This window comes from Mytilus edulis, chromosome 11 (genome assembly GCF_963676685.1).
Source record: "Mytilus edulis chromosome 11, xbMytEdul2.2, whole genome shotgun sequence".
Taxonomy (NCBI): domain Eukaryota; kingdom Metazoa; phylum Mollusca; class Bivalvia; order Mytilida; family Mytilidae; genus Mytilus; species Mytilus edulis.
Window position 1 is genome coordinate 36953925 of NC_092354.1, and position 144179 is coordinate 37098103.

General features: G+C 31.1%; 2 protein-coding genes and 1 long non-coding RNA gene across 3 annotated transcripts; 1 reads left to right on the forward strand and 2 right to left on the reverse strand.

Moving 5' to 3' along the window:
* Positions 1–51536: 51536 nt before the first annotated feature.
* On the reverse strand, positions 51537–54476 carry LOC139494823 (uncharacterized). Its single transcript, XR_011657172.1, has 4 exons — positions 54342–54476; positions 53607–53666; positions 52503–52571; positions 51537–51605 (listed from the first exon to the last, which is right to left on the reverse strand). It is a non-coding gene; the product is annotated as an uncharacterized lncRNA (long non-coding RNA).
* Positions 54477–55830: 1354 nt separating this feature from the next.
* On the reverse strand, positions 55831–62451 carry LOC139494824 (uncharacterized). Its single transcript, XM_071282993.1, has 6 exons — positions 62342–62451; positions 61180–61200; positions 60113–60205; positions 58845–58943; positions 57452–57550; positions 55831–56017 (listed from the first exon to the last, which is right to left on the reverse strand). The coding sequence occupies exons 2-6, from the start codon at positions 61192–61194 to the stop codon at positions 55895–55897; spliced, it is 429 nt and encodes a 142-aa protein (XP_071139094.1). The 5' UTR covers positions 61195–61200; positions 62342–62451; the 3' UTR covers positions 55831–55894.
* A 14684-nt stretch (positions 62452–77135) lies between these two features.
* LOC139494225 (ficolin-1-like) lies at positions 77136–102940 on the forward strand. The gene is made up of 5 exons (XM_071282395.1): positions 77136–77250; positions 88055–88176; positions 89551–89647; positions 101753–101917; positions 102687–102940. Exons 1-5 carry the CDS (start codon positions 77136–77138, stop codon positions 102938–102940), a joined length of 753 nt encoding a protein of 250 aa, XP_071138496.1.
* Positions 102941–144179: the final 41239 nt, after the last annotated feature.

The window sequence follows — 144179 nt, forward strand, 5'->3', positions numbered from 1 at the left end:
GAGTTGGACACTTGGTAATATGCAGGCACCAGCAGCAACTTTTGTAGTGGTAGGAATGAAGCTGTTCGAGGATCAGCATCTAACAGCTATAAAAGGGGCATCAGTTTTGTTGCTGACTGGTAATGACCAGAAGAAGGTCAAATTGTTTAGACCCGAAATTAAGAAGTTATTTGAGTCAAGAGGATTAGACTCTAAAATTGAATGGGACAAAACCAAAATGCTTACTTAATTCATGGATGTTATTCCGATTGAGGTAAACTACAGTTTAAGGAACAACACAGTTTCCAAACTTGTGTGTAAGCGCACATGTCAGTAACTTTCATATTGTATTTTGTTACTTGAAGGGACACATCATTATAATGAATATTATTTCCTGGTTGTATTTTATCAATTAATTAATTAATATTTTGTTTAAAAGGTACAACAGTTAATTTTCCAATGCAATTTTAGAATAATCCTAACTGTTTATTGATTATAAGAGAATTATTGCATCCATACAAAGTTGATTTATATTAACTTAAATTAAAATTATTTTAGTAAGTTTGGATGCAAAACTGAGAAATTATCATAGATGTTTTATAGTTGTGAATCAAGTTTTAATTATGAACCTAGAACTAAAATCCTAACATAAAAATGTATTCCAAATTATAAATATTTCTTTTCTTAAAATTGAATCTTAAAGATAAGTGATGCAATAAATTCCATTTTTCACTTAACAATTGATTTCTATGAAACATCAAAGATTCTTTCTATGCTAGTGTTATATATCTGTGTTTCAAAAGTAAGCAGCTCATGTTTATCGCATACGAGGTGCACAAAACTATCATCTCCATACCTTAAATGTGACTTTCCAGGGATGTGGGTGCGGAAACCCGCATTCATACAAAAAGTGATATGTGTTTCTGGAACAATTGTGGACGCACGAAACCACGGACTTCAGCTCCACGGTTGTAAGGGTAAGTTGTGAATGTGAGAGAGGGTGCGTTTCTGAGTGCTCCTGATAAAAAGATTATCTGTTATTGCCATTTCTTTACTCTACAGGTTTACTGCTGTGAAATCAGTGTTTTGTTCTTTTGTTAGGTCTATACTATTAAATGGCAATACATAATAAAGTGAAAATAATTCAGAAAATGAAAAGTTTTTAATTGGATTTATCGGATGAAGTGTGCCAGACTTTTTTTTAAATATCACCACAGGAGAACAGTGTAACAATTTATGTACAAAGAATATTGATTAGAGATCTTAACTCTATAAAAGTCTTTTTCAGTTTGGAAATATATACATATATAGGAGAGTAAATTTACTTGATAAATTTAATAGTATCATTTTATATAGCTTTCAGTACTTTAATTTTTTTATGTTCAAGATATAAGATTTTGCATGTGTAGATTTTAGTATCAGTAGTTCTAGAGAGTAATTTATTGTTTATTGACCACTGCTAAAAGACATTAAGAATTCTAATATAAATACATTCTGTCTAATTTAGAATTTTTATTTGGTAATTAAACGATCAGAGGTTTGATGCATAAGTAAAATTTAGAATATTGAATAATAAGCTGAAAATTCAGTTAATTTGATTAAAGAGTTTAGTTTGATAATTTGGGATCACTAGAGAATAGCATTTGTCATATAAACATCTATTGCTGGAATTTGATATTATTGTGAATCTGTCTTATATGAAATAAGTCGTATGCTTAATAAACGGTTATAATTAAATAATGGATTACCTTGATAAATATGAGAGTTAGCTATAGTGAACCAAGGCAGTACCCCCGTCTCATAGCTTCTTAGTAATGGTAGAAAAAACGTTGCTATACATAACTGTCAATAACTTAGTAACGTTGACATTATATGTAAGTACTGGTACAATTAATGTTCAAGGTCGCAACATTTATACTTGGATTGACACTTTTGTTGAAACATATGAATCCCTTGAAAAATAAATCATTTCATCCCAACCAAGATCATGCACACCAGTTGAATTTTAAATAAGAAATGTTCAACAGTGCCCTTGAATTTTAACACCCCTTCAGTCATGGTCTATTGACTTTGAACTTTTTTCATAGCTTACATGTTAAAGTTTCTGATCAGTCAGTTTAAGGGGAACCATTAATAGTTGGCCAATGATATTTTTGTGCAGTTGTATAAGCAATGGCACATCTTATTTCCATAGAGATAATTTGGTCCTGCCCCTTCAGTTATGGTCTATTGACTTTTAATTCTTTCCATAGCTTAAATGTTAAATTTCTGATAAGGTCAGTGTTTTGGGAGCCACCTATGGTAAGTCAATGGTATTTGGCATGTTATTATTTTTTACCTAAACTAACCCCTCAGTCATGGTTTAATAACTTTGGAATTTTTTCATAGGATACTTATTGTTTATTGTTAGGTTATTGTAAGTGGAAACCAATACTGTTAAGTCAATGATATTTGGTATGTAGTTGTCTTAGCATTGGAATATATAACGTTTCCACAAAGAATAGTGCATAAATATTTTTTGCAAAACCACGAATCAAGTATCCATGAAAACACAATTTTTCTTCAAACCTTCTGAAGCTATGCAGGAAGGAATTAAAAACATTTGTCAGGACCACAACAGTTCAATAGACAATTGTCCTGCCAAATTTCGATGTTATGGCACAAGAAATTGTGTCATATATTTCATTTTAATAAAACTCCGCGAGACCTGCATAACAGATACAAAATCATTTTAACTTGAGCAAGTCAACAGAGGATGTGTTGATACAGCTAAGAACATTGTGTCAACTCTTTAATACAAGCGAGTTGAAATACCAGCCGAGTGGTATACTCAAATGCTCTTTGAAGCAACTGGGCTCTTACACTGAAGAGGAAAGATTCAACACTTTAAAGACGGTAGTTGAGAAAAAGACTTGAGATTAATGAAAGGGGGAAACAAGTAAGCATCTTATACATTAGGCGTTGAGCAGGAAATGTAGATTGATTGATTGATTGTTAGTTGCTTAACGTCAAGTGTCAAACATTTCATGCTGCCTCAGGTCAAGAGGCCTTATGTCTAGTAATTATAGAGGCCTTCGGGGATGATTGTCGGGAAAACTTTTACTGCCACCGAAAAACGAGGGTAACATGGACTCCTAAAAGAGTTGTTGGGGTGGTTCTTAAAGTGCGGACAGCGTGGAAAACTCTTATCACGAGACATCGGATTTAATGCACCATTCGGACCGGACATGGTTCAAACTTGATACATCCCGCGTATCAAAACGACGCCCCATTTTAACAAGCGTTTTATTGCTGATAGGAAGAAGACCAAATATCATAAATGAAATATAAGTAACAATGCAATTTATTTTATACTTCTATTCTTAAATTACAAAAGTGGATTGCATGGTCATGAGTGTCAAGCACAGCTGTATAAGTTTTATATTATCCACTGATTTGACTGAACAGTGTTAAATTGATGCTATTTTTTGGAAAATTGAACATGTTGAAGATATTTAATGAACAGGTAAAACACATCAAAAAGGCTAGTTATTTCAAAAATGAGAAAAATCTTAACATGATGCTGATGTAATAACATTTCAGATGTGAAATCGGAAAAATAAACACTACAGAATATAATGGTTTTTTTTCTTTCTTACTCATACAAAATTGAAGATAGCAATGACGAAGATGAGTCTGGGCCTAGGCTTATGTGTCACTTGATTGTTAAAAGGTCAGCTGAAGGACGCACCGAGTACGGTTACGGGACTTTCTGCATTGAAGACCTATTGGTGACCTTCTGCTATTGTCTGTTCTATGGTCGGTTGTTGTCTCTTCGACACATCCCTGTTTCCATTCTCAATTTTATTAATTGAGGTAAGTAGGAAAACAATTAAGACTTTATAAAACTCTTCCCATATTCAGTTGACAAAGGGAAAACAAAAAATATCGAGGGTCGCATATGTTATACATAATAAATTCTGAAACTATTCATAGAGTAGCCATTGGTTCCACTGCAGCTTTTAACATTGAGAAAACGTCATACCAAAAAGAAATATTATTTAAACGAACTTTGAACACATGAAACCAATGAAAACCAGAACGACAAATAACATCGGACTTGATAAAAAAGAAATTTTTCAGAGAGCATTTACTTAAATGTCACAATTAATGGTTGACTGGTGTCATGATTGTGATGAATTAATTTTCATTTTTGCAGTGAGGCATCCATTTTAATTAAGGAACTAAGGTTTGGTCTAGATATTGAGTAGGTAAGATTCTTAACAAAGTAACTGCATATAACGATATGTGTATTTTAAATCAGTTAACCAGCCGAAGACAAACATTCAAATGAATATAAAATTGAATACAACATATACACAGTGATTCATGGAAAATTATATAGAAACTCCATACGGACTAGAAATCAAATATTCTATAGGCAATTATTTTAGTAGGTTTTTCAAATATTGGTTCATGAACATGATTATTTATCAGGAATTAATACAGAAAATTAAATAAAACATTCTTTTCCTGTGGCATACATGCCTTAAGTAATTTTGAAGACTTTTTTCATCCTCGTGAAATATGATTTTCTTGGGGTGCACAATCTTCGTATCTTCCTCAGGCATAAGATAAGGGAAATAAATTTATATCGTAACATAAACAAATGACTTACCATTTTTTAAAGGAAGAGAAAAAGGAAATGGGGGAAAAGCTAAAGTTAAAAATCTAAATACATGGCATATTGAAGAACCCAATATATTCAATTTTTGTTGAAATCAAACAGTTTAATTAAGGACCCGATTTGGACCAACTTGGACCCACAATAAAAAAAACCTAAGTACATGTTTGGATTCAGCATATCAAAGAACTGAACTGAACGAAACGCGCGTCTGGCGTACTAAATTATAATCCTGGTTTTTTTGGGAAAAAAAAGTTTGCTTCAAGTTTTTTTGAGAAAAAAATAATTTGTATTTGATTCTGAGAAAAAAAAAATTGTTTGTTTCACCCTCAGCTGCCACTATATGTAATGCTAAAATTGAAAGAAAAAAATTGTTTTCGACTTGTCGCAAAAAAAAAGATTTGTCCAGAAAAAAAACCATAGCCCCCCCCCCCCCCCCCCCCCTGAAAATCAAATGGTTGCTGCCTTAGTACTACATTGTATACAAATGGAACTACACTTGCACGGTATGGAGGGACACATATTTCTCTAAAATGAAGGACTAAGAAAATGAGGTAGGCAATACTGTATGTATTAATGATGCCCAAACACAACTTCCGGAAAATGATTCGATGATTGATAGTCAAACAGTTCAAAAAGAATCAAGACTATCCAGTGAGCTCAATCTTGCAAATCAAACAATAAAAGGTCTACACGATGAGATTGAAATTTTGTCTACAAAATCTACCAGTGGCATCGCCCATGAAAAATCCATTCTAAGAGTGCAAACTCAAAAGCAAAAAGTAAAATATACAAACCGCACAAGCTTTAACCGTGGAGTTTTGTCGTCATCGACTTTTAATTGAGCAAACGTCCATCACAGTTGATCATGTTGATAAAGAGCATATAAGCTAATTCAAGACATCACTTAGACAAAAACTAAAGCTCCAATTACGCAGCAATCAAACAAGCATATCATTAGATAACGTTCTTAGTTTGGGAAGTTCTTAACTAAAGCCATTAAAAAACACATTTGAAAGAAAATGTATCACACAAATCGGGGTGCTACCGTTTCTGATTTAGAGAAAAAGATTGCAGAGATCGCTTTTTAACAATAAAATCAACTATGAAATCAGCAAAATGACCAGCATAAAAATGTTTATCAAAGACAAATGCCATGCAAATAGTGAACACTGTTTTACGTGACAATAGCAGTTTTGCGAAAGAATTAGTGGCAACCTATCATACGCTGTTACACACAGACATCAGTAGTGGGCTACATTTACTATATTTTTAAGACATTAAATACCTAATTGGCATAATATTAATTGCCATAAAAGAGTATAGAAGGTATGGAGACCAGGAGGATAACACTATTTATTCAATGGTGACAGATATCATCAACAAGAGACAATAAAATTATCCGATGATGAAAGTGTAGGCACAAAAAGATTGGATAAATATGTTGGTGTCAGTAGGTGTTTGGATTTATACATTAATTGAGATTATAAAAAAACTATATTTTCAATAATCTGGTTTAATCCAACAATCAAATACTAGTGTGGTGTCGTGGGTGCTGCAGCCTGTAGCTCAATGCCATATAATTTGGTTTCGTTGTTGGCGACTTGTTAATCGGAATCAAAATTAAACCATTTTTTAGGGCAACTCAAATCAAGAGATCATAAGATCAAACCAGATGCTCCGCAGGGCGTAGCTTTATACGACCGCAGAGGTTGAACCCTGAACGGTTGGGGCAAGTATGGACACAACATTCAAGCTGGATTCAGCTCTAAATTTGGATTGTGATTAAATAGTTGACACAGCATAGGTTTCTGACACAGAATGAATGTGTTCTAATGAACTTAAAATTTTTGTTTTGCTGTTGAATATTAATCCTCTCAAAAAAATGTTTGAAGAAATTTTCTTTTTATTTATGAAATTTCAAATGAGAAAAATTGAACCCAATTTTTTAATCACATCCCCCTTTCCCTTCTTCCAAAACTAATCTCAATTAAAATATTCTAATGGAGTTTGCAACAATAACTACTCATTTAAATACATCATAAAATATTAAGATGTAAAAAAAAACTGCTTGTTATCACTGAATGGTAAAGATTATTTAAATTTATCAGTTGGTAGTAAAAAGTGAATATACATTGTATATTGTATATAACAAAGATTTAAGGTGATTCTGGACAAAGAAAGATAACTCCAATTAAAAAAATCTTGCAATTAGATATTTTTTGCTTACTATTCTGGACAAAGAAAGATAACTCTAATTTAAAAAAAAATTGCTATTTCACAATATTGTGAAATTAGATATTTCTTGCCATTGCACAATACTGTGCAATTGAAAAGACTTGCTATTGCACAATACTTAATATAATAATTTTAGATCCTGATTTGGACCAACTTGAAAACTGGGCCCATAATCAAAAATCTAAGTACATGTTTAGATTCAGCATATCAAAGAGGCCCAAGAATTTAATTTTTGTTAAAATCATACTTAGTTTAATTATGGACCCTTTGGACCTTAATGTAGGCCAATTTGAAAACGGGACCAAAATGAAGAATCTACATATACAGTTAGATTTGGCATATCAACGAACCCCATTTATTCAATTTTTGATGAAATCAAATAAAGTTTAATTTTGGACCCAGATTTGGACCAACTTGAAAACTGGGCCAATAATCAAGAATCTAAGTACATTTTTAGATTCAACATATCAAAGAACCCAACCGATTCATTTTTGGTCAAAATCAAACTAATCTTTCAGTCAGTTTAATTGAAGTCTGGAGCTGGCATGTCAGTTAACTGCTAGTAGTCTGTTGTTATTTATGTATTATTGTCATTTTGTTTATTTTCTTTGGTTACATCTTCTGACATCAGACTCGGACTTCTCTTGAACTGAATTTTAATGTGCGTATTGTTATGCGTTTTTTCTACATTGGTTAGAGGTATAGGGGGAGGGTTGAGATCTCACAAACATGTTTAACCCCGCCGCATTTTTGCGCCTGTCCCAAGTCAGGAGCCTCTGGCCTTTGTTAGTCTTGTATTATTTTTATATTAGTTTCTTGTGTACAATTTGGAAATTAGTATGGCGTTCATTATCACTGAACTAGTATATATTTGTTTAGGGGCCAGCTGAAGGACGCCTCCATGTGCGGGAATTTCTCGCTACATTGAAGACCTGTTGGTGACCTTCTGCTGTTGTTTTTTATTTGGTCGGGTTGTTGTCTCTTTGACACATTCCCCATTTCCATTCTCAATTTTAAGTTTAATTTAGGACCCTTTGGACCGTAATGTAGAACAATTTGAAAACATGACCAAAAGTTAAGAATCTACATACACAGTAAGATTCGGCATATCAAAGAACCCCAATTATTCAATTTTGATGAAATCAAACAAAGTTTAATTTTGGACCCTTTGGGCCCCTTTTTCCTAAACTGTTGGGACCAAAACTCCCAAAATCAATACCAACCTTCCTTTTATGGTCATAAACCTTGTGTTTAAATTTCATAGATTTCTATTTACTTATACTAACGTTATGGTGCGAAAACCAAGAAAAATGCTTATTTGGGTCCCTTTTTGGCCCCTAATTCCTAAACTGTTGGGACCTAAACTCCCAAAATCAATACCAATCTTCCTTTTGTGGTCATAAACATTGTGTTTAAATTTCATTGATTTCTATTTACTTAAACTAAAGTTATTGTGCGAAAACCAAGAATAATGCTTATTTGGGCCCTTTTTTTGCCCCTTATTTCTAAACTGTTAAAACCAAAACTCCCAAAATCAATCCCAACCTTTCTTTTGTGGTCATAAACCTTGTGTCAAAATTTCATAGATTTCTATTAACTTAAACTAAAGTTATAGTGCGAAAACCAAGAAAATGCTTATTTGGGCCTTTTTTGGCCCCTAATTCCTAAAATGTTGGGACCAAAACTCCCAAAATCAATACCAACCTTCCTTTTATGGTCATATACCTTGTGTTAAAATTTCATAGATTTCTATTCACTTTTACTAAAGTTAGAGTGCGAAAACTAAAAGTATTCGGACGCCGCCGACGACGACGCCAACGTGATAGCAATATACGACGAATTTTTTTTCAAAATTTGCGGTCGTATAAAAAATTCAGAAGCTTTCGGTAAGACAAAGTAAAAGACCGAACAAACCTAATTGATCTGAAGTGCTGCAACAGATTTATAACAATTCTACAGTTTCATGGTCTTGAATCTAGTGGTACATATCTCAGAATAAATTCATTCAGGATGACATTTATGAGGTTATTCACTCCACAAACTTTATATAGGATGATCATAAGTCAAAAAGTAGATGTTTCATACGTGCTGCTTAGATGTATATAAATAGCATAGTTAATTGATATAGAATTCAAGAATTAATTTCAGCAATTAACGAAACAAGAACACTCGTACTTTGTCCAGATGTCATATTATTTATTGTTAATGTGTCTAATTAGTACATTCTAAATTATTTTGATCAAAAAGAAAAGAAAAGAAGATTCAATTAAAAACATCATTTTCCTACCAGTAAAACCGAGTTCTCGTTGTTTATTCTTTTACAAAGGGTCGTTAGGCAGATCCCAACCTAGCACTACCGAGCTTTTCTCCAGAACATCAAAAAGGTATGCTGCAGCATTAGTGGTATTTAGGTTTCGTCACAACATAGTTAAGAGAAATATTTTCCCTGCTGGTGTTACAAACAAAATTTTACTATATCTATCATCAAAAAATAAAGTAGATTGTTTTGGTTGTGACGTAATTTCTTTACCAAGGAACATAGATTTGTAAGTTAGTATCTGCATAAAACGCAATAAAACTTTTGGCAATAGGTTCTGATCCATCATTGGAACCGGACAAACTTGTGGAAGATCGACTTACTTTTTCTGTGAACAAAAACATCAAATTAAAATCTGTCAAACTGTATGACAGTCCGAGTGAATCGTTTATCTATTCACTGTCTCTCTACGAACAGAACTGAGATCTAATACAGAACTGTTTCCCAATTGTATTGCCAAGGAAAATATATTTAAGACCAGAAATAATGTACACTAAGTTGCAATAAAAACAGGACCAGCAAGTTACAGTATAAAGTTTGAGAATTTTCAAAAGATGTGGAATGATGTCATTTATACCTAGCTTAGGAAAGAAAAGAACTCCAAACATTCCAGGTTCAAGATAAAAAAAAATACCATGCTTTAAACACAGTTTGAAAGGTATTAAAACAAGAATTTGGATGAGAAAAAGTAGACAGAACCCTGAGAAAAAAGGCTCTGACTAAACTGAGGAATACAGTCAAAAAGGGAAAGAGAATAGGAAAAGGCAGGGATCAAAAGTCTAAGCAAAATTACCTGTACAAAGGTCTGATTAGATTTACCTTTATAACTTCTTCCGTTGTATGTCATTTGATTTTCTTTGTTATATATTCATCAATGACTTTCATGTTAACGTTGATTCTGACATATTCTTATTTTAATGTTAACAATTGACCGTAGCCATTAGTTTTATCCAATGATTTACTCATCATTTCTGAAAAATTCTCTATCAAGACGAAGTATTCAATGAATCTCGATTAATAGGATAGCGGTGATAAGCCAAAGACAACAGTGGTGAAAATGATTTGTATGTAGAATGCATGCATATTATAGGCAAGAAGCATAACGATTATTTTATTGTCCTTGCAAAATGTGTTTGTCAAAGTTAATGATGGTCAACACCGATTCCAACACCTCTATGAGGACAGACATCACCTCTTCATTTCAAATTGTTAATAGATGAACCTAACAAAATCGATCTGTGTACAAAGACACCCAACTTATACATTGGATCTCTCTGAGAAAACCAATGCTCAGGAAAAGCCAACTGGAATTCCAAAAATTGTAAGCCAATTTGTTCATAAAATAACTTTTGATGAGAAATGAAAAGCTTTCAAGAGACAAGTTATTCGTTTCGTATTGAAGACGAATAAGTGTCGACTACAGGTACATCTTTAAAATAAAATCTGCCAAAAGATGTGTTTATGTATGATATATATCAAATTGAACGTAACGAATTTAAACAGTTTTAACCTTCAATTCCTCCAATACTGAAGTCAGACGTTGAAGAATCAATATCAAAGATACATTAAAATCATTTCAACGGAGAATGTAATCTTACTAGAACAGAAATACAATCGTATCGGGCTATGGATTTTTTTGGAAAAAAGTTTGTTTCCAGTTTTTAGTGAAAAAAATAGTTTGTTTTTGATTCTGCTTGTTTCAACATCATCTGTCACTATATGTAATGCTACAATTGCAAGAAAAAAAAATGTTTTAAATTTGTTGCGAAAAAATAGTGGGTTTTTTTTTTGCCGCAGGCGAAAAAAGAAATTTATCCACAAAAATCCATAGACCCCCCCTCTCAATTCAATCCGCAAACAAATAACTTTTTATCAAAAAATATTTTTGATGTGATCTGTATAGAAGCAATTCAGTCACTATGATATATTTTTGTTATTTTATGTATATCACATACATTTCTCGCAGGGAACTTCTATGTAAATTCTGATTCCTTTGCTGAAATAATATCTATGCATAACTATGCTTAGAAAGGACAATATATGTTATGAGTTTCCGTTATGAGAAATTGAAGAAAAGCATTAGCGTTATGAATTCGTATACACTGTACATCCTCAACTGCTCCATATTATCAGGAAATCAGTGTTTGTTATATTCGGAAATTTATCTTAAAAATAAGTGTTCTGCTTGAAGAAAATGCTAACAGAAAATAACTTTGATGTTCATCTGCATTTCATCAATCGTACTTGCGAAAACATTACGAGATGTTGTAACACTGGTGATTAAATTAAATTCACTTCAAATGTAAACAGAATACTACGTTCAGAAAAGTCGAGCAAGATCAAACAAAGAAATACAACAACTATCAAAGCGAATGTCCATATAAGGAGATTCGGTGACGAACATAACTATTTATTTGATTGCTTTCATTTAAAAATCGTTTCCGACTAATTCTACTTTTTTGCATTATAATAATTGGCTTTTGTCTGCAGTTGAATTTGATCGTGAACATCTTGAATCCCATGCTTCATACATTTGTACTCTCATTTCAACCCGCAAACAAAGAACTTTTTATCATAAAATATTTTTGATGTGATCTGTATAGTAGCAATTAAGACACTATGTCATATATTATTTAATGTATATCACATACATTTCTCGCAGGAACTACCATTTAACTTCTGATCCCTTTAATTAAATACAATAATCTGGTGAAACATATGACGACAAAATCACGATTTCAATTTCCTATACCATATTTATCAATTCTTGATATTTTCAACTCAATAGCATATACTTACAACTCAGAGGTATCAAAACAGGTTTTCTGCTTTTTGAAGCTGGCTCATCATGCTCATTACATTAATCGTATGTACATTGTTAATTATCAATTCAAACCATGCAACAGCATTTGCATAGATGTTAATGTAAAGCATTCATTTCATGTAACATTGAAATGGTAAATGTTTAAAAGAAAAATCATACTTTGTTGGCTTTTTGTTGTTTTGCACATTGTAGAAGTACCTCTTTCGTACATTACCGGTTCCCATTCTTATTCTATTTATATTGATCACCTAAAATGTGGATAATTACTATTTACACATGTACATCTGGTGTAAAATTTATCTGCATTTGCTCAAGCATTTCCTTTTGCTCTCTTGCCAAATTTCTGTCGCTGTCGATCCCAGAGTTGAAAGTATCCTTCTCCGGTATCAGCAGAATGACTTCCTGATCTGGTGTAACCTCAGACATTGAAGGCAGCTTCCTGCTATATTGATTGATTGTTGGATGCTTTACGCCGCATTAGCACAAAAAGGCTTTATCGCGGCGAGAGCTAATTCGAATATTTTTACAATTTAAAGCATATTTTTAAAATAAGACAAAAAGTCCTTCAATACACTAAAATTCTTGACTAAAGCAAATTGATTATATACAAATAAAAATCAACAGTAAAATAACGTGATAAAAATTAAAATCGATTTAAATATAATAACATTTTTATATTTTATAATAAATTCCAATTTCTTTTAAAAAAGCAACAATATTTGTAAATGGAACATTATTAAATAAATCATACATATTATTGACATTGAAATGCTTCTTACGAATATCAGCAAAGTCAATACAATTAATTAAAACATGTTTAATAGTATTACACAGCAGCCACAAATCATATCACGTGTTTGTTTTTGTTCTCTTCTCATTGTTAAATGTGTTGATCTATGCAGTGTAGATACTATTCTGTACGCTATCCGGAAGTCGCGATTTTCGAAGTGAGGATTTCAAACTGCCTAACAGAACGGTTTTGTTTTGGTGCTTTTTCTCATCATTTGTTAACTCCTATATCTATAAAGTGCTTTGCACATCTTAAATGTATATATAGCATCATAGATATGAGTAACTGTAACAAAAACATGCAGCAGAATATAAAATATACGTGTGCATCACATCAACTTCATAGCAAAAAGTGAAATCGATTGACAATGTTGCTCTCGTAGTACAAAGCAAATAATCTTTTATTGTAAATATTTGCATCAGTTTACAGTTAAATTTATACTGTTTCAATATTCATACCGTATTTAAGTAAAATGTTCGTATTTCTAATAAAAAATATGCTTTCCTTGAGGATCCCAAAATAAATTACTGTACGATCAGTCCAAAACTGACTGTATTCTAGAAGCGATTTCCGATTTTTTGTCTGTATGACCAGTCGTGATTTTGAAGAAAAAAAACAACAACAAATGGAAGTTTTTAACGACCTTGACTGAAAAACAACGGCAATTTGATGGTATATACGTGTCTATGTGATATTATGATTGTGTCCATGGAACTATAACGTGTAATTTCTTTCATCGGACAATATAAATATATTTCTGATGATTTTTGTAGACAGCAAAATAATTATATTTTTGTTCCGTCATTGTTACTTAGAATCAAATGCCTAAAAGGCAATACATGATTCGCTTGTGGACTTAGTATTAGTGTGTCGTTGCATTTATCTGTTTAACTATTACATTTTTAAAGACTATTTACACCGTCTGCCGTTGACAAATTGGTGATAACATACATCAAGCCTGTCTCTTTTAAAATGACAAAAAAATAGATAGAGAAAGCTTTGTTTAAAAACTTTAGGTATTGAGGAAAGAATTAACGAAATTATACCCCGCCACTTCTATAGTCTATGTTTTGGAAAAAAAATAAACCACCAGAAAACTAAATTATAGGTGCACAGATCCATCATTTAATAACGAATATGAGGTGTTTTATTAATATATGGTAAGTTTTGGAAAGTTGCGTATAGTAAACGGGTACCACTCAATATTGAAGGTAGTGAAAAAGTCCTTATCATGGGAAAAGAAAACCGATGAATTTTCGAAAATTCAAAATAAGAGGTGCCTAGTTGAATTAAATGATAAGGAATCTGAAAAAAGATTCATTAAGTTATGACAAGTGTCTGAAGGAAGTTGTGGATATAAAATAGGTATGCCCAATATCAGGTTATGTCAAAGTCCGTATTTGAAATATAGAAACATCAAAAATATTTTTACCAAAAATACTAAAAAGAAGGTCCATAATACATTAATTGATAAAAAATGGAGCAGTTTTAGAAAAGTGTCACGGTTGGAAATACCTGATGGGTGCCCCCATATAATGCAATGTTCAAGTCCGTATCTTATATAAAGAAACCCCATAAAAGATTTTTTAATAAAATTCGAAATACATTCCATTTTTAGTATATAAATAAGGCCGTTAATTTTCTCGTTTAAATTGTTTTACATTGTCATTTCGGGGCCTTTTATAGCTGACTTTGTGGTATTGGCTTTGCTCATTGTTGAAGGCCATACGGTGATCTATATTTGTGAATGTTTGTGTCATTTTGATCTCTTGTAGACGGTTGTCTCATTGGCAATCTAATACCGAATCTTCTTTTTTTATATTATCATTTATGATACGGAATCCGAGAAAAAATAATTAATAGTTATACCAGTGACGGATTCAAGAAAAATGGGATCCGGCTGTTTGAAACTCTTTTTTTTAATTTTCAATGCATTTGTATGGGGACATATATTTGGAATCCTCTTTTCTCCTGTATTGGACCCCCTCTCCATTTAAAAATGTCTGGAAACCCCAATGTATATTAAGTTGTTTATGAGGAGATGACCTTACAGAACCGGCGAAACATGTTGTACCGGTCCAACAGACGAACTGAAAGACGGACTTCATTATCACTATAAACCACCGCTTTATCAAGTGGTGTACAATTGAGTGTGAAAGAGACAGATCTACATCCAAAACAAAAGTGAAGGAACTGTGATCAATTATAGGCTACAGTACGGCCTCGAATGTTTGTAAATACATGCATTTTTATAAAACAATTACATCTGTGTGTTTGTACAATTTTAGGTATAACGGAGGACATTTCTGAAACTTAAATAAACAAACAAACCTTCCTCTTATTTCAGCAACATTCAAACACCCTTATACCTAATGTAGTAAGTCGAGTACACCCTATCAAGCTAAAACATGTTTGATAAGTTTTCAGGATGTGAATTTATTAAAATATATCTGTGTTATTAAGAAAAATGCAATCTTCTAATGTATCGTAAATAACTTTGAAATCACTACTAGAATACAGTGAAATAAAGACTGATCATACAGTTTCAAAATATACAAGCGAGTCTGATCGTACAGTGAGAAATTCAAACAAGTGTAATTTTCTTATTTCTGGCTTCAAAGATCTGGCTGAAACTTTTACCACCACTTAAAATATACTTTATTTTGTAAATTAAGTCTGGTTTTCACGTTAATTTGTACAGTAAGGGTGTAAAAAGATTGTTTTTAGGTTCACCGACTGATTTTCCTTAGTGATGCACTTGAAAATCTCTTGATTAAGGCAAAGATACGAATAATGAATGTGCTAAATTTAATTATAAACCATTTGTGAATATCGATGTCAGCTGAATTAATCATTAAGCAATGTACAGATGAACATCTTACCGTTTAATATAGTATATCCAACAAATTTAAAACGTGATTCAAAAAGTTCTCGCTTCGATAATCGCGACTTCCGGATAGCGTACAGAATAGTATCTACACTGTGCTATGACCTATCACGGAGTTAGTGATTAATTTAATTTGCAAAATATTACAAATGCATTTTTGTTCATTTTAGTAAGTTCAGTAATCGTTTTATTTACTTTGATTAAGAGTTTTCATTGTTCACCTTTGTTACACGCAGACAAATTCACATCGTGTTATCTTAACTAACGAACTACACACGCATTATCGTTATTTTAATGACTTTTCAATATTTTACGAATGTCAAGAAGGTGTTATTATTTTTGTATATGTATTAAAACTTTGTTTATTTTGGTATAAATACACGAGATAACCTTGATAGCATGTTGATACGTCATACTTTATTTAAAGACAAAATGTATTATGGAACACAATAAGTTCCACTTTTAGGCGTACAATTATGTCTTTCTAATTAATAAGTTTATTTTTTTAAAGCCCAATTTACATTGGAAATTGTAACTATTATACTTTTTATTTTATTTATTTAATCAGTTAAATTAATAATTTCACTTAGATCATGTTTTTATGATTCTTTATTTGTATTTCAGTTTTTACCACACACACATGTATGTAGCCACATCATCATAGATCAACTGATCTAAAATCACATGTAGTTACTATATCACGGGTAAACTAACTGTAAGGCGGCATTGCCAATGCAGAATAGTAAAAAAAATCCAGGTTAAAAGGCAATCAATTCAACATGTCCGAATCAGACGATTCGTCAGAATCACGTCGAAGAACGTTCACCGAGAAAGAACAACAACAGTTTGAGGATGAATATTCCAAAAGAAACAAACACATATGCAAGGCATATGATCAACTAGCATTCGAAGAAAGGTCAACAGTTTCATCAAGCAGTTTGAAATCATCATTAAGATCATGTACAAGCTCTCGCTAAAGTCAAATGAGCTCAGTCATATTACGAACAAGAGCAAAAGCAAAAGTTGCAACAACAAGAGTAGTGTAGTATCACTGAACACCCGAAGCCCCTTGAGTGTGGGTGCATAATTATAACCCCTCCTTCAAATGGGGCCATAAAAATGAGGGGGTTATACAATATTGGGGTCAAAGTTTTTTTTCTTTTTAAATAAGGGGGTAAACATTTTGCGGTGTAAGTGTAAGCACTTTATAAATGTATACTTTTAAACACTCTAATAATACACTGATGCAATGCGAACCTCCTCACCCTATTTTGAATAACTGTCACTCCTTATAGATTTTACACTAAAAGCATTAGCTACATAAATAGATGCTCCAACACCTGTGTGAACCCCCTCCTATATACTCTTTATCAAAAACAGGTGCCTAAGCATATGACAAACCCAATCCTTTACCGGAACGCATTGTATTTTTTTTTCAAGAAGCACAAGTTAAAACAGATGTCATAAAACCTTAGCTCACCACTCCTAAATGCACTGTCATTAACCAGTGAAAAAGCACACGTTAAAATCATATAAACAGGTGTCTTTTAACACTTATACAACCACTCCTTAAATATACTATAGGTGTTTAAACATCTGTGTAACCCACTCCTTTTAAATGATTCAACACCCGAAGTTGGCCCATCCTTATATACCAAGAAGTATAAATAGTTGTGGGTTCTATTTAAGAAACAAATAAAATCTTGTAGCTACTAAACTATGATGCAAGTATGATTTTTTAATGTGTCTAGTTGTTGTTTACGTTCGATATTTTCCAGTATGAGCAAATGACTTATTGAAATTAACGTAATGTATTCTTTGAGCAATTCATTTCTAGTATTGAATGTGTTATTAAAAAAAACAATACAAATACAAGTACAGATACTTTATTTTCATAATGTTATAATGTTCTGCCTTCTTGGCTTTTCTTTCTCCAACTGGATTATCATACCCTGCAAGATGTGAACAATGTTAGTATGGTTTTCCTCCATTTTCCTTATTACTTGTTGTAACTGTTTTATCTGGGAGGATTTTTCCCCCAACACATCGGTTTAATCATGTTTGTATGTCTATCCAGTTGTTCTCTTAAAAACAAATATTATATAATTAAAAAGAACAAAGCAGACATATATAAAACAAACACTGATCCAACAAAACAGTTATATCATTGTCTATTAATTTAAGACAGAAAACGCATATTGAAAAAATAACACCTCTATCCAAAAATTATTTTTACCGTAAAGTGTTATATATAATTGAAACCATGTATAAAATGATAAAGAGAGATAACTCGATATTTTTTTACTATAAACAATGTAGTTGTGTGTATCTGTATCGTTGATGGTTACAATATCTTTTCCTTTTAAAGCTTTTTTCTCTATTTTTCTCACTGTAACACTCTTACAACGTTCAAAAATAATCATTGATTATCAGCCAGAGAGATTTTTTTGTGTTCAGCGCTTAATCTTAAAGTATCCTACCCCCTTTTTTACTTGTAATAATGATTAAGGTCATATCTCGTGTTAGTTTCATATGTTTAATAAATATACTACGTAATGACATTAAATCTTGATTTTGGTTTTTTAAAAAATGAAAAAAAAACAATCAAAAGCAACTTACCTTTTCATCTTTTTGTCATCATCTTTATCCTCTGTTAACTGTCTTTTTACCCTTTTTGCTGAATAAAAAAAAATCATATACAATATATACAAAATATACAAAATTGATATATGATTGGTTGTTGGCAAATATTTCATGTATATTAGGTCAAAAATAAATTAATAATAAACACAATAGATAGGTTTTGTAATCAGGAGGTCCGCGGGAGATCAAGATCTGAGAAATTTAGACTACCACGGGAAATGAGGGTATATTGCATAGGGACAGACATTTAGCCTTGCAACAGGTCACCTATACGGTTTCTTAACGTGCCACAAGCGTGACACTTTCTTTACACGTGAGATCATATTTATCGGCCCTATCCTGACTGGACGTAACTGCAAATTTGTACATCATATACCAACAATTCACATAACTAAAACTTACCAAGTTGTAATTTTTTTTTCAGGTGATAAAAGTAAACTCTCTCTTGAAGAGTCCACCTCGTAGAATCTCTTTACACCACTGCAACATTAACGTCAAGTTCTGACTATCAACGAATGGTTAATTTTTATGTTTGTTCTTGGAATGAAAATGAACTAAAAAAATAGGTTTTTACATAAATGTTAACACATTCCCAGTTTTGTGAAAGGGAAACTTCTCTTTCCTTTTTTTAACTGTATTCCTCAGTTTAGGCGGAGCCTTTTTCTCAGGGTTCTGTTTATTTTTTCTTATTCAAATTCTTGTTTTAATACCGTTCAAACTCTGTGTTAAAAGCTGTTTTTTTTTCATCTTGAACCTGGAATGTTTGTAGTTCTTTTTTTTCCTAAGCTAGGTATAAATGACATCGTACTTAGTACCACATCTTATGAAAATTCGCAAACTTTATACTGCAACTTGCTGGTCCTGTTTTTATTGCAACCTAAGTGTACTTTGTTTCTGGTCTTAACAATTTTTCCTTGGCAATACAATTGGGAATCATTTGTTTGGAACAAAACCCTTGTTTTGCAATTCTGTATTAGATCTCCGTTCTGTTCGTAGAGAGACAGTGAATAAATAAACGATTCACTCGGACTGCGATACAGTTTGACAGATTTTAATTTAATGTTTCTGCTCACAGAAAAGGTAAGTCGATCATCCAAAAGTTTGTCCGGTTCCCATGATGGATCAGAACCTTTTGCCAAAAAAATACCGTTTTATGCACATATCGCCTTCCGGATCTATGTTCCTTGATAAAGAAATAACGTCACAACCAGAAAAATCTACTTTATTATTTGATGATAAATATAGTAAGATTTTGTTTGTAACACCAGCAGGTAAAATATTTCTCTGAACTACTGTTGTGAAGAAACTTAGTGTCCCTCGTCCAAACAACTCTCCAACATATTCATTTGACCAATACAAACAGACGATGGAACTTAGTGCCCTTCGTCCGAACAACCCTTCAGACTGTCATTGACAAATACCACTTATGCTGCAGCATACATTTTTGATGTTCTGGAGAAAAGCTCGGTAGTGCTAGGTTGGGATCTGCCTAATGACCCTTTGTAAAAGAATAAACAACGAGAACTCAGTTTTGCTGGTAGGAAAATGATTTTTTTAATTAAACTTTCTTTTCTTTTTGATCAAAATACTAATTAGACACATTTACTATAAATAATATATAATATGATGTCCTTGTTTAGTAAATTGCTGAAATGAATTCTTGAATTCTATGTCAACTTACTGTGCTATTTATACGGATCTATGCAGTACGTACAAAACGATATACATAAAATAACAAAAATATTAATTAATGGTGGGATTGCTCCTTTACATATCACATAAAAATTATTGTATGATAATGAGCTTTTTGTTGGCGGGCTGTGATGAAAACAACAGAAATTAATACATAAATCTTTTGATTCACGAAAAAAACACCAATATTATCTTAATAAAATAAACACCAATGGATGCAATCACAGAGGCTTGTCTGAAAATCGATCAGACGAACTGGGTTTCGAAGTTGGCCACTTTGTCGCATTTACAATTGCCCCTTCCGAATGGTTTACAACCTCCGATTGTTGATAACGCCTGTTTATATACTTTGGATGTTACTAGAATATTTTTGCGGTTTTGGGTCTGCGGATAGCCATAACGGGAGGTGATGGGAAAATCTCTTTTAAGGAAGGATAATGTTCAAGAAGACACCAGTTATGTTATATTATACGCAGGTGAATGAAAATAATTTCGTTGTTAAGTATACTTCTTCTTCTGTCTGTATAATCTTCCGTTTAGGAAAAGCAAGAAAATTCTTGCATGTAAATAAAACTAATCACATTGTCTGTATTTATGTATTATTCATTATTTTATTACACAGTATTTATAACAGTGCATTTTATAATACAAAAATTACCCTAAGCGTTTTACAACATATACATCCACATATATTAGTATTAACAATAAAATATAAAAGCCTATGTTAAGAAATCTTAAAATACAAACAAATAAATCTTGCACAGTTATTATTTTGATTTATTTCATATCCAGAAATCAACGCCACTTTGCTTATTTGAATATTATACTAAAGAAATCGGATACGGGTCACGGAAATTACATTAAAATGATAGGGAATTTTGAAAAAATGTCTGTTTTTATTTTAATTTAAGTGATAGACAGGTTGCCGGGGCAGAAAATGAATATACACAACAATATACACCATTTAAACGAAACATAATGACTGTTGTTGCAAAAATACAGGTTCCTGAGCTATTTTAAAAATCGAAGAGAGAGGCCTATAATATTGCAGTGTAAAATACAGGCTAAAATGGCGGAAACGTCAAATTTGCAAACTTCGTGTTGAAAATTGGCCTACAAGGTCTTTACAAAAACAGGTTGCCGGGGTGAAATTTGAAACTTGAATTTCCAAAGAATAAGCAAGTCCAAACCTTGTATGTGTAGTCGTTGAACTTTAGGTTCCCACGTAAAATTAAAATGTCACTATTTCAAGAACAAACTCACGAAAGCACGGAAAATTCACTGAATCTATGCAGTACGTACAAAACGATATACATAAAATAACAAAAATATTAATTAATGGTGGGATTGCTCCTTTACATATCACATAAAAATTATTGTATGATAATGAGCTTTTTGTTGGCGGGCTGTGATGAAAACAACAAAAATTAATACATAAATCTTTTGATTCACGAAAAAACACCAATATTATCTTAATAAACACCAATGGATGCAATCACAGAGACTTGTCTGAAAATCGATCAGACGAACTGGGTTTCGAAGTTGGCCACTTTGTCGCATTTACAATTGCCCCTTCCGTATGGTTTACAACCTCCGATTGTTGATAACGCCTGTTTATATACTTTGGATGTTACTAGAATATCTTTGAGGTTTTGGGTCTGCGGATAGCCATAACGGGAGGTGATGGGAAAATCTCTTTTAAGGAATGATAATGTTCAATAAGACACCAGTTATGTTATATTATACGCAGGTGAATGAAAATAATTTCGTTGTTAAGTATACTTCTTCTTCTGTCTGTATAATCTTCCGTTAAGGAAAAGCAAGAAAATTCTTGCATGTAAATAAAACTAATCATATTGTCTGTATTTATGTATTATTCATTATTTTATTACACAGTATTTATAACAGTGCATTTTATAATACAAAAATTTCCCTAAGCGCTTTACAACATATACATAGAGATAAAATAACGTTCCTAGCATGTAAAAGTGTGGACTCCCAGTTGGGTTCCAGGAACGTTGTGAAAAATGTTTCTGGAACGTTAAAATAATGTTCTAGGATGGTTATTATAATGTTTCTACTTGGATGTTGTGAGAGCATTCTGTAGTAATGTTTCTGAAACGTAAAAATAATGTTCTAGGATGGTTATTATAATGTTTCTACTGGGATGTAGTGTGAACATTCTGCAGTAGCATACTTAATATGTAATATGGATGTTGTTAAAACATAACCGGCTCAGATCTTTCATTCATTCTGTAAAATACATTGAATATTATTATACATTCTGATACCTCTCAATTTTACCTTCATAAAAATCCTGCAACATGTATATAGAATAAAGAATGGAAACATGGAATGTGTCAAACTCCAAGAGACAACAACCCAAGCTAAATGTACAAAACAACTCCACCAACGGGTAGTATTTCAAGCACCTCAATTACAAAAATGTAAGAAAAGCAAATTATTGCAGATTATACGACTATTATCATGGACCCAATGTTTAAATTCGATAAATACTGCTTTAAATACCAAATTTCAACTATATATAGATACGGTCATTTTTCCTCCTTAACCTCATTTTTTTTGTTTTTTAAACAAGAACTGTTATATGCATCATTGGCAACTACACTACACCCCTTTTCTTTCATTGACTTCAGGAGTAAAAATACTGTTTAATATAAAAATTATTTTGAAAAACTCTTTTCAACAGAAATACTCATCAACTGATTCTTGGATTTATGTATGGCATTTAATGAAAATATAGTAATAGAATATTAAGTTTTATTCCCATTCAAATATAAAACTTGATATTACATAACAAAATTGTCTCCTCCTATAAGGGCTATTGGTGTGTACTCCCTTGAGCTGGTGGTATGTTAGCTGAAGCAGGTTCCTTATGAAAAATAATAATTGCAAGTTTTAGAAAGCAGAAGTCTATTTGGTCAAGGCTTGTTAAAATGCTTAGACCAAAACTGCAGGTACATTTTATTTTGAATTGTCTGTCTAGCCATGTTGATTGAAAAATAATTTACATTAAAAAAATGAGCAGTTGATACTGCTATATATAAGACTGGTTTACTATTGATCGATCTGTATAAATGATTTATTCAAAACTTTCAAAAATACCATTTCATTCCTTATATAAATGATTAGATGGTCGGGTTGATGTCTCTTTGACACATTCCCCATTTCCATTCTCAATTTTACATGTATATGGAAAGTGTTGTGTTTTATAAAAATATACCTCATTTATGATTGATCAATATCTAACTCTATCTGTTGTCTTGAATAGGCATATGTACTTGGTGATGGCACTGGTGAATCACGTGGTACATGCGGTTGACCTCCTCTATCAACCAATACAGCCTGTGCCATTACTAAGGTTTTGTTTACCTTCTCTATGTAATTTTATATAAACAATAAATCTCTTTTAATTACCTTGTATATTTCAGTAGGGATAGATACAAATGTATCTTCCATATTTTAAAATTAAAATTAATTTACATACAACTCCATCAATACTCAGTACGATTAGATCAGAAGAGTCAAATGAACAGTACCACGATTACACCTGGATGTATTCAGCAGTGAGTCTTATCATAGGTGAATATATATGCATACAAAATGTATATCTTGTTAATTCAAGGAAAAAAAACTGGTGTGTGTAAAAATTGATTAAATAATGGTTTAACAAAATCAGCTTAATGTGACACCCAGCTTTAATGGTATACTAAGTACATTTACATAAACATGTATTCTGAAAATAACCAGTGGTCTCGAACAGGTAACAGACTAGTTATTTAATGTAGTATGAAAGTGAGCATGGCAAGTTCACAATATTAGTGATAAGGTTAATGCATTTAAATATAAGCTTACCATATAATTGAACTTTTTATTGGAATGACATTGTTCTATATAAATAAATATGTTATATACTAGTGTTCTTGGAGTTAATAATTGTTGTTATCTTTTTTAAGACTGATTAATTAATAAATGGCACATAAACAAACATTTGTCACATTAATGATAATTTTCCTATATTAACAGTTGTTGTCATTGTCTTACTAGTTTGTTGTGGGAGATACGTGTCAAAGAAAAGGCACAGATCTAGAAACAAAAAAAGATATGATATTGAGATGTCCTCTGACATAATGTCTGAAGTTCCAAGAAATCCACCGCAAATTTTAAAATCGGATTACATTAGCTATTTTAATAATATAAATGTAATATGTGTGAGTGTAAAAGCAGAAGTATATTATGGATTACTAAAGTAAAAAAATCATTGCTAAATTCTTACTATTTTTAGAAAAACTTTAACGTTTTTCGTGCGTGGTTTAAAAGTCTGTTCTGGTTTGATCCTCCGGGTTGTAAAATAAATGTGTATTGGTAACTAATTGTATCTGTTTCCGTTACAATTAGACGAATCGTCATAGTTCGTTTTGAGATTCGGGCTCACTGAATTGAGGTTCTGTAGTAGCTATCTTTCAAGTGGCGATTGACCGGTATGGTATTGTTCCTAACATCACATAGGTAGTTTCTTATGAATTTGTGTACTTTTGTCTCCTCGTGGTTGATAAATTTCTGTCTCTAACTGTGGAGGTCGTTTGAATCGTCTCTTCCTTTGTTGTTATAAAAAAGGTTTAGGTCTTGCGAATAATTCTGAAAATTAATAATTTGTTCTGGCAAGAAATGATCTGTATCACTTATTTTATATTGATGCGATTGTATTGGTTGTTTAAATTCTGGTTCAATTACATTCTCCGTAGAAATATGTAGTCTTTAGTGTGCATCTTGCTATTCATTGTAAAATAACTTTACAATCTGGTTTATAACTAAAAAAATTATGAAAACGACAAGAAACTAAATTATTGACTAGAAGATAAACTACTCGAAACAAATAAAATTGTCATATCTTTAACGCACATAGTCTTTCAAATAGGCTGGTTCTCTGGTAGCACGTGTTGGTCTAGTTATCGGTTCGACGCGCTTTGTCTGAAAGTAGTGTTATATGCGTTGTATATTTGGGCTTTAAACTTGAACCAGGCTACCCCAATGATGTTTTCGGATAAATCTCTCTCACACTTTTAAATGCAAGATCTGGTTCATGTAGGTGGTTTTATATTTTTTTTTAAAAATATGCTTTTTGAATTTTAAAAATATTCGAATTAGCTCTCGCCGCGATATAGCCTTTTTGTGATAATGCGGCGTAAAGCAACCAACAACCAATCAATCTTTTTTGTGTACTGTCAGCTATTTCATTTAGGGTCATTGCCCATTTAATCCGTGATTAATTTCATTCACGGTTTTTGATCATTATACACATGTACAACAAGGGTCTGTGCGGCCTGTGCATATTCGACTTGTTAATCAGAAGTCAGAATCCCTATAGCTTGCAACCGTTAGAAATTATACTATGAGTGAGAAAAACTTGTCTCAGATATGTGCATTTAATGCATCGACAAATTAGTTTTCTAGTTATGTGATTAAATTTATACGTGTTTAAAGTATGCAACTTCCTTCTCATTGTAAACATAATTTTCAAATCGTAGAGCAAACATTTAACAATTATTCTTTCATTTTTGATATCAAATAAAATGTAATTACTTATGTTTTACAAGCAAATTGTTAAGAGATATTTAGTGTACCATTAAAATAAACAATATCACTGCCTTTAATTCATGCATGTATCTTACCATAAAATACCCTCAATTTGGACTTGTCTTCAAGAGGTTGTCGAGCACTGTTCGTTTTCTTTTTTGAACCATGATCCTCAGTGATAGAGTTTCCCCTTAGTTACTCCGTTGTGATCATACGCATAAAACCTTTCGTACTGAGTTTCCGTAAACTTGACACGAAGAGAAATAAAAATGATTTTAAATATTTACATTGTATGTTGTACACATAAAGACAAACTGGGCGACATGCATATTATTTATTAGTATCAGAGCACATTTACATTCTGTCGCATATCGTCGTCGTCGTCGTCCGAATACTTTTAGTTTTCGCACTCTAACTTTAGTAAAAGTGAATAGAAATCTATGAAATTTTAACACAAGGTTTATGACCACAAAAGGAAGGTTGGGATTGATTTTGGGAGTTTTGATCCAAACATTTTAGGAATTAAAAGGCCAAAAAGGGCCCAAATAAGCATTTTCTTGTTTTTCGCACAGTAACTTTAGTTTAAGTGAATAGAAATCTATGAAATTTACACACAATGTTTATGACCACAAATGGAAGGTTGGTATTGATTTTGGGAGTTTTGGTTCTAACAGTTTAGGAATTAGGGGCCAAAAGGGGTCCAAATAAGCATTTTTCTTGGTTTTTGCACCATGACTTTAGTATAAGTAAATAGACATCTATGAAATTTAAACACAAGGTTTATGACCATACAAGGAAGGTTGGTATTGATTTTGGGAGTTTTGGTCCTAACAGTTTAGGGATAAGGGGCCCAAAATTAAACTTTGTTTGATTTCATCAAACATTGAGTAGTTGGGGTTCTTTGATATGCACAATATTGTGCAATAGCAAAAATTTCAATTGGAGTTATCTTTCTTTGTCCAGAATAGGTAGTTGAATCAACTTAAATCATTGTTTTATACAATATACAATGTTTATTCACTTTTACTACCAAATGATACATTAAAACAATCTTTACCATTCAGTGATAACAAGAACTTTTTTTACATTTTAATATTTTATGATGTATTTAAATTAGTAATTATTGTTGCAAACTCCATTAGAAATTTGAATTGAGATTAGTTTTGGAATAAAGGATAGGGGGATGTGAAAAATGGGGGGGGGTCAATTTTTCTCATTTAAAATTTTATAAATAAAAATAAAATTTCTTCAAACATTTTCTTCAGAGGATTAATATTCAACAGCATAGTGAATTGCTCAAAGGCAAAACAAAAATTTTAAGTTCATACGACCACATTCATTCTGTGTCAGAAACCTATGCTGTGTCAACTATTTAATCACAATCCAAATTTAGAGCTGAATTCAGCTTGAACGTTGTGTCCATACTTGTGTGAAGGTGGGTTTTATCATGGCAGTTATACAACTCCGTTTATGTTGACATCATTTATTCGAGTCGTAAATAAGAAAAGTCCTACAAAGGCACAATAGCAATAATATAAAATAGAATTACATGAAATGAAAGTATCAAAATTACATGTAGCAAATAATATAAACATTACATATGCGTCAATAAACAACTATCAATTAGCGTGAAATAATCATCGATATAATTAACGGTTTATCTGTTCCTTGAGTCAACATAAAATATTTTGTTTCTAACTAAAATTAAACTAAACTAACTATAAACTTAAGAAATCATTGTGAATATCAAGTACATAATACCATCCATTTCTTCACTCACAAAATACGAAAAATATAAACAAACACACATTATTTGTTTAATTTGAATAAAAGTAATTATTCCTATTTCAATTACTCAACTTCATACAGTTATCATAAAATCATGAAATAAAACTACAACATAAGTGATATAACCAATATGTTAAACACAAAACATACCCTCAGCGTATGGTACAATTGTTGTTTCAACTGATTCCTGGTCTCCTTACATAACTCAAAAAATCTTTCCTGTGTAAATAATTAAAACAAATCTTAATAAACTAAACATAATTTATTCCAACTAAATTACATAGCTGATAAAATAATACAATAGAAATCTTTAAACTTTCATAAAAATTCCTAACAACAAACGCACGTGCGTTTATTTACAAGTTACCGGATGTTTACAACAATCAGCTGATGAACGTCACAGCCATCGTGACGTATCACATTCCAAACATACCAGAGTTCAGAGAAGGTTTCAGTGTTATCACATGCTGTGCGCATGAAATCGGATTACATTAATCATTACAAACACGCGGTCGTGAGAAACAATAAAGATGCAGAATAATTATTGAACATCGGGAGATAATACCTATCATTGTAACATTAAGATGTGAAAATAATCGATTCCGCTTAATTGGCAATATACTTAATTAAAAGTAATTAAAATTGATTAATTACTATAAAAATCTCATTGATCTATATAAATGAAATTTCCAATTTTACTGTTAACTATTTGAGCAAAGTAAAGTACAATATAATTCACTAGTTTTTAGAAACATATTCTAAAAATGAAATTTACATAACAATTAATTATAAAAAGACTTCAAAAACATTGTTTCTATAAATTTAACAAATAACATACAATTTCTAAAACATAATTTAAGAAATCATAAAACACTATGTAAACTCTTAAAATACTAAAATGACAAAGTAAAATACAAAAATACTCAAACTGACCTTTTTATATGAATTTATCCTGCTGACAATTATATGTCTGTATAATACAGTGGTCAGCGTGCGTGTGCCGCAAAGGTCCAAATGCAAGAAAAATCATACTTTAACCACGTGATGTTTTCCCGGGAAAATTATTTAATGAAACAATTAAAATAAAAATGAATTTGAATTTCATAATTAATAATCTCTTTTTATCAAAAGGTTACTTTAAGTGTACAAACAAAAATAATAATTTTATAAATATTTAATTTACTATAATGCATCCGTTCTAATTCTGGAAAATCGTCTGCAAGTCTCATATTCCCTAATCTACACATGCTAAAGCAATTAAAACTTGCATACACCATAAAATTTGTTTGTTTACAGTGGAGCTAATCCCGTGAAGCTAATACATGATATCTTCCACAAAAATCTTATCATATATGATTGTACACTTTAACCTACTACACATATAATTGAAACAATTTATTTATATTTATATATAAATAAAACTATAACCTTAAAACATTATTACAAAACAAAATAGTTTACCATTTCACTCAACAATATTGACGTGCAAATTACTATTTTACACTTGCCCCAACTGTTCAGGGTTTAACCTCAGCGGTCGTAAAAAGCTGCGCCCTGCGGAGCATCTGGTCAATGATATAATTTAAGTTGACATGTCTTCTAAAAAGGGCTTGTCAACAACATAATAGCACATGCAATGACTCCTAGAACGAGAATGTCAATAGTGTAATCTCATTTGACATGTTTCCAAGAAAGGGCTCGTCAATAATATAATCTCAGTTGACATGTCTCATATATCATCACCTATTTTCTCTTGATTTGTATTACCTTCATTTCTGCAATAATCATGTCAGCATTAATATTTCACCCTATATTGCCCACAAAAACATGTGTAGTTAATATCCTATGCATCATAATCAATAAGTCAAAGTATAGAATGATTATAAGTTCATCCTACATTGGCATTTTATGGCCAGCCAACCATGACCTTAATCGTTTAACGGCTATATATATTTCCATAATACAGAGTAAAAATGATCAGTTTTGGTAGATGTGGTTATATAATTTTGCTTACGAGTCACCCTGAGTTAATGGTTAAACTAGAATGACACGAAAATCTCTTGAAAAATAAAAATGAACCACAATGTATACCTCGCAACTGCAAGTATACTATTAGACATGGTTTAAATACTTTTAATTTCATTGTTGATATTCGTAGGAAGCATTTCAATGTCAATAATATGTATTATTTATTCAATAATGTTCCAATTACACATTTGCTTACTTTTTTAAGAAGTTGGAATGTATTTTAAAATATAAAAATGTTGTTTCAATAGATATTTTTTTAGTATTTTCTTTTTGAAATAATTGAGGGAAGTTTTACAGGGGAATCTTTTGTTAATTAGGAACAATGCTGTTTCTATGACACATTCACTATTTTCTTTCTCAATTTAGATTATTATACTTGGTTATTTTGATAGTGATACGCATGGTGGTCATTTTACCATTTTACCTCTCTAGTTTGCTATATAAGATTTGTGCCTTTAAGTCCTGTGACTTGCTGTCCGTTTACCGCAATAAAAACAAGAGGCTCTAAAGATCCTGTGTCGCTCACCTTGGTCTATGTGAATATTAAACAAAGGACGCAGATTGATTCATGTCAAAATTGTGTTTTGGTGATGGTGATGTGTTTTTACATCTTAATTTACTGAACATTCTAGCTGCTTACAATTATCTCTATCAATAATTAACTTGGCCCATTACTTTCAGAGGAGAAGATTTTTGTAAAATATTACTAAGATTTACGAAAAATGGTTAAAAAATGACTATAAAGGGCAATTACTCCTAAATGGGTCAACTGACCATTTCGGTCATGTTGACTTATTTGTAAATCTTACTTTGCTGAACATTATTGCTGTTTACAGTTTATCTCTATCTATAATAATATTCAAGATAATAACCAAAAACAGCAAAATTTCCTTAAAATTACCAATTCAGGGGCAGCAACCCAACAATGGGTTGTTTGATTCATCTGAAAATTTCAGGGCAGATAGATCTTGACCTGATGAACAATTTAACACCATGTCAGATTTGCTCAAAATGCTTTGGTTTTTGAGTTATAAGCCAAAAACTGCATTTTACCCCTATGTTCTATTTTAAACTGTGTCAGCCATCTTGGTTGGTTGGCCGGGTCACGCCACACATTTTTTAACCTAGATACCCCAATAATAGTTGTGGCCAAGTTTGGTTAAATTTGGTCCAGTTGTTTCAGAGGAGAAGATTTTTGTAAAAGATTACTAAGATTTACGAAAAATGGTTAAAAATTTACTATAGAGGGCAATAACTCCTAAACAGGTCAACTAACCACTTCGGTCATGTTGACTTATTCGTAAATCTTACTTTGTTGAACATTGTTGCTGTTTACAGTTTATCTTTATCTATAATAATATTCAAGATAATAACCAAAAACAGCAAAATTTCCTTGAAATTACCAATTAAGGGGCAGCAACCCAACAACGGGTTGTCCGATTCATCTGAAAATTTCAGGGCAGATAGATCTTGACCTGATAAACAATTTAACCCCATGTCAGATTTGCTCTAAATGCTTTGGTTTTTGAGTTATAAGCCAAAAACTGCATTTTAAGATCTTAAGATTCTTAAGATGTTCTATATAACTCTACTAGACATATATATATAATTTGGCAACTGCTGAAGTCTCACTGTACAGACAAGTTCAATAGTTTATAACAGTGCTCATTTGACATATTTGAAATGTCCTACGCTTGAAAAATGTATAGAACATTTATGTTATGTAAAATAGTTTACAAAGTAGAACCCACATATATTTACTAATAAGCTATATGAAATAAAATAAAGTGCATTTTTCTATGACAATAATCGCTCTCCCTTTGAAAAACGATTGTTCCACCAATCTAAATATATAAACACAAAGAAAAAAACACTCATAAACTAGTATCTCAATTGTTTGTAAAATAATTGAAAGGTCTTTCCTGTAAAAGTGATGTTTTCATAATGTTCTTTGTACAACCTTTCGTTTGATATACGACAAGCATACCTTTTGAAACTTTTCGCTTTTTACACTTAATGACCTCATCCGCCTACATTTTTGAGATCGGAAGTATGATATATGTTACACAGGGTAGATGAGCTTTCATTTGATATGCTACAACGCCATGTTCTAGAAAGTTTGATATCTGTTACCTTTAAAACGATATGCACACAATACTATACTTTTAAGAATCATCCCGTCGTAACTTTTGAACAGACAGTCGGACTCTTTTGAGCTCAGTGTATAAAATGTAAAGCTCATCGAGAGGAACATTTTATACGCTGTAAGTATGCAGCAAACTCTTATCGTTTTCTTAATATGAAAGCTTGAAATTACAGCGTAATTTTTTTTGCACTCTGTGACCTTTGACCTTGGGTGCATATTAAAGGTCACATGAACTTAAGATTATTGTTGTAGGTCCCAAATCTTTACGACTTTCTGTCCTCGAGATTTTTTCAAGGGAAATAACTTCTTATAAGGGTTAACAACAAAATGATTGTATATATTAATTAACATTGCCATCTGGTCTTGTAGATGTTGCCGTTTTCAGATGGATTCTATCTTGAATACTTTTTGAGAAAAATGTAAAAGAAAGAAATTGCTTCAAGGGGACATAACTTTCATAGGGAATGATGAAATCCTTAGCAGCCTCATATGGTAACACATCATGATGAGATCTAACTATTGTCCAAAAAAGGTCATGGTATCTTCAAAAACAACGAGGGGGGACATGTCGAAAAAAACCAATAAAAGGGAGATAACTTCTAGAGGGGATGATGAAATCCTACACAGCCTCATCTGGTAATACTTCATGATAAGTTTTACCGATGGTCCATATTTTGTCTTGATAACTCCAATAGAAACGAGGGGAGGCCATGCCAAAAAAATGTTGAAAGATTCCTAAACTGTTCGGATCATCATCCCAAAAATAAATCCCAACATTCCTTTTTTAGTATTGAACCTTCTGAAAAAAATTCATTAAGATCTATTCACTTAAACTAAAGTTATTATCCGGAAACCAAAGTGTCTTCGGACGACAACGACACAGACGACGACATCATACCATTATACGAACCAAAATTTTTTTTGGGGTCGTATAAAAAGGGAGGTAACTTCTAAAGGGGATGATGAAATCCTACAAAAGGTCATCTTGTAAAACTTCATAATAAGTTCTATCGATGGTTCAAATTTGGTATTGATAGCTGCAATAGACGTTGTAGGAGGGCCTTTACTTGGAAATAGTAATTGATGACATGTTTATTGAACTATTACCTTTTTAAAAGTTTAAAACTTTGGAAGGCTATATGAAATAAAAACTATGGTAAATTTATAAATATTTTTTCTTTCTTTGTCAATTCAGTCCCTTATTTTGTGGTTTTTGTTTTTCACTTTCTGAAATTGAAAAAGAAAAACATGTATTAGAATAATATTTATGATACAAAATGAAGCAAAATATGTGCACCAGACCAAAGATTTCAAAAGTGACACTATGCAAATTCTTGATTATACACAGATTATCTTTTAATAAATAATATTTTATAAAGAAACATAATTGAATCATCTTAATTGTGTCAAATTAAATTCGTTATTGATATTCAGTGTAATATATCAATTGTATGTAACTTTTAAACAATTGGTTAATACATGTTTTTTTTATTATATTTGTAATATGCATATCTCAAAGACTATATTTATGTATTGTTTATCAATTTTATATTTAGTTTCATATAAAATGAATATTATAAATCCAGATTATGGTGGTTATATTGTATAAGAGTGATATTTAAAGTTCACTATAGCAACAGACAGACAGACAGTGGTCAGAGCACTATTTCATAATTAACTCATAAGTGTTTATGATAATTACTTCTAAAAGGAATAATTATGTTTTGTAGCACTATTTATGTTTTTGTTTTTGATATATATATATATATATATTATGAGTGTAACATATTCGTTGACTTCAGACCTTTATTTTTATAGTATATTTGGATGTTACTATGACCTTCATTATCACTGAAGTTGTTGTTTAGGGTCCTGCTTAAGTATTTCTCCAAGTACTGAATTTTCTAACTGTATTGAAACCCCATTGCTGGCCTTCTACTGTTATTTGCTCTTTGATCGGGTTGTTATTTCTTTGAGACATTCCCCATATCCATTCAATTGTATTATAATGTAACTTTTATCTATTATAATTAGAAAATAGAATATTGGCTTTTTAAACAATTGAATGGACATGTATCTTGTACTAGCATCATTCAGACATAATAAATAAGACATTTTGGAAATTTTTAATAGTTATTACCTTTGTATATAATTACATTGTTTGTTCCAACATTTACGTTGAAGTTTGTCTGTAAATAGATAAGAAAAAAATAATAAGCATTTTGAGAGTATTCCAATTTATTGCATATTACACTTTATTTTATAAATTAATTGTATTGGAACAAAATACTAATTTTTATTGTTTAAATTTTATAACAAATATAAATTCATTTTCTTCAATCGTGACAAATGTGAAAAAAGCAAACTTATGATATGTAATAATGTCAAAAATTAAAAACAGCATTCATTTTTGTCAACATAATTGAATTAATGTAATTGTCTTATACATTAGAGTTTTTTACATAAGTTTTTTTACCATGTAAGTAATATCACAGTTTTTTCCCCATTCATATAACTTCTTTTATATTTTTTTATGAAACCTTTTTAGTTGTTTGTATTGGTAGTTGCAAAAACCGTATTTAATACTCTATTTCATACATATGTAAATGGGTTTTGTCAGATTTAAAATAGTTTTTCCATTTTCATTTCTTGTTATTTAAGGATCTCTTTCAGTTGACTATGAAAAAATTATTTGCTCATTGTTTAACATAATTAAGTGACCTATTGTAAATATATATATATGTTTCTCATTTTGCAATCATCTCACATTTCTTATTTTAAAATATAACGAAAGTGAATATCTATTGTTAATTAGTTTTAATTAATACTTACTGGAGATCCCTTTCCATTGTTTATACCTGTAATAGCTGCAGCTGCAGCTATTATAGAAACTGTTTCTACAGTTATCATCATTATCAGAAATACATTTTTAAATCAATAAAAACATGTATTATGTCACATTATGATATTTATATGCCAATTGTACTTAAAATAGGCATTGTGCGAATATTGGACAGTTAATTAATCATTGTATTGGAATGAAATTCTAACTTGATCTATAACTTAATTTGTCATGGTATATACTATAAAAGATACCAAACAAACCTAACACTTAATTCTTCAAACAAATTACTGAAGAAAAGGGGAAACAATCAAAATGTCATTTATCTTTATTAATACAATGTCTTTTACAATTGTTTAAAAAACAGTTTTTCCGCATTGTATATAGTAAATATAGTAAGATTTTGTTTGTAACACCAGCAGGTAATTTTTTTTTATCTGAACTACTGTTGTGACGAAACTTAGTGTCCCTCGTCCAAACAACTCTCAACATATTCATTTGACCAGTACCAACAGACGATGGAACTTAGTGCCCTTCGTCCAAACATCCCTTCAGATTATCAAGAATAAACAACGAGAACTCAGTTTTGCTGGTAGGAAAATGATGTTTATATTTAAACTTTCTTTTTGATCAAAATAATTTACAATGTACTAATTAGACACATTAACGATAAAAAAAAATATGATCTCTAGACAAAGTACAAGTGTTCTTGTTTCGTAAATTGCTGACATTAATTCTTGAATTCCATGCCAATTAACTGTGCTATTTATATTGATTTATGCAGTACGTATGAAACATCTGCTTTTTGACTTTCTTATGATCATCCTATTTATAGTTTGTGAAGTGAATACTTAATGATTTTTTTCTGAGATATATACCACTAGATTCAAGACCATAAAACTGTAGAATTGTTATAAGTTTGTTTCAGCACTTGATGATTATGGACTATTGTGAAGTGAAATGGTCGCTCCCTAAAAAAATGTATCATTATACATAAAATAACAAAAACATTAATTAATGGTGGGACTGCTCCTCTACATATCACATCATAATTATTTTATGATAATCAGGTCTTTGTTAGCGGGCTGTGATGAAATCAACAGAAATTAATGCATGAATCTTTTGTTTCAAGTAAAGAACATCAATATTAATTTTATTACAACAACCACCTATAGATGTAATCACAGAGACCTGTTTTTAAATTGATCAGACGATTAGGGTTTCGGTGTTGGCCGATCAACATAAGTGGTTACACTAATTTCACCAAACCAAAATTTTGTGAATTGACCATACACATGATACATGCCATAATTATTCTGACAAATAACGGAATACCCATCTTTTGTTGATATAGTTTTTATACGACCGCAAAATTTGAAAAAATTTTCGTCGTATATTGCTATCACGTTGGCGTCGTCGTCGTCGTCGTCTGCGTCGTCGTCCGGCGTCCGAATACTTTTAGTTTTCGCACTCTAACTTTAGTAAAAGTGAATGGAAATCTATGAAATTTTAACACAAGGTTTATGACCACAAAAGGAAGGTTGGTATTGATTTTGGGAGTTTTGGTCCCAACATTTTAGGAATTAGGGGCCAAAAAGGGCCCAAATAAGCATTTTTTTGGTTTTCGCACTATAACTTTAGTTTAAGTTAATAGAAATCTATGAAATTTTGACACAAGGTTTATGACCACAAAAGAACTGTTGGGATTGATTTTGGGAGTTTAGGTTTCAACAGTTTAGGAATTAGGGGCCAAAAAAGGGCCCAAATAAGCATTATTCTTGGTTTTCGCACAATAACTTTAGTTTAAGTAAATAGAAATCAATGAAATTTAAACACAATGTTAATGACTACAAAAGGAAGGTTGGTATTGATTTTGGGAGTTTAGGTCCCAACAGTTTAGGAATTAGGGGCCAAAAAGGGACCCAAATAAGCATTTTTCTTGGTTTTCGCACCATAACGTTAGTATAAGTAAATAGAAATCTATGAAATTTAAACACAAGGTTTATGACCATAAAAGGAAGGTTGGTATTGATTTTGGGAGTTTTGGTCCCAACAGAATAAGGGGCCCAAAGGGGTCCAAAATTAAACTTTGTTTGATTTCATCAAAATTGAATAATTGGGGTTCTTTGATATGCCGAATCTAACTGTCATGACTGTGTATGTAGATTCTTAACTTTTGGTCCCGTTTTCAAATTGGTCTACATTAAGGTCCAAAGGGTCCAAAATTAAACTTAGTTTGATTTTGACAAAAAATGAATCAGTAAGTTCTTTGATATGCTGAATCTAAAAATGTACTAAGATTCTTGATTATTGGCCCAGTTTTCAAGTTGGTCCAAATCGGGGTCCAAAATTAAACTTTGTTTGATTTCATCAAAAATTGAATAAATGGGGTTCTTTGATATACCAAATCTAACTGTGTATGTAGATTCTTCATTTTTGGTCCTGTTTTCAAATTGGTCTACACTAAAGTCCAAAGGGTCCAAAATTAAACTTAGTCTGATTTCAACAAAAATTGAAATCTTGGGGTTCTTTGATATGCTCAATCCAAAAATGTACTTAGATTTTTTATTATGGGCCCAGTTTTCAAGTTGGTCCAAATCAGGATCTAAAATTATTATATTAAGTATTGTGCAATAGCAAGTCTTTTCAATTGCACAGTATTGCGCAATGGCAAGAAATATCTAATTGCACAATATTGTGAAATAGCAAATTTTTTTTTAATTAGAGTTATCTTTCTTTGTCCAGAATAGTAAGCAAGAAATATCTAATTGCAAAATATTGTGCAATAGCAAGATTTTTTTTTAATTGGAGTTATCTTTCTTTGTCCAGAATCAACTTAAATCTTTGTTATATACAATATACAATGTATATTCACTTTTTACTACCAACTGATAAATTATAATAAATAACATTCAGTGATAACAAGCAGTTTTTTTTACATCTTAATATTTTATGATGTATTTAAATGAGTAGTTATTGTTGCAAACTCCATTAGAAACATTTTTATGCCCCACCTACGATAGTAGAGGGGCATTATGTTTTCTGGTCTGTGCGTCTGTCCGTCCGTCCGTCTGTCCGTTCGTCCGTCCGTCTGTCCCGCTTCAGGTTAAAGTTTTTGGTCAAGGTAGTTTTTGATGAAGTTTAAGTCCAATCGACTTCAAACTTAGTACACATGTCCCCTATGATATGATCTTTCTAATTTTAATGCCAAATTAGAGTTTTTACCCCAATTTCACGGTCCACTGAACATGGAAAATGATAGTGCGAGTGGGGCATTCGTGTACTGAGGACACATTCTTGTTTTGAGAGGATTAATATTCAACAGCATAGTGAATTGCTCTAAGAGAAAACAAAAATTTTAAGTTCATTAGAACACATTCATTCTGTGTCAGAAAGCTATGCTGTGTCAACTATTTAATCACAATCAATCCAAATTTAGAGCTGAATCCAGCTTGAATGTTGTGTCCATACTTGCCCCAACCGTTCAGGGTTCAACCTCTGCGGTCGTATAAAGCTACGCCCTGCGGAGCATCTGGTTTACACATATTTTCATTCAAAGCATTATCCTATATAATGATTTTAAGCCTGTGGGGAAACTCGTGTATAGTTCTCCCTAGCATGTCAGTATTCAATTCAATATGTCACTGGATGATTATTTTTCGAATCACTACGGAGTCAGTATGATGATCAGTACATCTACAGATATATACAGAAATACTGTATAATTTGCAATCTACAACAATAAGGAAAACTAACACAGCGTAGAGTTAAGGTATCCAATTTTGTACAAAACAATTAGCAACAATATATGATGATAATGAGAAGGAGGATAAGTGGAATTGCTCAGTTGAATAACATCAGTGTTCTGAGTTCTGAGTTTTACAGTTGTTAATCTTGCATGTATCCTTCTAATAAATCACTTGATATTCCTTTTTCGAGGTTGAAGCATTTAGGATGCTATTACTGTTTAGTCAACAGAAGTGTTTGCAACCCTTGATCATGATGTATTGCTTTTTTCGTATAGTGAATTGAAGAACTATTGTCTTTGGTTTTATTGTTGATTTGGGTTTGAAATAACATGAGCAACACGGAGGTTGCCACATGTGGAGCAGGTTCTGCTTACCCTTCTGGAGCACATGAGATCACTCCCAGTTTGTGGTGTTGTTCGTGTTGCTTTTGCGTTAGTTTTCTATGCTGTGGCATGTGTACTTTTATTTGTCTGCTTGTCTTTTTCCTTTTTAGCCAAGGCCTTGTCAGTTTTTTTTATCAATCTATGAGTTTGACTGTCCATATGTAGACCCTCATTCAATTAACAAGCGGAACATTATCTCAGCTGTTTCAGTACCATTTACATTTATAATAGAGTTTTATTTAAATATATTTAAATATATTTAAATATAAGAACTATCACGCAGTGTCACATGCATAAGTAATAAGAAGGTCTCGAAACAAAATAAAACATTGCTTTGTTAACAATTAATTCTGAAATATCAAACGTAACTTTTTATTTTATTTATTTTCATTTAAAACTTTCAATGTTTGTGCAAATAGAAGTACAATCAAATACGCTTTTTGTTTTAATTTGCAGCTGACGTTGTAATTGTGACGTAGATCAGTCCACGTTTTATTGGCCTTAGAAAATGGCTTTGTTTCCAAAACGGAAGACGAACATCATTTTATAAATGCAATGCCGTTCAATCGTTTTCCGTTTTTTATTTAATGTGCAACTCCAGTATCTTTGAAACACCAAACAGTTAACTTTCACCGTGGACTCACCCACTAAATTTATTCCTTTTGTGAAATCTTTATTCGAGGTGATTTTATATTTGAATGATCTAAACACAGTCAACACACATGCTGTTGACATAGTCTCCTTTTCTGTTTCAAAAATGAAATGAAGCAACCACCACTCCTTGAAAATGTAGGTTAAGATTGTGCTTGTTGTCATACAGTTATTTTGCTTAGCTACTTGTCACCGTAGAAATAACTTTCAAAAAACCCATAATTCACCATAAAGATCAATATATTGACATTGTTAACAAAAAAGACCACAACCTATATGTAGGGAAAAAGATAATTTAAACAAAACATCAAATATCTGACATGAAAAAAAGCATAATAACAGAATGCCTAACACAGGTCATTATTGATGAACAGACACCCAAAATTATAAAACATAATTGGGTTTACACAATTCGCCTTAAATTTTCTCAAAAAGTTACAGAAAAAAGATTATTACATTAAAAGATCAAAACTAACAAAAATAAACAAAAAAATCATCGGAGTTTCATTTGAATGCATCAGGTAGTGCTTTTAAAAAATGAAATACACCAAAGGGTAGTGATTTAGTATTTGTGTATACCCCACCGACAATAGTAGATGGGCATTATGTCTTCTGGTCTGTTCGTCCGTTCGTCTGTTGGTATGTCCAGTTAAAGGTTACTAGTTTTGGTCTAGGTAGTTTTTAATAATTGAAGTCCAATCAACCTTAAACTTAGTTTATATGTTCCTTATGATATGATCTTTCTAATTTTAATGTCAAATTAGAGTTCTGACCCCGATTTCACGGTCCACTTAACACAGGAAATGAAAGTGCGAGTGGGGCATCCATGTACTGGGGACACCTTCTTGTTATATGGTAGTATAAATTGATATTAAAATAGATCAAAGAATTAATAAAAAGCACACGAAGATGCATAATGACAATTTGCTAGGTCTGTTTGATTCTATTTACTAGATTTATGAATATCGTCGTTTTATCTATAAATGAATAACACTTTATGTGGAATGATAGTTCTAGAAGTTAGTTACTACTGATATGTTTGTTATTAAAAATGTAGACATCTTTACATTACTTTTTAATAAATAAAGTTTGCATTTCTCATATCATCGCATGATACAATTGCAGTTTCATGCATATGGATCAAAATATGGTCTAACTAATTACTTGCGAGTCAAACAACGTCATTGACAAGTTTTTGCTAATCTGACGAAATTCAATCACAGCATATGTATCACACCATTGTGTCTTTATTCATCTTTTATAATATTTCAACAAAAACAATCATATTTTCATTATTTGATTTATTCGTAGCTGAATGTCTTCAATAATCTAGTATTTATTATGCTCGTTAATACTAAAAAAGTACACATAATCATAGTATCGGTTATTCTTTTCAACCGTACACACAAACATGACAATATGTTACATTACTACACAAGATCTTTCTCTCGGTTTCATGGTTTCTAATACTTTACCGCTGAGACTGCTAGAAATAAAATACATTCAAAATTTAGAGGTAACAATTTAATAATCTAGAAAAATACTATAAGAATGTAAAAAATAACACCCGACCAAGCCGACATGAGCTGACAGTGTACCTATTATCTCTGTGTTTTTGTTGATCAAACATCATTGTCAATATAATTGAATTTTTGCGACATGTAAGTTAGAGTATAAGCTTGCTACAAAACCATGTTAAATCCACCACAGGCTACACTAGAAATGCATGTACTGAATAAATATTATTACAGTTGAGATCATTCCTTCGAAATGTTTCCGTTTCAAATTTTCCTCGGACTTTTGAAATTCTATATTTTACCTTTTTTACCTGTGTATTCTGCTGATTTAATTTGATGAAAGAAATTGTAAATGATAAATATGAAACATCCTTTTCTGTAATGCATACTTACGGTTTATGTGTGTTGTTAGAATACTGTTCTATTAGTAAATCAACATACATTCCTAGTCTGTAATTACAAACAAAAATATATTTGACAGGTATCCTTTAAAACAAAATATGTATTCGTTTTATCCTGTTTAATTTATCACTTTTAAAATAAAATTTTGACAATATTATGTTTTTTTTTTTTTATCAGAATGAGTGTGTAATCACTGGAAACAGTTTAATTGTTGTAATAGTTTTGTTCTCGACACAAACTTGACAAAGTTGAAAGCTGCTTCTTCATATTTGAACAATCAGAACTATATACAATGATGCTTACTTACATAATTATGATACTTATAAACCTTTGTAGTATATGACACATGGTTTGAAATAATTTGGAAAAAAAAGAAGAAAAATGTCGATACCTTCAACTGTTTCAAACAATGCCAAAAACTGTATTATATGAAATGAGTTCACGGTCAATCTATTCATGCTATGTAAGAATGTCAAAAGGAGTACTTTTTATTACAGCGGTACACATATGATCAACATAATAAAATGTCAGTCGAAATCATCAGCAGAATGAATTTAAAATCAAATAAAACGTTATACGTACAATGTGTTTTTTTGTATTGTATTGGTACACTTACAGATAGAGTGTAATTATCAACAGCTTACGTTTTATTAAGTGATTCCGTTGCCTCAAGATTCTCATGTTCAGTCTGTCCACTGTATGCCAAGCCAGTTGCACAGTAACATGCAAAATGTTCACAATTAAAGTTCGTCAAGTTATACTCTACATCAGACTTTTCAAAAATTAAGACCATCATTATAGCCCTCTTCTTAACAAGTTTACTCGAAAAAGAAAATTTTGGGTATCTACAGTAGAAAAGGTTATCATGAAATTTGAGTGTTTTTCTTTGAACGCTAGGCCGACTATTTCTGCATAATACTGCTAAACATGTATTAAAAGCTGACTCAGTAGCCCTTAATTCAACAATTTCAAATCTATTGCAGGTTTTATTAATGTTTATGACAATCCCATAATGCTTATATATATAGCTTTTATCTGCAATTTTCATTCGGCCGAATGCAATTTGCATTCCAATCTGTAAATCATCAGCAACGATTAGTTGTCCTTCTTCTTTGTTATTGATCTGCGATGTAAAAAAAATGTCAGGCTATTAATGCATCTTCTACCATTTGATGAATCAAAACATGTACCAAACATAAAACTAGATGATTCTAATTATTAATGTGAAAAAAAAATCTGCAAACAGGTTTTAAATCATTACAAGAATTATTATAGCAAAATAAAAACACACATCAAATGTAGACATTTGGGCAATTTTAGAACACCAATTCCTTGAAAAATCAATTTGAAATTATAAGGCTCGATTTTTTTTATCGTTTTCATTATTAATTAGAGTTACCAACAACAATAATAAGGTCAACCCTATTGATACTAATAAAACTTAGTTTACGTTTATTTCTTGTTAAAGTCCGAAGCCCGTTACCATATTGTGATATTACAATAAATTAACTCAATATTTTAAAAAGATATAAAAAAACCGGCAACAACACCTAACACATTGTTACATTTACCTTTTGCAACGAGAATGAATGCCCCGTTATTACTAAGAAACACAATGTTATTATCTAGATCTGATAAGAATATCAAACAATGGAGTCGTGCTTTACCTTGAAACTTAATTTGTGCATTAAATACAGTGCTTGTCATTAAAGTTACTAGCAATCTATTTAGACCGATTTAGGCAATGTTGAAACTTTGTGTATTTTTACTTAAAACAGAATATTTCATCATCCTAAATTTTTGGAAATTCAACTGTCAGAACGGTACTCATTCGATAGCAAACAACTTGACTAAACGTACGTTAAACTCGTCACTTGACGTTTCTTGTTCAGACCATTCAAATCATGTTAAAGAGAGATGTAAGATACCAAAGGGAATTTTAAACTAAGAAACAGAAATAAACCTGATAATGATTGTTTAAGGGGACAAGTTTAAAGAAATATCTTTGACGGTATAAATTCTTGCAGTGTTCAACTAAAATTTATAAAGACAAATTCAACAACCTAACTCATTGTATTTTTTCCGACCTGGCACCTTATAACTAGGTTGGCTTATAATCATTTCATGAGTATACAATTCATTTGTTGTTGTGTCACTGAACAACATAGTAAATGTCAATCAATGAATTAATCAATATGTAATAGGCATCTCATGAGAGTATTACTCGTTCAGTCAATGAATCATCCAATTCAGCAAACAAATAAATACAATATACTAGTACCGCAAATGTATATGAGATATTACAGAATGCAAGTTTCAATATCACCATATACTAAACTGTAATAAAGCTTAAGTTACAGGAAATAAGTGATGATAGGGACCCATTCTATGTTTTGTTTTCATTTATGTCCTGTGGGGAAACTGTTCTAACTTTCTTATTCAAAAACTTACCCGAGCAAGTATACTATCCCATTTACTTAAATGACAACTTACGGAGAGGTCAGGCTTGTAGGTTTTCTATACACACTGATGTATAACTCTTTTTTGGCTTCAGAGGATCGACAATTAATCTTTTAAACACAATTCGGGTAGAACTAATAGATAAATTGGAAGCCAGTATTTTTTTTATTATTTTTATTTATGGTTTCTATGCTGTGAGCATCTTTTTGATGATATAACTGAACATTTTAAACGAAAGATTTACTCGAACTGTTTAAAAAATCAAGTAGTGCATAGTCATGCAAGCTGTATGTAATATTAACCGATGGGTTTATACTTTTGTTTAACATCCAGTTGCATACAACACAATATAAGCCTTATGATGATATGATACTCACTAATTCATCCATTTCTGAAATTTCAAAATTATTATGAAATGACACTTTTGAAATAATTTTATTTCATTTGCTATATTTTCAAAATAATTTGCATACATATAGTTAAGATGATTATTTTCTAGTGTTACGGAAGAAGAGTGACAGATACAGGAGCGCTGGGCAATCTCAAACATCGAAAACGAACTGTTACTGCCATGGGAAAAAACTTAAAAAAGGACCAATAGTTATCAAAGGTACCAGGATTATAATATAGTACGCCAGACGGCCGTTTTGTCTACATAAGACTCATCAGTGACGCTCAAATCACAACTATTTATAAACCCAAACAAGTACAAAGTTGAAGAGCATTGAGAATCCCAAATACAAAAAAGTTGTGCCAAATACGTCTAAGGTAATCTATGCCTGTGATAAGAAAATCCTTAGTTTTTCGAAAAAATCAAAGTTTTTTAAACCGGAAATTTATAAAAAATGACCACATGATTGATATTCATGTCAACATCGAAGTGCTGACTACTGGGCTGGTGAAACCCTCGGGGACGAAACGTCCACCAGCAGTGGAATCGACCCAGTGGTGTAAATAGTTATCAAAGGTACCAGGATTATAATTTAGTACACCAGAGGCGCGTTTCCACTACATAAGACTCATTCGTGACGCTCAACTTAAAAATATTTATAAACTAAAACAAGTACAAAGTTGAAGAGCATTGATGATCCAAAATTCCAACAAATTGTGCTAAATACGGCGAAGGTAATCTATGCCATGTTACAGTATACAAGAGACAATTTACAAACCTAAATAGTAATTAGAATTTGTTGATTGATTGCTCATGAGAAACTATGAATTCTAATAAAGCAGTATTTAGCAATTATAGGCTATTGTTTGACTTTCAACATACCATGTATCATGACGTCTTTACAGACTTATCAATATGATTTGTCGACACAACATTTGATGAATGATATGGTATCCCCTGTCTACCATACTAACAACTATCTTTAACAATGAGCAAAGTCTATACCGCAGAGTCAGCTATGTAAAACAATTCCAACGAGAAAACTAACGGCTTATTTATGTTAAAAATGAATGAAACAAAAATATGAAACACAAAAAAAAGACAACCAGTGAATTACAGAATATGGTGGGGTTACACATATTGGCGATATCTCACCCCTTACCCTAGCTTAATTCATAAGATGGATAAAAATACAAATACTATATTATACAATACCTTGTGCAAGGCCAATGTGGCGAGAGTTAAAGGCCTTCGGATGAAGACAATATTGGCTAACAGTCACCATTGCGGTATTATTTATACTGTATTATTTGGTTTAAGAATAACAATTTATGTTTTTAATGCTCCAATGGAAATCGATAGAAATTTGATAAAGGCCGCACTTTGTTGTTTTAAAGTTATCACCATTTATTGTTTAGTATTGACTTACTTGGCTTTTGTTTCGCAATAGTGTCTTTGAGATCTTGAAAACCTGGAAATAAAATATCTCTTCGGATAAGTAATCTCAATCACATTATTTAACAAATGTTTAATGAAAAGTTTGATTGCATTTGTGGTATTAATTGTTGTACGTCAGACAATTTTGTATATGAAATACTGTTCGTTGACACTCTTTCATAATGCGATACTGTCCAGGAAAATTTTCCAATATAAAAATGTCCTTGTTCGTGAAATTTTGTAACCATCTTCTGAACAACATTTTGCTATGAAGATCTGTCCATGAAAATTGTTACTAATCAAGTTATTACAAATTTACATATAGAACACAAAATGGAGCATGCACATTTTTAGATTGATAACTGAAATTGACACGAGTACAAAAGCGGTTCACATATAACAATTCAAACTAATATTTATCATAAAATAAACTGGTTTTAAACTTGGATGGATACTTTATACATGATTAATTATAGATTAAAAATTGTCTAACATACGTTCTATTGGAACAGTTTATAGTTAGTAACTTTACTTCGTTCAGTGATCATGCGCCTCTACAAATGCGTCTACCATGCAAAGGGCTGTCTTATACGCATGAACAAAAAAAAACGTAATGTATCTTCAAGTACATTTGACAGTTTTCGGTGGAACGATGACGTAAAAGAAAAGTGTTACGAATCATTAATTTTGAATAGTGGGTTACTCAGCCAAATAGTTTTTAGTGATGCTAAAAAATCACAAGATGGTATTGACAATTATGTTGAAACTTTTACTACTCAGTTTACGGATATTGTATCTCCATTTTTTAGAAGTACCAGTAATAAATCAATTTACTTTCCAGCTCAACGTACTAGCCGAAAATTTGTATGTAAAACTACTGAAAAACCATGGATGAATTGTGAGTGTAGAAGGCTTCGTCATGTTTATTTAAGTTGCTTTAAATATGTTTAATAAGAACAAAATAGCAGAAAATCACCAGAGACTTATCTCTACGAAGAGCCGATACAAAGTGTTTGAAAATAAGTTTGAAAACAGCAGTATAAACGTCAAGAAGGTGACATGCTTGAGCATCTACATAAAAGCGACCCTAAACAGTTTTATAGAATGTTCCAAAGAAGCGCGCTAATAATACAGAAGTTCCCCTTTCGTCATTTTTTGAACATTTGAAACAATTATCATCAAGTAACACTCCGTTGGTCAATGACACACATAGTATACAAGACACTATATACGAAGAACTTGACCATGTTATAATTTTTGAATAACGGTTATGTACCGTATGAAGTACAGGAATTGTCTCTATTTTTGCTTATGTATGCCGATGATATGATACTATTTTCTGATTCTGTAAAAGGTTTACAAGATATGTTAGACACACTTTTATTGTACCTTTTGAAATGCGTGTAATACAGTGTACCCGACGGCTATTTACGTTTTACTTTTAAGCGACCTTTTTTCGAAAAATAATATTCGCAAAAATAAATATCCGCGAAAAAAAGTAAAATTATTAGATTGACAAAGATATTAACAAGGTACAAGTGTACATTGTAACTAAATTTCAATGTGTGTGTATCAGTCAATTTAAACATCTATGTGTAACATGAGTATATGTTGAAAACCTTCCCTTCTAGGGACACAAATAAATGACTATATGTCTATGAAATATTGCTTCAATACGACAAAGATTAACCTCCCTGTAACAGGAAAAAATAAATAGTAATCATCTCAGAAATATTGTCTATGTACAGACAACAATTCAAGGTCGAAATTTGACCTCTTAACATTTTTCCAGAGGTATTCGTCGTTTCTTTCCATTTCTGTATATTGACATATTTATCGGTGATTGTAATAGATTGTCATTTTTAATGGTCTCATGTGGAGCAGTATCTGTTTACCCTTCCGGAGCACTTCATATCACGCCAAGTTTTTGGCAGGACTCGTGTTGCTTAGTCTTTAGTTTTCTATGTTGTGTCTTGTGTACTATTATTTGTCTGTTTGTCTTTTATTTTTTTAGCTATGGCGTTGTCAGTTTATTTTCAATCAATGATTTTGACTATACCTCTGGTATCGTTTGTATATATATCTTTGATTTATAATGTTTCTCTCCTCCAACAGTGTAAACTATTAAGTGTATGCGGTCTGATAAATTGGCTGTCTTTGGAAGGATCTACATTAAACAATACACCATATTTACACAAACCAAATATAGAAATCTTTGGACCTCGATAAGATATATAAAAGCAAGACCAAGCAGAGGATAAAGTCAATTGTCAAACAAAAAGCAACAATGCCGCAAAGTTCAAACTGTGGTATAAATCAAACGCGTCATGTAATCCGTGTCTGACTGTTTGGAAATGAAATGTATCTGGATTAGTAAATTATAAACCTTATAATGTTTAAATGACTAATCCTAAAACACAAAATACCTTAATATTTTGACTAAATTTGGAAAGTAAAAATAGCGACAAGGTTTTACAATGGCATAAGTAATATTATAAACTTTCCAACTATTTATAGATTTAAAGTGTTCTAGAATCCGTTTATTATTTTATTTTTAATTCATTGAAATAAATACAAATATTGTACAATATCTTAATACAAAGAATCCCAATAAAAATTGCTAAGAGTAAGTAATATTTTAAAATTTTCAACTATTTATAGATTTTAAGTGTTCTAGGATCCATTAATTATTTCATTTTTAATTCATTGAAATAAAAACCAATATTGTCCAATACCTTAATACAAAGAATTCCAATACAAAATGCTAAGAATGAATCAATTTTTTTTTATATCTTAATCTTTTTTAAATAAAATTAAATAAAAGTCTTACTTACCCTTCAATTTTTTGTCATCACTTGTCATATTGCTTAATGTATCTTTTAAACCTAGAAACAAAATATCTCTATAAATATTACCTTTTGACTACAGTTTTCATATGAGCAACTACTAATTTAACAATACTATATGAAAAAAACATTTTTTCCTCATTCTTTACATTTTATGTCGTTGTCCAGTACGTATGAGCGAACCTTTACATGCACCATACAGTTGTCCTTTTGTGACCATTGCGTTTGTGTTTAGAGAACTGTCTTTTAAACCACAGGATTAACTATTGTGTATTATACTTTGAATATGTGATTAAACCTTTGTTTAAAAATATTCAGAAAGAGACCTGAATTGAACGGAACTTCCTAATAAATATGTCACTTTTAAAGTTGTTAACTTAAGATTATGAGATTCTGTACACAAATTGGGTTTCGAACATAATTTGACAATGATCAATCTTATTTTTCAAACAGCAACCAAGAACAATAACCATCAAGTGTTCATCATGTTCAGGCACAGAACGGAGCGATATCGGGAACATAAAAGGAAACACTTAGTTAACTTATATCTTATTTTCAAATCAATCGTTCTTCTTTTATTAAGTCGCATTCAGTTTATTACCTGACGACTGCTTTGTTGCAAAACATTCAAAAGCTGCAACTGTTTGCACCTGTTGCACGGTAGTTTGTTTGTGTAGTTCATACGTGTTTCTCGTTTCTCCTTTTGTATAGATTAGACCGTTGCTTTTCTAGTTTGAATAGTTTTACACTAGTATATGTTGGGGCCGTTTATAATTGCTGTTCAATGTGAGCCAAGGCACCGTGTTGAATGCGTGAGCAAGGCATTCAATACAAAACATTCTTTTAAATTATATTGAGATATTTGTGAACTTTATTTGATCAATTAGCAAATGTCACGGAGTACATATTGTTTGCAGTAACCAACACATATATTTATACACCATGTCAGCAAGTGATATAGATACAAATAATGTAAGATTTTAAATTCTTTTAAAGAAATTTAGAAATTTATTGTATCAAGTCAAACACAAACATATCATAAACGAATTTCGATATGAGTTAATTGATCAAGCTTATAGACTAATACATCCCTTTAAACAGGCGTTTAACCCTATTGTAAATGTGTTATGGTGTACTCATGCATAAAACACAATACACTTACTTAGTGTGTTCCTATGTTCATTTATCTGAAATTGAAAAAAGTTGAAACATACAAATATTCAGTGGTTTCTTTGTTAAGTTTAAGTATTCTAATATTTTTGAGTTTAAGTTGACAAGAATTCCATTGATATTAAACTATTTAAACATGTTACATCAAGTGAATTTAGATAAACACTTACACACACCAAAAAAAAAAAAAAACAGAAGAAAGCATATGTTGACTCGAACGTGTATGGCGTACAATAGTATAAGCCTGGAATCTCTCAAGAATTTTGTCAAACATATATTACAAATATATGCATGGCTTTGTGTGTGTCCGTCTATCTTCTTCGATAAGCAGTTTACTATCATTTTTAGATATATGTTATAATAATGTTTTTGCAACACTGAAATACTCGAAGACTCTTCAAGGACAACCAAAGACAATAAGTTTTGAAATACCAAAGTATTTGCATTGAACAAAATTTGCCTCTGATACAAAAAAATCTTAGTAATCACAACACAACTGATCAGCAGATGTTCTATAGTCTCATTACATCTGTCTGGCTTACCGATGATGTCAGTGTCGAAATTCCAGAATCATCATATAAGGAATCTTCGAACTACAAAATATTAAGATAATGATAACGGGTGTTTTGTGTTTGTTTGTTTATACATTGGCTAGATGTTTAGGTTTGAGACTTTAAATAACATTCTTAACCCCGCCGCATTTTTGCGCCTGTCCCAAGCAAGAAGCATCTGGCATCCGTTGCTTTTGGATGATTTTTATTTTTATTTTCTTACATTTATTGCGGAGTTTAGTTTGACGTGCATTATCACTGACCTAGTACACAGTGAATAATGGGTCAGCTGAAACACGCCTTCGAGAGCGCGATTGTTTGGCTGTTTTGAAGACTATTGGTGGCCATCGGCTGTTTTCCGCTCTTCTGTCGGGTTTTTGTTTCTTTGACATATTCCCTATTTTCATTCTCAATAATATTCAGAAGATACATTCACGATTCCCGCACAAATGTTTATAATCATGGTAAATGTTAGCAACGTATTAGGCGTTGGTACATTTTACACTGTACTTTCTTATTTTCAGGTATTAAATGAGCAGTCTATTCGCAATATGCTGAACTATGAAATATAACTTTGATTTGGAAAAGAAAGCAGTTTTCACAGGATAAAATACAGATTATACTTGTAACCGTGTCAATTTATGACATGCGCCCTTTGCCTGTGTTCGTACCTTTTGTAAACATGTCGAGAAGTTTCACAGGAGCAGTAATAGACTGTTTACACACGTAATTAGAATTTAAAAAAAGTTATCATGTTTAACGTGTATTTTGATGCAATCACGTGCTACATAGAAATGCATAATATTTACCAGTTTCGAATTGGTTGGCATAATAAAATAATAAATATCTACCAACTAGTGAAAGTGTAACGTATCGTACGATACAAGGTTGTTGTGTGTTATGGTTAAAAAGTATAATCACAAAAATACTGAACTTAAAGTAAAATCAATTCAGAAAGTCAGTAATCACATGAAAAAATCAAATAACAAAACACACAAAAATAGAATTGACAAGCATGATGAAACGTACACCACACATATGTATATTCGAGTACACATACGTCTCACCAATGTTCAAACAAGTATGCACGACTTGAAATGATTTGTAATAATCAATTAGTTAATCTTCAATAAAATCAATATTTCAAATTACAAAAGATACATGGTATTTGCTATCATCCTTTCCTTATCTGCAAAACCTTTTTGAAACTAATGTTTTAAAGCTTAGTCTGGACTGCGTTCGTTTTGCTTAGTTTTTAGAGTTCTATGTTATATTGTGTGTACTGTTGCTTATCTGTTGGTCTTTTGCATTCTTTTAAAACATGGTGTTGTCAGTGAATGTTCGATTATCAGTTTGAATTACGTTTGGTGTCTTTCATCTCATTTGCTGTTCAGATTCATTGATTTTGTTTATTTACTATAAATACATAATGACAATTGTTCTTACTTTAAAACCTGATTGTTCAAATTATCTTAGTAAATGAGGATATGACTTTAGTCATAAAGAAGTTACACATGAATATGTGATATCCGTGTTTGTCTTACCTCGGAGTTAACACTAGGTCTGTGGAAATATCGCCTGTGATCAAAATGTGAAGCAAACGGTCTCCAATCCTTTTTATAAACAAAGAGCTATAATATTATGATATGTTCATGTCTGTTTGAGCAAATATTTGAAATAACTGTAAAATCAAGTATACACATCATATATATTCTGTTAGTAGTGTTCACTTGTATTAATAAGTCTTTTAATTGAGTTAAGACATTTCAATTGATATTGTATTGTGTGTCTTTATATGTTGTGATGTGTCACTATTGATTTGGGTAAATGTGAAGATTTGTATATTTAAAAAAAAACGTTAAAACCCGATCCTTTCGTTTACACCTGTCCAAAGTCAGGAACTTGATGATCAGTATTTGTCGTTTGTTGACGTGGTTTTTCGTGTTTTCTGTTCATCTATAAAGAGGGGAAAGCTAGTACATTACACTCGATGCCGAAGGGAACACAATCTGTTAACATAGTTTAAGTATGTACAGGTATTCGATATCAATTTCAAAATATCAGAAGGCAAAAACTCATTTTTGTTAATATAGTCAAATATAATTGAAGTTGTATTCACCTAATTGTTGTTTTCAAAATTGAATAAAGTCAGATAAATTATATAATAAACACTTGGTAAATTGTGTATCCCCGAGCATTTTGTTCGGAATAATCCTTTGCAAGGAACACTCGGCCAAACACATTATGAACTTCAATATTTTTTGTATCGATTAATTAAATTAAAATAATACCATCCGCAATATGATAATTGTTCTTACTTCATAACCAAACTGTTCTACTCTTTGCAGGAAATGTGAATATGAAGACCGTTTGTAAACTAACTGAACAGTTAGCTATTTTGATATATTTCATACCGTGTGTTATGATCAATTTTTTTTTACTTTTGAACCAAATCAGTTACATATCGAAGGTGATTGTCCATGAATATGTATTTTCCATGTTTACCTTACTTCTAAGTTAGCCTTTTTTCTATGATTTTGTGGTCTAGAATCGACAGCTACTTCAAATGGTCTCATGTCCTGAAAAAAATAAACAAATAATAAAAAATACATGGTGTATTCTTGTCCAATCGAACACTTGCTTATACAGTACGTTTGACGTTTCATCAGAGACCTGATTGTCAATGTTCACCAAAAAAACCCTGATTAAATATGTATCTGCTTATACATATATCCCCCAGGGTAACTGGTTGTGCGGGACTTATCAAGTTTGCAGTCACGTCCGGTCATAAGGGTGACGTAAAATCAGATGCCTATTGTAGAGATAGTTTTACGCTCTATACACCTTGAGAACCCTTTCGACAAGTCTTTTGTGGATCCGTAAGTGACCTGTTGCAAGGAAAAACAACTTCTGATCCTATCCTATATAACCTCATTTTCCTGTGGAAGTCTAAATTTCCCCGACCATCATTCCGGATGGCCTCTATAATTACAAAACCTCCCTATTATATTTATTGTTAACTAGTTCTCGTCCTGAACATGCATGAAATATTTGCCACCAACACTCCATCACTATATTATTATCACTTACATCTATTTGACTGGCGATCTTATTCCTGTTTTGAAAGATCTGAATAAAGTTCAGGTGTTATCTACTAGTATGTGAATATTTGTGTACAGAGAACTAGGTATAATGTTCTATTACTTTAGCATGTTTAGGAAGTAAGTGACTTTATTCTGCATATGTTTTATTGTATATCCTCATCGAAAGATATGTGTACCCTTCTTGAGCATAATAAATCACCAATTTCTTTGGATATTTTTCTTCTTTTTAACCATAACGTTGTCAGTGTATTTTCGACTAATGAGTTTAAATGACCTTTATACCTTTCGCCCTACTTTTTCTTCTGATTTATTAATTTAAATTTTGAAATGAGTTTACTATACCAAATTCATTATGACAATTATTCTTACTTCAAAATCTGATTGTTCTGATCATCTTAGGAAATGTGAATATGAAGACCGTGTGTGTACCTAATTAACGATTTTTATGAAAGTTTTTTTTCTTGAATGATTAGCAAACTTTTGAATATGTGATTTCCATGTTTGCCTTACCTCTGAGTTGAAACTAGTTCTGTCCATATGATCAACAGGTGTGGCAAACGGTCTCCAATCCTGTTATATAAATAAAATGAGGATGGGAATGGGGAATGTGTCAAAGAGACACAAACCCGATCGTATCAGAGACAGCAGCCGAAGTCCAGCAATTGGTTTTCAATAAAGCGAGAAACTGTTCATGTCTGTTTCAGCCAATGTTAGCAATAAAGATTATATCAAGTAGACAAATCAAGTTTATTCCGTCAGTGTATGTTTACTTGTACTATTATGTCTTTTGCATGAGTTAAGCCCTTTCAATTGCTACTGTAAAGTGTGTATTTCTATGTTGTGTTTGTTACAGTATTAAAAGATATGAATGGAATTAAATCATCTAGATTATCAAGACAAAATTTAACACCGCAACATTTATGAAAACAGTTTCAGAAGGAACATATGTTCATATGATGGTCAATGATGAATCGCCTGTTTCATATGTTGACCATTTTCTGAATGAATGTATATATTTTGTGTATACGTCTAAGAGTAGTGAATATATATGATATATTTTGGCCTCGTTTATTGCAACAGACACTTTCAAAATATTTTGTGTAAAACCCAAAAATAATGTTCCAATGACGGTACTGTTACAAATAAAGATATACCCTTTTTTTCTAAAACTGTTCGATACTAATCACACAACAACTAAATCACCGGGTGTGCTATAGTCTCTATTATTACATATGCTTTTCTTACCGTAACTGGGGGTGTCAAGGTTCTAAAAATATCATCTAAGGAATTGTTGCACTGAAAAATATGTTTTAACTATGGAAATCAACGTGTTTTTTTATAAATTAACTGTTAACTAAGAATATTCTTATACCAGAAATATATTATCTTAGTCGCATTAGGCACTACTTTTGGGAATTATGGGTCCTCGATGGGTCCTCGATGCTCTTGAACATTGTGCATGTTTTGTTTTATGAATATTTTGATATAAGCGCCACTGATGAGTCTTATGTATACGAAACGCACGTCTGGCGTATTAAATCATAATCTTGGTACCTTTGATAACCGTTTGGAGGATAAAACAAACATGTGTTTTGTTTTCATACTCCTATATTAGATAAATGATTATGTTATTATCTGTAGGCGTTCCTTATCTGAATGTATAGCGGTTAATCATAGAAATAATTATGTGAAGATGTGGTGTAAGTTTCGATGAGACCATGATTTATTGCAACACAGTTTTACGATCAACAAAGATAATGACATGTTTAGATTCCCTCATAAATAGTTATTTTCTTTGCAAATAATTTGGTCTCCAATTCTGATTCGACAGAACGCTTGCACAAAGCACAATTGTTTTTCTTCTTCTTGTCCGATTTGCCCTGTAGATTATTTTCATTCAATCAGTGCAGTATGCATACTAGTACTCTCTGGTATTAGTTGGTTTAATATGATACCAGGACGTCAAAGTCTTCGCTTTCCTTTAAGCGTTACATATTGAAAAAAAACGCGACAAAACGTGACCATGTTTGGTATCATAAAAACAAACAAATTAACTGTCCTGAATAGAAAAAATCTCACTCGATATCGAGGTGAAAACAAATATGTGTAAATTGTTTAAGTATGTACAGGTAATGGTTATCAATTTCAAAATATCATTAGGCAACAACTAACTACTGTTTATCAAGTCAAATAATCAAAGCACTTGCGTGACCTGCTATCACTTTAATTATTTGAAGGTGTCTGTACCTAAGTTCATTTTATCTTTCTATTTCTTCAGTCTAGTAGTTATTATGTTCGTTGTTAACTTACGTGTGTTAATTCCTAGCAAACATGTATTTATTAAATTTGAAATTGTAACTACCCTATTGATGATTTTAGTATTTTGGCTGTCTGCGTATTTATAGATTCAGAATTCATGTTCACTTAAAGTAATTTGTTTTACTACATTTGTTTTACTACATACTAAAAAATCATAACATCATTTAGATGTCTTCAATACTTTCGTTGCAGATATAGTTAACCGTTGTATCAGCCTATTTTTTTTCAAAATCAAATAAAGTAAGATAGTTTATTAAATGAACACTTGATAAACAATTTTCACATATGTTTGTAACGATTCTTTAAATTTTGTGACTTAATAATATCAACTTCAATATAAAATTGTTTTTAAATCGAAACCTTATTCAACTTTATTTCCGGAAATGTGAATAAACAGACCGTTGGTGATCAAACTTAACGAATCAATTTCGAACATTTTGTATCATAAACAATTTTCTGACTTTTGAACCAAATCAGTTTCAAATTTTAAAAGAAAATTGTACATGAATATCTATTGTCCCTGTTTGTATAACCTCGAAGTTAACTCTTTTTCTATGATTATGTGGTCTATCAATAACAGCTACTTCAAATGGTCTCCTACCCTGAAATATTAACAAAAAATAAAAAAGATATATATTCCTCTTTTATTGAACACATGCTTAAAATAACGCTTACAAAAGAGCGTTAAAAATTTCATCAGTTACCTGATGATCAATTTTCACCAAAACAAAACATGATAAAATGTATATATCTGACTTTAAATGTATGACTATCACTTATATTTATTCGACTGGCGGTCTAAATCCTATCATCAAAATTATGAATAAGCAATACATGTTTATCACTTATATTCATTCGACTGGCTATCTAAATCCCATTACTAAAGTACTGAATGAAGTTGTTATTTATGTGAATACTTGTGTACAGAGAACTAGGTATACTGTTCTATTACTTTAGGAAGTATTGGACAGTATTGGGCATATATATCTTTATATCTTCCTCATCTCTGTAAATTATTATTTGTTTGCTTCTTGTCACATTGAAAACATTCAAGAGTGTTTATAAATTGTTAGCCCATTTTCAGTTGTTATCCTTAATAGAATCCATAACTTTTTTATTTCTTATTTCCTATGCATGTGTTTGTGTTATTTGAACTGAGGACAATGTGATTTCAAATTTTGGAAATATTCAGGTAGATTCCCAGTAAACTGAATTCGAAATAGAATTACATACATTTACACATATATATGTATATGTATATAATAACATGACAAGAGGAACTGTAAATGGCCAAATGGAACACTCACGTGTCAGTAGCTATGTTAATCACACTTTCAAACATGTGATAGTGTCAGTATCGAAAAAATATTTGAATCAGATTGTTGTCCCGACCCGAATCAAATATATGTTTTTAGGTGCTTCATTTTTTTACGAAGCAGGTTTGTTGTTATTTTTCAATCTGTTTAAGGATAACAAAATTACGATATGTAAAAGCTTCCTTTCTATTGATTTACATGTATCAATATGTGATAACCAATTCCTCTGGATAAGTAGCTACACATTAGCTGGTATGCCTTGTTTTGATACGTAGAAAATTAAGTTTGTAAAGTATTGTAAGACAAGAAAGTAAACATACTTTTTTCAATCTATCATCCTGGAAACAACCGTAACTTAAAACGTCTAAATAACACGTTAACAAATTAGATTTTGTTTGTAACATTCATTTATACCGAAGCTACGTAAGAAAACAAGATTTAAAAAATAAATCACTCGTTAAACTTCTTAATTTTCGAAATTTTTCGAATGAATGAACTATCAAATTACAATTGATACATGTTGTGATACAGTACAGATGGTGATAAATACAAGTAAACAATTAACTGCGTGAATGGGTTGTCAGACAAAAAATGTAACATGTGTAACTGAATATGGAATATTAAATTCGAAATGCATGAAAGATAAAGATGTTTACTACAACGCCTAAAAAATCTTTGAAAGTGTTCATGACCAAATAGAATAGCAGTTATAATTATTACCTCAATATTTTGCGATTGAAGACTTGATCCATGCTGAATCAAAAGTTCAGCTGCAGGTATATTATCATGAAAAAATGCTACATGCAGTGCTGTTTCGTCCTAAAAAATACCAATACAAGCCAATGAATATCATGTTGAAAATTTACTCTACTTTGTTTTGTTTTATTTGGCAACAAATAGAATCGAAAAGAAAGTTGAGAAAAACAATATCTACACTTTCTTTAAGTACTGGTTAAAAATGTATGAAATACATTTGCAAAATGATTTTTTTCCCTTTCACATGTTTTATCTAAAGAGAGGTTCTGTATTTGATCTGCTCACATGCGTAAAACGAAACGAATCAGGCAGTTCACAATGTAAACCGATTAAAATTTAAGTTTGTTCGGGCCTTCAGTTTGATTATGATCATTTCAAATGAGTGCTAATCATGAACCGGTTCCGACGCATGAAATTGATATAAAGTGTTGTTTTGTATTTTTTTCTAAAACATGTGCACCTACATTTGACATATTTATAAAAACTATTCTATTAAAACGACAATGCAATGTATCTTTCAATTGAACATATCAAATAGTAGCTTACAATGTTAATAGGACTCGACTGTTATACTGTAAAGATTGTGCATAAATATTGTGCATAAAGATTGTGGAGATGATCTTTCGGATTTGTAAGAATCCACATTTATTTGACACTCTTCAGCAAATGTTGGTATGATATTTATTATTTTTTATCCGCATAAATATCGGTCTAAATAAGGGTTTCATGAAGTTTTGGTATCTTACCTACAGTTAAAAATATGGAAATCTTTGTTTTTTATAATACTAAAGGAAAGAACGAATGAGTTTGTGATTGTTTAAAGTTCACTGTTTCGTGAATGTAATGGCGTTGTAGGGGTATTTTCTGCCTTTATTGAGACCTTTTCAATATATTTAGAGGGGGTTGGGTTGTTACAATAATGTTGTGTAAAACTTTGTCTACGAAGGACTAAACAGTGACGCTATAATCAACACATTTAAAAGTCAGAATCTTTGATATTATCAGGATAATTTTCCGCGCATAGTTTTGCCAATTGAATTGAAGTCCCAATTTTATGTTGATTTCAGATAATCAATAGACCATGTCATTTTTTGATAACCTAATTCCTAATGTGTTAGTTTCCTTTTGCTTAAGAAATTGGCAAACTAAGTTTACATTCAATTTCAGCATATTATTAAGTCTGTATTAATCTAGGAAATTTAATAGATGCCTTTTAAATATACCATTGTGCATTATTACAGTACAAAGATGTGAAAGAAAAAAGAGTATACACTCCTTACATTGATAAAATGTCACTTTGTTAATATTAAATGAAATGCAATCCAATTTATTTCAAAACATTACAAATTATACTTACATTTTTATCAACAACATTCACATCTGCATTTCCTTTTATAAGTAATTGCATGACATCGGGGCGATTCAATAATGCTGCATAATGCAGTGGACTCCAATTCTAGAAAGAAAAACAATCTGGTCACACACAGGTATATAACACCTGTCATACTTTTTGGCAGCAAAATGCAAGCATTTGTTTTGCACTTTTCTACATGTACATTGTAATAAAAACTGTTCTAAAAAATAACTGATAATTTTGAATTTATAAATCAAGACGAGATCTGTAATTATAGCTGATTAAAAGTGTCCCCTTATGACAGGAAAAGCATTTAGATTTGAATATCACAATAAAATATCGTGATGTAAGTTACGAATTGATAACATTGTGTGTCTTAATTGTTTGTTTATTGACTCAGAAAAAGAGGACGGCTGTAATCGGCTTAACAAACATTACTAAAACCACGCAAAAACTCATATCATTTTTTTTATTTAAAATATAATTGATATTAGTCTGAACTATGCAATATAGTTTGTATCTTTGTGTTTTAAACGAAGGAGAAACAATAGACCTATATATTGCGTGCTTGTATGTTTAAATACCGTTTAAGTGTTTCGTCAGTTCTAAATTTTAAGATATCTTCCTTTTAATATCCATTATGGTTTAGTCTTTATTCTTGTTTTCTTTTACGTTTTGTTAATGTATCACTATGTTCAGAGGAGCGACTTTCAACAACAACAAATTATAGGATAGACAATGTGTGTTGAATATTATTAGATACGAAACATGAATTATAGGGACACAACAGTATCACACAGAAGTACATGATACATCATCTTGTAAGATTATAAGAAACATACATTTGAAAAAAATTGATTACATAAGAAAGTTGATGATACACTTGACCATTCCCTCAGGTTTGTTTTTGTTCGTACTGCTTTTTTGTTTTCTTCTATATAGTGTTTTAAAAATCTTGCATCAAATTTGGTTAATATGCATAATGCAACTCAAATTAAGGAGCACAAAAATTGTGATTCAACAAAATCTCTCTGTGTAGTGATATTGTAGATGTTTTATTGTTTACAAATGGCTAAGATCAACCTTTTATGCTAATTTGAAAAGCTGACAATCATAATAGTATAATTCTATAAAAAGTACGTGAAGTATGCAGTTATCTATCAGTTATTATGCAAACAACTGAGTTTGAAAAGAACGTGCTGTGTGAAAAGGGCAAACGTGGTTGTAGGGCTTGTCATTTTGAAAGAAAAATCGAAGTACCATTAACTTACGTCAGGATATGATGTTGTGTTTACGGAGGCGCCTCTTTCTACTAACGTTTGAACTTCAGAGACATCTCCTTTTATAATTGCACAATGAAGGCTCTGAAACAAAAATATAAACTAAAACTTGTTAAGGGACGACACCAAAAGTTCAATGAAGGATAAAAAACTTAATTCACATAGTTTTTTCACTGAACCCCTACCCCCCTCTTAACTTAATTTGGGAAAAATTGATTGACCCATATGGATATATGTAAAAATCAATGTCGGATAACAAAATCTTGCAGCATTTCAACCCCAATCCCCAAACTATTTCAATTAAGTTTTTTTTTTATCTTACAATGATCTTTTGATGTCGTCCCTAACTCGTTGTAACAGCACAACAAAATAACAAAGCAGAAAACAACTCACATAAAGGCGCGATCTAATAAAACTTATCGGAATCTTTCTATAGGATGTATCAATCGGTAAACAACTGTTGCTTTAATTCAAAAATCTAGTATAAATCATGCTGCATCAGAATAAAGTAGCAATCATTGTTTTTGCGAGGTTTTTAGCTTTCATTTCTGTTAACATTTTGCTTCGTACAGAAACATAGTTGTTATCCTCGGCATTTGGTCCCTGGTGAATAGCTTTTGTTATTGGAAATCATACCTAATGTTCTTATATGTGTATGTATGCGTAATCATCAAAATTTAAAAGAAAGAATTTTGTTTCAAACTTCACGCTTTTAGTGTAAAACTGTACCAATAAACAGACATTTTCTCACATAGCCTTTTTGTGCTAAAGCGGCGTAAAGCAACCAACAATCAATCAATCAATCTCACATATTCGTTGTTAACAATGAAACATTACAATATGACCAGCAGAGACATGTGTTATATAATGTATTTAATAAAAAAAAATGCATGTAATGTTTTCTGTATTTTGTTATAGTTCATTTCCATGAGTCTTTGGTAGTTTCGTTGGGTCTGCTTTTTGTGTTTGTGTTCGCTAAACGATATATAATTTCCTTAGATATCATTGGATATACAAACATCGGAACACAAGTGTCCCAACTAATGTTATGTACTCACCTGATTAAGATCCATGAAATCCTAAAATGAATAACAAATTAAATTTTAATCAATACCTAAAGATTTATTTTGAATAATGTATTTTTAAATTTAAAACTGCTTGTAGATAGATATAGGAAGATGTGGTGTGAGTGCCAATGAGACAACTCTCCATACAAATAACAATTTAAAAAGTAAACCATTATAGGTTAAAGTACGGCCTTCAACACGGAGCCTTAGCTCACACCGAAGATGTGTATGTAGATGTATGCATTGTTCGAATATTTTTTTTTCAATATTTTCTAGTTTAAGTTTCCTTGCCCTATGCAATTATATTTCTAAATTTGAACTGTTTTGTATCATCCTCCCTTAAACCAAGAGGGTTATAAACCTACTTGCGCAACTGATTTAAACATAATATAAAATGTAATATTTTCTTAGGCATACAACTTGTCAATGTATATTTGTTCAGCCTGACAGACATTCACCCGGAAACTATTTTAACAATTGTTGGAACAAATATTCCGTAACCTTTATTCTGTTAGGAACAAATACTGTAACATTTGTTCCAGCTGAATTAATATTACAGAATGTTTATCTCGTTTCAAACTATAGTTATGACGAGACTTTTATATAGTGAACTCAATGAACCGTTATTTTTGTTTTAATATATGTTCGCTATGTAATCAAGATTAATATCTAATTTATACAACATGACTGTTATCATTATTTATCGGTAATTCGTATATTTTTCTTTTGATTTTACTGCCTAATATTTTCGAGTATCAGCGTACTGGCTGTATCACTGAAAATATTAGGCAATACATTGTGTGACGTCATAATTAACGATAAACAGAATGATACGTAGTTTCGTTTTAGATACTCACTAAATCATGTAGAATAGTTTAACTCTTCCTAACGGGCTCGTCTAGATATATCACATGATATAGTAAGTATCAAAAACGAAACTACCTATTATTCTTTAAGTATACGGTCGCTTTTTTTTTAATATTTGTATGTCAATAATTATAACTTTATAGTTTGTACAACATAATCTTGAATCTACAAAGTTAAACTTAGAAGACATGCATTGTTTTCAAGTTTACACCCTGATCTGCAAATAGATTATTCAACAAATAAATAGGAATGACTTCAAAAACATAGAAACTGACAAAAAACATACTTGCTATTAATGAAAACAAGGTACAGTGGTTCAGTACTAAACTATAGCCACGAATTGTACTGCCATGCATCAAGAAGAAGCGAATCTGCAATAGTATTATTGACGTGTAAACAGTTTAAAGTATTTATATTGGTAGCCTATTGAATCGTGACGAAGTTAATATTTTATCTTTAAAGAAGTGTTTAAATATCTATTCGACTTAATTGTTACCGACATATTTACCTATCGGTTTATTTCAAAAATAAACTGAAAAATTAAAATCGATTTCACTACTGAATTGTGAAAACACGTTTTTACTTAATATAATTTTCGATCGCCTTTTATTATTCAAAGTGATAATGTGCTGGAAATTACAGTATGCATACTGTAAAATTGAAAAGTATCCTCGCAGATCTGAGATACAAATGTTCTTTCTTTATCGTCTGTTGTGATATTAAAATGTTTCGATTAATGATAAAAACGTTGTAGATGTAAGTGCCTGCTAAACTTTGCAGCAATGAAATAAATCACTTTTACAAATGACTAGTGTAAAAATAATTTTATTGTTCTTTTCTCAAAAATAATTTTGATTTAAATATATTTCTTGGTTTGCATGGATATTATTGCAGATGAACACTTAACACTACATAAAGGTTATTATTCATTACACCAGACGAGCGTTAAATTTACTGAGCTGTCAAAAATGGCGGTCGTATAAAAGCTGTTAGAAGTTCAAACAATCCAAATATTGAAGTGCAAAAGCCAAAACATATTGCCATATATTCCATAAGTCCATCCTTTATTTTAAGGTATATTAATTTTTGGTGTTTCTAAAAATCCAAAAAAAATTATGAACAATACTATCAACGGTAAAGGATACAGTTACAGGGGAGGTAATACATGTAACGTTGCGTACGCTGATTTTACTTTATGCGACATCAAAATGTGACATATTGGCAAACTATGCATTTTCTACTTTTTTTAATTTTTCAACTTCGAAACGAGTACATCAACACTCTTTTTTTAAATGGCATTTGGTTTTATTGCGTATAGCAATAATTTTCAACAATTTCTATAGACCCTTGTATGTTTCGTTAATCCATTTACCAATCATTCACTGATTTCTAATAGCCTTTTAAATTGCGACATTGTGTTACACTTTACCTGGCTTAATACTACATCACGTGAATGTATTTTTATGATCACTTACCTGAAGTGAAATATTACACGTTGAACTTTAAATTCTTGTATAAAAAGGTTATGTATGCAATGTATATGTGTTGTTGAGAAACTATAGATAGTCTCAATCGGTAAATATTCTCGTTTAATATCAACATAATGTCTAAGGCACACATTCACGGATCACCTCGCCGAATCCACTACGGATTGAATCTCAAGATGATCCCAGAAATACATAATCCGTAGTCTTATATGGATCTGATACGATCGTTCAACGATTTTAATACGGGTTTTGATGTAACTACCACTGATAATAAATTTAAAGGGTCACTTGTCGACATGAAAGACACGGGCTCTTACTGTAGGACATAGCTGGATATGGAACTGGCATGGTTAAGTTCGCAACGACACATGCCGGGTGTATGTGCAGCGGTTTGCTACGTCTGAAATGTAATAGTACGAACCGCCAAATTTTCTTAAATATGTTAATCATTTCTATAATTGAGCTTCTGGTTTATCACTTCTTTATGGTAGTGAAGTATAGATTTATATTATGTTTTATAAGATAAATGATTCATCTGTTTCTCTGTACCGTGCTTTGTTTTTCGTAATCTTTGGACCATTTCATGATTGATTGAAACTATTGTTAACAAGTTCTTTAATGTAATCGTATGTTCCGCATCAACAAATAATTATGAGGGCCTCATACTGGCCATAGATATGTGGTAAGTCCCTAGTTCACAATCTACTCTGCCTCCATGCACCTCTACATCTGTATTCAAATAGTTATACGCCTGCCCTGGCACTTTGCGCCATATCAATAACCTATTCCATCCATCATTCCTGTTTAATAATGTTATGTATACCTCTAAGGCATGACACATAATACGTTGGAGCCTATAAGTAGGTAGTATTTATACAGAATCCTTATGTTTGTTTGTTTTGAGCAGTAATATCCCGTAGTTTCCGTGAGCAGGTATATTCTGAAAACGTTGTTCTCCGGAAATTACCGTACAAATCAGTCAGGTTTACGAATACGTATGGGTTAAGACGGTTGTAATATGTATTAAAACGGATGTGTATATTTATTATTAATCTCGCTGAATATTTACTTACAATGGAAACTCAAAATGCCAACTGCATTAACAAAACACATTCATATTCTCTGCGCTCTTTCATTTCTGTATTATTTCTTAAATGTAGTGCAATTGATACTGAGTTACATGTGAATAAAATACGTATTTTGACTAATAAAACATGATTTCCATTATATAAAAAAACTTTTTGTTCACTATCAACATGATCAATTAATACATATAAACTTTATCGATCGTCGTGTAATTAGATATTATGAAAAACAACTACAGAATTTATCATAGTTAACTCCATATGAGAGGTTTTGTCACAAATAAACTATTGACCTTCTAATTTTACTAATGGTCCTTTGTCTTAAATTAAATGTGCATGCAAATGATATAAGGATCATTAAAATCAATGCACCTACACACATTGCGTTGTTGGAAATTTCTGTTAAACACTAGGCTTTTTAAGATCAACCTTAATAAAACAAAAAGTCATAAAAAATATCGATTCATATTTAATAATAAATAATGTCCACAGTTTACATTAGTTATGATTTCAAACAAGTGCGATAACTTGTTGTTTTGTAAATAAGCAATCTCAATTATCAAATCATTTCATCCATAAAATATAAAAAAAGAAGATGTGGTATGATTGCCAATAAAACAACTATCCACTAGAGACCAAAATGACACAGATAAATGATTATTTAAAACGTTTATTCATTTTACTATCTTTGAATAATTGATTTAAATTTATCCCTTTTTATGAAACACTTTTTTATGAAACAATATAGCAAGGTAAGTGCAATTACCGGCCGGTAGTGTTGCATATGTGCTTTCTTATTTGCTGATAACATAGTGTACATTACAAATCTTTTTACAAACTTATGGTTGTATATTCTTGAATCACATCACAAACGTAGTATATGCAGATATTTTCTATCGTATGATATGTTTCCGTTCTTGCTTTTTTTTTACTCTGTTTAACAAAGTACGAGTACAAAATTTAAAAAAAGCGTTCTGTAACTTTGTTCTGACGTCTCCATCACTTCATATATGACGCACGTTTTTCGCCTAAAGTGTTAATTTCAGATTAATTTGTGCGGCAACAAGGTACAGTCCCTGAGTGGTGAAACTTCCCAGTAACACCATACACCTTTTCGAACTAGAGATAAAGGATACTACAGATACAGTTAGGTCGGCTTCATATCTTGAATTACATCTATAAATTGACAATGAGGGTTGGTTGAAAACAAAACTTTACGACAAAAGAAATGATTTCAGCTTTCCAATTGTGAACTTTCCATTTCTAAGGAGCAACATTGCAGCAGCACCTACATACGGGGTTTATATCTCCAAATTGATACGATATTCCCGTGCTGGCATTTCCTACCATGATTTTCTTGATAGACGGTTGCTGCTTACAAGGAAGCTATTAAACCAAGAGTTCTAAATGGTGAAGTTGAAATCACCCCTTCGTAAATTTTACGGACGCCATCACAAGTTGGTTGACCGGTATGGAATAACCGTTTCACAAATGATATCGGATATGTTCCTTACGTCGTAACTACAATCCCCTTCCCTTTCATGATTGTGACCTTCCGAATTAGACTATTTACCGGATTTGTAATCACATAAGCAACACGACGGGTGCCACATGTGGAGCAGGATCTGCTTACCCTTCCGGAGCACCTGAGAACACCCCTAGTTTTTGGTGGGGTTTGTGTTGTTTATTCTTAAGTTTTCTATGTTGTGTCATGTGTACTATTGTTTTTCTGTTTGTCTTTTTCATTTTTAGCCATGGTGTTGTCAGTTTGTTTTAAATTTATGAGTTTGACTGTCTCTTTGGTATCTTTCGTCCCTCTTTTACACCAGATACCATTACACCATACAAAAAAGTTAAGGTGTTATTGCGAATGAGACAACTCCTCATAAGAATCAAAATGACACAGAAATTAACAGCTTTGATCACCAAAGGCCTTCTACAACGAGCAGAGCATATACATACATAATGTGCCGTGGTTGAACATGTTAGACCTGGGATAGTCGGTACAATACGGATGTCTATTCGAAGACATTATTAGTTGCATATTTCGTATTATTCAATTTCCAAAATTTAATCATACCCCAATATTTCCATTTATTTAGAAAAATCCATCTACAAAACATTCCAAGTAACTATCATCTGAAAGAATTGTCAAATCATATTGGAAATTATCCACTGCAGTTAGGAATATAACTAGGATTAAGCTTCACTGATGTACAGCAGAGTTTGGTCAAGTTTCTGAAAGATTTGCCTGGTTTGTTGAAAAACATTTTGTGGAAGTGGAAGAAACAATCTAAAATCTGATGATTGACCTAGATGGTTTTTTTTAATTTGTATAGTATTGTCAATTGGTCAAAGTAAATACTTTGTCAACATTTAATGAAAATAAAACTAGCGAAACTAATCTAGTGAAAGTGCTGGGTACCACCTTAACTCAAATACATATAAAGTTAGGAGATGAAATATTCTTTCCAATGGGAAAAAATGCCGACTTTTAGCTGCAGAATATTTTTTCTGTATCTGAAATTCTAACATGATTTTGTAATATCACTGTTAAGACTAAATGTGTTTTATTCTATTATTCCTTTAACAAGCCTATTCCAATTCAGAAGACATATAAATGCCTCTACAAATAAATAAATAAATCAGACATATAGTTGTAGTGTTGTTCAATTATTCTATTGAGCTTAAAGCAAAACATTTATACGTCGATCATAAAAAAAATCATACATCAAAAGGTACCAGGATTATATTTTAATACGCGAGACGTGCGTTTCGTCTACATAAGACTCACAAGTGAGGCTCATTTCAAAATAATTAAAAAAAAACAACAGGTACCAGTCTATGATTAACTAGAAGGGAAACTTTTTTAAACGACACAAGAAGTATAATAAAAGATAACAACACTGCTTATCAAAATATAAGTTATACAATTAGAATCAATTTCCAAATATGTTTAATTTCTCTCTGGTTGGCGAAAAGTCACCGATAAAAACATCGTATGATGTATGTATTCTCCAACATACATGATCATTAAAGCACGTGTATCCAGACAACAAAATCGACAAATAAAGGCAACAGTAGTATACCAGTTTTCAGAAGTCTTAAAGTGATTGAGAGAAACAAACAAATCCGTGTTACAAACCAAAACTATATGACAGTTTGAAATGTCACAGCTTTTGCAAAAATGCAACAAAAGAAAACTGCAAAATTTCCTTCAAACTACCAATTCAGGGGCAGCAACCCAACAACGGGTTGTCCGATTCATCTGAAAATTTCAGGGCAGATAGGTCTTGACCTGATGAACAATTTTACCCCCATGTCAGATTTGCTCTAAATGCTTTGTTTTTTTTAGTTATAAGCCAAAAACTGCATTTTACCCCTATGTTCTATTTTAAGACGTGGCTGCCATCTTGGTTGGTTGACCGGGTCATCGGACACATTTTTCAAACTAGATACCCCAATGATGATTGTGGCCAAGTTTGGTTAAATTTGGCCCAGTAGTTTCAGAGGAGAAGATGTTCGTAAAAGTTAACGACGACGGACGACGACGGACGACGACGGACGACGACGGACGCAAAGTGATGACAAAAGCTCATTTGACCTTTTAGGCCATGTGAGCTAAAAATCAATTATCATGAAACCTAGAGACACATTTTTCTAAGTTGAAACTGAATATCATGAACCATAATCTCCTGAATATTTCATATCCAATTTCTGCTCATTTCTTCAGTTTCTTTCATGGTCAGTCATGGCTACTGAAAAACAAGATTCTTCACGAAAACGTCCACCCAATTTAAGAGTAGAAATTTCTGGTGACGAAACTGTCAAAAGTAGAATTTTGGAAAAACTTCAAAAAGTAAAGTTTTTTTTTACTTCAACTTTGAATAAGCCAGTTAACAAGTTTATTTATAAAGGAACTTTTAGACTTTTGGATTAAACAACAACTTGGTAGTGACAATTCGAAAGAACTTCATCCTTTCCATCCACCTATTCCCAAACAAGATGCCAGGATGTAGACCAAGGACTATTTGTTACTGCAGAAAAATCTTTGAACACATATGGAGAACTCTTTGAGGCACAATCCAGTATTTGTAATGGGAAGCTAAAAGTATTGAAAAGAACTACGAAAGGACATGTAGCATCTGTAAGACTGATGTGTACCAAGGAGAAATCACATTCCTATTTATGGTCATCATCTTACCTTCCGAATGATGAGTTCTTGGTCAATCACAGGATTTGTCATGCATTTTATAGCAGTGGAATTTTGCCAGTACATTACACTAGATTTGTTAATGGGACAGGAATTGGCTGCATCACTAAAGAGAGAAGATCGAAATTCTTTAGAAAATATAAAGAACATGCTGAAAATTAAAGCGTTCAATCAGTTGACAATGCCATAAATGATGAAATTTCTTCATATGACGACCAAGATGGCATCAACATCATGACAGATGCTAGGCACGGTTGGAGGACAAATGTAAAGGATACTACAGTTGTAACATTAGGAGAAAAAACTCACAAAGTTATGGACTGTCAGCATATTCATAGTCACAGGATAAAGTTGCCCAACGACATGAAAGACTTGGAACACAAATAATAAATGAAAATTTGGAGAACAAAAATGTGTTAATAAAAATGCTTGCACATGATAGAAATTTGGTTGTAAATAAATTTGTGAGAGACACTCAATTTACCGTTAATCAGAATGACTTATGGCATGCTGTCAAGGCTGTAAAAAGGCTGTCTGCAAGATTTCCAAAGGTACCAAACGTTCAGAGGGTATAAGTTGAAGTGAACATCTAGGAGATAAAGTTGAACCCATAGCAACACACATTAACTGGGCTGTCCGTAACTGTGAGCAAAATTCCATAAAACTGAAAGAAAGTTTGGATAACATTGTTAAACATTAGTGTGATAAGCATGAACATTGTCATCATTCACCAAGGTGCAGATTTGATTCAAACTATGAGCCATCTTGGACTGTACTTACAAATTTAAAAGCCAGAAAAATGTTTGATATTGCTATAAAAAGTTCAACTATTTATAAATATCCTCAAGATTACATTCTTGCTAAAGACACACTTTATGTTGAAAGTTTCAATAATGTTGTGAACATATTTCAAGACAAAAGAATTTGCTTTGGTGATGATCAATGTAAATTGAGATCAAATTTGGCAGTATGCCATTGGAATTGGAATGTGGACAGGGGGTTTACATCAGTGTGGAAATCACGGAATCCTAATGCACCAGCTTCACAGAAAGGAAAGAAAATTTACAAAAAAACAAACATATAATTACAGGATAAACATTTGGAACCGCTTCATTTATAGTTTCTATTAAAAACAGAATAATTACACTAATGCATTGAATTTACAAGTGTTAACTATTATCATGCAAATTTGTTTATCATCAAAATCTTGTTATTTGTTAGTCATTAGTTTTAGTCTGGATAATAAATTGTTACACAAAGGTAAATTCCACATGTGTTTGTTTTCTTTTACCATGCTGACTTCTATAAATAATTGATTAGATAGTTAGGCCCCTCTCATTTCCTTATTGGCTTAATTGATCTCCAACCGGATTTCTATCTAGGTAAGCCCTGGCTTCACGGTCATAAAACTTTCGAGCATGATTTTTGTACTCAGACTCGAAAATCAACCAATCAAATTGCTGGATTTCATGTTTCGAGCATGATTTTTGTGCTCAGAGCACTGAGCAAAGTTGTATGCCTTCAAGGCCAGGCCTTTAACTTTCCTCTGTGTATGTCATATCCTTTAAGGTGGTACCTGACACTACAGTGAGATAACTCTGTAAAGTCAGCTTAACGTTTTAATTACGTTGTGTTGTCAAGGGAATATAAAGCTCCTAAATGAATAAAATTGAGGAGAGGAGAAAATATGTAAATAAACACCAGGAATGAAATTTTAAAATTAATGCACTTCAAAAATCAAAAAGCTGAATCGTGAAAAATTTACAGAAATTTGCCTCTAAATTACAAAAGGAACAAATATATGACCCAGTGGATACCCTTTTCCCTATAGGAGGAAGGGGTACAGTTATCGAAACCTATGGCTATGGAGATGTGATGAAACGTTTCTCTGAAGGCCTCCCAATCGCAGATGAACCACCTTACAGCCATACGAGGAAGCTGCCCACAATGCATGAGGTTACACCAGAACAGGCAGTCATTTGCTGACACCAGAGAAGGATACTTTCAACTTTGCGGCATAAATTTGGCAATAGAGCACAAGGCAATGCTTGCGCAAATGCAGATATATTTTACACCACCAGATGTAAATGTGTAAGTAGTAATAATCCACATTGAACGTTATCAATATAAATATTATAAGGATGGAAACTGGTAATGTGTCAAAGAGATACCCTCCGTTCTAAACAACAAAAAGCCATCACAGTATGATTGTTCCTTTACACAATTTCCATTTCAAGGTTACATGAAATGAATGCTTCACATTAACATCTACTCAAAGTCAAAGTATGTTCGAAGGTAACGTTTCCAAACCATCGACAAATTGCTAGGCAAAATCAATGCGTTGAACCATAACTGATATATGTGAAAATTGAGAGCGGAGACATAAAAACTATATTTGTATAAGACCTACTGCTACAAATATGTAAAATAATCACTCTCTTTAATGGTGAACCAAAAACAATTTCGAAGATAAGTGTGAAGAATAGAGACAAAGAAGACATGAACCAGGAGTTATGACAAACGTGTATGACAAACAAATTTGGAAAAGGCTTAGGGAAGACAAAAGAAAACGCCTTTGGGAAGCCGAGAGGAATTATGGTATGATATTAAATCTTAATTCCTGTTAAACCAGTCGAGCATGTTTAATATTCTGTTAGTATCGTATTCTGTTGTGTTGAATCTGTGACGAAAAGAACGATTCAAACTGCAAAATGTGTTTCTAGTTGGCCTTATTCCCGACATGTCTGGCGAACCATCAGTTCAAACATTTATTAACCCATTTGTTAATGAAATGAAAAGTGTTTGTAGTACCGGGTTTTCAATGCGATCACACAACAATACAAAGAACGATGTAACTTCTAAATTAGCATGCCTTTAATTTGATGTGATATACCTGCTACGAGAAAGTTATGTGGTATATTTGGCACGATGCAATACTTGGGTTTTCCAAATGCACGACGAGTTCCCTGTAGAAGTCGGGAAAATAATTATTGAGGCATAGGTTTTTCAAATTGACATCGTGCTCTTTACCTCATCATATTCATAACATTGAGATAATTAAAGAAGCTACACGAAAAAAAGACTACTTGATTACTTTGATCCAATTTGTATGTCTGTCAGTGATCCAATGCTCAATTTATACCAAATAATCGCAAAAAATGATTAAACTTTGGTCAGTAATTAGAAAGTGACGCATTGTGATCGGAATTACCCAAAAGAATTAACGTTTAAGCGGCTCGGGAAACATAGAAAGTTTCGATTTGAAAAAGGGTGTACCTTTTGATATCCCTTTCCCGAGCTCTGAACATTTGAATGCTTATTCCGACCAGTTGAGAAATCGGTCCAATCCAAATGTTCCGAACACTAGAAATGATGAATCTGATCTGGGGATATGAACTGTTGCATTACCTATCATCACTCAAACTAGTTACAATCCTCATAAGCACTTATACAAGGCAAGGATGCAATATAACCAGATATAACTTTAATACAAGCACACCAGACGCAAAGTGTTAAATCCATTTGACCACCGATGCTATTAAAAAAAATAACTCAGTTTTGAACAATAGAGATAAGTGATTTACGGGAGTTAATACAAGAGTTACAGATAGAAGATCCTTTGTAAGCAGACAAAAACATAGAAGGAAGGTGACTGTTGACATTAGAGGACCTATAGAGGTTTGTCTATTTGAGGAAAATTTACAAGACGACTCAAGACGATTTTCTGCGTCATTGAATGTGTAGGATTACATCATATAGAGTTATATCACCTGATGTAGAAGAGAATTATTATGCCATTTCTAGACATATTGGACAACATTACAAATATTATGATGGCGATAAAACTGTTAATTCTAGTAATAACAGTTTGGATAAAGAAAGTATTTCGACCATTGGTCCTGTAACTTTAAATCTAATTGTGTCCTTTCTGGTTGATATAAAGATAATTGGCTCATGGCAAAATGTGCTCTTTGATGATATGGGAACTTTGAAACAACAGGTGTGGCAAATAATGTCTATAAATGGGACGGAAATGATAACCTTTTATCAAGTTTTACCAGTAGACAACCAAAAATCCGTCTTTTTGAGATTTTTCATTATAATTTCTTTCTTATATGATTGTTTATATATAGGATCACTGAATACTATGTATGTATTGTGTGCTCGTATGCATACTTTGTAAAATGCAACTAACAAAAGATATAGATATAATGTATATTTTGCTAATCAAATCCCCTGGTTTTATTAGCCATTAACAACACAGGGAGGAACCTTAGCGTCATTGTTGTAGCGCTAAGGGACATTGTTCACAACCAGGAATGAAATAAAATATTTAAAGTTGAAAAAAAACATGATCAACTGTGATGGACGTTTGCTCAATAACAGGAGTCGATGATGACAAAACTCCACGGTTAAAACTTTTGCGGTTTGTAGATTTTACTTTTTGCTTTTGAGTTTGCACTCTTAGAATGGATTTTTCATGGTCGATGTCAGTGTAAGATTTTAGAAAGCCAAACAAGTACAAAGTTGAAGAGCATTGAGGATCCAAAATTCAAAAAAAGTTGTGCCAAATACGGCTTAGGTATTCTATGCCTGGAATAAGAAAATCCTTATTTTTTCGAAAAATTAAAAGTTTTGTAACAGGAAATTTATTAAAATGACCACATTATTGATATTCATGTCAACACCGAAATGTTGACTACTGGGCTTGTGATACCCTCGGGGACGAAACGTCCACCAGCAGTGGCATCGACCCAGTGGTGTAAATAGTAGTTAAAGGTACCAGGATTATAATTTAGTACGCCAGACGCGCGTTTCTAAATGGGACATCAGTATACCAAAATTCTGCCACAAAATCCATTCTACAATAAATATGTTTTGTCCTAAAACGATAACGCTTTATGTATATCTGTATTACCAAAGTCTATATATATTTAAAATACACATCTGAATTACATCAACATCAAAAACACATCCGATACATGCATACACACATAGAGTTGTCTCATCAAGTTGTTGTTGTAAAACATAAACATTATTGTTTGATTTGATGTATCCAATCTACATAAAAAATTGATGGTGTACAATGAAAGATTTCAATACTATACGTAATGACATCTAAATTAAAGTTTTTCGTCCTTGTAGTTTTGGGGGAAGTTGAAGTTCAATCAACTTGAAACTTAGCACACATGTTTCCTATTATATGATCGCCCTTATTGTACTGTCAAATTAAAGATTCAACCCATATTTCACCGTCTACTTAGCATATAAATTGAAAGTGCGAAAGGAGCATCCATGTGACATGTCCACAGTTTTGTTTGTAGTATGTCATTGAGTTTGTGTACATGTATGCACAATATACAAATAAACCTTGCACAAAATTGCATTGTTCTTACTACTTCGATCGTCAATGATCAAATATAGTAGCTCAGTTGATGGCATTAATTTCAATTTCGTTTAGCCATTAACTCCTATAAGAAGTGTTTTACAAATGGGGTTGATGTCTTTGTTCACTAGCTCACACTTAAAGGTACTTCGTTATATAACTAATTGTTCATATGATACAGGTTTACAATAATAAGTGTTCTCGTCCTGAACATGCATGAACTAATTGCCACTGAACGTTAAGCAATCAAAAATCAATCAATCTGTATATAACTAAAATAACTGACCCTCTTGCTTTCACCTAAAATTCTTATGATATTTCAACGACACGTAAGTTATCACAATAAAAAAATATACGGTTCAATGCCAATTATGCCCCCTAAGTACACAAGCCATAACAATTGAATATAGTGCGAAAAATGCAATAAATATACGTACTATTTGGATATATTATAATTTAAAATTATATACTTTAGAAATACGTAAACACATACCAAGAATTACTCCTTGTTAATACGTACTAACCAAACTTTTATAAACTGCTTTTGGTTAAAAAGGCCGGGATGCGTACAGTATTTTACTTACAAATGTCATAATTATTATTGAAAAATAATACGTATAAACAATTATAATATTTAAACGACAAAACATTCGATTTTGATTTACTGCTTAATCCATTCATATCTACTACTAATCTGACTTTTTTCTTTTGTGTTTTCACATCTTCAGATCAAACGACCTCTGAAAACAATTGAAAATGTCATAATTTTATATTCACTCCGTTACACTTACCTGATAGGTTTACATAATTGGATATTCTCTCCGGTATTTGGTCTCATATCGCTCAAGCGCTTGGTTGATCTTTTAAAAATCATCTACATCTATATCAGTTAAGCGCTTAGGACCTCAGTCTTCTTTCCGGCGAAAATCCAGCCGGTCGTGTTTTCGCTCTTAGAAAATACATTGAAGTAATTAGTTTATGAGTTAAGAATGTAAACTTTGTTGTCCGAACGTACATGACTTTTAGAACGCACCTACGCATGTGAGATTTCCGCGGGTTTTTGGTGAATGTAAACAGAAAGATACTACTTATACAAGTACTTTTACTTATACTACCAATAGTTTCTAGCTTTGTTAACCATGCATTAAGTTTAATGTAAACAGTAGTAAATGTATATTTCTTTCTTGTTATTTGCACTGGATTTTTTGACAAATTAAATCTTTAGGTGTCATCACAATATTCTTATATATTATTGCCTTAATATAACCAGACTTAGTAAAGAATTTCTTGTAGTTACATTCAGATGGAGATTTTATTAAAGAGATCCTGCATCATTAAGTCATTGTGCTTCTAAAGGTTATCGAAATGATAGTTTTAAACATATTCCCAAATTTAAATACGTCGGATATCTTTTTAAAGATAGTTCTTGTTTTATATAAGAAACTTCAAGCTATTTTAACTGACCTATCAAAAAAGTGAAGAAAAAAAATACCCTTGAAATTGCAGTAATATTTTTAACTTGAAAAGCATCTAACATGCATTACCAACATTTATCACTGATAAATAAAATGTATACTGTTACCAGGAACATATATATAGTAAGATAAACTGTTCCAAGCTGTCAAACTGTAATGGATTTTGACATGAAAGTTGGTGTACAAAATATTTTCTGCTTTTTCTTTCTTTAACATTTATCTTTTGGTTTTCAATTCTAGTGTTAACATTTATTTACCAGGCATATATTTATTTTTTCACCTGTCTGGATTTTTTTAGTTGATATCCAAAACCCGGGATTACCCTTATCCGCTTCCGGAATCGGATCCGATATTGTAATTGTCTTCTCGCGGCAGCCATTTTGTTTTCAGTGTTGTTTTTTGACAGATAGTGAAATACGATTTTACTCGGATTTACACATTATTTGTCGGAGATTTTCTGTATAAAGCTAGCGGTTGAACAAATTGATCATCGCTGTCATGAATAGTAATGATGAAAATAAATTTGAGATCGTTCATTAGGAAACTTTGGTAAAAATGTTAGCAAAGTTATTTTTTTCAAGAGCCTGTGTCGCTCACCTTGGTCTATGTGCATATTAAACACTGGACACAGATAAATTCATAACACAATTGTGTGTTGATGATGGTGATGTGTTTGTAGATCTTACTTTACTGAACATTCATGTTGCTACAATTATCTCTATCAATAATGAACTTAGCCCAGTAATTACAGTGGAAAATATTTTCTAAAAATTTACAACAAAATATGAAAATGTACAAAATTACTGTAAAGGGCAATAACTCCTTAGGGGTCAATTGACAATTTTGGTCATGTTGACTTACTTGCAGATCTTTTTTTGCCGAATATTATTGCTGTTTACAGTATATCTCTATCTATAATAATATTCAAGATAATAACCAAAAACAGCAAAATTTCCTTAGAATTACCAATTCAGGGGCAGCAACCCAACAACGGGTTGTCCTACTCATCTGAAAATATCAGGGCAGATAGATCAACTGAACAACTTTCCCATATTAGATTTGCTCTAAATGCTTTGGTTTTTGAGGTATAAGCCAAAAACTGCATTTTACCCCTATGTTCTATTTTTAGACTTGGCGACCATCTTGGTTGGTTGACCGGGTCATCGGACACAATTTTTAAACTATATACCCCAATTATGATTGTGGCTAAGTTTGGTTAAATTTGGCCCAGTAGTTTCAGAGGAGAAGATGTTCGTAAAAGACGTCGGACGCAAAGTGATGACAAAAGCTCATTTGGCCAGGTGAGCTAAAAATCAATTATCATGAAACCATTAGACACATTTTCAAGTTGAAACTGAATATCATGAACCATACTCTCCTGAATATTTCATATCCAATTTCTGCTCATTTCTTCAGTTTCTTTCATGGTCAGTCATGGCTACTGAGAAACAAGATTCTTCACGAAAACGTCCACCCAATTTTAGAATAGAAATTCCTGGTGCCGAAACTGTCAAGAGTAGAATTTTGGAAAAACTTCAAAAAGTAAAAGGTTATTTGACTTCAACTTTGAATAAGCCAGTTAACAAGTTTAATTATAAGGGAACTTTTAGACTTTTGGATTAAACAACAACTTGGTAGTGACAATTCGAAAGAACGTCATCCTTTTCCATCCACCTATTCCCAAACAAGATGCCAGGATGTAGACCAAGGACTATTTGTTACTGCAGAAAAATCTTTGGACACATATGGAGAACTCTTTGAGGCACAATCCAGTATTTGTAATGGGAAGCTAAAAGTATTGAAAAGAACTACGAAAGGACATGTAGCATCTGTAAGACTGATTTGTACCAAGGAGAAATCACATTCCTATTTATGGTCATCATCTTACCTTCCGAATGATGAGTTATTGGTCAATCACAGGATTTGTCATGCATTTTATAACAGTGGACTGTTGCCAGTACATTACACTATATTTGTTAATGGGGCAGGAATTGGCTGCATCACTAAAGAGATCGAAATTCTTTAGAAAGTATAAAGAACATGCTGAAAATAAAAGCGTTCAATCAGTTGACAATGCCATAAACTTGGAAGAATTGAAAAATGGGCCTCGGAAAATGGTTTTAAATTTTCCACTTCAAAAACGGTCGGGATGCATTTTTGTAACAAAAGAAAATTGCATCTTGATCCAGAACTAACTTTGTACGGCAACCCAATTAAAATGGTTGATGAAACCAAATTTCTTGGTTTACTTTTCGATAAAAAGTTAACCTTTCTACCCCATATCAAAATGTTAAAAGCGAGATGTTTAAAAGCTTTAGATATTTTAAAAGTTGTCGGCAGCACTGACTGGGGTGCTGATCGCAACATTTTACTCAATTTATATAGATCTCTTGTTAGATCTAAACTAGATTATGGCTCTATAGTGTATAGCTCTGCAAGGAAGTCCTACATACAGATTCTCGATGCTGTGCATCACCAAGGTTTGCGTCTCTGTCTTGGCGCATTTAAAATCTCACCAGTTGAGAGTCTGTATGTAGAGGCTGATGAGCACTCACTCACTGACAGACGTTTGAAGCTTGGACTTCAATATGCTGTCAAACTAAAAGCCCATTCAGATAATCCTGCCTACAGCTGTGTTTTTAATCCGATTTATGAAGATAGTTTTGCAAAACATGACAATAAAATTCCTCCGTTAGGTTTACGTTTAAAACCACATTTAGCTTCTTTTGATTTAAAATCTGTTGCTCAAGTTCAAACTTGCAAATGTCCTCCATGGGAACTTCCCAAACCAAAAATGATATTTGATCTCCGTGAACACAATAAAAATAAAACAAATCCTCTTTTAATTCAGCAACACTATGCTGAAATTAAAGACGATTATCTCGATTTTTCAACTGTCTATACTGATGGATCAAAAGATGGTGATAGAGTTGCATCTGCTGTTGTCTTCAGGGACAGAGCTGCAACCCTCCGTTTGCCATCTGATGCATCCATCTTTACTGCTGAAGCAGAAGCAATAATTTTGGCTTTGAAATTTATTGCTTCTTCAGATAAATCCAAATTTATTATATGTTCGGATTCACTTTCATGCTTACAAGCTATACGAAATACTAAAATTAAAAACCCAACAATCCTGAAAATTTTATATGTAATGAGGAATTTAAAAATTCTTCTGAAAGAAATATTATTTCTATGGGTTCCGAGTCATGTTGGAATCCTTGGAAACACAGCTGTAGACCTTGAGGCAACGAATGCCCTGGGTGACCCTCTATCTAACTGTGATATACCATATACTGATTTTAAATCTAATATTAGAGAATATGTTTTTAATATATTGAAAAATAAATGGAGTAAAAAAGACGATAATAAATTGCATGAAATTAAACCTAATTTAGGCAAACCTTTTGATAATATTATGTGCAGAAAAGATCAGTGTGTTATTACTAGATGTCGTATTGGTCATACTAGAATAACACACGAGTATCTTTTAAAAAATGACGATGAACCACAATGTGTTCCTTGCAACTGCAAGTATACTATTAAACATGTTTTAATTAATTGTATTGACTTTGCTGATATTCGTAAGAAGCATTTCAATGTCAATAATATGTATAATTTATTTAATAATGTTCCATTTACAAATATTGTTGCTTTTTTAAAAGAAATTGGAATTTATTATAAAATATAAAAATGTTATTATATTTAAATCGATTTTAATTTTTTACACGTTATTTTCTGTTGATTGTTATTTGTATATAATCAATTTGCTTTAGTCAAGAATTTTAGTGTATTGAAGGACCTTTTGTCTAATTTTAAAAATATGCTTTAAATTGTAAAAATATTCGAATTAGCTCTCGCCGCGATATAGCCTTTTTGTGCTAATGCGGCGTAAAGCAACCAACAATCAATCAATCAATCTAAAATAAAAGCATTAACTGTATAATGAATTTAAACATATTCAAAGGAATAGAAGCTTCTTTTTTTTAATCAGATATTTACACGTCAAGGAAATAAAATAAAAATTAAAGCTCTATTTAATAAACATTGGAACGATATCAACTGAATACTCAAACGATATCAAATGAATATTCAAAATATATCAAATGAATATTCAAACAATATGAAATGAATACTGGAACGATATCATATGAATATTGGAATGATATCAAATGAATATTCAAACAATTACCAAATAAAATTGAGAATGGAAATGGGGAATGTGTCAAAGAGACAACAACCCGACCAAAATAAAACAACACAACAGCAGAAGGTCACCAACAGGTCTTAAATGTAGCGAGAAATTCCCGCACCCGGAGGCGTCCTTCAGCTGGCCCCTAAACAAATATATACTAGTTCACTGATAATGAACGCCATACTAATTTCCAAATTGTACACAAGAAACTAAAATTTAAATAATACAAGACTAACAAAGGCCAGAGACTCCTGACTTGGGACAGGCGCAAAAATGCGGCGGGGTTAAACATGTTTGTGAGATCTCAACCCTCCCCCTATACCTCTAACCAGTGTAGAAAAGTAAAAGCATAACAATACGCACATTAAAATTCAGTTCAAGAGAAGTCCGAGTCTGATGTCAGAAGATGTAACCAAAGAAAATAAACAAAATGACAATAATACATAAATAACAACAGACTACTAGCAGTTAACTGACATGCCAGCTCCAGACTTCAATTAAGCTGACTGAAAGATTATGATTTCATCATATGAACATCAGGCACAATCCTTCCCGTAAGGGGTTTAGTATCATACCATCATAACATATATGAGAAGAACATAACCCGTGTCATGCCAACAACTGTTTTTAGAATAAATGTGTTTAGTTCCGACACAAAGACCTTATCAGTGACTCAATATAAACGCCAAAATATGCAATCTTTAATGACTTGACAACAGTATCGTAATTATATCCCTTCTTAATAAGTCTATTCAAAGGTTTTGTAAGTTTATGAGGTGAATACTGACACCTTTGTGCTTTATAAAGAATATTTCCATAAAAAATTGGATGTGAAATACCTGAACGTATAAAAAGTCTGCATGTTGAGCTATATTTACGAATGATGTCTTTATACCGATGATAAAATTTAGTAAATGTTTTGACTAGTTTGTGATATCGAAAACCCAGGTGTAATAATTTTTCAGTAATACATAAATTTCTCTCGTTAAAATCTAAAACATTGTTACATACACGAGCGAATCGTACAAGTTGAGATATATAAACACCGTAAGATGGTGACAAGGGAACGTCACCATCTAAAAACGGATAATTAACGATAGGAAATGAAAAATCATCCCTTTTATCATAAATTTTAGTATTCAGCTTTCCGTTAGTGATATAGATATCAAGATAGAGGAAAGGACAGTGGTCATTGTTAGTATAAGCTTTATTTAAAGTAAGTTCACCAGGATAAATTTCATTAATATACATACTGAAGTCGTCATTATTGATAGCCAAAATATCATCCAAATATCTAAAAGTATTATTAAATTTGTTTATCAGATGTTGTTTTGATGGGTCTTTGCTTATTTTTGTCATAAATTGTAACTCGTAACAATACAAAAGAGGTCCGCAATAAGTGGTGCACAGTTAGTCCCCATTGGAATTCCGATAATCTGACGATATACGGAATCCCCAAAGCGAACAAATGTTATCTAGTAAAAATTCCAGGGCACATATAGTATCAAAGCATGTCCAATTAACATAGTTTTTTTGTTTATTGCTACTAAAAAATGACCTAAAAGAGTTTGAACATATATATTCACATTCTGATTTTTTGAATGCCCATTTAATTAGGTGTGTGATTTTTTTCTTAATGAGAATGTGAGGCAATGTGGTATACAGGGTAGAAAAATCAAAACTTTGAACAGATTCAAAATCACCAATATAAGCATGCAATTTATCAAGAACTTCCAACGAGTTTTTGACACTCCAAAAGTAATTTATTCCACTATTTGCGAAGGCCTTATTTGAACAATTTATTATAAGGTTTTTAATTGTACCAAGTGTGCTGGTAAGAATAATAGACAATTTAGTAGTTGAACAATGGCTTGAAGACAAAATAAATCTATATTTGTAAGGGGTTTTGTGTAGCTTCGGAAGCCAATACATAGTTGGGACTTTCATTGTATTTGGCTCTGCTTGTAAAGCGGTGGCTACAAGTTTATGTTTGTTACAGATTTCGTTTTCTGAAAATAGAGTCAGTTGGAATGTTGGTGAATTGGTGATTTCCTTTTTCAGAACCTCAATGTAAAATTTACGTCAAACAATAATAATATTATTAGCAGCTTTATCGGCCGGGACAAAAACAAATTCCTTGGCTATAGTTCTTTTAGTTTATGTTTGATACGAGAAATAGGTTTATTGTGGTTATTGTTAATAGTAAAATGTTCTTTAAAATGTTGAATACGTAAATCAACTATCTTCATTACTGAATAAAAAAAAGAGTCCAAAGATTTTTTGTCAGCTTTTTAAAGAATATTCAAACCATACCAAATGAATATTCGAAAAATATCAAATAAATATTCAAACGATCGATAATCCTCTAGAAATATGCTGGATATACCAAATGATTATCCAAACCATTTCCAATGAATATTCAAACGATATCAAATGAATATCCAAACAATATCAGATGAATACTCAAACAAAATCAAATAACTTTTCAAACGATATCATAAAAATATTCAAACGCTATTTAATGAATTTTCAAACGATATTATCAAAATATTCTAACGATATCAAATTATTTATCGAACAATGCCAAATAAATATTCAAACAATATCAAATAAATATTCAAAGGATATCGAATAAATACTCAAACGATATCGTTGAATATTAAAACGATGTCAAATGAATATTTAAACAATATCAAATGAATATTGGAACGATTACAAATGAAAATTTAAGCGATATAAAATGAATATTCGAACAATAACAAATGGATATTCAAACATTATCAATTGAATACTCAAACGATATCAAATGAATATTCAAACTCATTAGTCGATATATACAAACCATCGATAATCCTCTATAGAGAGGCGGACGATACCAAATGGATTTTCAAACTCGTTATTCGATATATACAAACGATCGATAATCCTTGATTGAGAGGCGGACGATACCAAATGGATATTCAAACGAATTAACATTCTTCTATAGAGAGGCTGAAGATACCAGATGAATATTCAAACGATTACAAATGACTATTCAAACGATTTCAAATGAATATTCAAACGGTATCAAAAAACTATTCAAACGCTATCAAATGAATTTTCAAACGCTATCAAATGAATTTTCAAACGATATAAAAAAAATATTCAAACGATGTTAAATGAATGTTCAACGATATCGAATGAAAATTCAAACAATATCAAGAAAATATTCCAACTCATTAGGCGATATATACAAACGTCCGATAATCTTTAATAGAGAGGCTTAAGATACCAAATTGATATTCAAACATTGAATAATCAAACAATTCTAAATAATATTCGAGACTACCAAATGAATATTCATATTCAAACGATACCATATAATATTCTATAATTCCAAATGAATATTCAAACGATATCAAATGAATACTCAAACGCTTTCAAAAAAATATTCAAACGCTATCACATTAATTTTCAAACGTTTTCAAAAAGATATTCAAACGATGTCAAATTAATATTCAAACGATATCGAATGAATATTTAAACGATACCAAATGAATATTAAGACTCATTAATCAATATATACAAACGATAGACAATCTTCTATAGAGAGGCTGAGGATACCAAATGATTATTCAAATAATTAAAAATGAACATTTAAACGGTTACAAATGAATATTCAAACGATATCTTATGAATTCTCGATTAAAACCAAATGAATATTCGAACGATATCGAATGAATATTCAAAGGATATCAAATAAATACTCAAACGATATCGTTGAATATTAAAATGATATCAAATGAATATTTAAACAATATCAAATGAGAATATTTAAACATTATCAAATGAGAATATTTAAACAATATCAAATGAATATTGGAACGATTACAAATGAAAATTCAAGCGAAATCAATTAATATTCGAACAATAACAAATGAATAGTCAAACAATATCAAATGAATACTCAAACGATATCTAATGAATATTCAAACTCATTAGTCGATATATACAAACCATTGATAATGCTCTAAAGAAAGGCAGACGATACCAAATGGATTTTCAAACTCATAAGTCGATTTATACAAACGATCGATAATCCTTGATAGAGAGGCGGACGATACCACATTGATATTCAAACGAAAAAAATATTCAAAGGCTATCAAATGTATTTTCAAACGATATCTAAAAAAATTCAAACGATGTAAAATTAATATTCAAATGATATTAAATGAATACTCAAACGATATAAAAAAAAATATCAAACGCTATCAAATGAATTTTCAAACGATATCAAAAATATATTCAAACGCTATCAAATGAAATTTCAAACGATATAACAAAATATTCAAACGATGTCAAATGAATGTTTAAACAATATCGAATGAACATTCAAACCATATCAAATGAATATTCAAACTCATAAATCGATATATACATACTTTCGACAATCTTCTACAGAGAGGCTGGAGATACCAAATGATTATTCAAACAGTTACAAATGAATATTCAAACGATATCAAATGAATATTCAAGCGATATCAAATGAATATTCAAGAAATATCAAATGAATATTCGAACAATAATAAATGAATATTTAAACGGTATCGAATGAATTATCAAACGATATCAAATGAATATTTAAACTCATTAGTCGATATATACAAACGATCGATAATCATTGATAGAGAGGCGGACGATATCAAATGGACATTCAAACACATTAGTCAATATATACAAACGATCGATATTCTTCTATTTAGAGGCTGAAGATACCAGATGAATATACAAACGATATCAAATGAATAGTTATACAATATAAACAATATCAAATCCTGGCCGTATTTTCTTTTTCTTGGACTGATGACCTCAAATCAAAAGACACTATGTCTCTATCACATCTGGTTTACCAGTTCTACATGCATATTTTTTAATCAAATACAATCGGTGAGATAACTTTTTCAAAATAAAGTGTTTGGTTAAACAGGGTCAGTTACAAAATCGCAATAACAGTTTGATATAATATTAAGCCACATCTTTTGAAAAGTAAGTGACAATGAGAAAACCGGAAGTAGCCAGTTTGGCATTTTTTTGTTAATGACAAAGTAATCGGAATCCATATATGAGGTAATTAAAATACATTAACTTATAGCTTTTCAACTTCGTACTTTATTTTGCCTTTTTAACTTTTTTGGATTCGAGTCTTTTGTAGACGAATCGCGCGTCTGACGAATATACAAAATTAAGTCCTGGTATTTATGATGAGTTCATTTGTCACTATATACTAGAAGTGACTTTCGACAAATCTCCGAACAATTGGTTTTTAATTATTAGGAATTTCAACTTTTCCGTGGAGAGACCCTATAGCTTTTGTCTCACCATGTTCTACTTTTGAAAATGCCCGTACCAAGTCAGAAATATGACAGTTGTTGTCCATTCGTTTGATGTGTTTTGGCATTTGATTAGGGACTTTCCGTTTTGAATTTTTCTTGGAGTTCAGTATTTTTGTGATTTTATTTTTTACAAGGCGGATGTTTAGCTTGATATAACACCAGATTTAACTAACCAAGTACAAACTATTCTTCATTCGTTCCGTTGCTATATAGTCAAAGATTTTGTGAATTGTTTTATATTTACTTCTTTTTTAATTTACCTTCGAATTTAGTATTTTTGTAAATACTTCGGTTTTTTTATGAAAAGGAGAAAAATAAATCAGTGTGTCATTACAAGATACATAATTGCTACAGAAGAACGAACGGATATATCATGGGAAATACATTGATCAATTTTATCTACTTTTATTATTAATATTCTAAATTAACAGTGATCACAGAGATTTGTCTCGCCTTTTTGTAATTTTGATGATGCACATGTTAAAATTAAAAAGCAATACTGTAACATCTTACATAAGTTATTCAAATATTCAAAGCAAATGAACCATGACTGAGGTACATGGCTAAAACATCTCCATGTAAATGAGCTGTGCTAATGCTAATACAACTGCATGGCAAATAACATAAACTTATCTGATATTACAATACGCTAAGTTGTTTGGTAGTTTGGTTTACTGCTGTCAAGTTTAAATTTAATTATTGGGTATTTTGACTGAATCATGATAGTCAATCTCAGTTGTATATTGATCTTACTGAATCACATCTTGTTTTGTTGTTAGATTTATTGCTGTCAAATTTAAGAATTAAATTCATCAAGGTAACAAAAGCTTTAATTTTCAGTTCGGACTAAACTCAGATAGCCATTTAAAAAAAAAATCATAATTATTTCAAAGCATCTAGAATTTTCATCAAAATATACAGATATCTGCATTTTATCTTACAAAATATCAGGTTATTTGTTGCTTTGGTTTATTGCTGTCAAATTTAAATATTTAAAGTATAGGTATCTGTCTGAGTTCCACTTGAACTGACCTTATCATTAATACATGTTTATAACTTATCAAACTGTTCAATGTTAATAGACCATGACTTAAGGGCGGAGCCAAATAGTCTCCATGGACATGAGATATGCCAATGATTATACAACTGCATACCAAATATCATTGACCTACCACTAGTGGTTCATCATAAGCTTTACCGAATCATAACTAATACATTGTTGACGACGCTGGTGCCGACACCTGCATACATATGTCAGGTTTACTCCTGTAAAAAATAGTATGTTAATAATAATAAGATATTTTTTTTGTAAAACGTTTCTCCTGACCATAAAGTTGTCTCTTTTTAAGGAAATTGGTAGTATTCTTAAATATGGATTCTTACTCTTGACGTGATATCAATCGATATTATATTTATTTTAAGAACATTACCGTCTTTAATTTTCGTTGCAAGTTTTTTTTTTAATTCTAATTAATTTTTTTAATTAAACGCATCTCCTGGCCATCAAATTGTCTCTTTTTTTTTTTTATTGAAAATGATATTGTTCTTAAATATGAAATCTAACTATTAATGTTTTATCAATTGATTTACATTTTTCAAACATTTGTATCTTAAATATCACTCATATGTAAGTGAATTGGTTTTAAAGGATAGTTTAATATTGATAAAAATCCTATTGTTTTTACAGAATAAGTTTCGATCTTATAAATACATATCAGTTTGTTTAAGCGATATACAAATGTAGCGAATCGCGTCAAATCGATGTCAAACAAAAAAAGGACAAACTTATCTGATGCCCCTTCAACACACCACTAAAAGATAAGTAAACAATTACATGGATGTGATCAAGCGTCCCTGTAAATAAATTGAATTTGAAAATACATTACCACTTAATATTAATGGAATTAGTTACTATGTATAAGGGGTTGATATTTGTTAACAAACAGTTGAAACAAGTAGTTTTAATTGCAAAACATATACAATTAAATAAACAGTGTCTAAACAAACGGTGGGGTTATCAACAGTTTATCAACGATTTGTAAGCTGTAAAATACAAAAAAGATGTCCCTGCTTACCAAGACTTTCGGTTTACTTATCACTTTAGTTCTTTGTGCTTTTGTGTTGACAGCTGATACTTTTAGAGAGTATTTTGGGATGATAATTAAGGATAACGTACATGTAAAACTGTTCACGGGTGTGTCGGATGTTCAGTGCGCGTATTCATGCTTCGCCAACGAAGGCTGTTGTGCTTCGTGTTATAACATAGTTTTGATGGAGTGCAAAATGGACCTTTCTTATAACTGTTGTCCTCCAAATGAAACACACATATACTGGAATACTCTGTACGGAGATAATTTTCGTATGTATATATGCAAATGAATTAATCATACATAGTGTTTTTCGTTTCTTTTTGTTCATAAAGATTATACCGTTTTTTTTTCTTTTCAAATTGTTTACACTTGTCTTGTAATTTTGAGGACCTTTAATACATTGGGAATAATAAATCGGATGCGTCGTGTAGCGAAAGTACTATAGTATCTTGACATGAGGACACTTCAAATAACAATGAACATATACCCTGTATACATAATATTTCAGTGGCATTCAAGTTTTTTTAACCTTTATCACAGTCGATGTGTTACAGGACCTACCTATTGTATTACTTTTTTTATTCGTTCTAGTACAAAAATTGCCACTGTATTTTAAGCAAGCAACAATCAATCACTTATTGTGGATAATTTTCTCATTGCAACCGTACCCCTATCTCCTTATCTTAATATATGTTTCAGCTCCACCAAAAGATTGCGGTGATATAAAAGGCTTAAGTGGAGTGTACACCATCAACCCTAATAGAGATAGTTGTGGTTTTAGTGTCTACTGTGACATGACTACATATGGCGGAGGTTGGACAGTAAGTACATTGACCCTTTCAGAATGTGAAAAATCATGGGTTATTTCATTCAAAATCAAAATAACGTCACGTCATTGGTAACATTTCAATTGTTTATGACATTTTTAACTGATCAAGACGTTTCGGTTTACACTTTTGAAAATATTACCCAAAATGCATTATATTTTAAAACGTCTAATTTGTACATAATCGGTATCTCGGGTATATAGAACTTGTCACATTATATTTTCTACCGACCGTCAGTAAAATCATTACTGAAGTGATAGCTTCCATTCGGCTTTGCAGTCAAATCCGATGACATCTGAAGAGAGCATCGTGCTATGTTTGTTTGGAAACCTTATCTACACCACATCAAGAATATGACAGTTGTTTTCTTTTCGATTGCCATGTTTCAGCTGTTGATTTTTTCATTTGATTTTGTTGTTTGTTTTTGGAGCTTTCCGTAATGAATTTTCCTTAGATTGCATTTGATGGAAACAGTTCATATATTACGTATTAGGAACAATTTATATGGTTGTAGTCATATAGGCATTTTTACAAATATTGCAAAACAGATCGGATGATCTTTTAATATTTAGTTTTCTATAGTTATTTTTAGTATTTTATATCATAGTAAATAATCATCTATATAGGACAACAAAACATTTGACAATCTGTAACGTTTCTTTCAATAATAATAAGTTCATTCAATTGAAAAACCGAATATGACTTCAGAATTTATTGTTGAGTCTGTCTTCCGCTGTTCCGATACAGATAAGTTACTTGATTTATTTATTGCTGGTTGCAAAAAGTTCCAAATATTTATTGCATGTTCAGAACTCAATCAATTGAATAAATATAATAGGTGTGTCCTGTAATATAAGCTGTTTGGGATGATGGCAGAGTATGGAGTAAGTCTTGGAAGAGCAGATTTTTGCCTAAAATTTTCAGGTTCATCTGATTAAAGATTTTCAACACTTTTTAAATCTTCTTCAAAGTGTCTACTTTAGTCGATTCAATTAGTATGTGTGAAAGATTAGAGCTGATAATAAAGACGCTCAAATTTAAGCTTGAATGTGAAAAATCCACCAAAAATGCCATAATATGTAACTTTTCAGATGGTCTTCGTCAAAATGAAAGAAACTAACATTTAAATATTTAGACTGAAAACAAATCCGTCCACTTACATTTAAAACAAAATGTGTTTAACTCAAATGCTAAAATTGTGAAGATTTCAGAACTTTAGCATGACTTAATGAGGCTTGTACCCGATATATGTTCATTATATTATTAAAATAACAGCCCATATTAATGTATCCTGTGGAATGGTAAATTATTCCATATTCAGTCACTCAACCAGACCCTCATTTGCATGTATCCTTGTTGTCACTTCAGGTATTCCAGTATAGAATAAATGGTAACGTAGACTTTTATAGAAATTGGGAGGAGTTTGAATTAGGATTTGGTGACATTGAGACTGAATTCTGGCTAGGTAAATGTTTTACAATTATCTGAAAAATGATCTACACACTTTGTCGTACAAATAAATTTTCATTTTGTAATTAAAGACATGATATAACATGAAAATTTAACGATCAATAATCAACTGAAAAGAGAGGCGGAAGCTTACAAATTAATATCTGCAGTCAGAAAATTGCAAACATATTAAAACAAAACAACAGGGATATTGCCATAGATAAAATCAACAGAAAAAAAAAGTAATAAATCAATAGACAAATACATGAATACCATAACACGTTATAAAGATATGTATAGGATAGACAACATCAGTACCTATCATTTGTTATCTTCCGTTGAATTGTTTCAGAAAACGTAATAGGTTCTTTGAATACCCTCGATTTATCAACTGCATACTCAAACACTGGTAACGCTTTGCAAATTCTGAGCAGCAGTGTCTAGCCATGGATACCGAATTAGTGTGGAAATATGTATACGAAATGCAGAAACTAATATACTGCTACCAAGGTGGAGGAAATTGAAAATGTTAAGATTGTCGCGTTTGTCATATATACTGGTACTGACATGACCGCTTATGTCAAATTTGATGTAACTGTACGTTTACGCGTTCAATAAAGTTGGTGAAATTTGATAAAAGATATTCTAGAAAATCGAACCTATTTTTGACTGAGCATGCCATAAATTGCCCTAAATAATATTTACGTCCAGAATAAAAGTGTGTCCCTATGCTCGAGTTTGCCATGAATGAAGTTGTAAATAAATCCAACAGATTGAGAAAACGATGCATCATCCATTCGGTCGTAAAATGATTATCTAAATAATTTCTAAGTTGAACGTCTGGTATATACAAACGATCGATAATCCTCTATAGAGAGGCGGACGATAATAAATGGATATTCAAACGCATTAGTCTAAATATACAAACGATCGAAAATTTTCTATAGAGAGACTTAAGTTACCAAATAAATAGTCAAACGATTGCAAATGAATAGTCAAACAATATCAAATAGAATACTTAAACGATCTCAAATAAATATTCAAACGATGTCAAAAGAATATTTAAACAATATCAAATGAATATTCAACATATCAAATATTGGAACGGTATCAACTGAATATTCAAACAATATCAACTGAATACTCAAAAGATACTCAAACGATATTAAATAAATATTCAAACGAAATTAAAAGAAAATTCAAACGATATCAAAGGAATATTCAAACTCATAAGTCGATTTACACAAACGATATCAAATGAATACTCAAAGGATGGCATATGAATAATCATATGGTATCAAATGAATACTCAATCGATATATAATGAATATTTAAATGATATCCAATGAATTTTCAAAAGAAATCAAATGAATATTCAAACGATATCAAATTTATATCCAAACGCATTAGTCGATATATATATAAACGATCGATAATCTTTTATGGAGAGGCGGACAATAACAAATGGATATTCAGATTAGTTAGTATATCGAACGAAAAACGATTGATTATCTTCAAAACAGAGGCTGAAGATACCTAATGAATATTCAAACGATATCAAATGAATATTCGAAAAATACCAAATGAATATACAAATGATATTGAATGATTATTCCAACGATGTCAAATGAATATTTAAACAATGTCAAATGAATTTTTAAACGATACTAAATGAATATTGAAACACCTTAGTCGATGCATACACACAATCAATAATCTTCTATAGACAGACTGACGATACCAAATGATTTTTAAAACGATTACAAATGAATATTCAACCGGTACCAAATGAATATATGAACAATACAAAATGAACATTCAAACGATATAAAAGGAATATTCAAACGATAGCAAATGGATACTCAATCGATATAAAATGGATACTCAAACAATATTTGATGAATATTCAAACGATATTAAATGAATATTTAAACTTATTAGTCGATATATAAAAACGAACGATAATTTGTAATTGAGTCGGACGATATCAAATTGATTTTCATACGCATAAGTCGATATATACAAACAATCGATAATCTTCTATAAAGAGGCTGAAGATACCAGATGAATGTTCAAACGATTACAAATGAATAGTAAACGATCTCAAAAGAATACTCAAACGATATCAGATGAATATTCAAATGATGTCAAATGAATATTCAAACGATATTAAATGAATATTTAAACGATACTTTATGAATATCCAAACTTATTTTAATTAATTGTATTGACTTTGCTGATATTTGTAAGAAGCATTTCAATGTCAATAATATGTATGATTTATTTAATGGTGTTCCATTTACAAATATTGTTGCTTTTTAAAAGAAATTGGAATTTATTATCAAATATAAAAATTTTATTATATTTAAATCGATTTTAATTTTTATCACGTTATTTTACTGTTGATTTTTTTTTTGTATATACTCAATTTGCTTTAGGCAAGAATTTTAGTATATTGAAGGACTTTTTGTCTTATTTTAAAAATATGCTTTAAATTGTAAAAATATTCGAATTAGCTCTCGCCGCGATATAGCCTTTTTGTGCTAATGCGGCGTAAAGCAACCAACAATCAATCAATTAATCAATCAATCCAAACTTATTGGTCGATTTATTCAAACGATCGATAATGTTTTAAAAAGAGGCTGAAGATACCAAATGATTATCCAAAAGATTTCAAATGAATATTCAAACGATATCAAATGAATAGTGAAATGATATGAAATGAATACTGAAATGATATCAAATGAACATTCAAATGAATACTCAACCGATATCAAATGAATTTTTAAATGAAGTCAAATGAATATTCAAATGAATACTCAACCGAAATAAAATGAATATTTAAATGATATCAAATGAATATTTAAATGATGTCAAATGAATATTCAAATGAATACTCAACCGATATCAAATGAATATTTAAATGATGTCAAATGAATATTTAAATGATGTCAAATGAATATTCAAATGATATAAAATGAATATTCAAAAGACATCAAATGAATATGCATCGATATCAAATGAATAGTCAAACGATGTAAAATGAATATTCAAATGATGTCAAATGAATATTCAAATGATATTAAATGAATATTCAAAAGATATCATATGAATATTCAAAAGATATCATATGAATATTGAAACGACATCAAATGAATACTCAACTGATATGAAATGAATATTTAAACTCATAAGTCAATATATACAAACAATAGATAATCTTCTATAGAGAGGCTGAAGATACAAAATGATTATCCAAAAGATTTCAAATGAATATTTAAACGATATCAAATGAATAGTGAAATGATATGAAATGTATACTGAAATGATATCAAATGAATACTTAACTGATATCAAATGAATATTCAAATGAATACTCAACCGATATCAAATGAATATTTAAATGATAGCAAATGAATATTTAAACGAATACTCAACCGATATCAAATGAATATTTTAATGATGTTAAATGAATATTTAAATGATGTCAAATGAATATTCAAATGAATACTCAACCGATATCAAATGAATATTTAAACGATATCAAATGAATATTCAAACGATGTCAAATGAATATTCAAATGATGTCAAATGAATATTCAAATGATATTAAATGAATATTCAAAAGATATAAAATGAATATTGAAACGACATCAAATGAATATTCAACTGATATGAAATAAATACAAACAATAGATTATCTTCTATAGAGAGGCTGAAGACACCAATTGATTATTCAAACGATTACAAATGAATATTCAAACGATACTAAATGAATATTCTAACGATATCAATTGATTACTCAAACGATATCAAATGAATATTGAAACTCATTCGATCGATGATATTCTATATAGAGGCTGAAGAAACAAAATGAATAGTCAAACGATAACAAATGAATATTCAAATGATAACAAATAATTATTCCAACATCATCTAATGAATATTGGAAAGAAATCAAATTAAAAATTTAACGAAATCAAATAAATGTTCAAACTATATCAAATGCATATTCATACAATATCTAATGAATACTCAAACACTATATATTAAAGGTCAAACGATACTCAATGAATATTCAAAATTATTAGTCGATATATAAAAACGAACGATTATTTTTTTATAGAGTTGGACGATATCAAATGGATATTCAAACGCATTAATCGATATATTCAAACAATCTATAATTTTCTATAGAGAAGCTGAAGATACCAGATAAATATTCAAACGACTACAAATGAATAGTAAACGATATCAAATGAATACTCAAACGATATCAAATGAATATACAAACGATGTCAAATGAATATTCAAACCATATCAAATGAATATTTATACGATACTTAATAAATATTCAAATTTATTGGTCGATATATACAAACGATCGATAAACTTTTATAGAGAGGCGGACGGTATCAAATTTATATTCAAACGCATTAGTCGATATATATAAACGATCAATATTTTTTATAGAAAGGCAGACGTTAACAATGGATATTCAAATTAATTAGTCGATGTATACAAACGATCGATAATCTTCTAAAGAGAGGCTGGAAACACCAAATGAATATTGAAACGATTACAAATTAAAATTCAAACGATACCAAATGAATATTCGAACAATTCCAAATGAATATTCAAACGATATCAAATTAATATTCAAACGATAGGAAATGAATACTCAAACGATATCAAATGAATATTCAAATGATACTAAAGGAATCTTTAAATTCATTAGTCGATACATACAAACAATCTATAATATTCTATAGAGAGGCTGAAGATACCAAGTGAATATTCAAACGATTACAAATGAATTTTTAAACAGAACCAAATAAATGAAAATCGACTTAAGAGAGGCGGACGATGGCAAATGAATATTCAAACTCATAAGTCGATGTAAACAAACGATCGATAATCTTCTTAAGAGAGGCTGAACATACTAAATAATTATTCTAACATTTACAATTAATATTCAAACGATACCAAATGTGATATCACATTAATACTCAAACGATATCAAATGTATATACAAATTGATTGGTCTATATATACAAACGATCGATAATCCTCTATAGAGAGGTTGACGATAATAAATGGATATTGAAATACATTAGTCTAAATATACAAACGATCGATAATCTTCTATAGAGAGACTTAAGATATCATATGAATAGTAAAACGATTACAAATGAACAGTAACACGACATAAACTGAATATTCACACTATTCCAAATGTATATTCAAACGATATCAAATGAATATTCAAACGATATCAAATGAATATTCAAACGATATCAAATGAATATTTAAACAATATTAAATATTGGAACGATATCAACGAATATTCAAACGATATCAACTGAATATTCACACTTTATCAAATGTCTATTCAACCGATACTAAATAAATATTCAAACTCATTTTGCGATACATACAAACGATCAATAATCTTCTATAGAAAGGCTGAAAATACCATAGATTATAAAAAATTAACAAATAAATATTCAAAAGATATCAAATGAAAACTCAAATGATATGAAATGAATACTCAACAGATATCAATTGAATACTCAACCGATAGCAAATGGATAGTCATATAATATTTTAAAAGAATATTCATATGATGTTTTAAATGAATATTCAAACGATATCAAATAAATATTCAAACACATTAGTCGATTTATAAAAACGATCGATAATCGTCTTTAGAGAGGCTGAATAGTCAAAAGATTTTAAATGAATAGTCAAACGTTTTATAATGAATACTCAAACGATATCAAATGAATATTCAAACGATATCAACAGAATATTCCAACGATATCAAATGAGTATTCAGACTCATCAGTCGATTCACACAAACGATATCCAATGAATACTTAAAAAATATCAAATGAATACTCACATCATATCAAATAAATTTTCAAACGAAATCAAATAAATATTCAAACGATATCACATCAATATTCAAACTCATTAGTCGATATGTACAGACGATCGATAATATCTTATAAAGAGTCGAATGATAACAAATGGGTATTCAAATTTATAAGTCGATATATAAAAACGATCGATAATCTTCTAAAGAGAGGCTGAATATACCAAATGAATATTGCAATGGCTGAAATTAATTTTCAAACGATACCAAATGAATATTCAAACGATATCAAATAAATATTCAAACGATAACAAATGAATATTCACTCTATATCAAATGAATATTCAAACGATATCAAAGGAATATCCGCTCAATATCAAATGAATATCGGAACGATATCAACTAAATATTCGAACGATATCAAAAGAATATTCAAACGATATCAAATAAATCTTAAAAAAATATCAAATGAAACTCATTATTCGATACATACAAACTATCAACAGTCTTCTCCAGAGAGGCAGAAGATACCGTAGATTTTTCAAACGATACCGAATAAATATTCAAACGATATCAAAATAATATTCAAAGGATATGAAATGAATATTCAAACAATGTCAAATGAATATTCGAACGATACTAAAGGAATCTCTAAACTCATTAGTCGATACATACAAACAATCAATAATCTTCTGAAGAGAGGTTGAAGTTCCCAAATGAATACTCAACCGATATAAAATGAATATTTAAATGATGTCAAATGAATATTCAAATGATTTAAAATGAATATTCAAAAGACATCAAATGAATATGCAAACGATATCAAATGAATATTCAAACTATGTAAAATGAATATTTAAATGATGTCAAATGAATATTCAAATGATGTCAAATGAATATTCAAATGATATTAAATGAATATTCAAAAAATATCAAATGAATATTGAAACGACATCAAATGAATACTCAACTGATATGAAATGAATATTAAAACTCATAAGTCAATATATACATACAATAGATAATCTTCCATAGAGAAGCTGAAGATACAAAATGATTATCCAAAAGATTTCAAATGAATATTCAAACGATATCAAATGAATAGTGAAATGATATGAAATGCATATTGAAATGATATCAAATGAATACTTAACCGATATCAAATAAATATTCAAATGAATACTCAACCGATATCAAATGAATATTTAAATGATGTCAAATGAATATTCAAATGAATACTCAACCGATATCAAATGAATATTTAAATGATGTCAAATGAATATTTAAATGATGTCAAATGAATATTCAAATGAATACTCAACCGATATCAAATGAATATTTAAACGATATCAAATGAATATTCAAACGATGTCAAAGTTATATTCAAATGATGTTAAATGAATATTCAAATGATATCAAATGAATATTCAAATGATATTAAATGAATATTCAAAAGATATCAAATGAATATTGAAACGACATCAAATGAATACTCAACTGATATGAAATAAATATTGAAACTCATAAGTCAATATATACAAACAATAGATAATCTTCTATAGAGAGGCTGAAGATACCAATTGATTATTCAAACGATTACAAATTAATATTCAAACGATACTAAATGAATATTCTAACGATATCAATTGAATACTCAAACGATATCAAATGAATATTGAAACTCATTCGTCGATATATACAAACGATCGATGATATTCTATAGAGAGGCTGAAGAAACAAAATGAATAGTCAAACGATAACAAATGAATATTCAAATGATAACAAATAATTATTCCAACATCATCAAATGAATATTGGAAAGAAATCAAATTAAAAATTTAACGAAATCAAAGAAATGTTCAAACGATATCAAATGCATATTCATACAATATCTAATGAATACTTAAACAATATATGATAAATGTTCAAACGATACTCAATGAATATTCAAAATTATTAGTCGATATATAAAAACGAACGATTATTTTTTTAAAGAGTTGGACGATATCAAATGGATATTCAAACGCATTAGTCGATATATTCAAACAATCTATAATTTTCTATAGAGAAGCTAAAGATACCAGATAAATATTCAAACGACTACAAATGAAAAGTAAACGATATCAAATGAATACTCAAACGATATCAAATGAATACTCAAACGATATCAAATGAATATAAAAACGATGGCAAATGAATATTCAAACCATATCAAATGAATATTTATACGATACTTAATAAATATTCAAACTTATTGATCGGTATATACAAACGATCGATAAACTTTTATAGAGAGGCGGACGGTATCAAATTTATATTCAAACGCATTAGTCGATATATATAAACGATCAATATTTTTTATAGAAAGGCAGACGATAACAATGGATATTCAAATTGATTAGTCGATATATACAAACGATCGATAATCTTCTAAAGAGAGGCTGGAAACACCAAATGAATATTGAAACGATTACAAATTAAAATTCAAACAATACCAAATGAATATTCGAACAATACCAAATGAATATTCGAACAATACCAAATGAATATTCAAACGATATCAAATTAATATTCAAACGATATGAAATGAATACGCAAACGATATCAAACGAATATTCAAATGATACTAAAGGAATCTTTAAATTCATTAGTCGATACATACAAACAATCTGTAATATTCTATAGAGAGGCTGAAGATACCAAATGATTATTCAAACGATTACAAATGAATTTTTAAACAGTACCAAATAAATGAAAATCGACTTAAGAGAGGCGGACGATAGCAAATGAATATTCAAACTCATAAGTCGATGTAAACAAACGATCGATAATCTTCTTAAGAGAGGCTGAAAATACTAAATAATTATTCTAACATTTACAATTAATATTCAAACGATACCAAATGTGATATCACATTAATACTCAAACGATATCAAATGAATATTCAAACTGATTGGTCTATATATACAAACGATCGATAATCCTCTATAGAGAGGTTGACGATAATAAATGGATATTCAAATACATTAGTCTAAATATACAAACGATCGATAATCTTCTATAGAGAGACTTAAGATATCATATGAATAGTAAAAAGATTACAAATGAACAGTAAAACGATATGAACTGAATATTCACACTATTCCAAATGTATATTCAAACGATATCAAATGAATATTCAAACGATATCAAATGAATATTCAAACAATATTAAATATTGGAACGATATCAACGAATATTCAAACGATATCAACTGAATATTCACACTTTATCAAATGTCTATTCAAACGATACTAAATGAATATTCAAACTCATTTTGCGATACATACAAACGATCAATAATCTTCTATAGAAAGGCTGAAAATACCATAGATTATAAAAAATTAACAAATAAATATTCAAAAGATATCAAATGAATACTCAAATGATATGAAATGAATACTCAACAGATATCAATTGAATACTCAACCGATAGCAAATGGATAGTCATATAATATTTTAAAAGAATATTCATATGATGTTTTAAATGAATATTCAAACGATATCAAATAAATATTCAAACATATTAGTCGATTTATAAAAACGATCGATAATCTTCTTTAGAGAGGCTGAATAGTCAAAAGATTTTAAATGAATAGTCAAACGTTTATAATGAATACTCAAACGATATCAAATGAATATTCAAACGATATCAACGGAATATTCCAACGATATCAAATGAATATTCAGACTCATCAGTCGATTCACACAAACGATATCAAATGAATACTCACATCATATCAAATAAATTTTCAAAACAAAATCAAATAAATATTCAAACGATATCACATCAATATTCAAACTGATTAGTCGATATGTACAATCGATAATATCTTATAAAGAGTCGAACGATAACAAATGGGTTTTCAAATTGATGAGTCGATATATACAAACGATCGATAATCTTCTAAAGAGAGGCTGATTATACCAAATGAATATTGCAATGGCTGAAATTAATATTCAAACGATACCAAATGAATATTCAAACGATATCAAATAAATATTCAAACGATAACAAATAAATATTCACTCTATATCAAATGAATATTCAAACGATTTCAAAGGAATATCCGCTCAATATCAAATGAATATCGGAACGATATCAACTAAATATTCGAACGATATCAAAATAATATTCAAACGATATCAAATAAATCTTTAAAAAATATCAAATGAAACTCATTATTCGATACATACAAAATATCAACAGTCTTCTCCAGAGAGGCAGAAGATACCATAGATTATTCAAACGATACCGAATAAATATTCAAACAATATCAAAATAATATTCAAAGGATATGAAATGATTATTCAAACAATGTCAAATGAATATTCGAACGATACTAAAGGAATCTCTAAACTCATTAGTCGATACATACAAACAATCAATAATCTTCTAAAGAGAGGTTGAAGTTACCAAATGAATATTCAAATGATTACAAATGAATATTCAAACGATACCAAACGAATATTCGAACAATGCTTAATGAATATTTAAACGATATCAAATGAATATTCAATCGATATCAAATAAATACTCAAACGATATCAAATGATTATTCAAACAATGACAAAGGAATATTCAAACGATTTCAAAGGAATATTCAAGCAATATCAAAATGAATATTGGAACGATATCAAACGAATATTCAAATGATATTTAATGAATACGAAAAAGATATCAAATGAATATTCAAACGATATAACATTAATATTCAAACGATATCAAATGAATATGCACACGAATCTAAATGAATATTCAAACTCATTAGTCGATATATACAAACGATCGATAATCCTATATAGAGAGGCAGACAATATCAAATCAATATTCAAACTCATAAGTCAATATATACAAACAATCGATAATCTTCTGTAGAGAGGCTGAAGATACCAAATGGATATTTAAACAATAACAAATGAATATTCAAACAATATCAAATACATTTTGACGAAGTCAAAAGAATTTTCATTCGATATCAAATGAATATTCAAACTCATTAGTCGATATATATCAAATGATCGAAAATCTTCTATATAGAGGATGAAGATCAAAATGAAAAGTCAAACGATATAAAATGAATACTCAAACGATATAAAATGAATACTCAAACGATATCAAATGAAGATAAAAATATGTCAAAAGAATATTCAAACAATATCAAATATTGGAACGATATCAACTAAATATTCAAACGATATCAACTGAATATTCAAATGATAATAACTGAATATTCAAACGATATTAAATGAATAATGAAACGATATTAAATGAATATTCAAACTCATTAGTCGATATATACAAACAATCGATAATCATCTATGGAGAGACTTTAGATACCAAATAAATAGTCAAACAATATTAAATGAATATTCAAAAGATGTCAAAAGAATATAAAAACGATATCAAATGAATTTTCAAACAATATCAAATATTGGAACGATATCAACTGAATATTCAAACGATAATAACTGAATATTTAAACGATATTAAATGAATATTCAAACGATATCAAATGAATAGTCAAACGAATTAGTCGATTTATACAAACGATATCAAATGAATACACAAAGGATATCAAGTGAATACTAAAACGATATCAAATGAATATTCAAATGATGACAAATGAATATTCAACGTTATCAAATGAATATTCAAACAATATCAAATAAATATTGGAACGATATCAACTGAATATTTGAACGATACTAAATAATTATTAAAACGATTACAAATGAATATTCAAGCGATACCAAATGAATATTCAAACGATATCAAATGAATATTTAAATTTGTACTTTCTAAAAATTGGTGGAACAACTCTATCAAGTATAGCGTTCTCAGGTAGTTGATTGACAGGCGAATTTATTGTTCATAATTTACATAATAGCTCTGTTTGTCACGTTTATTCCTCCCGTCGGTCACACAGGCCGTCGTTTGCTTGATTTATTTTATAGGATAGATGTAATGTGGATTCAGTATTATTCGCTGAATACCAATTTTCGTGGGTTTCGTAGAGATAGGTGAACCACGAGTTCTAAAGCAAAACAAATTACCAATTATCTGTATGCTTTGTATGCAGATATTTTCAAAACCATGAAAAACAAATATCTTCGAAAATTTACGTTTTTCTTAATTCACGAAAATTCATACCAACGAAAATAAATCAATCCACAATATTTTGAATATTTTTTCTGTTTAAGGAAATGAAAAACTTCACCAACTTACTTCCAGCAACGCATACACTCTAATGGTTGTTTTAGAAGATTTTGATAACGAGACACGTTATGCAGAATATCAATCGTTTGCCATAGGTGATGCGCCTTCTAAATATGCATTATATGTCAGTGGGTATAGTGGCGACGCAGGTAAATATCATTTGGCAAATTTGAATTGACTTTCAGCCAAAAAATACAAAACTAGATCAACATTGAGTGTCTTCTTAGAACTCTGCAGATGGTAAATTGGTATGACGATATTAGATTCAAACTCATCAATCGGAAATAAACTGGCAACGCCATGGCTACAAAAGAAAAAGACAGTTACACCAAAAACACAGAATACAAAAGAAAGACTAAGCAACACGAACTCAATTAAAAGCTTAGAGTGATCGCGGTTTCTCCTGTAGAATAAGTTAATCCTGCTCCACATGTGCAACCGCATATGTTAGGTACTGTTCGATTATCACACCAGACAGTAAAACTAGTCTAATAGAATAAGGATATTAAATCCGATCAAACGTGAAAAGAGCGTCACGCACATTGAAGTTAAAAAAAACATGTAACAACGTCTTAAGATGTCTGCATGTAACCTATTGCAAGTCTTAATTTCTCTGAATTTAAGCCCAAACGCCTCTTTCATAAAACCTGCTTATTGTTTTATATGTCAATTTGTGCTTGTCCTGAATATGCCTGAGATGTTTCCATTGAACGTTAAGCAACCAACACTCAATCACATACAAAGTCATTGCATGTTTTTAGATCTTATTGTAATCATATATCATACATGCCTATAATAAGACAAAAAGACGACCGTTTTCTTTTCGTTTGAGGTCCAGATTTTGTCATTTCATAAAGAAATTCCCGATTTTAATTTTCCTTTGTGTCCTGTACTAGTATGCTTTTTTTTGTGTTATAGGAGATAGTCTTACTTACTCAAATGGTATGAAGTTTACGACTTTTGATCAGAACAACAACCCTCCTTCGATGTATGGTAACTGTGCTGTATCTTTCCATGGAGCTTGGTGGCATAAGGCCTGTCATCATAGCTGTCTGAATGGTGGATATTTGGCGGGAGATCAATCAACGTTTGGAAGTGGAATTAATTGGTACACTTGGCGGGGTTTAGAATACTCTTACAAGTCGGCCAGAATGATGATACGAAGACAGTAGAACATACGTTTGAAGTATTTCACACGAGTTGTCTAGGGAACAACAATTATTAATTTTGATCTTTATTTTTCAGATACTAGTAAAAAGTAAAAACACAAAAATACCGAACTCCGAGGAAAATTCAATAAGGAAAATCCAAAATCAAAAGGCAAAATCAAAAGTCCAAACACATCAAACGAATGGATAACAACTGTCATATTCCTGACTTGGTACAGGCATTTTCTAATGTAGAAAATGGTGGATTGAACCTGGTTTTATAGCTAGCTAAACCTCTCACTTGTATGACAGTCGCATCAAATTCCATTACATTGTCAACGATGTATGAACAAAACAAACATACTCAAAGAATAAAAATGTCAAAAATCGGGGTACAACAGTCAATATTGTGTTATCATCTTAATATCACTATAAAAACAACAAATGTAACGAAGAATCACAAAAAGGCATACATCAAATTTAACATACTCATTTTGCTTTTCTTGTACCACTTAATTTATGTATATAAAGTCTACCCGTAAAGGATAGAAGGTTTTCATTAATACTGAATCAATATGAAGCAGTTAACATGGACATTTAGATGAGCAGTACAATTTTACATTAATTATTGTCAAGTATTATACATTGTGTGTTGTTCTTAGTTCGCTTTCTCAACAAAGTCGTTTTCTTATTAGCACAACATATTTATATTTGCTGTTTATGTTATCTTTATTTTCATTTTATTTCCCGTTAATTATAAATATGTTAATTGCCTTAATAAAATCTTTACATATTGTGTTCTTCAATCAACATATATTTACTTTGCTATAAAACTTACCAATAATGAAATATAGTATACTTATTGACTGGGTTATGAGTGGAATAGTAAGTTCATTGTCCTCGAAGAGTAACCAATGCCCTGAGGCGTAACCAAGGTCAATAGTTGTATCCAGGGAACAATAAACTTTTCCCCCACGAATACCCAGTTAGTAAGTCAAAGTCAATTAAAAACAATGATAAAATAGTACAACAATTCAGGGTTCATATTATTAGCAATAATAATTACTGTTTAAATAAACCTCTGAATTAAAATATTAGTTACTTAAAAACTTTATTTTTTTTCAAAAATCAGTACAACAAGAAACATTACTATTGTTGGCAAGGAAAAACCAATAGTTTTTACATTCTCAAAGGAATGTATATGATGTACATCAAATAACAAACATATTTAATAATGATGGAATTGCTCCTATACAGATCGCATCAACATTATTTTATGATCATGAACACTTTGTTACGGGAGGATTTCTTTTTGCCGAGTATCAAGTATCGAGTTATAAAAAGTGAGTAGCGAGTTACAAAAGACGAGTATCGAGTTATAAAAAGTGAGTAGCGAGTAACAGAAAGTGAGTAGCGAGTTATAAAAAGTGAGTAGCGAGTAACAAAAAGTTAGTAGCGAGTAACAAAAAGTGAGTAGTGAGTTACAAAAAGTGAGTAGCGAGTTATAAAAAGTGAGTAGCGAGTAACAAAAAGCGAGTATCGAGTTATCAAAAGTGAGTAGCGAGTTATAAAAAGTGAGTATCGAGTAATAAAAAGCGAGTAGCGAGTAATTAAAAGTGAGTAGCGAGTATCAAAAAGCGAGTATCGAGTTATAAAAAGTGAGTATCGAGTTATAAAAAGTGAGTAGTGAGTAACAAAAGGTACTTATCTATTTTATATGATTACATCATAATCCATTGCAAAGGATATTCATTTTACTTCATTCGTTTAAATAGATATATTTTGTTTGCCATTTTGAAAGAACTAATGTTAAAGTAATATACTAATATATATATCATTCTTCTAAATGCAGTACGACTGTGCAAGACCCCCATGGGTATTTAAGTTTGCTTACGCCCATCTCGTTGTGTCACAGCCAACTACCTTATCCCTAGTTGATCATGTGTCTATATTAAACTATAAACAGACACATCTTTATTTAAAAAATAGTACGTAAGCTTGAAATTTCCAATTAGTATAAAAACTCAATGAAAATAATAGTGAAAACCTATCTGTAAAATACAACTTTTCTTTACAATTAAGGATCTGAAAATAGACACAAGAAAAGAATTTTACTTTTCAAATTAAATTTTGAATTTGTAAACTTATGACAAAGATAATAATATCGTTATCCTCAATTGGAACTTGAATGTTTAAGGGACATACATGTAATTAAGTCATTTTTTTTACCTATACAAGTACATAAATTTCACTTGTATAAGTATCCTACAAATTTACTTATATATAAGTATATTTTCTGTTTACTTCTTCAAGTAAATAAAAATTACTTATAGGAGTATTACCCTGACTGTACGTAGCACTATATAGCTGCTACGATATTGAACGCAACCCTAGTATTCCACATAAGCATCAACTATCAAAAGAATATAAAAAGCTATATTTCGGACACAGAAAGGAAAACAAATAGAATCATATTTAAAACAGTGTGGTTGTGGCCATTGATTGACTACCTAAATTATCCCATTGACTAGGACAGATTAGGTGAACGTTTGTCTATAACAACCACTGCTCACTTCTTACTTATTATAGAATTTAAACTGTGGGGTCACCAAATGTTCTTAACGCCTTTAATAATAAAATAATTCGAAAAATTAATCAGGAATAACCTTTATGTTTGGATTTATATTATTGATATAAATCAAAACATCGTATTATTCCTGATTCGTTTTTCGAATTACTTTATTTAGGTGTTGAAAACCTTTGGTGACCCCACAGTTTCAGTGTCTTTAAAAAGCACATAGTGAGCAGTGGTCGGTACAGACAAACGTTCACATAATCTGTCCCAGTCAATGGGATAATTTTTGTCGTCAATCAATGGCCACAGCCACACTGTTTTGAATATAATTCTACAGTTTTTTTCAAATGTCATTGTTTTGAGAAGTTCATGGTGATAGGCTAAACATAATATGTATACACAAATTGCATCTTAAAGGACAATGTATGATAAGGAGTTGGACCCCCTCTTCAAATAAGTTTATATTAATATCATTGAAGTGTTTTAAGTATAGAAACTTGAAAAAAAACCAGCGATTTTATTGTGCTACAGTGATAGGAAGGTTGTCTAGTCAATGATCATCAATGATTTTAATTGTGCCCCCACAATCGCAGATAGAGCATTAAGTGTGTCCGTCCGTCTGTTTTAACTAGCTTTTTGTTTGAGTGTTACTGATAAAGTAAAATCTCGAAAAACGGTTTAGACGAGACAAATATAATATATAATGGGTCATAGTTTTCACACATTCGCAACATAGGTCCGTTACATGTAGCATCCTATTTCAATTCAAAATGAATTATTAGATATTTTTAAATATAAAATTGAGAATGGAAATGGGAAATGTGTCAAGAAGGCAACAACCCGACCAAAGAACAGATAACAGCAGAAGGTCACAAACAGGTCTTCAATGCAGAGAGAAATTCCCACACCGGAGGCGTCCTTCAGCTGGCCCCTTAACAAATATATATACTAGTTCAGTGATAATGAACGCCATACTAAACTCCAAATTGTACACAAGAAACTAAAATTAAAAATTATACAAGTCTAATTAGTATTCTTCTTGACATGCTAGTGTTTTGTATAGGAAACAACATAACTCTGGGGAGGACTGAGCCTTTAATTTTAATTTGTATATTGGTGTTTAAATGAAAGATTTTTCATAATTACATTTTGTATTTTTATGAATAAATTACAAATTAGCTAATTATGGGAATATTCATCAGAATGTTAGCAATAATTCAAGAAACATACACTATATCTGTATTAGTTTTGTTAAAAAAAATACATATCAATATTGGATCTGCAACACTTTCCGGTCTTCTTTACTTAGATCATGAATCCTTAAGACAGCTCCGAGATAATTTAGTGTTATTCTTATAATTATTATTTTAAATTATTCAATTCAATTTTGTTCAATGTGATAATTATTCGTTAAAGTATAAAAATAAGATGTGGCCCAGTTTGATTGCCAATGAGACATATCTCCATCCATGACAAAATCTCTTTGATGTAAGCAATTATAGGTCACAGTACCAGGGGCGGATCCAGAATTTCTAGTTATTTTGCTACTCGATACTCACTTTTTACAACTCGATACTCACTTTTTATAACTCGATACTCGCTTTTTGTTCCTCGCTACTCACTTTTTTTAACTGGATACTCACTTTTTATTACTCGATACTCGCTTTTTATTACTCGATACTCACTTTTTATGACTCGATACTCACTTTTGATAACTCGATACTCGCTTTTTGTTACTCGCTACTCACTTTTTTTAACTGGATACTCACTTTTTATTACTCGATACTCGCTTTTTATTACTCGATACTCACTTTTTATGACTCGATACTCACTTTTGATAACTCGATACTAGCTTTTTGTTACTCGCTACTCACTTTTTATAACTCGCTACTCGCTTTTCATTACTCGCTAAGTACTCACTTTTATAACTCGCTACTCACTTTTTGTTACTTGCTACTCACTTTTTATAACTCGATACTCGCTTTTTGCAACTTGATACTTGCTACTCGACTAAAAGTAAATCTCTTGTTACGGGATGTGTAATGAAATCAACAGACAACAATGAATATTTTGACACGAAAAAGTACACGAACATGTGTTATTGCAGGCAATATTGAATTAGTCGTATTCCAAATGAGAAAAAGTTGAATACGATATTAATAAGAACGGAATCATTGATTTAGTTATGTTCGTCATCACATCTCCGTATATGGACATTCGCTAGCTAGTCATCTAGAAGTTTCGTGTCATCTCCTATTGTTGAGACCGAATTATTATGATTACTTCTCATGGGCATCAGTTGTTATGTTGGGACTATGGATGTTTTTGATGATACTTTATATTGATAAACATGATGGTTGGCGAGAGTGGGACTTGCGCCCTGCGAACCCCTTTTAATGAAATAAATAAGAAACTAAATTTGCTGGTAGAATCAAGTATTGTGTTGATGTTTTGTGGTGTTTTTGTGTCCCAACAATTGAAAAGCGCTATGGCACAATCTAGGAGGAGGTTCACGGTAGGAGGCCGGAACCAGCAACGAGACAGAAAACCAAACTAGAATATCAAGAAAGTCGCTTTTAATTTAACAATGAAAACATTAAGATAAATACAATATAATTTCAAAGTACACATTTTGAAGTCAAAGTTTATAATTTGATGAGACTGTTATTAAAGTGAGAGGGTTAGCGCTATAGAACCAGGTTTAATCCACCATTTACTACCTTTGAAAATGCCTGTACCAAGTCAGGAATATGACAGTTCTTGTCCATTCGTTTTTGATGCGTTTTGTTTTTTGATTTTGCCATGTGATTATGGACTTTTCAAATTGATTTTCCTCTGAGTTCAGTATTTTTGTGATTTTACTTTTTAGTTAAAAACAATGATAAAATAGTACAACAATACAGGTTTCATATTGAAAAATAACACTATTAAATACTGTTTAAATAAACCTCTGAATTGAAATAATAGTTGCTTAAAAACATATTTTTTTTCAAAATAAATAGTGCTAAGTTGGAATCTGCCTAACGATATTTGTAAAAGAATAAACAACGAGAACTCAGTTTTGCTGGGAGGAAAATGATGTTTTAATTATTCTTTCTTTTCTTTTCTTTTTGATCAAAATAATTTACAATACATTAAGTATACACAACAGCAACAAATAACAAAATCTCTTTACACATTACAAGTATACCTGTTTCGTAAATTGCTGAATTAAACTCGTGAATTCCATGTCGATTAACTATGTTATTTTTTATACAGTTATGCAGTATGTATAAAACGTCTGTTTTTTTAACTTATTTATGATCATCCTATTTATTGTTGTGGATTGAATAACCTCATGATATTATTTATTATAACGATTTTACCCGAATACAACAAAGTGTTAATATTTAATTAAATTAATTATTAAATAAAGAATCAAATTGATATATTATATTTCTTGAATTATAAAGATAAATATTCTCTTTTATTATTACTTATACATTATTTCCTATTTCATTTGAATCTTAAATGCGTATATCTAAATTTTAAATAAATAAAACAAGCTTACCTTTGTAAAAGAATAAACAACGAGAACTCAGTTTTGCTGGGAGGAAAATGATGTTAGCGCGAATCTAATTATTTTTCTTTTATATGTCCTGATGAATACCTGCATGACATCATTTTCCCCCGTTCAAAACCGAGCCTCTCTGCAAATAATGTAATTTGATGCCAACATACTTGTTATTTTATAATATGCAAAATGCACTAATTTATTTTTGAATAGCATTTGGATTATTATATCTTTAATGTAATAAAATAATATTTCGTTTGAACTCCAAATTCTGATCTTTAAAATAAAAGATAATTTAAGTTGTATTAAATTCTAAATTTTATTTTGTGTATTTCATCATCGTAATCCAGCTTTTTGATTGGATATTAATAACATTATTGTGTGCCGTAATGTATTACTGAATATTCATGATGCTGCACAATTCTGTGAATATGGTTATAACCTATGATGTAGTAGCAATTTGCTCTGCATCTGTCCGTCGACCAAGCAACCTTCTAAAACGTGCTACCTAACATATTAATTAAGATTCTTGACTTGTACTAATTCTGCTTATCTTGCATCTTACACAATGTATGTTACTCTTATGAATGATGAACTCTTTTCTTTGTATTTTCTTCTTGTTATATTTTCTTATTGCAATAAATTATTTGACATTTATATTCTCCTTTACTTTTAACTGACTTAATTAATTTGAAATATATTTTTTTTGTTTTAATAAGCTCTATTTAATTTCAATTTCTAATTATTTCTAAAAGTGGCTTAAATCCTTTCATAACATTACCCCCTTGTTAAGTTTGAAATCTCCTGATCTCATTTTTTTCAAATTGTTTTGAATAGAATTTTAATCTTTGAATCTTATTAATTGTGATTAATATTTATTTTCCTATGAATTGTTTTTGCAATAAACGAAACACAAACACATATATACATGCACAAAAATATATAATGCATGCACAATAAAAAAAATAATAATTTGACAATCAAGCGGTGCCGATCCTCTTCTGTGGAACAAATTCCACCTGCGAACTATTGGAGATCTGTCTTTGGATGTACTCCAACTCGTCGCGACAATAAGTCATATGGAGATCTGTGTCTTATGTACTCCATATGTAGGGGAATATGTTTTCTCTCTCTTTCTCTTTCTCTCAATAAGTCCCGTATACAATAGTGACACATATATTTGAATATGAATTTATTTAGAGAATTTAATATTATTTCTTTCCTTTTTTTGTTGAGAATATCGTACTTTATTGGCATATCACCATTAAATATGATATAAAATTCCGTTTTTGTATATAGTTTGCAATATTTGCATAAAAGATGATATATACAACAATATGAAATGTTTAAATTAATGTGTTATAATTATAGTTCATTCCTATAGTTATTTGTATATATGTATTTTTTGTATATGATACTGTTAAAATCATTTGCCTCTTTGTCTGCCCAAAGAATCTGTGAAGGCGATATATTTACGAAATCGTCGCAATCTAAATTTAGGGTATAACTTCAATATGATAAACAAACATGAAACTAGGATGGTTATAAGTTTATTTCTAGCATATGTAGAAATGGATTAGTTTCCTGCCATTTCATTTTTCTTCTCAACTCGCGATTTAATATTTCGTTAAGAAGGACTGCCTTCTATACTTGTTCCATTTTTAACCTAAAATATGGAATATTACGAATATGTATTAAATTAAAAAAAATCAGAAGAAAATACGGGGTTTGTTCCTTAAAAATTTGTTATTGTTACATATTATGCGTATATGTCTATAAAATTTACAAAGATTACACATACAGGTTAGCACGCGTTTGTTTTTATAATCGTACATAAACATATGTTGTATATGCACGTCTCTATTCATGAAAAAACAAAATTTGTAATCTTGTAAGACCAAATTTACGGCAATCCTACTTTGGATAATATCATATTTTACACTTGTGCCTAACTCTGGGTAACCTCTTAAATTAAAATGTACAATAAGATTAATGTGATTTCTTGCATTTTCATAATTTATGTTAAATTTGTTAATTAGCCACATCATACATGTGCATTAATATTTAAAAATGAAGATAAATGAATTAGATCAATTATCTCCTTGACAGAAAGCAATTTGGTCTGACCTGAATGAAATATGTTATTCATATATATAAAAGCGTAAAAAGAAAACTCTGATAACTTTATTTCGTTTTCCCGAAACCGCTGTAGACCTTGGAATATCGGCGCTTTGGTGATTAGAGCTGGGGTTACTTTCAGTTGAGAAGTTTTAAATGAGCACGTTATTTTCATCTCTGAAAAAGAAGATGATACATTATTACTTGTTGTGGAGAAGTCGCAATTTATTTTATGAACTCCATGTTATATAAATAAAGAAATAATACAAAATATTTATTTAAAATTTTTAAAGAATTAATTTCTTATTTTACTTAAATAATGAAAACGAATTTGTCTCAAACATTTGCATCTAATACATCTACACGTCAGTTTTCTAATTCTATGGTCGAATTGATATGTAGATACAGTATGTACTTTTCTACTCAATGTAAATATGATTTTTGAATCAAAAAGTAAAAAAATACACTTATCCTGGCATTTGTAATATCAAATAAAACAAAATCACTCATCTCTGAATAACCACTTGATTTCATATGCACAATCGGACGTATAAAATAAAATGCATGTTCATAGGTAATACTAAACTTTCCAAAAATGTACATCAAATTTGAAGAATTGATATTCAAAAAGGCGGTTAATTTTATTATATCTTTGATTTCCTTAATATTTGGCCGTCTAGTGTCCAAGGCGTTAACCAGTCTGTTGATGAAACAGAAGGCCTCCAAAGAAAAATCTGTTAAACTCATATGTGTCCCCCCAAAACGAATTAATCCCTGCAAAGTTGGACAAATCTGTGTGCAACGGCGGTTTTCTCTCCGAAATTTCATGTAATCTTCATTTCTGAAAGTAAAACACTATATTTTAAATTTCAATCATGTTCAAAACTTCATCAAAAGGTCAAACAGATTACGTTTAATCGAAAAACGTCCCCCTGGCATAAGGCAAGTTGATTGTATTATACATAGAAAAATGAGCAGAGCAAACCAGTGAATCTTTCTACATGCAATTTGCAAAATATCCAATAACGTTGTAAGAGTCATAGTACACATACACTTAATCATCAAATATATATTAAATAATATTACTTGATATGACTGTCCATATGTTTTGTAATAATTCATATAACATAACTTTTAGTAGTCAAACTTTCTCTTTTATTGCACTCTTTAGGAAAAATTGAGAAAACATGGATTCTGTTTGCCTTTTGGTCAGATATGTAATTGTATGTCCCTTTTATCTACAATAGGTCTACCATTTAGCAAATTATCATTATAGGCTCCTTAACCATCTTTCTTTATAGTTTGGCGTTGTTGTGTCAAATCGAAACACATGAACGCAAATGTCACATTTTTAAAATGTATCAATTCTTTTAGTCTTTTGAATTGTTGTTTGATACCACGCAAAGCAGTCAACCTCAGTTGCTGCTGTTCTAGTCCATTTGTAATGTTCAACTATACCAACCTTATTAGAAGCTGTTTACCCTCTGTCTGTTATACACAAAATGGTTATGAAATATTTGGGTAGAATATAAGTCTGACAATTCCTTTTCATTTTCTGCGTCTTGTATATATTGTAAAATCTGAAAGAGACCGGTTTCTTGATAGTCTGATATGAGATTGGTAATTTTATACTTCCTTAGATGAAGAACAGGAAAAGCTGCGAAATACTAAAGTCCATTAGTTTAAATATATTCAAATGATATTTCAATAACGCTCTCTTTTCACATTTTTTTATCAAAGGAATTATCAATACATTAGTTATACATACAACCAATGAATAATATGACCATTTGACAAAATCACGGTTCATATGTTGTTTAATTGAAAGAAAGAAAAAGTCTCAAATTCAAAGGCAATCATACAAAATCTCTACAACTGCAAATAATATATTACCTGTTCTAAACGAAATGTTTTACTATCCTTTGCAATAGCAGGAAAAGACCGTTCCAATTATATTATAAATGGTCAAGGGAAGGTGCATATAGCTGTAATGGTTGCCTTTCATTTTCATTTGCTTCCTATCCATCTGAAAAATAATTCAACTGAGTAAATTTCATTCTTAATAAGATTTACTATAAACATGGCCATTGTCGGCTATTATTTATTTTACATTCTACATGAGAAAAGAGAAGAAATGGAAATAAAAACAAAAAAGTTATCAATTGAGTGTGTATACACAAAAAAAACTGTTTTCAATACAAAATCAATAATTTCTTCAGACACTTCGGACTTTCAAACGAACACTATATTTGAATTTTCAATCATGTTCAAAATTTCATCAAAAGGTCAAAAACATTTCTTTTAACAAAAAGTTGTCAAAATATAGGGCTTTTCTTTGAATATTCAAGATATCTCCAAAAGAGGCGTGTTTTGAAAAACAGCTGTATTTACAAAGTGCAACCAATAAGCACAATAGTTGAGGCTAGGTGTTGAGCATCATGGCTCAACTCAAACCTGGCCAAGCACTGGATGTTAGATAGATGTCGCTCAACTTGCCCTCAAACGAAGCTGGACATTAAGTTGAGGAAAAGTTGAGCAATTGGTCTTTGGTTTTCATATATTTTTACATATGATGTCTAATCCTGCATGCAAAGCTTCATCAAAATAAATGTGAACTGATTTTGAGTAACCACAGAGTTCATGGATAGAATGAATGACAAGACTGATTTCATGAAGGAGGGGAGTTATTATAAAAACTGTTATAACAATATCACATACAAAAATCAACTATACATCTTTGCTAGCCTAGGGTTATGATTATTGTACAATGTACTTACCACTGTCTTTACATTGCAGAGCTTTCCCAACAGATGTTGTTATCCTTACGGATTCAGGGCAACGTTATACATCTCTATGCATATCCGCACTATGCTCCATGCGTAAATAAATAATCGGCGCTCTTTTTCTGGGATGTCCATTGCAGAATATAAAGTTGCAACCCTGTGTCGCATATCAGTTGCAGTGATGTCCTTGCTAAGTCTGGCTTTTTTACACAACTCCACACAATTACATGCTCATCTTTACCTGCAGTTGTGGGAAATATAAAATTATTTCCTTTCCCAATGCCTGCATCTACTCGAACATTTTCATCTGTAATGATTCTAATAGCATCCCAACTGAACAATACTGTTGTATTAACAGAGACACAAGCTTTCTTTGTCCTGCTTGGTATGCAATCTTTAATTCACATAATATTTGCATCACCAATTTCATTTTCAACTTTAATTTTCTTTGTATTCGATTTCAATCCAACAACAACAACTTCATACTGCACTGACTTGTGTTTTTTAGCTTAACCACACCTATCAATGAATGTCTTTAAAAACAACTCCTTCTGTTTCAAAGCTTTTCTTTCCACTCTTATATATACATTCGACGCTGACACTCACTACAATTAAAAGAAACCTATGTTCTCTCTCTAACAGTTTCAATTAACTTTTCTGTTGCTGCATGTATATCCATAATTCCTGTAATATAAAAACAAAATCCTCATATTAACTATAATATTCATAATACTAAAAATATAACACTAACATTTTATAAAATTGGAAATAGAGGATGTGTTCCAAAATAAATAAACATGACCATAGAGAAGACAGCAGCTAAAGGTTACCAATAACTCCTCAATATTTTGTAAGCAGGACGTATTTTTAACCATGATACCATATATCCTGTTCGGCAAATGAATGCTTTAAAAACTACAATATTGATTAGAATTAGTTAACCAAGTCTCAGGATTTTGAGTATTATCCCTTTTGAATTTTTGAATTTTCAAAATTGAAGACATATTAAAAATGTTTGTAGAAGGTTGTACTGTCCTACCTGATGAATTTATTGATGGTAATGTTGTTTGTCCTGCTCCTGTTCCTGACGTTGCTGTTGTTGTAACTGACGATGTGGTAGTTAAGGCACTTGTTTCAGCAGTAGCGATAGCTGTTGTGGCAGTTGTTGTCAAACTGGGATATAACGCATCAAAATACTGTGGTGACTGTAACCGTGAATTTCCTGCAACATATGTCGGTATTTTCCTGCAACAGATGTCGGTAATTTGGAAAGCGTGGAAGGAATAATTGGCCAGTGTATGATAGATGATCGTACCGGCGTGATACTTGATGGAAGAGTTGGCGGTCCTGTCCACGATGAAAAGAAAGGATTGGATTTTATAGGCGAAGACTGAGAAAAAGGCTGGTCGTCTCCACAAGGGATTGTTGTATCGTTGTCACAATCGGCAACTTGGTGTTCAATCGGATAGCCCTTTTTGAAACTAATAATGTCGTCCTGTTGGTCTGCAAATATATTATGTAGACGAAACGCGCGTCTGACGTACTAAATTAGAATCCTGGTACCTTTGATAACTATATCAAGGCCTTCAAATGCAGAGTCTAGTTTGTAGTGAACCTGATGTTTTTAGTTATCAGGGGTCTTTCCGGGTTTCGCTGTCTTCTTTTCGTTGCTAAACAAGGTCCTCTACCATTATATTGTGTTGATGTTTTGTCGTGTTGTTAGTCCAACAATTGTAAAACGCTATGGCACAATCTAGGGGAGGCTGACGGTAGGAGGCCGGAACCAGCAACGAGAAAGAACACCAAACTAGAATATCAATATAATTTCAAAGTACACATTTTGAAGTCAAAGTAAGTTAAAAACAATGAAAATATAGTACAACTAGTATCTCAATTGTTTGTTAAACAATTGAAAGGTCTTTCCTGTAAAAGTGATGTTTTCGTAATGTACCTTGTACGACCTTTCGTTTGATATACGACAAGCATATCTTCTGAAACTTTCCACTTTACACTTAATGACCTCATCTGCCTACATTTAGATCGGAATTATGATATAAATAACATAGAGAAGATGAGCTTTCATTTGATATGCAAGAACTCTATGTTCTAGAAAGTTTGATTTTTGCACTTAATAACCCTATCCAACTAATTTTTGGAGGTCAGGATTTGATATTTCCAATGTACACATCATGACCTTTCATTTAATATATACAACAAACCTATCTTAAAAGAAAATTTATTTTTTGCACTCAATGACCCCATCCAACCCATTTTTGGGAGACGTCAATTTTAAATTTGAAATGTACGCTTTATGTTCTTTCATTTGATATGCTACAACCTTACCATCTGAGAAATTTGAATGTTTGCACTAAATGACCCCACCCGTCCTCCTGGGATGAAAAAGAGGTTTAAAATTTTCTTTTTTAAGTTGAGTTTATTGAGACCTTCAATTTGATATATCAGATGACCCCATTTGACAAAGTGCCAAAAATGATGCAATATCAACGATATAAATAGAAGTTATGAAACGTACAAAGTCAATGCAAAATATGAAAATTTCAAAATAATTTTTTGTTTTTTTTTAAATGGAATGTTTTTGGTATTTAGTCAAACATACAACTATATTAACCTCTTCAATTTCTCAAACATTTTAAGTGGTCAGCTGTTGTTGATTCAGAAATACATGCCGCCGCTCGCAAAATTTCAAACTGCATTATGTCTTAAACGACAATAGATATCTCAAATCTGTTAAATGATAAATGATTTACAGTTAAAGGACAACATTATAGAAAAAGAATTGGTACAATTTCAAAGTTCACCAAGGTCACAATTAATCATCAAATATATGATCCAATGCCAAACTTGAGAACCGGAAGTCATAGAGACATGGGACTATCACCATTCAACTCAGGACCACCTGACCTTTCAAATATCACAAGGTCAAGGTCATAGTATAATGTGAAGGTCATGGTGAAATTTCATCATGACCTGACATTGACCTTGAAGGTCTTGAATTACTGATCATCTTTGCAGTTTATAGTAGGTTGGTATCTGTTACCTTTAAAAAGATATACACACAATACTATACTTTTAAGAATCATCCCGTTGTAACTTTTAACAGACGGTCGGACATGTTTAGGCTTATTGCATAACATGTTGAGCTCGTCCAGAGGAACAATTTACTCGCTGTATGTATGCAGCAAAGTCTTATCGTTTACACACTTTATAAAAATCACAATTAAAAACATTAACACACAAACATACTAAACTATTTTATCAATTTTTAATATTTTTTATTTTTTGTCTTTTTCTTTCTCAGCTTTTCCACACTCTGAAATTGCAAGAACATGTATGAGAATAATTTTAATCATACAAAATGAAGCAACTTTGTTAATTATTGTTTATAATAAGGTGCTAGTATGACTGCATTATCACTGAACTAGATTTTTAGGGGTCAGCTGCTGATGTAAGTCTCCGGGTGTCAAATGTTCTCGCTGTATTGAAAACCCATTTTTGGCCTTCTGCTGTTTTTTGCTATTTAATCGGGTTGTTCTCTCTTTGAGACATTCCCCAATTCTATTCTTAATTTTATTATAATGTAAAATGTTATCTATCAATTGAAAAAAGAATACTTTTGTAAAATAAATATTGGCCTTTTTTGACAATTAAATAGACATGTATTTCACATCCAATTGTTTATGGAAATATTCTTTAGAAAGCACAAAGATGTCATTATTCACCTCAGAAATTAACAAAACCGTTGAATAGATTTATTAAGAAGGGATATAGTTACGATACTGTTATCAGGTCATTAAAAATTGCATATTTTGGAATTAATAATGATTCACTTATAGGGTCTTTGCATCGGAACTAAACACATTTATTCAAAAACCAGTTGTTGGCATGACACGGGTTATATTCTTCTCATATATGTTATTATAGTATGATACTCATCCCCTAACGGAAAGGATTGTGCCTGATGTTCATATGATGAAATCGTAATCTTTCAGTCAGTGTAATTGAAGTCTGGAGCTTGCATGTTAATTAACTGCTAGTAGTCTGTTGTTATTTATGTATTATTGTCATTTTGTTTATTTTCTTTGATTACATCTTCTGACATCAGACTCGGACTTCGCTTGAACTGAATTTTAATGTGCATATTTTTATGGGTTTACTTTTCTACATTGGCTTGAGGTGTAGGGGGAGGGTTAAGATCTCACAAACATGTTTAACCCAGCCGCATTTTTGCGCCTGTCCCAAGTCAGGAGCCTCTGGCCTTTGTTAGTCTTGTATTATTTTAATTTCAATTTCTTGTGTACAATTTGGAAATTAGTATGGCGTTCATTATCACTGAACTAGCCAGATGAAGGACGCCTCCTGGTGCGGGAATTTGTCTCTACGTTGAAGACCTGTTTCTAACCTTCTGCTGTTTTTTTCTACGGTGAGATTATTGTCTCTTTGACACATTCCCCATTTTCATTCTCAATTTTGTATATCGGGTTGTAGCATCAATAAGACATGATAAATAAGACATTTTGGAGTTATATTATAGTTATTACCTTGGAGCTGAATAGTATTGCCAATGGATGAAAAAATATTGGCGTTTATATTTATATTAATCTGTAAATAGAAAAACAAAAATTAACCAGCATTTTGCACTTCTGGTTAAAATTTAATTGTACTGGAAAGTACTAACTTTCATTGTTTAAATTCATTAACAAATATTTTCTTCACTCGTGACAAGTGTGTAAAAAAGCAAACATAATATGTAAAAGCGTCAAAAATTGAAAAACAGCATTCATTTTTGCCGAACCTTCTACTTTAGTCGAAAAATCGAGACTTAGCGATCATTTATTTTCCTCATTTTTATTAAGCCTCAAATTAACAGCAAAAGTAAGCAAAACACTGGGTTCCGTGGAACCTTTACGAATTTGTTATCATAATGGAATTAATTTGAAGTTCATATTGATGAGAGATTTTGGTAGCTGTAAATTGAAGTCTAGTCCACTATCTTTTCATACATTAATTTTTGTTATATATTGTGTGAATATCACAATTGTTTTCCATTCTTTGATCTTTATATTTTTCTTTTTTATAAAGCCTTTTCAGTTCTGTGTGGTTTTTTTAGTTCGTTTTAGTAGCTGCAAAACCAAGTTTACTCCACTATCTCATACATAAGTAAATGCTTTGTGTCAGGAATAAAACAGTTTTTTTTATTCTCATTTCTTGTTATTTAGGGGTCTCTTATAGTTGACTAGAAGTATTGATTTGCTCGTTGTTAAACATTATTATATGTATCAGGTGTCCTATTATTAATATATATGTATATTATATAATTCTCATTTGCAATCGTCTCACATTTCTGATTAAAAAAAATAAAAATAAAGTGAATATTTATTGAAAACTAGTTTAATACTTACTGGAGATGGTACTGTATCGTTCATTAGTTTGATAGCTGCTACAGCAGCTATCAAACTAAGTGAATGGCACACTATTGTAATCTAAAATGAGATTTAAAATAAAAATAATAATGTGATTAATTAGGTTACATCATGATATTTATCTACCAATGGTACTTAAAGAAAGAAGAGTGTAAATGCTTAAATATCATCAGGTTTTTTACTTACCAATGATATTATGTTTTAATATCATGTTAATAGTTTTAAATATAAAGTTAAAGTACAACTATCACACATATTCAATGATTTACTTAGGTGAGGATAGGTAAAAGTTAACCGATTACAAAATTAAAATTTATTCTATAAACTTGTAGAGCATCAATTAAAGGATTAAGTTTAGTTAAAAATATTGACAGATCAGGGATCTCCTTTTCGAGATATTTAAGATTTGAAATATGGTGGGAAAAGGCTAACTCTGACTTTTACCTGATTGATATTATTTGGGTCTCAAAAGAAAAGAAAGAAAATCAAGATTCTTCTAAAATTTGGATTAAAAACATTTCATAAGCTATTAAGTCTTATATGAAAACAAATAAATGGGTGTTATGGATCAAAATATTTTACATTGTATTGTATGAAAAAAACTAAGGTGTAAACATTTGACACAAATTTTAAAACCTCATCTTAGTACATCCTTAACATGATTAAAGAAACATTGGTCAAGGTCAAATAACCAAATTGGAAATATGAGTTCATCTTTCAATCATTGAAATTGATGCAGTAAAATTGCTTTTTATATAGATAACCTATTGCATGTTTTAGAAACAATCTAAACCAGGAAATACTATAAGTGATGATCAATGATGATTACATGCATATATTGTTTAGTAGTACCATAAAGTATCTGAGAAACAAACAAAATGAGGAAACATTAAGATTGACCAATAAATTGTAAAAATTAAATCATTGGAAAACACAAAGTTCAATATTATCAATAATTCTGTCATTCATGAAAATGTATACAATAAAAAAAATATTAGAAAAAAGTCTACATAACGTGATTTTCCACAATTTCTCAAAGATCAAATCCTGTAATTTCGGCAAAGTTTGGTTAACAGATCGAAACTTAAACTTGATCTGTAAATCATCATGGTTAACTTACTTACCAAAAATCAGCCCAATATCTGAAGGCGTTTAGAAAAAAACAATGTATAACTGTAATTTTCAACAATTTATCAAAGTTCAAAGCCCGTAATTTTGGCAAAAATTAGTGGAGTGGAACGAAACATAAAATCAGGCCAATATCTGAAGGCGTTTAGGAAAAAATTCTGTATAATGGTTTGTTACGGAATGACGTTATGACGTAATGACGGAATTTTAGACAAGGGTAAAACTATATGGCACCTATAACTTTTTTGCGGGTCCATAAAAACTATTACACCGCTGGTTCAGTACACTGAATTATTTTGCCATACATGAATAGTTTTTATTATGAAAATATGCATTGTACAAATGTATTTGAAATGTTATAGAATGAAACATGCTGACCTTACAATGATTTTGTCGATAGCATTTGATTAACAGACCAACCACCAATATAGTTGCCTTCTCAATATAGATTAAATGTCCAATCTCTCAGTTACCCTTGTATCGGCCATGATTTTGAAATATTTTTTTAAATGCCAAATTTTGTAACTTATTGTTTTTTAATAAAGCACTAATAATATATATGTGCATATGTACACTTTTTCCGACGTAATCTGTATAGTTTCTGTTTGTACCATTTGAACTTAAGGACGCATAACTATGGCAACAGAATACGCATGCTCGAAAATTCTTCCTGTGATTGAAGAAAATGCTATCTTTGTGGGTGATTTGATTGTGTTTGAAAAAAACGTCTCATTAATTATATCGTAATGGAAAGCAAGTGAAAAACGATAAATATTTGAACTTGATCTTACAAAGATTTATATTTTTTTATTAATATAATTGTTTCTCCAAGAGCTCTTTGCATCCATGACAGCTGTTTTTTTCGGGACAATTATATAATTTTCAATGTAAACTTTGTATTCATGTTCCCCATGATATGATTTTTTTTTTATTTTAATGCCAAATTAGAGGGTTTACCCCAATTTCACGGTCCATTGAACATAGAAAATAATAGTGCGAGTGGGGCATTCGTGTACTGGGGACACATTTTTTGTTTTTTATTTGTCTTAATCTTTCCTGCCATTTCGAGAAGAAACATGTCGTTGTTTGCTTTAACCTAACATTTTAAAATTCAAATGTATATTTTATACACCCTGTCGGGTTTTAAATCAAACTCCTGGTAAGAAGATATTTGGAGTATAGTTCTGTCCACCACATTCAGGGTCATAACTGTATGTAATGTGAAGTTACTTTGTTTTAATTTACTTTTAAGCTCCCGCTCTCCTTTCTGTTGTAGGATGTAGACTGTATTTCTTAAAGAAAGATATTTAGTTACCAAGTTTTCAAGAATTGGTGGATGGTAGTGCAATGTAACAGTGAATTATAATACAAGTGGCAATATTTTTTAGGTACATGTTTATAATTGAGAATGGAACTAAGGAATTTGTCAAAGAGACAACAATCCGACTTAAGACCAGAAAACAGAAAAGGGTCACCAACAAGGCAAGAAAATCCCACACTCTGAGGAAGGCTTCAGCTGCCTCTGAATAAAAAATGTTTTACTTGTGAATTGGATGTCTTGCAGCTCCTCACTCAAAAAGTAAATGAACTCAAATCAATGTATACGTTTTTAATCAAATCAGTTTAAGATCAACCACTTAACATGCTTAATATGTTAAGTCAATGATATTTGGTAGAAAGTTTAACAAATTTTTGCAATTCTCAATTTCATGTAGCTTATGTTATATCACGCGAACCCCTGATCTTTGTTTACAACTATTAATTTGTGATGATGTTTGTTTAAAGGAAACTGGAAAAAGTATTAAGGTACCCTTCTTTAGCCATATTTGTACGAATTTTTCAAACCTCAAGTGTATCAAAACTATAGATATAATGAATAATAGAGATAGGCCATTTAGTACATATTCCAAGGGGAAACTTGATGCAAAGCATTATTTTTTACTGTTCCATTGCATTTAATAGAAAAAGAGGACTTTGTGGCAAATAAATCAAGGTTTTTATAGAAAATCCAGTTTGAAAAGTTCGTACAAAAATGTAAAATGGCTACAGAAGGGTACATAAACCTTAAATACTAAGTTGAGTTTTTAAACGACCTCCAAAAAATTCTGTGGTTGTGATTTGGACCACACGCGTATGGTCATGACCATGTGGGTATACTGATATAGTCCGATCGTACGCGTATGGTCGGATCATATGAGTATATACTCGTTTGGTTATTAACGGGCCAGACCATATAGATATTTGTTTCAAATATGCATTAGACCTGTTTCCGTATTACAAATTTAACTATGCTAAGGCTACATGAACATTAAATATTGATACCATATAGAAAGTTTGTATCGCTTAGTGCAATTTTGTATTTTGCGTATTTTAAACTATAAGTATGCCCAGGCATGAGAATGATTTCCAAATGATTTTAATCTTATTAGTATGATGAATAGATAGATTTACATAACAATTTCTTAACATTGTGCAACGACCGTATACGGCCTTAATAGCCAGTCGTTAACCACACACACACCCGTAGTAGTAGTAGTAGTAGTAGCAATGTTAATTCTTTTTTAACTTAATAATATAAGTGATGAATAACACTTGCAAAATCAATTCAAAACTCTTTCAACAAAAGTACAGTGAGTCTACATACCTGGCTAACAATTTTCTTTAACAGTTGTTTAGCTGCTTATGTTTTGTTTGTTGTCTGGTTGGTGAGCTTTTTCTTTATATCCAAGCTTTTTTTCATCCACTTTCTGGTCCTCTTTCAACATAGACAAGGTTGTCTCTTGGGGTGGAGTCAAGGTTGCCTGTTCCTCTGAACTTTCAAATTGCTTGTAGCGGAGGCCTCTTCCACTTGCACGAAGCCAACATCAGAAACTAATTCATAGGTACCACCAATACTCTCCATGGTGGTTGAAAAAAAAAATTGTTATAGCTGTCCATCACCTCATCCATTCAATATTTGATTTGTATAGCCTCAAAATAAACAAACGACAAATAACTGAAATGTAGTGTATATTTATCTGTAATCATCGACTTTTACTGCAAAGTTGGACATTTGGGGAAAACCTTATATTAGATACTTACTAAGTCAAACAGATACGAAATGATCTGGAGTGAATGGACCATTAGGTAGACCACCTTTAACAGATCACAGGATAAAAATTAGTTGATTAGACGATAGCACTTGACAATCTCTCGGATTAAACTGTTGTAACAGTTGGAATAGATATCTGTATGGAAATCCCGTCTGAAAAAGGAAACAAATATAACAAAGAAGATTGAAAAGCTGAAAAAAGTTATATGTGTATACATGCTACCGGACCCCGTTGGAAATGGATGCAGCTTGGTCTATGGTAAAAACTGGGGGGTTAAAAAAATGCCTCTTCAAAGCCACCTCAGTTTGATTAAGTGGACTACATATTTTTGTCATCTAAAATAAGGAATTCGTGATCGAGTTTGTTACTATTTCATGGATGTTGAAAATAATGTTGTAAAATTTTATTAAACAAATAAGTACATACAATGCAAAAGAGATGTGTAATTTCGCTAAATTCATATTTGGACCTTTTAAGCTTAACACCGAAATGCTAAAATGCTTTTAAAAAAGGCATTCCTTTAATTTACCACTGATTGTTTCTGTGTACGCTTAAATTTGTGACTTTAAAATACTACCAGATTTTTATAAAACTCATCCTTTTGATTTATATTAAATGTAAATTTACAGAACATCACGTGTTAACCACCCATGAAAAGTTCGGTCGTAGTAAGGTATCAAACACCGCAGTTACATTACCAAATTTATGTACAGAGAATTTCCAATTTTAGAAGAGAAGTTGCCTATGTCCGGCACTGAATGTTAAATATTTATATCTGATTTAATACTGCCTACCAGAAAATCATGTTTTGAACGCAAGTTCCATAATGTGCCTTTGATAACTTATTCCATAAGGTGTCTGCAAGAACATTATTATCATATATAACAAAATGACCCTTTACCATTTTCAATCCGCAGTTGTCTGAATTTATGTTATATCTGTATGTTTCTTTTTCGTCCTGTCCTGTCGTTTGCTGGTGTATGATGTTTTTTTTAGCTTTCATCACATTGTACTTATCTCCAGTGGTTGCCGGTTGATTCATATGAGCGTCTTTCTGAGCTCACGGTGAGACTCCCTGATGGACGTTTACACCGCATTCCTTTAAATTAATTGCTGAGAGTTTCTTGGGAACCTGCTTTTCCCACAGATGTGGCATTCCTTTTCTTCTTATCTACCCGGAACGTCGTCTCGGCCATATTGGAGTGTATTTCTGTTGCAGTACTGCAGTGTTGAGTTTGGGTTGTCTCAGACTTCTTCTTATATAGTTATCGGTCATGAGACCAGACTGGCTCGTCTAGGGACAAATTGCACATTATTCTATCTTCGTTTTCTAAAGTTTTTCTCTTAAACAGTAATTTCGTAATGAGGTTATAATAAGGAGTTTAAGTTATCATCTTTACATGTTCTAATATTTTGCGAATTTTCGGCGAAATCATATCCGTATCGATGACTGAGTAGACTGAATATAGATATCAAAGGTACCAGGATTATTAAATGTTTTGTCTACATAATTTTAGTTTTGTTACAATATTTGATGTGAACAAGTATAAATGAAGCAATTGTCTTAAATGCTATAAATTTATTTAAGCTATATATATGGTGAAATAGTCATTGTCATCCCATCCCCTCTATGGTTCTTTAGTTTATGTTTTTTTTGTTTGCTATCGTTCTTTTGTTCATGTTTCTTTATCTGAAAAAAAAAAACCAAAACAAACAAACAATGCATAACCTTTTAAGCTTATCAAAAGCACTAATAGTACTAAATATAAAAAGTAAATTTCCAGTACTACATACTTTTAGTACAGCAATAGTACCTATGCAAAAGTAGCTTTGTAGGATAAAGTTTATTAATAGAAAAAAAAAGCAAAATTCTATATTTAAAATAAATTTGATTCAGACCCGCAAGCCCCCGTTACTTTTCCATAAAGATTTCCCTGACTAAATGATTATGGAAAGAAAGTGTTGTTCATTTATTCAATTAAAATGTATAATTTAAAAAAATTGTTTAGAAAATAACAATTACAATGAGAAAGCAGCTTATCAACCGACAAAAATATGAAACAAAAATTGTAAAAGTAAAACTGAATATAAATTTGAAAACCAACTTCAGTCCTGCTGGAAAACAGGGCTTTTTTAAAACTTGATACATCCCGCACAGCCACCAAGCGGACGCCCCACTTTGGCAAGCGTTTTACTGCCGGTCGGGAGAGACCAAATGACCATATTTCTATACCCCAGTCACCCTTGGGGAGCCGTTCTGATACAAACAAGCATATCGAATTATAAACCCTGCTGTAAGGAAAGATAAATACATTTGAAAATATTAGAGTTTTTTTTTATACCAGCAAGATCTTAAAAAAATCCTCATTAAAGTTTTAAATAGTTTCCTTGGTTCTGGAGAACAGCTTTGAAGATTTTCTTAACCATTCAAATAGAAAAAAAATATCATCGGTCCGACATTTAAAAAGCACCCTGCCACTTTTAATATCATAACTTCAAAAAGTTCTGGTTTGAATTCTGGAAGAACACTATCTGCTTAATCAATTCAAATATTTTCACGGTCTCTGAAACCATCAATACGTAATTTGCTCCAAAAAGTTTTATAATATATTAGACCCTAACTAACTTTTTGGGAGTTGATAAAATACATTTCTTTACATATATGAACGATATCGACAAACGTTTGCAAATATTACACACACATAATGATTTGACAGCATGTACATTAGTTGCAAATGTTTTATAAACTGCGGTCTCTCAAAACTTTGCATAAGTGTGTAAAGATATGTTGCAAATATCAATATTTATCAAAGTAACTATAATAGTGGAAAGTATAAGTAAATAAAATACAGTTCTTTACATACATGAACGATATCGACAAACGTTTGCAAATATTACACAAACATTGGTTGTAAATGTTTTATAAACCGCGGTCTCTCAAAACTTTGCATACGTCTTTAAAGATGTGTTGCAAATATCAATATTTATCAAAATAACTATAATACTGGAAAGTATAAGTAAATAAAATACATTTCTTTACATACATGAACGATATTGACAAACGTTTGCAAATATAACACAAACAATGTCAGCATTTACATTGGTCGTAAATGTTTTATAAACCGCAGTCTCTCAAAACTGCCCACACCTCTGTAAATCAGTTATGCAAATTTTAAACTTTGCATATATCTCCTATCTTGCAAAGTGCATGCAAATCTATGGCCTATCTTTACATATATTTGGAGAATGACTAAAACTATGGAAATAAAATAATTATCTTTAGCATATCTTTGACAACCTTCTAAATAATGTCAAAGGAATAATACATTTACATATACATTAGCAGGTCCGCAAATATTTCTTGCAGAACGGTATTTACATTTTTCGAACATTTACATGACTGTCCAAATTGCCCTTTCGTGTAGTGTTTGAAGTACATGTTTTGTTTAATATGTACGACTACTACATGTACTAGTATAAAATACCAGTTTCAGAATGAACAGTAATTTAGAAGATTATCAAAATGCATGTAGATACATTCAGACTATTATAACTACACAGCAAGCTGTCATTTGACTCTAACCAACAACCGTTCAGATGTTTGCAACAAGTTTAGGAAGTTTCTGAAAACCTTAATTTGTCCATTAGGCCTATAGTAGTAATAAAGTACAAAAAAAAGCATTTGGAGTTGCATCTAAGAAATCATAACTTCGGGCCAGCTCAAGACCTCCTCTTGGTGCAGGATTTCTCGCATGTTGAAGGAAAATTATTGGCATTGAGTTGTTTTGTAAGTGTTGTTGACATATTCCCCGTTTCCATTCGTATTCAATATGCAAGCATCAATGGTTAATATATCAATGTATGAAATATTCAAGGATAAGATGGCAAAACAAGTGTTTCCCTAATATATTTTGTTAAATCTTGTTCAATTGTGTTTACAGTCCAAATTTTCAAATTTTTGGTTTGTCTCGGCCCGATTCGAACCTACGACCTACCGCGAGACAAGGCAAGATATTAACACAAATATAGTTCATGATAGGTTATCTGGGCTACTTGTATTGTACGAACTTGGCTTACTTTAAAGTAAAGATAAGCTTGGGAAAAGTGTTCAAACAACATGTATCTTTAAAGTTTGAATTTAAATGTCTTTAATTTTTTTTATAGATGATTTATATATCATAACTTGTTGCTGCAATGTATTTTCACAAAATTCAAATAACAAATGTAGCATGGCACTTTTGTGTTGATTAAGTGATGTTACCATCAGACATTTCAAATTTATTTTTTGTGTGGTACGTTTTACTGCAGTCGTATAAAGTTGTGTATACGAGTCTTATATTTCATTACACAAGTGTCAGTACTCCATGCAATGCCGCTTGTAAAAAATAAAAAAAACAATATTATGCACTTATATTAATGTATATTATCATGATTATGGAGCTGCCCAAGGACTTTTTCTAGAGTCCCAAACTTGGTCAATTGTAAGCTTAATTTGTTTGTGCTTGAACTTAACTTTTACACTACCTGTTGTCATACTATTGTTATATTCTTGAATATTGTTATACTCTATATATTGTCATAAATTTTTACAGATTTTCTCCCTGTGCCACTTGTCCATTTGAAATTTATGTTTATTTTTGTATCAATCTTTTTTTTATAGAAAATTCTTGGGAATTTAACCAAAACAAATGCTCCCAAATGGTTAATTATTTATATAAATTACCAATTTTACATCAACCTACCAGTGTTATCAATATAATTTGATGTTATCTGGGAGGGGGCATTTTTTTCTCCTAAATCAATCTCTCCATTGTCAATTTGATCTTTTATGTCCTGTCTAATAATTTTGGCTGATCTTGTTGATGGTATGGTCAAGCCCTTGGATAATCGCTTTTTGGCCCTCCTTACTCTTTGAATATAATCTCTGTTGCTTATTCTCATGTTGATGTTAAACTGGTCTGTATTTATTTTGTTATATTGGGCAAAGCCCATCAATATCTGGCCTGCATTGGCTGGTCTTTCCCCTTTTTTGTTGGTCACATTAAACTTTTTACCAAGTTTTTTCCAATTAACACGGGATCCATAAGGGAATTGCCTCATTGCTGATAAGAATCCTTCTTTTTCAAAGGAATAATGGTCGAAGTTACCATGGTGTTTTTTTGGCTTTAATAAAGCCCTTTTTTGTTTATCAATTTTTACCTTCAACTTTTGCTGAGCCTCAGCTTTTGTAACATAATACATGGACATTCGGTCATTATCATGTTTTCTGAATGACTTTCCAGAGGCCAAAAAATGGCGCACATCCTGTCCATTGGAGGATAATTTATTTTTTATTTTGATGTTGTTTCTTTTCAGGATTTTTTTAGCTGTTTTTGTCTTTTGTGATTTACTTTTTTTTTGGTGTTAGTTTCATCACCTTTGAAACCGTTTTGATAATATCTACACCAAGTTGATGTGATGCTATAGGGGAAAATACTTTGACAAAATTTTCAACAATTTTTTCAGCTGCTTTTGACATTGGAGGAGACTTTTCAAGTATAATATTTGCCACATTCTGGCATGCCCCAACAAGTGAGTCTTTTTTTACCACTTCTGATGACTTATGTAGTAGTGGCGCATCAAACACCATACACTGTTCACAGTCTGTTAATGTATGTTTAGCCTTGTCCTTTTCAGATAACTTCATCCACTGATACATAGAAAATGTATTTATAAATAATTGTTTTTGCCCATTGGTATTGCCATTTTCCATTTTGTATTTTGTGTTACATATGTCTGTATTCTTGGTAACAGAAACCTGAACTTTTCTTGATTTATTTGCATGTTACTGTAATTTTTCATGATATTTGAGTAAGAAATAAATCTTTTTGAAACACTGAAATTTGTATTATATTTTGGCACCAGCTTTTCAGGACTGTTTGGTAGTTCATTGGGTTTATTTTGATATGTTTCCCAATAGTCAAGTGCTGTCTGGTCTTTGGTAGCACGAACTATGATTGTTTTTACAAAATTACACAAATTCATCCTGATGTTTATGGCATTTTCAAATGGTTAATTTCGAATGTATAAAAACGATTCACAAAAGCTGCATTTTCTTTTCCAATATGTCTGTCTGAGTGCCATCTGTTGGCACTTTTGATTTCGAGGGAAGTGTAAAGGAAGTTCAAATAAAAAAAGGTTTTATCAAATAAGAGACTTGCTTTATTACAAAATAAAAAAAAGAATGATTACACTGTCAACAGAAACAAAAAATAAAAATATTTTGGATATCGAATTTGGAAAAGAGGACTGAAGGGGCATCAAGTTTGTATTACCCTTGATGAACAGAAGTGAAACAGATACAAGGTATTTTATATTTATTGATAAAATTATAGACAATACTCATGAATACATATAAAAACAAATAGTACTACGAAAAATCCATTCACTTTAGTTTGAAGAAATATTTTCCTTGTTGAGGCCTCTTCTATAAACATGGAAATCTGCAAAATAATTCAAATAAATAAAATTATGTATTTATAAATATTAATTAAGCAAAACTGGACTACCAGCAATTATACAATAAATAAAAAAAACAAAATTACCGCGTTGAAAAGTTGGCTATTGCCACGTCAACAGAGTTGTCTTTCTTTACACATATACGGAATTCCGTATTTTTCCGGTTTCGTCCAATTATTATTTTTTTTGATCGCTAATACGTTTTATAAATTGTTTATTTCTCTATTTTCCTAAATGTGTGTACAAATAATTCAAATTGCAAGGGCTTAAACTTAAAGGATCGAGTAAAAATTTGACTGGCACATGGATTTCTTAACAAACTAAAAGGAAAGTACTGCTCATTATGTAAAATAAATTGATTACGGAAATAAATACTGATTGAACTTGAAAAATTGACGTTTTCAGATGCGAGATTGTAGAATTTACAAGGAAAGGATTTGTCATTCAAATGAGCAGTAGTATTTTATATTTTCAGTGTCTGGCGATTCCAAAACGGGCATTTATACGAAAAAATATTGTCTTTTAGCCCTTCCAATTTCGCATTTCTTTTTACTTTCGTTTTCAGTCACTTTTCGTGTCACGTGACCTAATTTGCATACTATATTTAGTAGTTTAAAATTGATTTCGATTTGGAATGAAGATATCTATTAGGTGAACATAAAAGTTTGTTTACAACTCTAAGAACTAAAGCTCTTGTGAGGTGTTCACATAAAATGTACATTTTTGGGCATTTTTAGACCGGGGCACTGCCTTAACTACCCTGCGCAACATTATGGAATATAGTTGAACAATTTGTTTTAAATCGTTTTATTGTTCAGTAGCAGCTGCTCTCTCCTCCACTCTCACTAGATTTCTATACATACAGCTCCATCTTTTTTTCTTCACTGTGGCCTTCTATTTGGCTTTAAAGTTCCTGCACCTTTGTCCAAAATGTGCCTTTAACAACATTTAATCTGACAACGGTATCAGTTCATGCAAGGCATTACCCGGATACATTATTCTGATTTTGGGACGACCAGTTTTGGCTCTTAGTCCTTAATGATGCACAAAACAAGTCAAATATCAATAGTTAAGTATTTTACTTTTTGCTTTCATTTCAACAATAATTATAGATCAGAAAGGGAGAGTGTCAATCGTGACTTTCAAAAGAAAAGAAAAACAAACCAAGACGGCTCAGTGGTAAGCATATTAAGATTAAAGAAAGCGTTAAGTATTATGGTTTACAATTACAGTTATTGTTTAAGTCGTAAACACTCTCATTCTTAAACATGTTAAAAATGTTTAAAATATTTTATGTGCTTGTTTAGTGATTGTTTAAACGCTTAAACACCGCTACATATTTTATATGCACCTCTTCCATGTCAGGGGCCTGTTGTTCAGTGGTTGTCGCTTGTTGATGTGGTTCGTATGTGTTTTTTGTTTCTAGTTGTGTATATAGATTAAACCGTTGGTTTTTTCTGTTCAAATTGTTTATAACTTACTGTTCGGTGTGAGCACTGGTTCCGTTTTGAAGACCGCATTTTGACCTATAAAATTATGACTTGTATGGAGAGTTGTCTCACTGTTCTACACATCTAATTTACACATGTGTTTATATATCAAATATAATCCTAAACATGTAATAAAGACGTGTTTATTTTGTAATATGACTGATTTTTACAGTATATCACCATGAAATGATTATGTCGTGACAGCTTTGACTTTACAGTATACCATTAAAAAAGATTGTGTTCAATAATATTCAGTAAAAACACAACAGACACACGGGTACAGCGACATAACGCAAGAAAAGGAAACAATCATCATCATTCATAAATGAAAAATTAGACGGGTTTCGTCGTGAAATCAGTATTTAAACGTACACTATGGAGTTTATCGTGTGGTACCGAACTATCGAAAACATGGAAAGACGTTTATATGTTACTTATATAATTACTGGGTTGGTTTTTTTTTAAATATATTCTTATTTACCATCACAAGAATCAACTTCTTCCTTTTCTCGACCACTGCGTTGTTGAACATTGAGGGGTCAGCAAAGTTTCTGAAAGCCGTCTAAGTTGCTTTTCTTTGTTTATATTCAGTGTTGCTTTAAGCTACAATAATAAACACGGGAAATATTCACTTCTAAGTTCATTTACATACTGTATGAAGATGATAGAATATACTTCAAACATATTGACAGGTTTGATAGAAAAAGACTATCTATAATTGATAGTTGCATATATAACAGATAATAAATAAGGATATTTTTTTTATAAACTGGTTCACTTTTCATCATCGCTAACCGGATATTGTTGGTGATGTACGTACATTTTTACCAGTGTATCGTCAAATGCGATAAAGATAGTGCCAAAAATGTGTCTTATTATGTAACATGTTTCTTTACGTAATTACAATCACGAATGCTTAATGTATAGTATGAGATTGCTCTGACGTGCTGACGACCCTTTTACGACTTGCTAGGGGACTAACATGAAAGCTTTTACATAACACAGACAATTAATGATAATAATAATAGCTGATTGTTAAAACTAAATTGGTTCACTTGGTTCATTAAGTGGTTGAATAACTTAATATGGTTACTCCGCAACACATCAAATATTGTTCTTGTAAGATTTCAAAATAAAAAGTTTATTGCTGAAGATGTAAAGTTACCGTTCTTAACGTAGCAGGTCTATATTCAGTGCAGAACTTTCTTTTGATGAAAGATAACCCTTCTTGTATTTCTGAGGGTTTTGCAGGCTTTCCCATTTCCTTCCTTATTAATGCACTGACTTCAGTCTTCGAGAGCATTTAAAAGCAAATCAAAACCATAATTATCTTGTAATCGTACAAATACATGTATAGAAATTTATACAATTAATCGAACATCAATACATGTGTTGAATTTTTATTCCATCTTTATGTAGTTGTATAGTTGTAGCTACAAACATATTTTATCCAACATTACACTTTACCTCAAATTTTGTAAAGATAGAGCTACAAAAATATTTTTTTTATCATGCATCCGATTTCACCTTGAGATATGCACACGCCTATTGCTACGGATTCTTTAATTTCTTCTATCTTTGCTATCTGCACATCATTTTTTGCGGCCTTGTCCATATGTCCATTAGGCATTTCATTGCCTGCAATCTATGAATTATTTTTTTTTTATTAAAATTACTAGGAAATATAATAGTTAAATTCATATGAAAAAAGGACAGGAAAGCTAGCCCAGAAGTCAATCCTTTTGGACTGACCAGATTATTACCGGTACAAACATTTTGAGAAATCAGTTCATAATTTGTTTAAATTTAGACTTATACTGAGGCTTCAACTCCCTCAGGCAAAATTGATCTTAGCCAGATCATAAATGCTATGTGAAATTTCAAAACATCAGTCATAAAAATATAAAAGTACGAGGTTTGCAAATATAGCTTAACAACATATGCAAGACTTAATTACAGCTAGGAGACAGACATATCTATTAATATGTATAGCATCCCCTAATTAACAATGACAAATAATATTTTGTTTAATCAAATGAGCAACCTTGATCATCCCACAGAAATAATTAAATTTTGAAAAGTAATGTAACCTACCATTTATTTGATCCTGTGATGATCACTTCACATGAAAATTTATCAAATGTAACATTTGAGTGTTAATAAAGTGCTAGCATTCAACTGTTGTGTTCTTTTAAATCATTTAATCATGTTATTTGTTAAAAAGACAACATGCAAATTTCTGAAAAGGAAAAATTGAAATCCATACTTAACATGAAGTTGCACATGCTGTCATGCTAAGTATACCCCAGCTCAGGTTTTTCATGTTAAGAGGTTGATGCATTCCAAATTTCAAACCATCTTTAGTAAACACAAAGTGGCTGCAGCACAGACGGAAAATTGCTTACACAGTACAAACAATATAATCAAGCTCCATGCCAAATATCAAATCATTTTTTCAATACAACTACAGGGTCATTAAACTAAACATTTCATGTTAAAAATGACTATATATATAGACTATTTTATCATAGCTGGAATGAAGTATATACAAGTGACATTTTATTTACAGTAAGAAGTCAAAAGGTGTGTTCATGAAGGAGGTGGTTCTTCTGGCAAGGCCTAATTCAAGTCTACCAAAACAAAGCAGAAAAGAAAAACTCCACCAAAATGGCCATGTTATGGCAGCTATGATATTTGAAAAAGACTGGGAAGAGGAGGAAGTGATGGCATCGTTCTACTCAGCCTTCAGTTTCCTTCCACAAACAGTAAAGTGAGTATACATGTAGATAGTCTCCCATTGTCGGACCTTGTTATTAAGCTATGTTTATAAAGTGGCTGGCATTTATCCTGGCACTTTTGCGAGAAGTATCTGAGTTAGATATAGTCGTCATGAGGTCCATTTTGTCGGGGTTGGGGAAAAAAATTGCTTTGCATCCATGGCAACAACTATGTAAACAGTAGCAGTATTCAATGCACATTCAATTTCTCCCCAAAAGAGGCGTGACTTGCAAATCACACGTGATTTACAAAGTGCAACCTATAAAGTCTTTCCAAAAATAATAACCCTTTCTCTTGAAATAGATTTTATGCAGTCTGCTGATTGTAACTGTGTAGGTAGTACATGCAATAGTTTTTTGTAATCTGACCCCGTTAAACTTGTCCATTCAAGATTTTTCAAAAAATCTCCTCTACCATTCTTAATTTTTTTTCTTCCCGACCGATGTTTTTTTTCTATTTTACAATATAAACATGCACAGTTGGAATTTGCTGAATTTAAACCCAAAAGTAGTTCGTTAATTTGATTATTAAAGGCAACAGTAGTATACCGCTGTTCAAACTCATAAATCCATGGACAAAAAACAAAATCGGGGTAACAAACTAAAACTGAGGGAAACACATTAAATATAAGAGGAGAACAACGACACAACACCACAATGTAACACACACAGAAACGGACCAAGCATCAGACGAAATCCAACGAGAATAACAAATATAACATCAAAACCAAATACGTGAATTTGGGATAGACAAGTACCGTGACACGTTTTATCGCAATGTGAATTTACACTCAAAAGTAAGAGAAAACAAACGACGCAACGATAACATGTAACACACACAGAAACGAACTATAATATAATGATTAAATATTGTACCAAAACATTCTTTACGGGTAAAATATTTCTCGTCCGAGCTTACTTATTGCGAGAGTGTGCTGATTTGACTTGACATCACCTCCTCTCCGTCATTTAAGACCGCTAGAGACTATACTAGAAAACTTAATATCCTCGACACTTTTGCGCCATCTGCGGCGAACTTGAGTTGTACTGTTTGGATCTCGGTGGAGCCATCTATATTTGTAATAGTATCCAATAACCTATCTCATGTCTCAAAAAGATCAAGTTGTGCACCTGGATGGGGACCTGGTGTTTTAAGGATTGAAAATGTGTTATTTATGATTTCCCGACATTGTTTGATTAGATAAGATTTAACCATGTCTTTGTTATGTACTGTAAGTTCAAGATATGCCTCATCCGAGATGCAAAATGAATAATGTTTTTAACCTTTTCTTTTTCATCATTGACCATGTCTGTGTAGTTTGTGTTGTTTGTGTCATTAAGCAGATCATACGTTTTTCCATTTTTGTCGGTGCCTGTTATGTTTGAAAATGTTAATGCCGAAAGATTTTGCAAACCAAAGTGCTTTTGGAACACGTTCTTTTAGAATGGAAACTGTTTTTGGTGCTTGAGTGCTTTTTAAATCTGTAATATTCATTTTTTCATATTCAGACAGACAAATATTTCTCTCGTGAGCCTCTTCAGTAAGTAAACTCACTTTCGCTTGAAGTCTTTGTTTCCATACAAACTCACAATTCTCTTATTTCGTGTGACAAGCATGAGTGGATAGTTGACCATCATGACAGTGGAATTGTGGGTTGTAAACATAGTCCTCTGACTATGGACAGGGACAAGTTTAGGATGACTGACATTGCCCTAAGAAAATTGTTACTGGACAAGAGATTTTTGAACCAAATATCATACTATCTGAATTTTAGGTGAGTAAAGCGATAATCAAATAATGATTGAAGAATATGCACACCCAGTTCAAAATCCAGTTGTTTTGTATATGATCTGAAAATATTTTTTTTCCTCTTTTATGATATGCATATAATTGATCATTAATTTCTATATTTACAATGTAAAAAGTAACATGAATGACAATTTGTCTGGACATTTCTTTGGACAATAAAAATTGTCAATGTCAAGGATTTTAACGGTATTTTTTTTTAGCAAATGATAAAATTTTTACAATTTTACAAATCGATATTTATTTGAGATCTCTGGCAAATCATGTAATTTGCTTGGTTGATTGTTGGTTGCTTAACGTCCAGTGGCAAATATTTCATGCATATTCAGGACGATAACAAGTTCACAATAAATACAATAGGTAGGTCTTGTCATACTATAAAAGAGGCCATTTGGGAAAAATGGTCGGGGAAATTTGGACTGCCACCGTAAAAGGAGGGTAAATTGGTTAGGGACAGAAATTTTGCCTTGCAACAGGCCATCTACGGACCCCTCAAAGAGTTGTTGCAAGAGTTCTTAAAGTGCAAAGAGCGTGGCACTCTCTTTACACGAGACATCGGATTTAACGTTCCCAATCTGACCGGATGTGACTTCGAACTCGATACATCCCGCACAGGCAAACGGACGCCCCTATTCGGCAAGCGTTTTACTGCCGGTCGGAAGAAGACCAAGTGACCATATTTTTTGCCTCATGTATAAGTTTATTATTTTGTCTTAAGATCTTATAGATTCCTGATAGAGAATTTGCTGCTTGAATTTGTGGCATACTTCCCCGTGCAGTTAACCACTATGAGAGTAACTATTGGAAAATGTCAGCATTGCCAAGACTGCAGTGAGATGTTGAGAAGTTGAACGCTGGTATACAGTCTTTAACTGGTGGTTACAGTAGATGTTTTTTTTATTGATTATGCCAAGCTCTTTTAACCCGCTACTCATCTTGGAAGGGACGAAATTCCTGTGATCAAAAAAGGCTCTTTTATTTTGAAGATGACTCTAGAGAACTATTTAGCAGAGCGACTAAAGTGTATGACATTCATAAATGGATCCTTGTCATCTCCTGTACAGGTACCTGATGTAGAATCTTTATCCCCCCAAGATATCCTATGCAGAAGTGTTGAGACTCAGTACCTTCATCTGATACAAGAAACAGACCTTTTGACATTCGTGAACAATGAGGACCCATGATGTTATAGAATAAAAAATTAAATAAATATTGAATTTCTTTTTATGATATTTGAGACTTGAGATGTTACATGAAAAGTAAATATTTACTTCTTTAAAAATTAAATGAAATGCTTCAGCATCCTTTTTTATATAGGTATGTTATATGTATTGCCTTTGTCATTGTTTTACATTGTAATTGATGTTTTTTGTAGGATATATTCTTATCTGAGAAGAGAATACTGGTACTGCTGGAATAGGAGTGAAACTGGATACAGTTAACTATAATATCTCGTCGAGTCTTGAAAAATGTTATATAATTAATAATAAAGGACATGACTGTTTAGGATTACATCTAATATAAATATGTATAAGATTGTCCGATTAAATATACATTTTTATCATATGTTTAGTAGTAAATACAGTAGTTTTGCATATGTGATAAATAGCCTTCTGTTTAATCCATATCGCGCAACTTTGATGCGCACCCTTTATCGCATACCCTTTATCACACCCCTACCCTTTATCGCATACCCTTTATCACACCTCTACCCTTTATCACACCCCTACTTTTTTTTTTTTTTTTTTTTTTACATATTAAAAGTCAGTTTTGGGTTTTTTTTGCCTAAGAAAAATTTCCCTCAAAATAGGTAATTTTTTTGAATGACGTCATTGTTTGGTATGTGACGTCACGAACGTCGAGTTTTCATATTGTATGTGACGTCACGAACGTCAAGTTTTCATATTTTTTGGCACACTAAATGCAACTATGAAAAATACAAAACACACAAATTAATACAATAATAAACAAAATATTTTTAAAACAACAGCACGCAAATTGTAAGGTAACCCAGGTGCTTCGGATAAGTTATTGAGCAGTTCTTTTAAGGCCTTTGAAACAAGACAAAAGTAGAACTGAAGGTAACCCAGTGCTATGGATCAGAAAACAGTTCATATAATATAATACTCTTCTGTTGAAATATATGATAAAGTGTATAATACATGGCAAAATCCGTATCACATGCCGTATCACCCTCGACCAATATCATCCCTCGGGCCTAAAGGCCCTTGGGCTGATATTGATGTCTCGGGATGATACGACATATGATACGGATTTTGCCATGTATTATTCTCTCTATAATACATTATCTGTATAAAGTGGTTGAATCTTGTAATTTATTATATAATATAATTATAAATATAAAAAGAAGAAACCGAGTTAACGTTACATTTAATACAATTGTCTATAAAAAATTATTGAAAAATACAAGTAAGTATATATAACTTGAAAAGGTCTACATTGTTTTCTATATTTGACGACAGTTTGAATAAACATTGACATATTTGAAACGTAAGTGACACGTTAAACTTTATTAAGGATTATCAAATTTATAGGCAAATATAGAAAAAATATTATTTTACCAATGACAGTTCTGTTTTTACTGTCAATATAATTCTCTATAGAATATGGTCGATTTCTATAATTATCGAAAAAGTTACAAAATTTATAGGCAAATGTAGATAAAATATAATGAAACCAATGACAGGTCTGTTTTCCTTGTCAATATAATTCTCTATAGAATATGGTCGATTTCTAAAATTGTCAAAAAAGTTGTAAAATTTATAGGCAAATGTAGAATAAAAATTATTAAACCAATGACAGGTCTGTTTTTACTTTCAATATAATTCTCTATAAAATATGTTCGATTTCTATAATTATCGAAAAAGTTCGAAAATTTATAGGCAAATGTAGAAAAAATATCATGAAACCAATGACAGGTCTGTTTTTACTGTCAATATAATTCTCTATAGAATATGATCGATTTCTAAAATTATCAAAAAAGTTATCCAATTTATAGGCAAATGTAGAAAAAATATTATGAAACCAATGACAGGTCTGTTTTTACTGTCAATATAATTCTCTATAGAATATGGTCGATTTCTAAAATTATCAAAAAAGTTATAAAATTTATAGACAAATGTAGAATAAATATTATTAACCCAATGACAGGTCTGTTTTTGCTGTCAAAATAATTCTCTATAGAGTATGGTCGATTTCTTAAATTATCAAATTTAAAGGCAAATGTAGAAAAAATATTATTTAACCAATGACAGGTCTGTTTTTACTGTCAATATAATTCTCTATAGAATATGGTCGATTTCTATAATTATCGAAAAAGTTACAAAATTTATAGGCAAATGTAGATAAAATATAATGAAACCAATGACAGGTCTGTTTTCCTTGTCAATATAATTCTCTATAGAATATGGTCGATTTCTAAAATTATCAAAAAAGTTATCAAATTTATAGGCAAATGTAGAAAAAATATAATGAAACCAATGACAGGTCTGTTTTTACTGTCAATATAATTCTCTATAGAATATGGTCGATTTCTATAATTATCGAAAAAGTTACAAAATTTATAGGCAAATGTAGATAAAATATAATGAAACCAATGACAGGTCTGTTTTCCTCGTCAATAAAATTACACCATTTTCTCAGTAACATTTTTTCTGTAATTTTTCTACTTTTTGATATTCATTCAGATTTGACCTTTATTGGTAATTTTTAAAACATTCTACTGTAAATTTGACATTATTTTGGATAATTGAAAAGGATGTTACCTTAAATCGGTCATTTCATCAAGATAATTTTCTAATATGTTTTGACAAATGTATTAGAAGTAAAATTGAAACAACTACAGCTTTATTTAAAAATTACACCATTTTCTCAGTATTATTTTTCAGTAGATTTTTCTACTTTTTTAATATTCATTCAGATTTCACCTTTATTGGTAATTGGTAAATCAGCCATATTTTTTATGTCAGGATTCAATGTATATTACACTGGCCAGCAATATTGCAATATAAGAGCAAATTTTTGTTCGCATAAATTTAGGGTGCCAGCATGTCCTCTTTTTACTCAAAATACTGATACGTAACAAAATTTCAGTAGTTTTGATACCTCATGCTGACTTGTACATCAAAATTATTTGACCCCATTGACCAAAACTGACCATATGTGAACTTTAATTTGTAAATCTATATACCCACAAAGTAAATAAGCCATATTTTTTATGACAGGATTCAATGTAAAATACAGTGGACAGCAATATTCCAATATAATAAGAAAAAATTTTTGTTCGAATAAATTTAGGGTGCTAGCATGTCCTCTTTTTACCCAAAATACTGATACGTAACAAAATTATAGTAGTTTTTATACCTCATGCTGACTTGTACAACAAAATTATTAGACCACATTGACCAAAACTGATCATATGTGCACTTTAATTTGTAAATTTTTATACCCGCATAGTAAATAAGCCATATTTTTTATGTCAGGATTCAATGTATATTACAATGGACAGCAATATTGCAATATAATAAGAATTTTTGTTCGCATAAATTTAGGGTGCCAGCATGTCCTCTTTTTACTCGAAATACTGCTAAGTAACAAAATTTCAGTGGTTTTCATACCTGAAGCCTACTTGTACAACAAAATTCTTTGACCGCATTGACCAAAACTGACCATAGTCTACCAATGCCACCACTGTTTGGGAAAAATGAAGACCTTTCTTGGGAGGAATTTTAAGCCATTTTTGGAATTTTCTCTAGGGGAAAAGGCCGAATTTCGGCTGTTATTGGAGGCAAACAATATCACTGCATATGTGAACTTTAAATTGTAAATCTATATACATTCATAGTTAATCAGACATATTTCTAATGTTGGGATTCAATGTATAATTATAATCGACAGCAATATTGCAATATAATAACTACAAAGTTTTGTTCGCATAAATTTAGGATACCAGCATGACCTCCTTTTATTCAAAATATTGATACGTAACAAAATTTCAGTAGTTTGCATACCTCAAGCTGACTTGTACATCAAAATTATTTGACCGCATTGACCAAAACTGACCATATGTGAACTTTAAATTTTAAATATATATACTTGCATAGTTAATCAGCCATATTTTTAATGTTGGGATTCAATGTATAATTATAATCGACAGCTATATTGCAATTTAATAACAACAAAGTTTTGTTCGCATAAATTTAGGATACCAGCATGTCCTCCTTTTATTCAAAATATTGATACTAACAAAATTTCAGTAGTTTTGATACCTCATGCTGACTTTAAAACAAAATTATTTGAACGCATCGACCAAAACTGACCATATGTGAACTTTTAATTGTAAATCTATATACCTTCATAGTTAATCAGCAATGTTTTTAATATCAGGAGTTTTTAGTAGGACCATAAATGTACATGTAATCAATTATATTGGGAAACTATATAAATGCAAAAATATTCCGCATAAAATGAAAGTGTCAGCATTTCATCTCTTTATTCAAAATAACAGTCACTACATATATAGTAGTTCATGATGGTGTGTAAAACAAAACTATTATGCCGCATCATCAAAGTACCAACACTGACATGTCTGAGTACAACTTATAGCTCATCCCGGCTGACCCAGCCGATTGAACTTTTGACGCATGTATACAACAATCACTTTTCCATTGTGGCGTCAGATATTTTGTTTGATGACATCCAAATTTTACGGGAACCTGTGTGACATCCAGCAATGATGGACAAATAGCGACATTAAGGTGTATTCATTTGTAAATACTACCCTAGTTACAATGATATAAAAGGATTTTGCTTATAGTTAAACCTCAAGTGGCAACTATTTCATTAAAGTGCGCATTGAGTATAATTCTGGGACGTCCCATATCTCAATTAATCGACAAAGACAAATCTCTTGACCAATCTGACGAATTTGACGAGATTGTTGATAGTTTTACCACACCGTATGCTTACGGACACTGTACAATTTCTGTTAGAATATGTTGACATGAATATCAATTATATGGTCATTTTTATAAAGGAGTAGGTTCAGTAAGACCCCTTTTTGGCCCCAAAATATAGCAGTTTTACAAAATTGTTAAAATGTAAACCTTTAGTTATTTATTGGACAGTAGAATGCCTCTGCTACATAAATATGGGCTGTTTTTGACAATACAATGCACATATATCCGGTACTAGCACCATTAAGTCATGCTAAATTACTGAAATCCTCATAATTCTAGCATTTTAGTTAAATTTTAGACGGTTTTCGTGTAAAACGAAAGTGGCTGCATTCGTGTTCATCCTTAATATTGAAATGTAAGTTGTATTTTATGATAATACATAACATATATAAAGGTTGAGGATGAACACGGATGCGGCCACTTTCATTTTTACCAAAAACCATCTGAAAAGTGACATTTTTCGGCATATTAGGTAGATTTTTCATATTTGAGCTTGAATCGGATCATTTTTAATGACTAAATCTGTTAAAATCTTTCACATAAACTAATTAATTCAAATAAAATAGACACTTAAGTGTTTAAAAAGTGGTCAAAATCTTTCGTCAGATGAACCTGAAATTTGAGGCCAAAATCGGTCCTTACCGGACCTACTCCTTTTCTGTTTGCAAAACTTTGAATTTTCGAAAAACTAAGGATTTTCTTACCCCAGGAGTAAATTACCTGATGGAACAATAAGCGGCAAATGATTTTGTGAACTAACGGTGACATCTGATTTAGCAGTTTGAGTATTAATAGAACCAGTCAATCCTTCGATTTGCGGATATTTCTTTCTGCTCCTTATAACTTCATGGAACCAATAAAACAGACAGTAATGGTCCTAAGAACCAGTCGTTGGGTTGCACGATTCGTTCACTTCATCTTGTGTTTCCTGTAAGAACAGAAAACTAAATGGTAAACCCTCTTCAGCCCTACATGTACGTTCTTCTGTTGCCTCTGCAACTCTTCCTTCGTGTGAATGGAACATTCCTGATCTCAAACGGTTGCCACATGAAGCTACCTTGATTGCCACATCGACAATTACCACATTTGGCTGGTGTTTAAATGATCGCAGAAGATCTACAAAATCTCTTGGATTTTCGCCACGCAGAATACATTTGGATGTATAAACCAAAATCTCTTGGATTTTCGCCACGCATAATACATTTGGATGTATAAACCACGGAAAGGGGACTTAAACCAATTACCCATCCACCTGAAATGTATTTAAATCAATTACTATTTTTGTATTAAAGATTTAATATGTACACATACATGTAAATATATGTAAAGAATAATGATCACCGATCACATAATTTGTTACTGTCTTCACAGAATGGTGACGTGAAGCTGATCCTATTTATACGTTTTTACATGTGAAGAAATGATAGAAAACACAAACTTTACATTTTAAAAGAGTGTGACACCATCTCTTTCTTAAGCCCACTATGAATATTCTCGTATAATTAGAATTTTGCCACCATCTCTTTCTTCAGGTCACTATGAATATTCTCGTATAATTACCTTTTTGCCACCAATAACTGTCCCCATACATTATATGTATAGACTATTTAGGAGGCTTTGCTAATATATCAAAAGAAATGTGCCCAGAAAACAGATGTGATCTACTTACTGATGCTCTGATCCACTATGAAAGAAAAAAATAGTAGTATGAAATGGGGTCAGTCCCCCACAGGAAGCCACGTCACAGTTAATCCTCCTAACTATGACGTTATATCAGGTCTACAATCTCTTAATCCTCCTAACTGGTACTTAACATCCTGGTTATAATCCTCTTAACTGAAGTAGATTAATCTCTTAATCCTTTTAACTGAAGTGGATTAATCTCCTAATCCTCTTAACTGAAGTGGATTCATCTCTTATTCTTCTTAACTTGTACCTAGCATCCTTGTTAAAATCCGGTGGGGGAAAAATAACGGACCTGTTTTTTAATCCCCCTACCCTCCTACGTATTATCTTGTTAACG

What these genes read in the sequence shown, in the direction of transcription:
- LOC139494824 (XM_071282993.1), bottom strand. An exon ending in ACACAACATCATATCCTGAC is followed by an intron (nt 58,944 to 60,112) that starts GTAAGTTAATGG and finishes TTTTCTTTCTAG; the next exon opens with AATTGGAGTCCACTGCATTA. An exon ending in TGAATGTTGTTGATAAAAAT is followed by an intron (nt 57,551 to 58,844) that starts GTAAGTATAATT and finishes GGTATTTTTTAG; the next exon opens with GACGAAACAGCACTGCATGT.
- LOC139494225 (XM_071282395.1), top strand. Translation starts at nt 77,136, where the DNA reads ATGGCTACTGAGAAACAAGATTCTTCACGAAAACGTCCACCCAATTTT. An exon ending in AAAACTTCAAAAAGTAAAAG is followed by an intron (nt 77,251 to 88,054) that starts GTTATTTGACTT and finishes TATATGTTTCAG; the next exon opens with CTCCACCAAAAGATTGCGGT. An exon ending in TGGGTATAGTGGCGACGCAG is followed by an intron (nt 101,918 to 102,686) that starts GTAAATATCATT and finishes TTTGTGTTATAG; the next exon opens with GAGATAGTCTTACTTACTCA.